Genomic DNA, 144,179 nt, shown 5'->3' on the forward strand with positions numbered 1-144,179 from the left:
ATAATAAATTATAAACATGGAAATATACAAATATAATATATATATAATAATATAATAATATATAAATGGCTTTCTTAATAACTAAAATAATAAGGTAAGTACTAATAATTTATTCATAAATGATTTAATATACATAACTTTCTATTTTTTTTTATTTTTTCTGATATTAAATTCCTATTTAAAAATTTAATAGCAGCATGAATCCTAAATCTTATAAAATAATTAATTAAATATTCTTTATTAAATAGGGGACATGGATGATTAAATACAATATTAGGCATACTTAGCTTTAACCTTATACCTACTTCCTTATCAATAGATACATGTGGAAATCTATGAATAAAAATATCTTCGTAAAATGCATATTGTGGCATCATTAAATTTCCAAACATTGATTTTTCTGTATTTTCATAAGCTTTGAAATAACAAAGTAAGAAAGAGTCGTCCAATTTTTTTTGTGATTTTTCATATTCAATATAAACATCGCAAGTATGATTTTCAATGCATTTCTTTATTAAAAACCCACAGACATAAATGAAAGCATTTTTTTCAGGCATTGATAAATTCCTATAATCCGGAGTGTTTATTGTTAATGTATTTTTTTTAAATTTAAATGGATTTTTATCTCGAAAAATTAGTTTAAGGTTTTCATCATTAATAGGGTCTGTATTCATTTTTGATAAAATTTCATCTAAGTGTGCTATACAATTAGCATTATCTGAGTGACTAAAATAATTAGAAAATAAATTTTGCTTAAATGACCAGATAAATTGTATTGGAGTTGGATTTATGTTATTGCCATTATGTTGGGTGCGAAGCGTGCCAAATAAATTTTCCAAACAGTCTTGGTTGATTCGATTTGTATATAAAACATAATTATTTTCATCAGTATTTGTAAATTTTAATGAATCCTACAATGTAAATAAACCTGAGATTGAAATTAACCAACCTCTGATCAATTTCATTTTGTTTGTCACTTCAACATTTGTTTTTTTGTTAAATACCTGTAATTTTTTAAAAAAGTTTTCCATGTATTTTAAATTTAAATGTGATATTTGAGCATCCGTATTTTTAAAAGGTTTGTTTTGTCGGATATCACTATCAGGTGAGCCACCAGTATACGATATGTTTCAAATATTTTTAATCCATCAAATGGTTACATTGATTCTGGCGGAGATTTATATCAGGGCATTTTTTTGTTTACGTCTTAGTGCACAATCTGTTTTCATATAATCTGTGATAGTGTGTCAGATATAATCAGTTAGCTATCTAGTTATTGTATATATCTGTGGGTGTACAACATAGAGTAATATAGAGAGGGCATAGTGTATACCGTACGTGTTAAGAAAGTGAAGCCGGGCAATCGGAACAGTACTCACTTAACGAAACTATAAGCCGCAAGATAGCGTGCAAAACCTAACCTCAAATTTATATTTTGTACGTTTTTCATTTAAAAAATTTTATTTTCAATAACGTTTTTGTGTTTGCTGAATTGACTCATACGGTCAATCGTTCATACTCAATTGACAATTACTCTGACAAGTCATTACCTTGTATACAATTGTATTGTTGTGCTGTTGTGCACACTTATAAAGTATCTATAAATCTATAATAGTTCCGCTATTATTTTTTTTTTCCTAATATAATATTTTGAATGATTTTGCTTACACAGGTATCCAAAATGTCCAGAGATCCGTGAAAAGTGGATTGAGTTCAGTAGACACTATGATGAGCATAGAAGCATAATAGTAAATGATAAAAGTGTTGTGTGTTCCGCTCATTTTGTGGCTGACTCTTTTAATGTGTATATTAAAAATACTATGTTGAAACCTACAGCTATACCATCATTAATAGTTCAACGTGTTCGTTTTGTAAGTTAATTGTACATAATAATTTTTTATTCATTATAGGTACTAAATTTAATATTATTGTATTATGTTAGGGTAAATTAGATTATCCCGAGATAACAACAAATTTGAATTCTAATGAGGAACAAAAAGTGGATGATATAGAAGATAAACTTAGCATCATTTCAAAATCTCCTAAGGTATTTGAACCTGAAATGGATGGAGTTGAGTGTCTGGAACCAAGTAGTTCTAAAGGCAAAATTTCAATTACCAATGACAGTCTAGTATCGAATAATGAATTGTCAACCAATGTATTTTTAATTTTTTTTTTTTATGTTTTTTTAACATTTTAAATATATATATTTATATTAGTATTTATTGTTCTTATTGTTTTTACTAGGTCAATAGAGAATTGTTTGTTGAAGCCAGTATTGTGGAAGACGATGACACACCCAGAAGACGGTTTCTTAAACGAGGAATTTCCGTCCTAGCTCATGGCACTAATTTGAAATCAAAAAAAATTAAAATTTTGAACCAAACAATTCGACGCCAGAGAAAAAAAAATTGTATCTTTAAAATGCATCATTTCAAACCTTAAAGATAACAATTTAATAAACGAAGATACATCAACATTGTTACTGGATAATTTTGGTGAGAATAAACATTTAATTACAAGGTTTGCTAAGAAAAATGCTGGAATGGCACCAATTAGAAAATATTGTCCAGAACTTCGTAGATTTGCTATTTCCTTGCACTTTCGTTCTGTATCTGCTTACAACTTTGTCAGAAAAGAATTTAATACAATTCTTCCACATCCTCGAACGCTTGGAAAATGGTATTCTAATACCAATTGTGAACCAGGGTTTACAACAGAAGCTTTTAACACTCTTGCCTTAAAATGTAAAAATACTTCAAACCCTGTGTATTGTGCATTAGTTATAGATGAAATGGCTATAAGGCAGCATGTAGAATGGGATGGAACAAATTACCATGGCTATGTAAATATTGGCGATTCTATTTTTAATGAAAGCATGGAAAAAGCTAAAGAGAGTTTAGTTTTTTTAGTAGTTGCTGTTAATGAGGCATGGAAAATTCCTGTTGGCTATTTTTTAATCAACCATATTAATAGTTCACAGAAAGCAGAATTCGTTAATCGTTGTATAGACCTTCTAAGTAAAACTGGTGTAACAATTGTCTCTCTTACATTTGATGGATGCCCTACCAACATGAATATGGTCAAAATTCTTGGTTGTGTTTTGGATATTGACAATTTGAATACCAGTTTTAAAGTTGATGGCGTTGTCAAAACCATATCAATAATTCCAGATCCAGCTCATATGGTAAAGTTAATAAGAAATGCTTTTGGTGAAAAACGTAAATTTATTGATATAAATGGGGGTGTCATTGATTTTGAATACATCAATAAGCTTTTAATCTTACAAGAAGATGAAGGTTGCCATTTAGCCAATAAGCTTAAAAAGCAGCATGTTTTTTACTCAAGACAAAAAATGAAGGTGAAGTTAGCGACCCAACTTTTAAGTCGATCTGTGTCTGAAGCTCTTAAGTTTTGTAGAGATAATTTAAAACTTCCTGATTTTAAAGACAGTGGTCCTACTATTGCATTTATTAAATATTTCAATGACGCATTCGACATCATAAATTCTAGATCAATAAACCAGTATGGGAAATCAAAAGCTGTCTGTAAAAAAAATATTATTGAAATCAACACATTTTATGAAGAATTTTCTAATTATATTAAAAATTTAAAATTAGTGGAAAATAAAAATGGTCAAGTCATTAATGTTCCAGTTTTAAAATCTGCAAGGAAAACTGGTTTCCTAGGATTCCTCATTTGTTTCGAATCATTAAATTCATTATACAATAATTATTTGAAGCCCGATTTACTTGAATTTCTTTGCTTTTATAAACTTAGCCAGAATCATATTGAGCTCTTTTTTGGTACAATTCGATCTCACGGTGGCCACAATGATAATCCTACAGCTCGTCAATTTAGATCTGCTTATCGTAAATTATTAATAAATGCCAAAATCAAAGATGGATCTCTAGGAAACTGTATACCCTTAGATGAAATTAATATATTAAATTGCTCTAGTGTAAAAGATGCTATCAAAGATCCAGTCGACATAATTAACGACAGTAATGCTATTTTATATAAAGATATAATTTCACAGCCCCAAACTCATCATATTAAAGATCACGATTATATTATTACATCAGATAAAATTACTATGAGTAACTATCTAAAAGAAGTTGTGATTTATATCTCTGGTTTTATTTGTCATAGATTATCATCTAAAATTAAATGTGATATTTGTTGTAATGCTTTGTTTGGTGATAAAAATGATTTTATGACCTCATTAATTAATGTTAGAGACAAAGGTGGATTATCATATCCAAGTGATGATGTCATCTTAATTGCTCTACAAACTGAAAAAGTCATGAAGTCTTACAGTTGTGACACAAAACCATTGAATAAAATGTTAATTGTTACAAAAACATTGAGTTATTTTTGCAATAATCGTGTATTTGATTCAATTTATAACCATAACTCTGACAATGGCCCATTTTCAAACCATATCATCTTACTTATAAAATCTATTATTAATTCATATTTTGATATTAAAACACACTACTTGTGTAGAAAAAAAAATGAAACTGATTCATTCAGAACTTGGTACAATAAAATGACATTATTTAGAGGACAGTAAATTTTAATTTCAAACCTATAGTTTTTTAAACCACTATTTCTTTAATATATAGGTATATAATATTATGTTATGATTTATGATTATACTAAAAAATAAATTAACACTCTTATAGAACTATTATTATTATTTTAATTACTTTGATATTGTTATTTGTATGTTGTATGATTACTATTATTTTAATTACTTTTAAATTGTTATTTGTATATTGTATGGTTACTATTATTTTAATTACTTTTAAATTGTTATTTGTATATTGTATGGTTATTATTATTTTAATTATTTTTATATTGTTATTTGTGTGATTATTATCATTAAATTACCATTTTATTCTAATATTCTAATATTATTTATTGTATTGTACAATTATTATTTTATTGACTGATTAAACATAATATATTATATCAAATACAAAAATTATATACACTTCTTATTAAAAAAAAAAAAAAAAAACCTTTTCATATATCAAACAACCAAACTGTGTATGAGTAAAATACCAGAGTTAAAAGATTGTATACTATAGGAATTTATGATTGATTTAATAGTTTAGTCTCATATTCCACTAACAGCATTGAAAATATATATTGAGTAATGAGTACTATAGATCTATGTAGGTAAGTATTTTATAACAAAATTATTTTGAACTATAGAGTATACACTTTGTGGACAATGGGCACACAGTAGTGTGTAGGTACAATGTACATAATGTCATAATACAATAAAATTATAATACCATTTAACATATATTTATTATATGTATCATGTATTTTGAATCTTAATAATCTTATAGGTACTCAAAATATCTTTTATCAATGATTAAAGTATTTTTTATAATATAATATTTATTATTATAATAATATAACAATATTTTGATACAATAATCCCATTGTACAATAATAAGTTTCAAAATGCATTAAATAATATAATAATGAAGACAGTACAATAGTACTTATTGTATGTTGAGGTAACACTGGAAGTACACCTAGTTCGCTTCAAATCTCGATCGTAAGGCCCTCTCTATATTACTCTATGGTGTACAACAATAGTAATGATAAATAATAATGATACGACCGTGATAATATGATTGTTGACGGGTGCGGAGATATCTGTTCGATGACGACAACAACAGCACTTGTCCCACGCGACACGACGTCAAAAGTAGGCACTCAACAACAGTAACAATGTTACTTTGGTCCACCGCGAGCACAATACCGGCCGCAACGTATGTTGGGAGTACCTACCTTACCATTATAACGGCCCACATACAATAATATACGCCGAAATTACATGGTACACAACGGCAAGAAACCACCGACGATGATTGCTATATTAAAGCGTCGCGTGTTGCAGGCACAATAACACCGGCGCCGTACCAGTCGCTCTCGAACACGAGCAAAACCACGCGATGACCGGACCACGGTGCACTATAATAATCCTTAAGCCCTAAACGAGCGCCCGATCGGAATTAAGTCCGAGAATGTTTCGATCGTACGGTCACTCCGTCGTAACGGCCAAAGCGCACGCAAAACGGCGAATATACACGTGGCAGTGTTGCGACAAACTTGCCGGACGTACGGCACGAGAGAGACGACGACAACGATCACCAACGCCGGCCGCAAAGACAGGCGGATCGAACGGACGCTAGACGCAACACAGACGCCGTCGGCGTCCGTCGGTTCGCCTCGCCGGTGACATAACTTATCTGTCAACCGCTGATATCGGCTGAGGCGCGGAGTAGGTACATCATTAGTGGTTTCACGGAGACGGCCAGATATACGAGTCTCGAACAATAATTCTTAGGTTTTTAATTGAATATTTTGTCATTTTTCTCACACGCTGATATAGTGATACACCAGACACCACTACCTACGTTAAACTTACAATAGAGGTAGTATTTATATTAGCTCAATATCGTAAATGGATAGACGTTTGTATATAGGCGTCTAATTTCTTTTTTGCTTGTACCTGCTAATTCAGTGGATCCCTCGGCCGCAGCATCATCCGACACACACTCTGCATTATGATTGTAATTAAATACTTCTATATATGTTATTAATAATAATAATAGTTTATTTTTACATAACAGATTAACATAGATTAAGATAATAGATATACTATAAAGTATACAACAAAAAAATTTGACACCTCCCCAAAAAGCAGAGCTTGTTCTTAGGGTGTGTGAGTTCAAAACAGTCAGTTAAATGAGATATTATAGTACAATTATATAATAAAATAATTATATAATGCATTCTTAAAGTAAAGTAATTTTAAATTAAATATTCTAAATTCATTAAACAAGTTTACAGTAGAATGTAAGCTTGGCTTTGTAAAATTATTTTAATTAATCCATTCATTGTAATCTGAAGTTTAACAAGATGAGTGTTGTATGTTCCGCCATGTTTCTGTGTTATTATACAGATATATGTAATATTTAGGGTTCTTAACACATTGATCTGATAGTTTGAGGTTACTTATATACAATTAAATGTTTCTGGCTTTTATAAAATAAATAAAGAACTACCAAACCATTTGGAAATACCAAACATATTAATTTTTTTATTTAAAAACAAACATAGCTGTAATATAATATTATAGTAAACAACCTTGATTAAAATGTATTATTAAAAAAATATGTATTTTCAAATTTTAAACTGTATAAATGATATTACAAAATGAATAATAATAACCACTTTTTGCTTGACGTTGACTGAATACATTTTGGTCATGAACAAAGATAAAAAGCATTAACTAAACCAAACCTGATTAAAGCATCACACTATCACAAAAGATTAAGTTAAAATATATTATTTACCTATACCTCATCCTATAACGTAATACAAAATTAATCTTCTTAGTTTCCGGTGATTCCACTGTAATTTATACAAAAATCATTTGGTACACATTTTTGTTCTTCATCATAATCTTTAAAATAACAAAAGTTTAATAAAATTAATTAATTTTTATTTTAGGTGATATAATTTGTATTATATGATATTGCACGTATACTGTTTATACTAACAATAATTTTAAGTTTCATATTATGATCGGTGGGGACTGTCCATCAGTTATTAGCGAGTAGAACTATAATATACGTCATTACGATTTATACTGTTAACAATAAATGTCTATATAACACGTTTATGTTATTATTTATATTAATAATACATAACAAATTGGCGACGAAGAAAATAATAATTTAATCGTAATCATTAGTGCATTAGAAGTTTCAAGTGTTGTATTCATACTAATACAAAATGGCATCTCCTAAGACAGAATCCATAACGATCTTCAATCAAGTTATTGGGTCACCTGGAAACTTTGAAACAAATATGGATATTACAATTTTCAAGTCAAAATTGACAAATTTAATGGAAATAAAGGAAGCTGCAATAAATGACAAGGGTGGCTGGAAAAAAAAGAATACGCAGTCTTGAAGTACCAAAAAAAAAAATGGACATTGTGCCAAGGCACATTTGTGGCCGTTCCAATCACTTTCAAAAAGACTGCAGATACAAGAACTTCGAATGCAACAATTGCAGTGATAAAGGTCATTTGTCCACAGTATGTAAAAAGAAAGAAAAATAACAAAACACAAAATACAAAATACATTTTTGTATCATAAGAATGATGATGACGAAACAGTTAATTATGATCATTCGAATACCTAATTTTTTTTTCATACCTAATTCATCAAAATTCTCAAAATAGTGCGGTGAAACCGTTTACAGTAAATTTAATAGTAGAAAACAAAAATGTAAGCTTCGAAATTAATACCGGTTCACAACACAGCGTAATTTCAAAAAGATTATATCGTCAACTGTTAAAGTTGACGTTTTAACTGTCACAGTTGTTAAGTCATATCAAATTAAAAAAAAATGACATTTCGTTATCTGATTACGTCGGCACCGACATTAAACCGATGGGAATAATATTTATCGATTCGGTGTACCAAAATAAAAAAATTACGATGTGCCTTATGTTATCGACAATTGTAGTCCTCCAATAATAGGTCTAAATGATAAAAAAATATAAAATGTTTTACCTTGTTTAGTATTGAAAATTACGTGTCGATAGTATTATAAAAAAATATAACAATGTTTTTAAAAATGAAATAGGCATTTTTAACAAATACGAATTTTCATTAAATATCACAGTGGGGGCGCTACCTAAATTTTACAAACATAGGTCTATTCCTTTAGCATTAAAGGGAAAATAGTCAAAAGCAACATTTTAGTTCCCGTTGACCATAGCGAATGTGGGCTACTCCAATAGTACCAATATTAAAACCAGACGGCACGGTTAGAATTTGCGGTAATTGTAAAATAACAATAAATCCGGTATTAGAAGGGACTGAATACCCTCTTCCAAAAATAGAACATTTATATGCAAAGATTAGTGGTTCAAAATATTTTTCGAAAATAGATTTAAAAGACGCATAACAATAAATGATTATTAAAGAATCTGATCGCAAATATACTACTATTAACACACATAAAGGTTTATTGAGCTATACACGTAACCCTCTTGGAATAAAGTCGTCAGCAGGGGAGTTTTTAAAAAGCTATGGCAACTTCCACAGCAGGTCTTGAGGGCATAGGTATATTACAAGATGACATTATTGTTGCAGGTTCTACTATCACAAAGCACAATGCTCGTTTAGACAAATTACTAAATGTATTGTCAAATGCAGGTTTAAGAGTAAAGTTGAATAAATGCAAATTTATACAAAAGTCAATTGATTATTCGGGTCACAGGTTAGACGAAAATGGTTTACACACACTAACAAAACATACAAATGTTATAAACAATGCCATTGTCCCAGAAAATAAAACATTGCTAAAATAATTAATAGGTTTAGTTACGTATTATATACAATTTATTCCAATCGCTGCAAAGATTTTAAAACCATTGTACACACTTTTACGTAACGGCAGTGAATGGAATTGGACACCAGAATGTGACCAAGCATTCAATAAAGTCAAACAAATTTTAATTTCGAAACCAGTATTGGCACATTAGGATCATAATATTCCGATTAAGTTCGTTGTAGACTCATCACATCATCGTCTTATGGACTAGACACAGTTCTTTCCCATGTGTACCTAGATCGTACTGGAAAACCTATAGCATACGCATCAAGAGTTCTATCTGAGTCAGAATGTAAATTTCCACAAATTGAAAAAGAAGTTTTAGCAATTTTTTTACGGTATTACGAAATTGTATGACTATTTATATGCATGGTAGGCATTTTCTATTAGAAACCCACCACAAACCGTTATGTATTTTCGGTGATAAGAAAGGTATCCAAATTTACGCAGCTAATAGGTTACAACGATGCGCCTATGTTTTATCATCATTCGATTTCGACATAAAATATGTGAAATCTGAAGATAATACAGCCGATTTTTTATCACGAATAAAAGGTTCAAAATTGAAAATCATAATGAAGAATGTATTAGTCTTAATTTTATTCACGAACAATCATGTTTCACATTAGACTGGTCTAAAATAAAAATTGAAACAAGTAGAGACACAATTCTCGCCAAAGTATTAAACGCAGTTAAAACAGGAGAATGGAATAGTGATTTTATTGAAAATTTAGAACTTAATTCGTATAATTAACGAAAAACTCAAATCGCAGTGGAACAGGGATGCCTATTATGGGGTTACCGTGTTATTATACCAGCTAAATTTCGAAATAATATACTCAAGGAACTTCATTCATATCATATGATCATATGGGTTCTTCCAGTATGAAAAGTTTAGCGAGATCATACTTTTGGTGGCCAGGAATGGACAAAGAAATCGAAAATATCACACAAAGTTGCGACAATTGTATTAATGTCAGGCAAAATCCATCAAAATCTGTAATATTGCTTTGAAAATGGCCAGAAAAACCGTGGACTACAGTGCATTGCGATTTTCTTGGATCATTTCAAAATAAATATATTTTTGTCATTGATGTCGCAACCACAAAATGATTAAAAGTATTTCAAATAAATTCTATAGCAGCAGAAATTGTTATTCAAAAATTTTCAGAAACGATAGCACGATTTGGAATTTCAAAAACAATTACACCAGATGGTGCAAAAAATTTCACAGGTTTTGAATTTCAAACATATTGCAAAAATTTAGGTATAAGGCATATGACAGGCGCTCCATTTCACCCAGAATCAAATGGCTGTGCGGAATCAGCAGTCAAATCAATAAAATATTTCTTTAAAAATGCTCGAATACACAATACCAATTAAATAAATTTCTTTTGATGTATCGTAATACACCTTATTCAACAACACGATGAGCGCCAGCTAAGCTAATGTTAGGTCGATCAACTCGTTTACAATTTGACGCATTAATGCCGAATACAAGTGAAGTGATTATTGAACGACAAATATCATAAATAAACAATGGTGGTAATAGGATAGTATCATTTAATACTGTTTTAGCTAGAGATTATAGGAATAATAACAATAGATGGCAAAAGGGTAAAATTATCAAATCCATTAGTTGTAATACACACGATGTAGAGCTCGATGACGGAACTAATTGGAAGAGACACAATGATAAATTATTAATCATTGATAAATCACTGACACCAGCGAATAATTCAACTTACACCCGCTAGGCAAATAAATGAAAATACTAAAAATATAAACAGTAGGCGCAAAACAAGATCCTGATACTACAATAATAAATAAAACACCCAGACCAATTAGATCTAGAATACCACCTCAGCGATATTCTCCAAGTGATTATAATTAATGTAATTAAACTTACTAACACACTAACATGGCGAATAAGTAATGCACAAAATACTATTTATATTTTTTTTAAGGAAAATGATGACGTATATTCAGCATTTATATTATATGATATTACACGTATTATACTGTGTATACTAACAATAATCATAAGTATCATATTACGATCGGTGGGGACTGTCCATCGGTTATTAGCGAGTAGAACTATAATGTTCGTCATTACGATATACTGTTTACTGTTAACAATAAATATCTATATAATACGTTTATGTTATTATTTATATTAATAATACATAACAATCATTTACAATGGTAATAGGGAATGGTACTTTTCGGCGTCGACAGTTCGGCGCAAACGTTTCGGCAGATATTATCAATTCAACGATGTCCGTTTCAACACGTGACCATTTCGGTGATTAAAAAAAATTTGCAATATTATAATGTAAAAACGTATTCTGAAATATAATAAGTAATTTTAAATCATAAATCAACAAATAAGCCAAAATAATTATAATTATTTATTGCTAATATATTAACTGTATATATACAGTTAAAAATATATAAATACCACCGTCACTTTAAATAATAAATAAATAAAATGACTAGTTATAATACAGGGGGTCCCGTGAGGATTTACCTATTGCGATATCTCCCGAAATAATGGTGATATCGAAATTCTGGTTTTGTAATAAGACTCACAGGAATAAGAACTACAATTATTTCATATTTTAATTTATTTTAATGTTTGAAATAAAAATAAAATGAAAAAGCTATCAGACAAAAAAACTTCTTGCAGTTGAGATTGGTTCTATAGTTCGGATTCCAGTACCGGAAGTCGATAAAGGTCGTTTAGATGCTCGAAACATACTAGCAGTTAGTTAAATATTAAACATATTTTAAACTAAATTTTTATTATTATTAACTGTGTATTTTTTTAAAAGATTACAGATGATGGTTTTTATCGACTGAGTACCAAGAATGGAACTTTAAGACAAGTATATGTTAGGCCACAGATCACTGTTTGTCAAAAAAAAACTATTGCATTTGTATGAGGTACCAGCTGAAGAGCTTGCATTGCGATCTGTTGCTAGTCAACAGTCAACAGGCAGTGGACAGGTGTTTACAAAATGTACATACAAAACAAGGTGCCAAAGAAAAAAATGTTTGTGTGTTAAAAACGAAGTATTGTGTAACTCCCGTTGTCATTCTAGCTTATCATGTTGTAACTAATAGTAGTAGTATACAATAATATCATAATTTAAAATGTTATAATGTTAATATAGTATACTGTCATGAAATTAATCTCAACTATTTTAATACTTTGCCAAAAGTTATTTTGGTACTCTATAAAATGTCTAGGAAATATAAAATCTATAATTCTCTACTTTTTTGAAAATTGGGCATATCAGTGACTCATTCCAGTCTTGTTGTATCTTTTAATTTGTCCATATCTGTTGAATTAGATGATGAAATTTTTGTGCTAAGTTTTGCCCTCCTAACTTCAATAATTCACCTACAATTTTATCATCTCCTGGTGATATATTATTTTTAAAAGCCTGAATTGCATACTGCCTCTTATAAACTCAGATTTAATACTTTTGGTTCTGCTGTATAATGTATGATGTCGTCTTGTTCGTCTACTTCCGTTGATGAGCCTCTGTTAAGGAGTTTTTCAAAGTGCATTATAAATTCCTCAGCTATATTTTCCGGTCTTTTACCATTATTATCTTCTATCGTCTGTATACCTGGTATAAATCCATTTTTAAATGTTTTGCATTGTTTGAAGAATTCTCTGGGGTTGTGTTTAAAGCTTTCAATCTCCTCTAATTCTCTTTTCTTTTCTTATCAGTGTAGTTACTTCTCTTCGTTTGTTTTCGAAGTTCCTTATATTCTCGAGAGTTGGTGTATTGATTACCTTGATTCTGGCTTCATTATGTTCCTTGATTACTTTCTTGCAAATATCATAAAACCATTTCTTTTTTTCTTTCTTTGTGTGTGTTGAATGACTTTTTCTTCAGATTCCGTTATTTAGGCCTTTATTACTTTCCATGACTCATCATCCTGTTCATTATCTCTTTTTTTCCTAAGAAGTTTGCTACTGTTTCTTGAAATTGTCCGTAATGATTCTTCATTTTTTTATTTATCCTCATCGTATTTTCCGAGTATTTTTTGTTTTCTTTTCCATTCCATGGACATCTTTACTTTGAAGTCAATCAGGTTCAAGTAATAGTCTGTGTCTGCATCTGCTCCTTTGTAGCTCTTGGCGTTTCTTATAATCGTCTTATACTTATTTTCTATGAGGACATGGTCAATTTGGCTACTAAATCTGCCTTCAGGAGATAACCACGTTTCTTTTTGAATATTTTTCTTTGGGAATCTTGTACTGCTTATTACCAAATTTTTAGTAATTGCAAAATGAATTAATCTTATTCTGTTATAATTGCTTCAGTCGTGCAGACTATGATTTCCAACCGTCGCTTTGTATGCATTTTATTTTCCTACTTGAGCGTTCATATCTCCCAATAATAATTTAATGCAATATCCTGTTAAAGTGTTATATACTTGTTCCAACCCTTCATAAAAATGTGTCTTTTGCTTCTTCATTTTCTGATTCAGTTGGTGCGTATACGCAAATCATTGACATGTCCCGGTGGTTCATATTGATCCGAATGTAACATATTCGGTCATTTATAGCCTTAAATTGTTTAATCCATGGTATTAGACTATTATGGACAAGGAAACCCACCCCATTCTCATGCTTATTAGTTGTTAGACCACCACACAATAATTTCATGTTACCTATTGGTAGACATCCTTCACCCTGCCATCTCGTTTCTTCTAACGCTACTATATTTACCTTATATCTATCTATTGCATCGACTAGTGTACCAAGGGATCCTGCCTTATAATAAAGTTTTTACATTCCATGTGCCTATAAATCCTTGTTGGGGCGTTTCCGTTAGGTTTTACCCAAATCTCTGTCCTGGAGCTTAAGTTTTGGTTTCTTAACAGTAGAATTACAGTGACGGGTTATTGCCCGCCACCAAACCCCCAACCTGGAGAATCAGGCTGAGCCAACCAATTAGGGTCAGCTCAGAGCTTGTGGCCTCAGGTTCGCCAAACCCGTAGTGCTAGTACTTAACAACCCCCTGAGGGGACTTTACAAATTTATTTAATTATTTACCTTTTACGAATGTTTAAAATAAATAAATCGTGCTGGTGGTTATACAAAAAATACTTCACTACGTATAGGTACTTCACTTTAAGCCAACTAACTAAAAATTATACAATTATCTGACCGGTCTACGGTCATCAGATTATCCATTTCGACTATCGTGATCCCCTTTTATCGTGTAGTAATAATAACAATAATTTATAGTAATAAAGATAACATTTCTATACCACACGCGACACGCCATAAGGTGAGACAATATTACAGACATAAGTAAATGACCGTGTCGCCTAAATGGTCACGCACCGAAATAAATATCGTCAAATAGACTTATCGCCGAAATGTTTACGCCGAACTGTCGGTGCCGAAACTTTCTAGATCCGAACAACATTAATTTACTTGATCCGTCCTGGGAATAACATTCCAAATATTTAACAAATATTGTCTCTGAAACAATTTGAATTCGGTTCAATTAAGTATTCATTGTTCCTTTTGTAAAATATACACATAAATTATAAACGTTTAAAAATTTAAAGATGATATTAATCGAAAAAAATATGATAATAATTATCATATCTTTTCTTTCTATATATATATATATAAATGGAGACAAAAAATTCGAAATTGCATTAGTTGAGAACGGCTGGGCCGATTTGGCTCAAATTTTTTTTTAAATGATAGAGAATGTCGGAGAGCGGGTTTATAGCATAAATTATGGACCTAACTCCTGTGAGTTAGAGATTTAGAGACAAAAACTGAGTAACACCGGTGGCGCCCTCTAGCAGATACAAATAAAAATATAAATCTATATATATAAAAATAGAGACAAAATGTATAACAATTCATCAATTGAGAACGGCTGAACCGATTTCGCTCACTCTTTTTTTGTTTGGGTCGTAATTGCCAGGAGAAGGTTCTTATGGATGAAAAATTTGAGAAAATTATCGGGTTAGAGAAATATGATGAGGGTGTGATGAAATTAAAGTGGCGCCATCTGCCCAATAAGAAATAAAATAAATAATATTAATATGTTTTGGTAGTGAAAGGCAACCATTTAAAGAAACAAGTGCTCTCAAGAGCAGCTGGACTTATTTTTAGGATGGACATTTTTGTTTATTTATAAATGGTTGCTTTAGTGACGGTTATTATTAGCGATTATTATTGTTCTGTGTGATTAGTGATGGTTATATATATATTTATCTGTTAGTCCTACATACATTCTTAAACAGCTGGACCGATTGTGACAAAATTTGGTACAGAATTTTATTAGACATAGGGCAGAAGATATGGTAAGTTAGAAAGTGTTATGCCTAAATATCATTGAATTGAATATTTAAATTGTCAACATTATATTGAAAAAACTAAGAAAATTACATAATGATATACGGAATTGAATATCGTTGTAAAATTATAATATATTTTTAACCACTATCTATCATTATGTATAAAAATATACTGATAGCATCATCACATGAAATGAATTTAACACACAATATGAACTATGGACCAATAAAAGAGATAGAATTTTTAACGGGCTACGAAGTGCACGGGTTCAGCTAGTTTTATATAATTATTTAAGTATTATAGGTGTTTGCGCTAAGGCTGCACTCGGACAAGTAATCGTCACAGTGATAAGTTCGGAAAGGTAATCGGTGTGTGGTCAAACCATCATCCACTTCCTCACTACTTCAAAATTATTATGTAAATTGTTTGGCGAAATTTTTCACTCATGTTATCCAATGTTAAATGAATTATTATAATGTATATATATTTATATTTATATTATTCGTATAATCATATTATCTTGTTTTGTTTACAAAATACAATAACGTTGTCAAAATATTTACACCAAATGAACTTACGGATCAGGAAAAAAAGTTATAATAAAAGATTAAAGAAATGCACGGAAATCTTTTGGCAGGACACACAGAGATTTCGAGTATTATAAAAAAATTTAAAAACTGTATAATTGGCCAGGAATGTCAAGGACAGTAGCAGAATATGTACAAAAATGTCAATCATGCCAGAAGAATAAAACTTCAAATAAGCATTCAAAGCAACCGATGGTTGTCACTTCCACGACAGATAAACCGTTCCAAAAAATATTTATGGACATTGTAGGAAATATTTATGTATTGAATATGTATTGAAATATAACACTAGAAATGTATACTAACCATTAATGGCAGCCATTTTTTCATCAAAGCTGACGCTATTTATCCATTTATTAGTACCTGATATAAAAAAGTATTAACTATATTATATATAAATCTCAGTATTTTTGTGTTTTAATATTTCAGTATAATCAACACAAACATGTGTATAAACATACTTGTGTACATAAACACAATGAAAAAATAAATTATAATTTAGCCTAATGTAATTAAGTATGACCATAAAATTTAATTTTTCGTAATGGACAGAAAATCTGACTAAAATATTTCATTCAATTTTTGAAGTGTAAAAACAACATTGGTTGCACAATTTTTATCGATTTAGTATTTTGGTCATTTTGATAATAGCACCAAAAATAATCATGCAGTAAAATACAGATAGTCGATCTCAGATCCTGACTCATGAGCTTGGAAAAACAAGTGTGGTATATACAGCAAGCTGACACAAAGCACATTAATTACTTAATCAATATACAAGAAAAACATGTGGAAGATCGAATGTCATATAATAAGAATAATTGGGATAAAAATATAAATTCAAGAAACTGACAGAACGTGAACGTGTAACTTGTATTATCATGTCAAGTATCTCAGAAAGGACAATTAATAATAGTGCATCATAATATAATAGTTTGGCTTTAGGAAATTCAAGAACACTGTTGGTTTTTAAAAATATACATATCGATGATTACACATGAATATAGGCAGATATTCCAACCCTAAGGAAATACAAAAAACAGGAGTAAGAGGTGCAGGAGATTAGCATCGTATTATTTTTGGGAACAGGCCTTAAGTATTTTGTATAATATTGATTTTTATGTACATTATTTTTGTATCGAGAGTGATCATTTGGGTTGGATAGACACAGCATTTACATTGAGACAGTTATTATTTGTTTTTTGGCTTTCTATGTCATGTTATCAACAGCTCGTTTGTAATCAATGAACACATTTTGGCTGTTTCTAATTAGTTAAATATTTTATATTTAGTTTTATAACAAAGTTAGTCATATAAAATTAGTACGCTTTTATTTTATATTTATTAATTAACCAAAACAACATAACTATAAAGCAATAGCAACAGTTTTAATAGTTCAACTTACTATCTTTAGATACTAACTGGAGTGATGCCATTTCTTCTGTAAAATGTCAGATCATAAATAAAAGTGAATATTTGCATTATATGTATTATGTATAATAATATATTCTGTGGAAAGGGTGGGATGAGGGGAGTTTTAGTTACTGTCAACTATTCTTAACGAGCTGTAGTTCAGAGATGACATTCAACCAAAATTAAATTGTTTTCCCGAACGAACTATTCATAATATTTAATGTAACGCCTTAATCACCTCTGAAAACGCGTATATCCATGTTATGATCAGTGATACTCGTTTGCGCACAGTACACAATTTCTTACCTGCAAACTGATAACTCATTTGCGTAGATTAGAAAACGTGAAACCCAGATAATACAAATTATGACCCGAAAAATGACGACTCGTTTGCGTACATTTATTAAATTAGACTTATATTGTAACTTGCAGTGCAAATTTCGATAAAATTCACGTAATCTCAAAAGGTGTTGGTCAACAAAAAAAAAAAAAACATTTTCAATCACGCCTGTTGTATGCAGACAGTCCTAAGCCTGTAAAAGTGAGAAATACAATCTTAAACATTATTTTTGTTAGTTCTTTTGAGTTTTAGTAGACTTTTTCCATAGTTTAAGTGCGCAAACGAGTCCTACGTTTTGGGTCATTTATCAAAGGTATTAAAAATTCGTGTGCGCAATTGAGTTGAACATTTGTACGCAAACGAGTCGCAAAAAAGGTTAAATGTTCGCAAACGGGTATCGCCCGATATGATACTTCAAAATGAACCGTAATTGCTGTTTTTGATCTAGATTTACCAAATTGTTTCATATGACAGTGCACAGGAATTACCCACCTAATAGATTATATTTTATATAAGTATGTTCGAATAAACGTACCGAGAAAAATTGCATATTGTATACCCGATTATTTGATTTGGACCTTTTTTCGACCTTTTCTAATGCTTAGCAGGATTTCTACCCTTCTATTTAGCCGTTATTAACGTTTACTTTACAATTTACATATAGTATAGTTTTCAATGCTTCAATAATCAGCATTGAAAATTTGATTATCGGCGCAAGCGTGGCAAAAAATTGTTTACTAATCCAGTATCAAAATATTAAATTAGGTACCGTACTAGTAAAAATTACTATAACCACGTTACAATGCTTGCAATGTTCTTCATTATAAATACATATTCTGTTACAAATATGTATTATTATAATTACCAACAATTTAACTTAATATAAGTAGGGGTAAGGTTACCCCCCCCCCCTGTTGTTCACAAAAATATATAAACAGACTATTTATGGCACCATGCGCACACAGTATTGTAATACAAAAAAATCAATACGAAATAATATATCATAAATAATATTAGGCGCGCTTTGGTTGTCTACTACTACGACCATATCATTCACTTTCACATTAGGGACACCATTGGTCCACTTGGACCTCTCCTGTAGCGTAATCAGATACTCAGAAGACCAACGGCTCCAGAAGGACTGATGGCAGTGGTCCATTAATTTCCACCGATCTGACAAACTACGGACGGATTCTGGACACGATCTAGGCGGAACGGCGAGTAGCGGTTGACCTATTAAAAAATGACTATAGGAGTCAAACACTCGAGGTCGTGCGGGTCCGCCGATGCGTGGGTGAGCAGACGTGAGTTTAGAACGGCCTCATCTACGTGCGCTAATATAGTCGTAAACTATTCGTACTGAAGATATGTGTTCCTATGACTCGTATTAAAATCCGCTTCGTCAAACGCACCGCCGCTTCCCACAAGCCTCCGAAGTGGGGGGGGGGGGGGGGGGCACTAGGTGGTTTGAAATGCCACTCACAAATAGCACGTGAAGAAGCGATAGCGGCCCGGCCTTCCGGGCTATGAATAAGCGCGCGTAATTTCTTATCATCACCGACGAAATTTGTGCCGCAATCTGAAAACGTCGCTCGGTAAACCTCGACAGGGTTATATTAATAAAACGATCGTTTTATAGTTATATAGTTAGTTTTATAGTTATATTGTTATATCGTTTTATAGTCATAATTTTAACGCGGCTAGAAAGGCGTCGGTCGACAGGTCGGTCACTACTTCCAGATGGACAGCTTTCGTAATGAAACAAACGAAGACCACAATATAGATTTTGAAAACGCGTGATTTGCGTAGTCTAGTCTCACGCATTTGTAAGGGGCCCGCATAATCGACGCCGACGCGCTCAAAATGTCGTCTTTGTTGGACACGAGTATCGGGTAAATCCGCCATTAACGGCTAAACACGCTTGGCATCAAACCTCACACATACCGAACAGTTTGTATTGATACTATGCAACACCGATCGAATCGATACAATCCAAAACCGACGTGAAATAAGCGCGGTAAAACTCGCGGGCCGGCATGATACGTCACCAGGTGCCAACGGTAGCACAATAAATATGCGTAATGCGAAGGCTTAGCTAATAAAACCGGATGCTTACAATCATACGCTAATAAAGAATGCCGCAGTCGTCCATCGACGCGAATCACGCCGTCCGGGTCGATAAAGGGCGCTAAACGGGCAAGCGGCTTCGACGAAACATGTTTACCTATCGACAATTTGCGTAACAGAACGGCAAAATGTACGCGCTGGGACTCATCCTCTAATATGAGAGCGGCGCTATCTAATTCCGACTTTTGCAAATATGCGACGCGATGTGGTCCGGTTGTCGACGTACTCTACGAATACCGGCGGCAATAAAACGGCGCATATACGCCACTACTCGTAACATACGGTCGTAATTAGAAAAACTATTAAACCATTCGACTTCAGTTTCGTCAACATAGGCGGCGCAGGACACTGGTCGAAGTTCGGGCAGGTCACACAACGGTACCTAGCGGCGAACGAGCATCGTGCCATTCCGATGGGTTGCGCTAATATTGTGGGCCGTGCTAATACAATAATTTGTGCTGCGGTAGGGCAGCCGGCATTACGCCATGCGATGCGCGGTCGGCGGGGTTATTGACCGAGTCAACATGTCTCCATCCACAATCCGGCAATAAAGTGCGAATTTGGTACACTCGATTCGGCACATAAATTTTAAATGCTTCGTGCGGGGCACCCAACCATGATAATCATAAGCGTGCGTAGGTATTCTTGGCAGGGGAGGCAATACTTTAGCTAAGGAGGTCCAGACTCCAATCCCCCCACCCGATTTTCTCCAATTGGTAGGTATAATATTATATTTTGGTGTAGAGGAAAATCTCGCAGGGGAGGCAACCGCCTCCCCTGCCTCCCCCGTGCGCACGCTTATGATGATAATACTATCGTGGAATCTGACCACGCATTTATGCCGACTATATTAAGAGGACGCTACACAAAAAGTGAAACGCATACAACGGCCAAGAGAACGCGCTGTTAAGTGTTTTCGCGACGCGCAGGCACGCAGCGTTTATGCCACGCCCACTACTCGTAATCAGCGGTCGGCCGACAATTGTGCTCATTCTGGAGCGATGTTTATTATTTTCTCAACCTTCGTCAGTGACGGAACTAGTAAATATACGGTGCATGCATATTACGTCGCATTGTCACTGTACCTACACGGCTTGTATTTATTGCATTATTTCAATACATACTTCATTAAAGATATATTCAACACCGTGAATAATATCTAATTTATAACTGTAACCTAAACTTGTATTACCTTAAATATTAGTTTTTAGATTCTGAACGAAGTGATGAATGTATTGATTTTACAATGATGTGTGTGTTTTTTTTTTTTTTTTTGTGTCTGTGTACAGCAAAACTAGTCGAAATAATGCTTCGATTTCAAACTTTGGGGGTGGTTTCCGATGTAAAAGTCAAGATCCTTGGTGCATTATAGAGGTCAAAAGTAAACATTTTCCAACATTTTTCAAAAAAATCTAGAAAAACAAAAAAAAAATGACAGAAAAACGGGAATTTTTACGCAAAATCAGTTTTCAACCAAATCGATTTTTTTATATGGTTGTAATTCAAAAAATAATCACTGTAAATACTTGAAATTTTCACCAAATGTTTATGGTAGTGCTATCTATATACAGTTTAATTTTCAAAAATTTTTGACTTTTTTTGAGTTATTTATAGACCACTGAAATTTTCGACTTTTTTGAAGTGTCGGTAAAAAAATGTTGGACGACCAAAAAAACTCGAAAATTTAATACAAGGTTCCTTATGATTGTTCTTATTGTAGCTAAAAAAAATTAAAAATCGTAAGTCACGATTTTTTTTAATAAGCGTTTATAGTTCAAAATTTTACGAAATCTGTCGAAAACGCGAAAATTTGCAAGTAATTTTGAAGTTGAAAAATCATAAAATTTTTTGCGTTTATAACTAAGGATTAAAAATACAAAACTAAGTTTTCCTTCAAGTAGCTATAGAGAAAACTCGAAACATCATTATAAGAAAAATGTTAAGTGCGTTTGAATTTTAAATTTTTACGAAATAGCGTACCGATAACGATTTATCCTGAAACGATTTAAAATATTTGTTATTATTCAAAAAGTATAAGTCCTAGATACTTGAAAATTTTACCAGTTATTAGGATTGGCATTTTCTTTACATGATTTAATTTTCAAAATATTTTGACTTTTTTTGAGATATTTATAGATGACTGAAATTTTCAATTTGTCTGAAAATTTTTTTTTGAAGTGTCGATAAAATTTTTATGGCCCTATCAAAATACTTGAAAATTTAATACAAAGTTCCTCATAAGTTATTCTTATAGTGATTAAATAATTATAAAAATACATAGGGCACGATTTTTTTAAATTAGCATTTGAAGTTCAAATATTGACTTAATACGTAAAAATTACGGCAATTTTAAAATTATCTTAGATCGAAATTCATAAAAGTTTTTCTTTTTAATTCTAAGATTTGAGAATTTAATACAAGGCTCATAATATAGTTTTGCAATAGCAGTTGAAAAATAAAAGAAATATATAGCCTCATTTTTTTTTACGTGCTTTCAAATTTTAATTTTGGCAACATGAGTAAAAATCACGAAAATTCGTAAATTATTTTATTCTAGAAATTCATAAAAAATTTTCTTTTTAAATCTAAGATTTGAAAATTTAATACAAGATTCCTTACAAATTTGTCAATCTTTATCACATAAAAAATGTCCATCGGAAATACAAATTAAATTATTATTAGCATTTTAATTTCAAATATTGACAAAAATTCGTCAAAACCATGAATATTTGCAAATTATTTTGTAGTTCAAAATTCATAATATTGTTTGTATTTATATCTAAGGTTATAAAATTTAACACCAAGTTTTCCATAAGTTTTGCTTCAAATATCTATAGAGAAAATTTGAAGCGTAATTATAGGAAAAATGTTTTGAGCGTTTGAGTTTTAAATTTTTATGAAATCGCGTAATGATAACGATTTAGGTATCCTAAAACCAGGTATTCGTATATCTATGATAATACAAGGTATTATGAATTATGATAACTTCATGATAACTACACTAATTGATTAACCATGCCTTATGCAAAATGCGTCTTAATTGAAAAATAAAATATTTGTTTCAAAATAGAATATATGACAATATTTAAATATAATATATCCTAGACTGACAAATCATCTCCGTTCAGAATCGTTTTTCTTATACAATGATACCAATATCATTACATTCAAATTTAATTCCATCCATTACAGTAACCTACTGTACAGCAAAGCGACATCCACGACTTACCCGCTTTTTTTTTATAAGCGTTTATAGTTCAAATGTTTACGAAATCTGTCGAAAACGCGAAAGTAATTTTGAAGTTGAAAAATCATAAAAATATTTGTGTTTATAACTAAAGATTAAAAATACAACACTAAGTTTTCCAAAAGTTTTGCTTCAAATAGCTATAGAGAAAATTTGAAGCGTCATTATAGGAAAAATGTTTTGAGCGTTCGAGTTTTAAATTTTTATGAAGTCGCGTATTGATAACGATTTATCCTCAAACCGGCATGTATGTACCAATGTACGGTATGTATATCTATGATAATATAAGGTATTATGAATTATGATAACTACGTGCAATGTTTTTGGAAAAATTGATTAACCATGCCTTATTCAAAATGCGTACTAATTGAAAAATAATATATTTGTTTCAAAATCGAATATATGACAATATTTAAATATAATATATCCTAGACTGACAAATCATCTCCGTTCAGAATCATTTTATCATATGAATTGCATTCAAATATAACCTACTCTAGTCAGAGGTCCACCTCACCACCTAATGTACAGCAGAGCGATACCCACTTTCCCGCTTTTTTAGTAGGTTAATTAATTGAACATATTATTTTACGTTATACTGCTACCACATAGGTTTATTTTTTAAATTACATTTTTGCGTATTTCTAAACATTATAATTTTTACACATCAGGCATTGAGTCATCTATATTGTCTTACCTTTCTACCTATCTTACTTATAATAATTTGAAACCTACCTACGATTTTCTATAATAACTAATAAAGTGAGTAATAACTAATAATAAGTAACAACAAAGATATGAAATATGAATAACGCATTAATTTAATAATATATTTATTAGTTTGTAATTAATAAATAATATAATGTATAAACACTAGACAAGTAGGATAGTAGAATTTTATTCCAAATGTATTTTTAAGAAATTCACTGCTTTACTTTTTCTTATATTTTGATCTTATATTATATTACTAAATAGTGAAAATCTATAAAAAAAACTTATTTTTTATAATTTTTTTTTGATTTGTCATTGATATTGTACGTTTAAAATATGTAGTAATATTATAAACAGTAGGTAAAAACAGTATTGAATATTCAATTATGATATTTTTGTCAATAATTGAATAATATGCCACCTATCGTCTATCACCAGTTTATACATAATATTCTAAGAATTGTGATAGTCATTAATTAAACCGGTGTTGGTAATTTGGTACACTATAATAGCATACTAGCTATACGCCGTATATAAATTATTTTCTTCCATTAGACAGGTTTGTAAATGAAATGTACTTATTAAATTTTATTTTTATTACATAAAGTTTTATTTTGTTATTGTTTTACAGATGTATTTAGGGGTCAGAGTTATGAAACACTTAGATAGACATAGAATATCTGTAGGAGTAGATCCTAATTTAAATGATTTTCAACAAAGATGTCAGAATTTCTTAATGATAGCATGTAAAGAAATAAAAGATAGATATGACTTCAACAATCCGATTCTATCTAGTCTCCCTGTACTTGAGCCAATAAGAGCGCTCTCACAAAATGAAAGAGATACCACACCATCACTTATGCCACTTGTTACATTACTGCCTAGATGCGCAGATTTAAGCGATTCAAATCTTCAAAAGTTAGATGATGAATGGAGACGTCTGCCAAACTTAATCGATTATATTCCAGCTGAAATAACTAAAACAGCTGAACCAGATCAATTTTGGCATCAAGTAATATACAAATTGTTAATTATGTAATTATACAGTTAATTATTTGAGCATATTTGTTTTTTGTTTTAGCTTTATCATTACAAAGATGAAAATGATGAAAAGATGTTTTCAGTTCTTCCTAAATTTGCATTATCAGCTATGTCCATTCCACATGCTAATGCAGACTGCGAAAGGAAATTTAGCAAAGTAAATTCGATTAAAACAAAAACCAGGAATCGGCTAATTACTGACACTTTAAATGGCATCTTATTAGCTGACCAAACAGTAAGGCGATCAGGGTGTTGTTTAAAGTTTGCACCTGATGTAAAAATGCGGAACTGTATGACTGCAGCTAATATTTATGGCCCCGAAAAAAAACAAGCTGTGTGTGAATCTGATGACGAAATGACTTTTGGTTAGTCTGTTTTTGTTTTGTAACTATTTATTATTTTTATTTTTATTTAGTTGTGTCTAATAATTACTATTATTTTTTATTAAATTGAAATCAAAAGAGACTGATTATTAAATGTATTAACATTTGGTTTATTAACCATTATTTACTTGTTAATTGTACTTATTAGTATGTACTATATTGTTATACTTAATATGTGAATATTTTAATTGTATTATGTTTCTAATAGTTACTATTATTTTTTATTAAATTGGAATCAAAAGAGACTGATTATTAAATGTATTAACATTTGGTTTATTAACCATTATTTACTTGTTAATTGTACTTATTAGTATGTACTATATTGTTATACTTAATATGTGATAGGGTTGATAATTTTTTAAAACAAGTCAATTTCTTTTTTTGTTACTATTAACAGTAGTTTTTATTTTTATTTTGTTATGTTTATCATTTTTATTACTTATTGTTAAATTGAAATCCACGGATTCGGATTATTAAATGTAAAATGTATTAATATTTGATTGTTTTTTTTTTTTTTTTTTGTTACTACAATTTTAATAAAACTAAACAGAGATTTATGAACAGATTTCAGATGGAACAATATTTTAATTGGTTACCTATTAATTTTTAATGGTGAATTACGAATAAAATGTGTGATTGATGATGATTAAAATAATATCTGTATGGAATAATTGTTATTATGGGAAGTAATGCTAAGTAATGCAGTTCCCCCTCAGTCCTCTTGTCAACGAGGTATACCATTAAAAAAAATAAAAAGGAAAAATTGTTATGTACCATATTATTGTGCAAAGTACCATAATTTTTAAAGGTTGGTACCATTTTATCAAATCTGCTGTCTGGCAAGGCTGCAGTATACGGGCGATGGATAGTAATACTGTAGGTCTCCACTGGGGGCACGTAAAATAAATATAATTAATTATTTTCGTAATTTTTCAGATCAAAAAAAGGGTTTTACGGGGTCTGATACCATTCAGTATACATTTATGGTAAAATATTAAAATTTTCAGAGTTAATAAATGAGAATTTTATCTATGATGTAGCGTTTTTATTTTTTTGATAGCTCAACTCAATAATTTAATAAAAATTTAAAAATTTGATACATTTTTACAGATTTATATATTCATATATAATTACACTATCAACAAAATACGAACACTACATCATAGATAAAATTCTCATTTATAAACTCTGAAAGTTTGAACATTATACTTTCAATGTATACGGATTTGTGTCTGTCCCCGCGAAACGTGTTTTTACATTAGAAATATAGATGTGTGGCGTCCTCTTAAGTTGCGGGGCCAAAATATCGCGGACGCTATTAAACCATTGAACAAAAAAAAGCGACGTTGGTCACAAGGGCGTAGCCCGTTTCGCCCGGGTACCCGTTTTGCCCAAATTTTGTTTTTATATGATTCCCGTTTCGCCCAGAGTATTTTAGACCAATTTAAAATTAAGTTGGCAATAGTTCAGTCAAATACTTGAGTATCATTTAGCGTTATCCAGAAAACACCACTTTGTTTTCCAAAAATTATACACACGTCATTTTTTTTTTTTCACAAAAGTTTAACACATTAAAAATTTAGTCCACACAACATTTATAAATACTTATCAATAAAAAATCAAATTAACGTCATAAAAATTTACACATATCTTGTAAAAAAAATCGATTTTAATCGTTCAAAATATAATTATTAATACCACCTAAAGTTTATTTTTAAAATTATTACACATGTTTTTTTATGAATTCATAACGAGTAATTTCATTCGATAACGACTGGATTATTGCTATAGGTATTATAACGTTCCCTAAAATATACCTAATATTTGACTGAACTATTGCCAACTTAATTTTAAATTGGTCTAAACTACTCTGGGCGAAACGGAAATCATATAAAAATAAAATTTGGGCAAAACGGGTACCCGGGCGAAACGGGTACGGTCATTTTTTCCCGCCCGGTCACAACTGGGCAGAGGTTTCGGCGGTGACATGCGACGAAAACAGCGGTGCTGACAACTTCGCGAACTTTCGTCGCGCAGTTGCACCACCTTAGGATGATCGGTTGCCCGGGTGGTGGGAAACATATACGCGTTCGAACAAAAAAATTAAATAGTATAAGGAGAGAACTTTGCAGAATTAATTTGTATTTTTTTTTTTAATGAGAAATATTCCAATAATACATCTAATATGTCTCAATTACTTAAAAATTAAGAATCAATGTTTTTAAATTTAATTTTAACAAACATTGCTTATTCGTAATTGATATATGGTTGATGTATGTTGATTTATTCTTTTTATAAATAATAATTGTGCTGTAGAAAAGTGGTCAACTTGGATGTATCATTCTAAAGTAAAATCAAATAACTTACTCATGCAAATGCTGTGTTTATCCGTCTCTGAAGTACGTAAAATATAATATAATATAATAAAATATAAAATAAAAAAAATATAAATATAATATAATAAGTTGTAAAAAACGTGTTTATTTTATATTTCAAGATAGGGCTTCATGAATTTTAAGGGAACGTCACACCAGCTTACTAATACCCAATATAATATTATGGGTTAAGTGGATATTTTTTATTATTATTAACATTGGTAGTTAATATTTAACCTATTTATTACACACTTCAAATTAAAATATAAATATAGGTATTCGGATAAGGATAATAATATAATAAACTCGATTTCTCTTGTACCGATATTCTTATTATAATATACTGTTATCAGGGCCGTATTTAGGGGGGAGCTACAGGGTACTGTTGCCCCGGGCGTCTGAGTAGGAGAAGGCGGCTAATTTTTTTATAATTTAAATTTGTATTTTGAATAATGATTAATGAGGCGTATTTTTTTTGTTGCCCCTTGGTGTCAAATTCCTAAATACGGCCCTGACTGTTATTCAAAAAGGAATAACTGAAGAAACTAAAAATGTATACCATATTTTTATTTATCGATTCCTATACTTGATACAGTTTTCAAAATTTTCATCGACATTTTAAATTTTTTGTTTTTTTAGTTTTTTAGTCTACAAATGTCATTATAATTTTATTCATTGGGTAAAAACACTTGAAAATTTAATATAAGGTTTCCTATAAGTTGATATAATAGCAGTTGAAAAATATTAATAATACATATTAGGCTCGTTTTAATTTTATAACCGTTTCAATTTCAAATTTTAACAACATATTTTATTTTATTGAAATATCCTAATTATTTATTTGTTAACATTTTATGAATAGTTTAACTTTGATAGTAAGTAGTTAATTATGTAACAAAATCAATCTCAAACCTATAAAAACACAATTTTTATAGTTGTTATATATTCAATTTTGGATGAAATTACATATTAAATAGGTAACCAAGTATAAAAATTTTAGTTATACAATCGTAATTTAAAAATATTTTTCGTGGGTACTTTAAATTTCTAAAATAACTTTTTATTAAAATAAATTGTAATAGTTAATGTCGTTAATCATTTACATTAATACTTTCTAGTAAATTGTATAATATATTAATATACTATCCATGAACGAATGAGTTGTGTACATAATGATGCTGATTTGATTCATTTGGAATTTATTTCATAGGTAAATTTTATAATTTATAAAATATATCATAAACATTAGTTTGTTACAATGATGTGTGTGTGTTTTTTTTTTCTGTCATCACGATATGTCATAACTATTGTTAAAATAACAGTTGAAAAATAAAAGAAATACATAGTCATTTTACAAGCATTCAAAGTTTGAATTTTGACCAAATACGTAAAATTTACGAAAATTCACAATTAATTTTAAGCTAGAAATTCATAAAAAATTTTCATTTTATATCTAAGATTTGAAAATTTATTACAAGATTCCTTACAAGTTTTTCAATCTTTATCACAAATAAAAAGTCCACCGGAAATTCAAATTAAGTTTTTATGAGTGTTAGAAATTTAAATTTTTACAACATTGGATTTTCACTAGATTCCTCATTTAGTGATTTCCTTATTTTGGTGTAACTCTAAAAAAATGACCGCAGATACCTGAAATTTTCACTGAATGTTTATATAGGCATTTTCTATATTTGATAAGATTAAGTTTTAGTGACTCGACGTAGCGGAGAGCGGAGTTAGTTATTACAGTAAAGACATTTTATACTTTCAATCATGGTAACACTGTGGAATTGGACGAAAATATTATGTTATCATTAATAAAATTAGTAATAACACGTCATGTTTTGTAAAATGTCGGTACATTTTATCTGTGTTTTGAATTAACGATGTTTTTCTGTCGTTTGTTATCAAAAGTAAATCTTTTCCCGTGACTTACGTTTTTAATTACAACGCACAAACATAAGGTAAGATTATTTTCTTATTTAATATTTGTTCATTATGTAGTACTGCATCATATTCTACTTAAAGAATTAAATTTCATTGATCCATTTCCAATAAATTAATTAACATAGAAAAAAAAACGATATGAGGCACTTTGTTACGTTTCGCAAGGGGTATGTTGTTACTTGTTAATATAATGACTTGGCTCAATCAAAATAAATATTTATATAATAAATTATTATTTATATATTTATTATTGTTATAAGACAGTCCGGACTTATATTACAAAGACAGATCGTAGTCAAGTACTTGAAGATATATTCAAACCAGCAGCAGATGAAGTAATTTCAAAACAAAATTCACTCAGGAAAGCTGCTGAAAAGTACGATATTAATTTTATGACACTTCAACGTTATATTAAAAAAAATTCAAAATCATTCTTGTGTAAAAACTGTATACTTGTTGGTTATGCAAAACCTAAACTAATATTTTCTGAAGAATTAAAGTTAGTTAGTAATAATATTAGAACATTATTCTAAAATATAATATGGTTTAACTTCTTCAGATGTAAAAAATTAGCATAATATGAATATGCAAAATTAAACGATGTTTCGTATCCTGAAAGCATGTAAAAGTATAAAGAAGATTCTAAAGACTGGTTTTCATCATTTTTAATCATTTTATTAAGTTTTAACAATGTTTTATTATAAAAAAGAAAATTGTTTATTTATATTTTGTTAAATTTATTATGTTTCTAAATTAAATAATGAATAATTGTTTATATTTTGTTTTATACTTTGATATGGGTATTTATTATTATGAATTATGTTTACCATTACTCTTACTGTTGATTTCTTATTTATTTTGGGTAATAATATTTCTAAATATAGACTGTAACAATGTGCCCCTGGACTGTAACAATTTACCTCAACCCGGGGTGCATATAAGCATTCTACCTATACGTGAGCTCGGAACCTGTATTAAATTCAAGCTCTACGATTGTTTTATTTGAAAATACCGCCAAATAGTGCACATAATCAATATAATAATATTGTTATCACAGAATTATGAAGTATTATATGAAATCAATTATTTATTTCAATTATATTATATGGTTTTGTAAATTATTATATTCTAATGACCAAAAACAAAAACAATAATATTTAAATAATTAGAATAATATTACTAATCTAAATTGTATCAAAATAGTGTAATATATTAAATACATTATATGTATAGACTATACATAGGCGCAATTTGGACAATTGTTTTAGGGGGGCTAAATTTATAAAAGCAACAGAGGCCCGCAGGGGCTCCGCCCCCGCACCCCCTTACCGCTAATCATTTTCAAGACCATAATTTAATACACAAACACATTTTTTGGTACTCACTACTCATCATTAAAAACAAAATAGTTGATAAAATCAAATACAATATACAACTCAACATTTATCAATGAAAATGAATTGTTTATTTCTTATTATAATTATATGGTATAATAATTGTGAACGGCGATTAGACATGGCAAATTTAATTAGTATATCTTCATTTGCTAAACTACAAGAAATTTATTTTTCTATATATTAAACAGATGCATTAGAAAATCTATCTTGATGCATAGACGTCCGTAACCAATTTTTTATCTTCCTCATCGCTGAAAAAGACCTTTCACATGTACTAGAAGAAATTGGTATAGTGAGAGACTAAGATAAAAAAGTATATAAATTTGGATATATTTTGAAATTTGCAACTAATTTTAATTCCTCTAAATCAAAATTCAATTTGATACGTGCAGTAAGGCAATTTTTCGCAACCAACAATTCCGAACGAAGAGCATCTACATCCACATTTACTAGACCCTAAAAATAAAACAAAAGGTAAATTTATCTAAATGTAACAAAATATATAAATTCAATCTTAAACAATAAAATATTTACTTTATAATGTTCGATGAAATATTTACTGTCATCATAATTCAGTTTATGAAAACTATTGATTGATGACGCCATTTGTAAACTTTCGGGTGAAAATCTTTTTTTTTAGTTAGTAATAATACAGTCTATAACTTGATAATAATCGTTGCAACTCTTACGGTAAATATCTGTGGTCGTAAAAACATGAAAATCATTCAAGGTTTTTGGCTGCTTTTTTTGGCATTTTGCACAATGACCTTTAAATAAAATAATAATCTATATAAAACAGCCATGTGTATGTTAAATATACAATATGAAATATTTACCAGTAATGAGAAAATCTAAATTATTATACTCAGCAAAATCACTGATCTTATTCCAGGTATTTTGAAATTCAGTTTCCGCTCGCAATGATTCAAAAGTCTTTATTACTCCTTCAATTAAATTAACAGCACTTCCTAGCGTTACACCTTTATTTTGAAGCTTAGTATATAATACATTTAAAAAAAAAACACTTGTTTTACCTTTTATTTACCTTAACATACACATCTTTATTTTTTGTATCTTTAGTAGAGAGTTTAATTAAAATTTCAATTTTTGCTTTGTAATCACTGCTCTTTGATTTTTCTATAATATTTTCTTTAGGAGATTTTTTATAAAAGGAACAATGGTGACATTTAAATATTTTCCTACATTGATATTAAAATTCATAAAATCAATATTATATTATAGGCAATATTAATGTAGACATATAATTATCAAATTGCTATAAGTAATAAGCAGTTGATTAATAGGTAGGACTTATAGTCTATACATATAATGTATTTAATATATTACACTATTATGATACAATTTAGACTTAAACCAGTCGTAGAGCTTGAATTTAATACAGGTTCCGAGCTCATGTATAGAATGCTTATACGCCCCCGGGGTAGGTTGTTACATTTTGACTTAGTGACTTTACCAGGGTTTTTTTAGTATTAAAAATTAATTTTTTAATTTTACTATCATAAACAGATATCTATGAAGTTACTTGATAGAATAGTGTTACAAAAATTATGATCATAGTAAATTAGTAAAAGAAAAATGATAAAAATTCGATATGTCAAAAGTGTAACAACCAACTCCGCTCTCCCCTACCTTTATACTTCGGCATATTCCTTGCTGCAATTAAGGCTGCATAGGCTTTCGCACAGGGCGTGCCCAGGCACTAGGCCTAGGTAGGTGACAGTGGACGATGGCAGAATAACTTGATTATTGAGTATCATATTAGGATGTGTTAAAATTTGTCTACGAGTAAAAATCATAAAGTGGCTCTTCTCAGGATCAATAGTAAAGAACGCTGTAGTTAGGAAATGGAAATTTGTTTTAAGGAGCCTCATGAAAATGACCAATATAGGGTTTTGGTAGTGATTGTTATGTCGACTGCGGTATTGGTGAAAGGGGAGTGATTGACGCGTGTGGCAGCCCCAGAATCAAGGTTATATAAATTTAAGTTGCTAAAATAGGTATAAATACTATTGCTGCGATGGTTTAGGTTATTATTATTGTCCCAGGTCGGATGAAGACCATTAACGTCACCACCTAGAATGGAGTTAGTGCCAATAAGCTGAAAGATGCTATTGAGTAAAGCCGTAGAAGGGTTGGAAGAAGGAGGAATATATAGGGATCATAAAAACAGGGAGTTATTGGAATTAATGAATGCCTCAATACCGACTAAATCGATAGATTGTCAAAGTAGATTATTCTTAAGAAGATTATCAATTGGAAGCGTTTTGATATAGATGATTGGTGGGCAGCAATAGCGACGCTACCATAGCCGTCAAACCGATTTGATAGTACGAAATTGAAGTGTGGTAAAGAAAACTTTTGACCGGGTCGGAGCTAGGTTTCGGATAAAAGCGCAAACGAGCATTCTTCGGAGTGGAGAACCGAGGCGAGGTCCAAAGAACGCGATCGAATACTTCTCACATTCCATCGTAGTATTTTATAATTATTAGATGAGTTCGTTGGAAACCGAGGAGAGTTAATGCGATCGTTAGTACGTATTATCATCATCAGAGCAGGGAGATAGAAATTTGAGAAGTGAAGACCCGATTAGGGATTTAAGAGAGGATGGGGAATTAATTTGCGAATTGACAGACTGTAATATCGCCGACGATATCTGTTCAGTGAGGGATTCAATAACACTGGATTGTGAGTCATTAAGGTTAGGTTGATCAACAAAGTTAAAGAAACTGCCATTTTAGGGAAGTATGAAGGAGTATGCTGTGGTTGAGAGTGGGGGGATTGAGATGAGTTAAACTTGGATGTGCCAAAATGTTTTCTTTATTATTTGTAATTTATATTATTCTTATTGACTATTTTGAAAAAAAACTTAAATATATATTAGATTTTTGAAATTTTATTTTTTATTGTATTTTGACTGTTAGCGATCTTTTTTTTTGTACATATGGGTAGCACTGTCGGTCGGCCCAATGGCACGTCTCCGCCGCCGTATCAAGTTCGGTTCACTGTTTTTCGCCGATACCGTGGGGCACGACGCTTGTGCTCTCGGTCGAACCGCCGTTACTCGCCTTTGAATTAATATAATTGTTTTACGCTCCGGCGTCGTTTGTTCGTAATACCTAATAAATCTAGTGATGTATTAAATCGTGTGTTAACATTTTGTTTACGAATCCTGACAACCCCCCTATTCAGATTTAATAGCTTTCATGACTATAATATTCTAGCTCATATAGCACTATAGCAGCTAAAGACATTAATTTATATTGTTATTATTATTATTGTTACTATATAATATGATTCTCTATTTTTAAACGCAACTTAAATTTATATTATTTTTATTTTATGATTTTTACTAGACCCGGGAAAGTTTACTATCGGGAGAGTTTACAATCGCCAATTATATTATATAATTCATGTAACAGACGAATGTTTCTCTAAGGACATAAAATACTTTTATGATTTCTACTATTTCTAGATCTGTAATTCAAAATCAATATATTCGCTATACTTTATTCTAATTTACTACTACTTGTATTTTTCATTAATTATTTGAACTACCTATCATGTTAAATATAATAAGGTACTTAAAATTATATTATATTATAATAATAATAATTATTATTATTATATTGTTTGTAGCAATTATTGCTATTGTATATTATCATTAGTATTATTATATAAAACTATGTAAGAAAATATAATATGTGTGATAATATTAAATAGGTACTTATATAAAATTAAGATTTGTTATACATATAAAACGGTTGACTAAATGGCCGATGATAATTAATATGGGAACTACCTTAAAGTACCTACCTGCACTATCATCCGAAACATATTCCAAGGCTATAAAACGTTAGATTACAAAAAACATTAAACATTTATAAAATATATATTAGTACATTAAATATATATATATATATATTAAAACTGATTTTATGGACAGCTGTGTTGTGTGATCAAAATCTCTATGGCGCACTCCCCCAGTAAAAAAATGTTGACTGTTTCTGATTAGTCAAACATTTAGTTTTATAATAAACTTAATCGTATAACATAAGAGTGCTTTTTTTGATTATTAGTTTACAAAATTTACATAATCCTTTAATGTTTTAGTGGCATTACGTACCACTATTAATTCTGTTTACGGTATCCTTGCGCAGGCCTGAAAATGTTAAATTTTAAATGAATTTGAGTATTTATAAAATATCTTATATGTATATAAAATAGTATATTAAATGAAAATTTCGGGATGTGGGGTGTTTCTGTCAATATATGTTAGTACTGTTTTTTAGCCATCTGTGTTGTGTGATCAACAGCTCTATGACGCACTCCCCCAGTAAAAATTTGTTGACTGTTTCTGATTTGTCAAACATTTAGTTTTATAATAAACTTAATCGTATAATATACTTGTACTTTTTTTGATTATTAGTTTACAAAATTTACATAATCCTTTAAAGTTTTAGTGACACGACGTACTTTCTTTAATCATCAGTAAGGTAACCTCGTTAATGGCTGAAAACGTTAAATTTTAAATGAAATTGAGTATTTATAAAATATCTTATATGTATATAAAATAGTATATTGATTGAAAATTACGGGATGTGGGGTATTTCAGTCAATATATATTAGTACTGTTTTTTTAGCCATCTGTGTGGCTTTAGATAGAATGGTTGCGCGTCTAGGTACGTATGTTAAGTTTATTAAGTGACTATGCAATGTACTCAAATTAATTCACTGACAGTTAGTGCCATCTAGCGTTGTATATATTATGTTTTACTAAATCGTGCTAAAAACAGTAATTTTGTTTTTGGGTATCTCAAATCTCAATTTTTCACTGGCTGTTTCACTTTACTTCTTTGCACATTGTCAATCATTTACTATTCTATGGACTACAATGTTGTCGTTGTTTAATTTTAATACTTACTATTATACTAGGTACATATTTACAACACATTTTTATAGTAGGTAAATCGAGCAAATTAATTACTAATATATTCAATTGTACACTGAAATACAAGTTATAAGTTAAAAGTGCAGTAGTAATTATTAAACATTTAGATAAATAATTTATGTATAATATACACTGTGAAATATATAGTCAATCTATAACTCAATAATGCAATTTAAATTAATTAATTAAATAGGTACCAAGTAGCTAGTCATGACTCATGAGGACAGTTTAAGCTAAATTATAATCAACTAATCAAGGTTTATTTTATAATCTTTTGATAATTAAAAATTAAAATATGATTTTGGTCAATAAAAAAATCGTGGTTTATATTCCGTGCAGAAAATAAGCATTATAAATAATAATATCCTAATATGACCGCTGGATCACGTTAAGAGGTGGTCAATTGATGTAAGCACTTACTCTTGCCACTATTTTTCGGTCGACGGGCAACCATTCTATCTAAAGCCGTGGTTGTGTATCAACAGCTCTATGGCAAACTCCCCCGGCAAAAAGTTGTTGACTGTTTCTGATAAGTCAAACATTTAGTTTTATAATAAACTTAAACGTATAACATACGTGTGCTTTTTTTGATTATTAGTTTACAAAATTTACATAATCCTTTAAAGTTTTATTGACAAGACGTACTTTGGTTAATCACAAAAAAGAAAATCTCGTTCTCGTCTGAAAATTTTAAATTTTTAATGAGATTGAGTATTTATAAAATATCTTAATATCTTATATATAAAATAGTATATTGATTGAACATTGCTGGATGTGGGGTGTTTCAGTCAATATATATTAGTAGGTACTGTTTTTTAGCTATCTGTGTTGTGTAATCAACAGCAGGCACAATTTTTTTTATTAGCATTTGAAGTTCAAATATTGACACAAATTCGTCAAAGCCATGAATATTTGCAAATTATTTTGTAGTTCAAAATTCATAAAATGGTTTGTATTTATATCTAAGGTTAAAAAATTCAACACTAAGTTTTCCAAAAGATTTGATTCAAATAATTATAGAGAAAATTTGAAGCGTAATAATAGGAAAAATGTTTTGAGAGTTTGAGTTTTAAATATTTATGAAATCAGGTATATGTATATCTATGATAATATAAGATATTATGAATTATGATAACTACATGCAATGTTTTTGAAAAAATTGATTAACCATGCCTTATGCAAAATGCGTCCTAATTGAAAATAAAATATTTGTTTCAAAATAGAATATATGACAATATTTAAATGTAATATAATATCATAGAATGAAAAATCATCTCCGTTCAGAATCGTTTTTCGCATACAATTATGCAATCATTGCATTCAAATTTAACCTACCCTAGTCAGAGCTCCAACCCACCCCCTAATGTACGGCAAAGCGATACCCACTTACCACATTTGTCAGCCATCTTAATGACATCATTTATCAGGGCTGAAAATGTTTACAAAAATTAGTTTACAAAATTTAAATAATCATTTAAGTTTTAGTGACTTGACGTACCATTTTTAATATCTATTAAGGTATTCTTGTAATTGTCTGAAAATGTTAAATTATAAATGAAATTGAGTATTTGTAAAATATCTTATATACAAAATAGTATATTGATTGAAAATTGCAGAATATGGGGTGTTGCAGTGAGTATATTATATTAGTACTGTTTTTTTAGCCTTTTGTGTTGTGTGATCGACGGCTCTATGACGCACTCCCCCAATAAAAATTTGTTGACTGTTTCTGATTAATGAAACATTTAGTTTTATAATACACTTAATTGAATAACATACATTTGCTTTGTTTTATTATTGGTTTACCAAATTTACATAATCCTTTAAAGTTTTAATAACACGACGTACCATTATTGTTAATGTCATTTATGGTATTCTTTTCCTGGCCTGAAAATGTAAGCTTTTAAATAAAATTGAGTATTTATAAAATATCTTATAGACAAAAGAGTATATTGATTGAAAATTGCAGAATATGGGGTGTTGCAGTGAGTATATTATATTAGTACTGTTTTTTTAGCCTTTTGTGTTGTGTGATCGACGGCTCTATGACGCACTCCCCCAATAAAAATTTGTTGACTGTTTCTGATTAATGAAACATTTAGTTTTATAATACACTTAATTGAATAACATACATTTGCTTTGTTTTATTATTGGTTTACCAAATTTACATAATCCTTTAAAGTTTTAATAACACGACGTACCATTATTGTTAATGTCATTTATGGTATTCTTTTCCTGGCCTGAAAATGTAAGCTTTTAAATAAAATTGAGTATTTATAAAATATCTTATAGACAAAAGAGTATATTGATTGAAAATTGCAGAATATAGGGTGTTGCAGTTAATATATACTAGTACTGTTTTTTACCCATCTGTCATCTGTGTTGTGTGATCAAAAGCTCTATGGTGCAACACCCCAGCAAAAAATTGTTTACTGTTTTGGGTTAGTCAAACATTTAGTTTTATAATAAACTTAATTGTATAATAAACGTGTGCATTTTTTGATTATTAGTTTACAAAATTCAAATAATCATTTAAGTTTTAATGACACGACGTACCATTTTTTTCCTCAATTATGGTCTCGGAGCACAGGGCTGAAATTATTAAATTTTAAATGAAATTGAGTATTTGTAAAATTTCTTATATGTATATAATATTGTATATTGATTGAAAATTCGCAGAATGCGGGGTGTTTCAGTCAATATATATTAGTACTGTTTATTAGCCATCTGTGCTGTGTGATCAAAAGCTCTATGGCGCACCCCCCCCCCCCCCCCCCGCCCAACAAAAAATTGTTGACTGTTTTGGGTTAGTCAAACATTTAGTTTTATAATTAACTTAATCGTATAATAAACGTTAGCATTTTTTGATTATTAGTTTACAAAATTCAGATAATCCTTTAAAGTTTTAGTGACACGACGTACCATTTTCAAGCAACTGTAGGGTATTATGGTACAGAGCTGAAATTGTTAAATTTTAAATGAAATTGAGTATTTATAAAATATTTTAGATATAAAATAGCATATTGATTGAAAATTGCGGGATGTGGAGTGTTTAAGTCAATATATATGTGGGATTATTATTATTATTATGATTGCTATCGTTGTTACTATCATTATTATTATTATTATCATCAGTCCTAGTGTGTGTGTGATGTACTGATGTAGTGATATGTATGAACCAATATGTGCGTTGACTGTAAAGTATATTTAAGTTGTTTTAAAATAATAAAAGATTTTTTGTATTCATATAAAACATTTGTTAATGTTTGTTAATCGCACGCAGCCCATTAAAAGTTACGAATACCGTATTAACTTCTACATATATAAGTACTGTTTTTTCACCATCTGTGTTGTGTGATCAACAGCTCTATGACACACTCCCCCAATAAAAAAATGTTGACTGTTTATGGTTTGTCAAACATTTAGTTTTATGCTAAACATAATCGAATAACAAAAGTGTACTTTTTTTGATAATTAGTTTACCAAACAAACATAATCCCATAAAGTTTTAGTGTTACTATGTACTTTTTTCATTCTTATCTTCGTTCAGTGCTGAAAATGTTAAATTTTTAATGAAATTGAGTATTTATAAAATATCTTATGTATAAAATAGTGTATTGATTGAAAATTGTGGGATGTGGGATATTTCAGTCTATATTAGGGTGACCAGACGTCCCGTTTAAAACGGGATTGTCCCGTTTTTGGTCATAATGTCCCGTTGTCCTGACAAACTTCGAACGGGACGCTTTTTATCCCGTTTTTAGAAGATGGTCCTGTTTTAATCCCGTTATTTTAATATTATTATATTATATTTGTGAAAAAAATATCGATGTATGAAACAATTAATATAAAACAGTTTTACTCGTATATATGTTTAAAATTAGAAACCAAATTTATAAATAACTGACACCATATTCAGCTGCGCGACTGTTTCGGTCGTCGTCATCTTATCGCACCGACCGACCAAACCACGTACACGCTACAGTGCTACACCATTATTATTACTATTCCATAAATATAAAAGTATGTGTACGCCGACGGTCGTCCGCTATTTTTGTTTTTCAATTATTACGAATACCCGTATTACGGGTATCGACAAGCCGTAGTCTTATGAATATTATAATTATATTGATTCGATTTGTAACATTTTATATTATACCTACTTATGTTATACTTATATTTATCAGTAATCTAATCGCGGGTTTTTCTGATGATTAGCCTCCGATAGAATAATATGATCGTTTGTCGCCCGTATCCGGACCGGTCATGTATTATTATTATTAATGTAATATATTGTTTTGTATTGTGTGTGTGTGTGTCTGTACACCGATCGGCCGGACGACCCGCGTATTAATTTTTGTCACATTGTCAGTCCGACTGAAATTTTATAGTGGGGATATCTGGGGATTATTGAGTGTAAATTTCGAGATTTATGACATTTTCATCTGGCAACACTGGTCAGTCGTTAGTACTTTGTAGTACGATATACGTGGTAGCGGTGACTCTGTCCCGCGACGCAAGAAAAAAAAATTATTGTCATAACTAAGATAACATTTAGTATTTTTTTGTTTTCCATGGTTTCTCCTCTTACAGATTATTATTATTATTATTATTCTATTCTAATTCTCAGTGGCGTGGCGAGGTAAAAGTTACATGTGGGCGAAGTAGACTTAAAGAGGCCCTTTTAAAAAATTTTTTAACTTCTGTCATATTTCTCTATGGTTAATTATAAAGCCCTATGGAACGCGAGGCCCTTTGACACGGCCTCACACCGCCCACGCCTAGCGCCGCCACTGCTAATTCTATTATGTTCGTTATCGTTTTTACATCGTCCATGTTCTTCCGTCTTTTTTAGGCATTACGCTACGCGTTTATCGCTAATAGTTGTTAGTTGACACTGTTTGCTGTTGACATTCGATCAGTGAATTCCTTTCCGTAAACTAATTTTATATTTTGAAATTGACGCGTAGTGCGTCCCTATCGATATATTTTCTAATTTTTAAAAATAATACCTAAGATGCCCAAAAGACGATGTAGTTTTAATCTAAAATTGAAAACGCAGTTTCCTAATTTAAGAGATGCTGATGAAATAGGTAAAGTACTGTGTACCGAGTGTAAATCTGTATTCTCAATAGAACTCATTATAATATTAATATAAGAGCGCTTTTTTTTATCATTAGTTTACACAATGTACATAATCTTCAGAGACATGACGTACCATTATTATTGTTTAAGTCAGCATCCTTCAGGGCTGAAAATGGTAAAATTTAAATGAAATTGAGTATTTGTAAAATTTCTTATATGTATTTAATTTAATTGAAAATTTGCGGGATGTGGAGTGTTTATGTCAATATATATTAGTACTGTTTTTTAGGCATCAGTGTTGAGTGATCAAAAGTTCTATGGCGCACTCCCCTAGTAAAAAATTGTTGACTATTTTTGATTTGTCAAACATTGAGTTTTATAATAAACTTAATCGTATAATAAACGTGTGCATTTTTTGATTAATAGCTTACAAAATTTAAATAATCATTTAAGTTTTAGTGACACGACGTACCATTCTTAATTTCCATTAAGGTTTGATCGTACTTGGCTGAAAATGTTAAATTTTAAATGAAATTGAGTATTTCTAAAATATCTTATATACAAAATAATATACTGATTGAGAATTGCGGGATTTGGGGTGTTTTAGTCAATTTATATTAAACTGTGTTGTGAGATCTACATCTCTATGGCTTACTCACCCTTAAAAAATTGTTGACTATTTCTGATTAGTGAAACATTTTGTTTTACAATAAACTTAATCGTATAACAAACGTGTTCTTTTTTTGATTATTAGTTTAAAAAATTTATATAATCCTTTAAAATATTAATGACACGGCATACCATATGTCATCTTGTTTGATTCAGTATCCTTCAGAGCTGAAAATGTTAAATTTTAGATGAAATTGAGTATTTATAACATATCTTATATGCATATAAAATAGTATAATGATTGAAAATTGCGGGATTTGGGGCTTTTTCATTCCATATATATTATTACTGTTTTTTACCCATCTGTGGTGTGTAATCAAAAGCTCTATGGTGCAACCCCCCAGCAAAAAATTGTTTACTGTTTTGGGTTAGTCAAACATTTAGTTTTATCATAAACTTAATTGTATAATAAATGTGTGCATTTTTTAATTATTAGTTTACAAAATTTACATAATCCTTTAAAGTTTTAGTGGCATTACGTACCATATTCAATTATATTAAAGATATCAACGAACATTTCTGAAAATTTTAAATTTTAAATTAAATCGAGTATTTATAAAATATATTTTATATAAAATAGTATATTGATTGAAAAATGCAGGATGTGTAGTGTTTAAGTCAATATATATAAGTGCTGTTTTTTCGCCATCTGTGTTGTGTGATCAAAAGCTCTATGGCGCACTCCCCCAGCAAAAAATTGTCGAGTGTTTTTGTTGAGTTAAACATTTAATTTTATAATAAACTTAATCGTATAACATACATATACTGTAACAACTCGCACGAGGCCATACCCAGATTCGGCGTGGAGTGTATATTGACGAGGCTGGTAAAGGTCGCCAACCCACAGCCGAGATTCGAAAATCGGAGCATGCGGGATTTTCTTTATATAAATAAATAAACAAATTGGAAAAGGGAAAAAAAATTAAAACATCGTTATGGGGGTTGGTTTTTTAATGTATACCAGAAAATAAAAATTTAATTTATGACCAAGAAAAGCCATACGGTATAAAAACTTGGCCGCAATTGAAAGACACCGAACAAACAAACATAACGGATAAATATAAATCATAATATAATAATATGGAATGGACGATATGCCAATTCCAAACACGGCTCCGAATATTGGTTACCAGTGTATGTATAAATAAATAATAATGGTATATGAATATAGTATATATATATACACGAACGATCAGATTTTATAATATTAACTAACACCAAAATGTCAGAACCTATATTAACAATTAATAATATTAATTCACCGGCCAAGGTGTGACTGTATGTGGGTTGTACGTACTACGTACAACGTTAACAAAACCATATTACCATCTTTATTTGCTGTTGGACCGCTGAGCATCGTCCCGAAGACGCCCCCGGCGATTTTATTCTTCGCTACTCGACCATGATGTTGTCCGTTGAAGCGAAGAAAAAGTAATGAACAAGAGATGGCCGTGGCTGGGCGTGTTGTTCACCGAACAGCATTATATAATTCATCGTTGCATAATTTAGTTAGAAATATGTTTGGCCGGTGTACTTTACACTTTTATATTATTATAGGCCGTTAATGGCCTCGTGTTATTATTATATAGTGTCGGCCGGTCATCCGAACCACGGGTACTAGGCAACGTGATGATGATGTGTGTGTGTGTGAACTCGGTGTCGCCTATATGAGCGGTGTCAGAGGGGACCGTGGGACGGAGAGCGCTATCGCATAGTGGTTTATAATATTATTAATATTAATTACAATTTCGATCGTTACAATACTTTTTTTGATTATTAGTTTACCAAATTTACATATTCCTTTAAAGTTTTAATAACACGACGTACCATTATTGTTAATGTCATTTATGGTATTCTTTTCCTGGGCTGAAAATGTTTAATTTTAAATCAAATTGAGTATTTATAAAATATTTTTTATATAAAATAGTATATTGATTGAAAATTGCGGGATGTGGAGTGTTTAAGTCAATATATATTAGTACTGTTTTTTTTAGCCTTCTGTGTTGTGTGATCAACAGCTCTATGGCGCACTCCCCCAGCAAAAAATTGTCGAGTGTTTTTGTTGAGTTAAACATTTAATTTTATAATAAAGTTAATCGTATAACATACGTATACTTTTTTTGATTATTAGTTTACCAAATTTACATATTCCTTTAAAGTTTTAATAACACGACGTACTATTATTGTTAGTCTCATTTATGGTATTATTCTTCAGGGCTGAAAATGTTTAATTTTAAATAAAATTGAGTATATATAAAATATTTATTAACGGGATGTGTGGTGTTTCAGTCAATATATATATTAGTACCTACTGTATTTTAGCCATCTGTGTTGTGTGTACTACAGCTCTATGGCGCACTCCCCCAGGGAAAAATTATTGACTGTTTCTGATTAGTGAAACATTTAGTTTTATAATAAACTTAATCGTATAATAAATGTGTGGAATTTTTGATTATTAGTTAACGCAATTTAGATAATCCTTTAAAGTTTTAGTGACAACGTACCTTTTTGAATCATATAAAATGAATCTCTGACCAGGGCTGAAAATTTTATATTTTAAATGAAATTGCGTATTTATAAAATATGTTATACATAAAATAGAAAATCGATTGAAAATTTCAGCATGTGGGGTGTTTCAGTCAATATATTATATTAGTATTGTTTTTATCAATAGCTCTATAACGAACTCCCCCAGGAAAAAATTATTGACTGTTTTTGATTAGTTAAACATTTAGTTTTATAATAAACTTAATAATATAATAAAGTGTGCATTTATTGATTATTAGTTTACAAAATTCAATTAATCATTTAAAGTTTTAGTGACATGACGTACCATCTTTAATCTTCATTAAAGTCTCCTGTAAGAGTACTGAAAATGTTTAATTTTAAATGAAATTGAGTATTTATAAAATATTTTTGATATAATATAGTATATTGATTGAAAAACGCAGGATGTGGAGTGATTAAGTCAATATATATAAGTGCTGTTTTTTCGCCATCTGTGTTGTGTGATCAAAAGCTCTATGGCGCACTTCCCCAGAAAAAAATTGTCGACTGTATTTGATGAGTTAAACATTTAGTTTTATAATAAACTTAATCGTATAAAATACGTATACTTTTTTTGATTATTAGTTTACCAAATTTACATATTCCTTTAAAGTTTTAATAACACGACGTACTATTATTGTAGTTAGTCTCATTTATGGTATTATTCTTCAGGGCTGAAAATGTTAAATTTTAAATAAAATTGAGTATTTATAAAATATTTTTGATATAATATAGTATATTGATTGAAAAACGCAGGATGTGGAGTGTTTAAGTCAATATATATAAGTGCTGTTTTTTCGCCATCTGTGTTGTGTGATCAAAAGCTCTATGACGCACTTCCCCAGCAAAAAATTGTTTACTGTTTTGGGCTAGTCAAACATTTAGTTTTATAATAAACTTAATCGTGTAATATTCGAGTGCTTTTTTTGATTATTATTTTACCAAGTTTACATTTTACTTTAAAGTTTTAGTAACATGACGTACCATTTCCAATCGTCTCTAAGGTAACCTTGTAAATGGCTGAAAACGTTAAATTTTAAATGAATTTGAGTATTTATAAAATATGTTATATGTATATAACAAAGAATATTGATTGAAAATTTCTGGATGTGAGGTGTTTCTGTCAATATAATATATTATAGTACTGTTTTTAGCCTTCTGTGTTGTGTGATCAACAGCTCTATGGCGCACCCCCCCCCCCCCCCCATCGTAAAAAAATTGTTGACTGTTTCTGATCAGTCAATCATTTAGTTTTATACTAAACTTAATCGTATAACATACGTGTGCTTTTTTGATTGTTAGTTTACCAAATTTACTTTTTCCTTTATAGTTGTAGTAACACGACGTACCATTTGCAATGTTCTGTACGGCCTTCTCTTTTTTGGCTAAAAATGTTAAATTGTAAATGAAATTGAGTATTTATAAAATATGTTATATGTATATAACAAAGAATATTGATTGAAAATTTCGGGATGTGAGGTGTTTCTGTCATTATATATTAGTATACTGTATTTTAGCCATCTGTGTTGTGTGTACAACAACTCTATGGCGTATTCCCCCAGCAAAAATTTATTGACTGTTTCTGATTAGTGAAACATTTATTTTTATAATTAACTTAATTGTATAATAAACGTTAGCATTTTTAGATTCTGAGCGGAGCGATGAATGTATTGATTTTACCATGATGTGTGTTTTTATTTTTTTTTTTTTTTGTGTCTGTCATCACGTTTTGGGGCAGTAATAATGCTTCGATTTTTGATTTCAGTACCTCGTTCGATCAGAAAGTGAATCTAGTTCGTACGTTGGGGGACTAAAGAAAAAATTCTTAATACTTTTCTAAATATTCGAGAAAAACAAACTAAATATAACTAAAAACGGGAAATTTTACGCACACTCATTTTTCGACAAAATCGATTTTGGTTTTTGAAGTAACTTTAAAACGAATGACCATAGATACATGAAATTTTTACCGAATATTTATATAAATATATTTTATCCACCATGCAATTTTCAAAAAATTTCGATTTAAGTTGAACTATTCATAGGCATTTGAAATTTTCGATCATTATTAGTTTTTTTTACTATCGATAACAATTTTTTTGTTCGGTAGAAAAGCTTGAAAATTTAATACAAGGCTTCTAACACATTGTAACAATAGCAGTTAAAAAATATTAAAAATTCGTATGCACGATTTTTTTTATAAGTATTTAAAGTTCAAATTTTGACTAAATACGTAAAAATTACGGCAATGTTCAAATTATTTTATGCTAGAAATTCATAAAAAAGTTTCCTTTTATATCTAAGAATTTTAAATTTTATATAAGGCTCCTAATATATTTTTTAAATAGCAGGTGAAATATAAAAGAAATATATTGGCACAATTTTTTTTTTCAACCATTCAAAGTTTGAATTTTTACAACATATGTAAAAATCACAAAAAACACGAAAATTCGTAAATTATTTTAAACTAGACATTAATAAAAAAATTTCTTTTTAAATCTAAGATTTGAAAATTTTTAATAATCTATAATATATCCTAGACAAATAAACCGTCTTCGCTCAGAATCGTTTTTCGTATACAATGATATAATATCATTGGATTCAAATTTAATTACATCCATTACAGTAACCCACTTGTAACCTATTGTACAGCAGAGCGACATCCATGACTTACCCGCCTTATTTGATTATTAGTTTACTAAAATTTAGATAATCCTTTAAAGTTTTAGTGACACGACGTACCTCTTTCAAGCAACGTTATGGTATCCTCGGACAGGGCTGAAATAGGAAAACTTTAAATGAAATTGAGTATTTGTAAAATTTCTTATATGCATATAATATTGTATATTTATTGAACATTTGCAGGATGTGGGGTGTTTCAGTCATTATATTATATTAGTACTGTATTTTAGCCACCTGTGTTGTGTGTACAACAGTTCTATGGTGCACTCCCACAGCAAAAAATTATTGACTGTTTGTGATTAGTAAAACATTTAATTTTATAATAAACTTAATCGTATAATAAACGTGTGGATTTTTTGATTATTAGTTTACCAAATTTAGATAATCCTTTAAAGATTTAGTTACATGACGTACCATTATTAATTTTATCTGAGGCAATCTTAACCTCGTCTGAAAATGTTAAATTTAAAAAGAATTTGAGTATTTATAAAATATCTTACATGGATATAACATAGAATATTGATTGAAAATTTCGGGATGTGGGGTGTTTCTATAAATATATATTATAGTAGGTACTGTTTTTAGCCATCTGTGTTGTGTGATCAACAGCTCTATGGCACACTCTCCCCGTAAAAAATTGATGACTGTTTCTGATTAGTCAATCATTTAGTTTTATAATAAACTTAATCGTACCTATAACATAGGTGTGCTTTTATGATTATTAGTTTACCAAATTTACATAATCCTTTAATGTTTTAGTGACACGACGTACTTTTCTTATTCACACCATTGAAATAATTGTTCAAGGCTGAAAATGTTAAATTTTAAATGAATTTGAGTATTTATTAAATATCTTATGTGTATATAACATAGAATATTGATTGAAAATTTCGGGATGTTGGGTGTTTCTGTCAATATATATTATAGTACTGTTTTTAGCCATCTGTATTGTGTGATCAACAGCTCTATGGCGTACTTCCCCCAGTAAAAAATAGATGACTGTTTCTGATTAGTGAAACATTTAGTTTAATAATGAACTTAATCGTATTACATAAGAGTACTTTTTTGATTAAAAGTTTACAAAGATGTATATAATCTTTTAAAGTTTTAGTGACATGACGTACATTCTTCAGTCCGCACAAAGGATCTCTCGTTCTGAACTGAAAAAGTTAAATTTTTAATTAAATTGAGTATTTCTAAAATATTTTATATATAAAACAGTATATTGATTGAAAATTGCAGGATGTGGGGTGTTTCAGTCAATATATATTAATATTGTTTTTTACCCATATGTGTTATGTGATCAACAGCTCTATGAAGCACTTCCCCAATAAAAAATTGTTGACTGTTTATGATTAGTAGGTATATCATTTAGTTTTATACTAAAATTAATCGTATAACATACGTACATACGTGTGCTTTTTATAAATATTATGAGTTTACAAAATTTACATAATCCTTTATAGTTTTAGTGACACGAGTATGTCGTACGACGTACCTTTTGTAATCAAATTTATGAAATCCGAGGACTCGGCTGAAAATTTTTAATTTTAAATGAAATTGAGTATTTGTAATATATCATTTATATACAAATAGTGTATTTATTGAAAATTGCGGGATACGGGATATTTCAGTCTATATATTACATTAGTATCGTTTTTTAGCCATCTGTGTTGTGTGCTCAACAGCTCTATGGCGCACTCCCCTATTAAAAAATTATTGACTGTTTTTGATTAGTGAAATATTTAGTTTTATAATCAACTTAATCGTATAATAAACTTGTGGATTTTTTGATGATTAGTTTACAAAATTTATATAATCCTCTAAAGTTTTAGTGACACGACGTACCATCATGAATGTTTTGTAAGATATTCTTTAACCGGTCTGAAAATTTAAAATTTAAAATGAAATTGAGTATTTGTAAAATATCATTTATATAAAAATAGTGTATTTATTGAAAATTGCGGGATACGGGATATTTAAGTCTATATATCGACTGGTATAAGGCAAAAGGGGCCAAGCGACATTTTTACAACTTTTCAGGAGAGCAAAAACAAAATTTTCATGTGTTCTCAACTTTGGCGTTGGGGCTTCGGTGTTTAATTAAGCTCCAGGAATGAGGTTAATGTAAATTTGTATTTCATTTTATGTTACCTTGATGGCTTGATATTAGTTATACTGAAATGTCTCGTTAATTTTTATACACAATGGATTTTGTTAAAATTTACCATTTTTTGGCGCTTAGCTCTTATTTTTTTTGTTTTTTCATATATGATAAAGGGCGCTTGTACCCTTATTTAAATATTATGCTAAAAAGTAAAAATATTTTTATTTTGAATAAATACCTACTTTTGTTTCAAATCGGCGATGTATTTTTTTCTCATAATGTTATAAATGTTATTATTAGGTATAAAAAAAATGTAATTGAAGATGACGTCTTTAATGGGAAAAATATTTAAAATTTTGAATAACAAATAATAAATTTTAAAATAAATGTATACTAGTACCTTAAACAAATAAAATAAATACTTATAAAATAAAATTGCAGCTTCACTTTGCTTTAAAAAAAAATCATACTTATAAAATAAAATTGCAGCTTCACTATGCTTTAAAAAATAAGTTGTTTTAACTTTTAACATTTAATACAAATTAATTTAATGTAATACATTTATAAAAATCCCTTTTTTCTGTATTTGTTTAAAGCTATGTAAAAGAATTACAAAATTATTTATGAAAATCATTATACTTAGGTAATAATTATTAATTATTTGATAATAAATCTAAATATTTAAACAAATATTTACAAGCATTTTAATATAAGTACTTTTCAATAAATTATTTAAAACACTTCTTCAAATAGGTACATAACAGTATCTATTAGAGTAAATACATTTATAACACTGGCTAGTACCCTATAATAATAATAATATTGTTATTATAATTTTATACTGGAAATAATATTGTTATAATAAGTGCATAAAATAAGTTTCTAGTTGTGTTTTATAATAAAGTTTGTTTGGAAGCATTAAATATTTGTATTGAATGCCATAATATAGTTACAGTGTGTACTTTAATTAATAACTACCGACTACAGTGTACAACCATTGATATGTGTCACAAACGTCACAACGTGTACCTAACAATCTATGTAAAATGTGCTGGTATAAAAACATTAAACTTCAATAATACTAATGATTAATATAAAATATTATGTTTAACTTCTGTTGTTGTTTCATTCTTTAGTGTAGAACCATAAAAAACCACGACAAATGAATAAATTAAACTTTAAAGTGAGTAAATCAAAAATACTACACAATACACTGCGATTGATTTTGATAAATCTCATAATATTAATATCAATATTATAAAAGGTGATAAGCGATAATAGAGGGGTCCAAGCACCACGTGTTTGTCGCTTGGTGATAACAATTTTCATTAGTGTCGCTTATACCCTAAAAAAGGCGCTTGGCCCCTACACTTTTATCAATAAATGTCGCTTAACCAAAAAATACCGAAAAATAAAAATCAATTATCTCATTACTAAATTGTCATAGGAACACTAGCGCTCGTGCGTTCGATTGCTTTAACTGTCGGTTGTCCCGTAGTATACACCATGTCGCTTAGCCCCAAAATGTCGCTTAGCCCCTTTTGCCTTATACCAGTCGATATTACATTAGTACCGTTTTTTAGCCATCTGTATTGTGTGATCAACAGCTCTATGACGCACTCCCCCAATAAAAAAATGTTGACTGTTTATGATTAGTCAAACATTTAGTTTTATGCTAAACATAATCGAATAGCAAAAGTGTATTTTTTTTGATAATTAGTTTACAAAACAAACACAGTCCCATAAAGTTTTAGTGTTACAACGTACTTTTTTCATTCTTATTTAAGGTATCATCGTTCTGGGCTGAAAATTTTAAATTTTAAATGAATTTGAGTATTTATAAAATATCTTATGTATGAAATAGTGTATTTATTGAAAATTGCGGGATGCGGGATATTTCAGTCTATATATTATATTAGTTCCGTTTTTTAGCCATCTGTGTTTTGTGTACAACAACTATGGCGCACTCCACCAGCAAAAAATTATTGACTGTTTCTGATTAATGAAACATTTAGTTTTATAATAAACTTAATCGTATAATAAAGGTTAGCATTTTTAGATTCTGAACGAAGTGATGAATGTATTGATTTTACAATGATGTGTGTTTTTTTTTTTTTTTTTTTGTGTCTGTGTACAGCATAACTAGTCGAAATAATGCTTCGATTTCAAACTTTGGGGGTGGTTTTTGATGTAAAATTGAAGATCCTTGGTGCATTATAGAGGTCAAAAGTAAACATTTTCCAACAGTTTTCAAAAAAATCGAGAATAACAAAAAAAAAATGACAGAAAAACGGGAATTTTTACGCAAAATCAGTTTTCTATCAAATCGATTTTTTTATATGGTTGTAATTCAAAAAATAATCACTTGAAATACTTGAAATTTTCACCAAATGTTTATGTTAGTGTTCTCTATGTACAGTTTAATTTTCAAAAATTTTTGACTTTTTTGAGTTATTTATAGACCACTGAAATTTACACTTTTTTTGAGAATTTTTTTTTGAAGTGTCGGTAAAAAAATGTTGGACGAGCAAAAAAACTTGAAAATTTAATACAAGGTTCGTTATAAGTTTTTCTTATTGTAGCTAAAAAAAATTAAAAATCGTAAGTCACAATTTTTTTTAATAAGCTTTTATAGTTTAAAATTTTACGAAATCTGTCGAAAACGCGAAAATTTGCAAGTAATTTTGAAGTTGAAAAATCATAAAATTTTTTGCGTTTATAACTAAAGATTAAGAATACATCACTAAGTTTTCCATAAGTTTTACTTCAAGTAGCTATAGAGAAAACTCGAAGCGTCATTATAGGAAAAATTTTAATTGCGTTTGAATTTTAAATTTTTACGAAATAGCGTAACGATAACGATTTATCCTGAAACGATTTTAAATATTTGTTATTATTCAAAAAGTATAAGTCCTAGATACTTGAAAATTTTACCAGTTATTAGGATTGGTATTTTCTTTACATGATTACATTTTCAAAATATTTTGACTTTTTTTGAGATATTTATAGACGACTGAAATTTTCAATTTGTCTGAAAATTTTTTTTTGAAGTGTCGATAAAATGTTTTTGGCCCTATCAAAATACTTGAAAATTTAATACAAAGTTCCTCATAAGTTATTCTTAAAGTGATTAAAAAATTATAAGAATACATAGGCACAATTTTTTTTTGTAAGCGTTTATAGTTCAAATTTTTACGAAATCTGTCGAAAATGTGAAAATTTGCAAGTAATTTTGAAGCTGAAAAATCATAAAATTTTTTGTGTTTATAACTAAAGATTAAGAATACATCACTAAGTTTTCCATAAGTTTTACTTCAAGTAGCTATAGAGAAAACTCGAAGCGTCATTATAGGAAAAATTTTAATTGCGTTTGAATTTTAAACTTTTACGAAATAGCGTAACGATAACGATTTATCCTGAAACGATTTTAAATATTTGTTATTATTCAAAAAGTATGAGTCCTAGATACTTGAAAATTTTACCAGTTATTAAGATTGGCATTTTCTTTACATGATTTAATTTTCAAAATATTTTGACTTTTTTTGAGATATTTATAGACAACTGAAATTTTCAATATTTCTGAAAATTTTTTTGGAAGGGTCGATAAAATTTTTTTGGCCCTATCAAAATACTTGAAAATTGAATACAAAGTTCCTCATAAAATATTCTTATAGTTATCAAAAAATTATAAAAATACATAGGCACAATTTTTTTTATTAGCATTTGAAGTTCAAATATTGACTTAATACGTAAAAATTACGGTAATGTTCAAATTATCTTAGATAGAAATTCATAAAAGTTTTTCTTTTTAATTCTAAGATTTGAGAATTTAATACAAGGCTCCTATCATATTTTTACAATAGCAGTTGAATAATAAAAGAAACATATTGTCACAAATTTTTTTTATAAGATTTTACAGTTCAAATTTTGACCAAATACATAAAAATTACGGCAATGTTCAAATTATGTTAGATAAAAATTTATAAAAGTTTTTCTTTTTAATTCTAAGATTTGAGAATTCAATACAAGGTTCCTTATGAGTGTTTCTTATTGTAGCTAAAAAAAAATTAAAAATCGTAATTCACAATTTTTTTTAATAAGCGTTTATATTTCAAAATTTTACGAAATCTGTCGAAAACGCGAAAATTTGAAAGTAATTTTGAAGTTGAAAAATCATAAAATTTTTTGCGTTTATAACTAAGGATTAAAAATGCAACACTAAGTTTTGCATAAGTTTTCCTTCAAGTAGCTATAGAGAAAACTCGAAGCATCATTATAGGAAAAATTTTAAGTGCGTTTGAATTTTAAATTTTTACGAAATAGCGTAACGATAGCGATTTATCCTGAATCGAGTCAAACGAATTTAAATATTAATTCAATTAAAGTTCCTCATAAGTTATTCTTATAGTAATTAAAAAATTATAAGAATACATAGGCATAATTTTTTTTTAATAGCATTTGAATTTCAAATATTGACAAAAATTCGTCAAAACCATGAATATTTGCAAATTATTTTGTAGTTCAAAATTCATAAAATTGTTTGTATTTATATCTAAGCTTAAAAAAAAATTCAACACTTGTCTTAGTTTTTACAATAGCAGTTGAAAAATAAAAAATATATATGCATAATTTTTGTTTTAAAGCATTCAAAGTTTGAATTTTGACAAAATACGTAAAAATCACGAAACTTCGCAAATTATTTTAAACTAGAAATTCATAAAAAATTTTCCTTTTATATCAAAGACTTGAAAATTTAATACAAGGCTCATAATAAATTTTTACAATAGTAGTTGAAAAATAAAATAAATATATAGCCACAATTTTTTTTTACAAGTTTTTAAATTTAAATTTTGACAACATACGTAAAGATCATTAAAGTTCGCAAATTATTTTAAGCTAGAAATTCATAAAAAATTTTCTTTTTAAATCTAAGATTTGAAAATTTTTAATTATCTATAATATATCCTAGACAGATAAACCGTCTCCGTTCAGAATCGTTTTTCGTATACAATGATACCTATCATTGCATTCAAATTTAACCTACCCTAGTCAAAGGACCACCCCCCCCCCCCCCCCCAATGTACAGCAGAGCGATACCCACTTACCCGCTTTTTGATTATTAGTTTACAAAATTTAGATAATCCTTTAAAGTTTTAGTGACATGACGTACCTTTTTTAATCATGCAGTAGGTATCATCGTCCATGGCTGAAATTGTTAAATTTTAAATGAATTTGAGTGTTTATAATATATCTTATATATATATAAATTTTATATATAGGTGTAGATATTATATTATTAGATAAATAAGGATAAGTAATAAATCAAATAACAAATAAATAAGTACAATTATAATTAAGTATATGAGATAGATATTAGTAAAAGATAAAATAAAAAAATAATAATAATAATATTTTTTTTTAGTAAATAATAAATAGATATTAATGAGCACGAATCCCGATGAATTCGAAGCAATAGCTAGGGAAACGCTAGATAGAATAATTGAAATAATTGAAAACGATAATAGCATAGAATTAGTAGCAAATGAAAATAATAATGAAAAAGTTGATGATCTAGAATTAACTAATTTAGTAGAAAATTTAGACGTTATTACCGCGGAAATATTTAGTGAAGGTGAAAATAAAGAAATAAAAAACGACCCAATAACTAGTGGATTGTTAAATAAAAGTTTAAGACTAATTAATTTAGAAGCATTTGAAAATAGTCCTACTACTAGCGCAACTCGTACAGGTCTACGTAGTAATAAAAATACCATTCATACTGAATATATACCAACAAAAAGAATAGTAAAAAAGAAAATGACAGGAAACAGTGAAGTTATGAAATCTTTAAGCGCCATCGACGCAATTAAATTAATTCCCGCCTATTCAGGACAAACTGAGATATACCCATTTTTAAGTGCATGTGAGGTAATAATAAATACAGTGGATGCGGAACAACATCCTTTTATATTAAAAATGATAGCGGCTTCCAAATTAACAGATAGGTATTTTAACGTAACAAGGTATCGGGAAATAAAGGAATGGGGAGATATGAAAAAGTTATTACTAGATGCATTCGAAACCCCATATGGAGCTGCAAATTTACAAATAGAATTAAATATTATAAAAATAAAAAATAATGAAACAATTTGTTCATATAATAACCGCGTAGAAGAAATATTTCAAAAACTATGTAATACAATGGCCGTAGATAAACCACGAAATGAAGTACTAATATTACGAGAAAATATAAAAGAACAAGCTTTAGTTAGTTACATAAACGGTTTAAGTGATCAATTAAAATTTGAAGTAAAAACTAAAAATCCTTCCACCCTTGAGCAGGCAATGCAGTTAGCCGTAATCGCCGATAAAAATATTAGAACTTACAATGACGTACAGGAAATATTCCGTTCAAATAATACAAACTATAACATTCCGAGCCACAATAATAGAAATCCTAATAACAATTTAAATTTTAACACTAGGCAAAATGAAAATCAAAACTATCGTAATAATATTAATTACACGGGAAGAAATTATGGTCAGAATACTAATAGGAACCAAAATTCTCGGAGCAACAATTTTAATGTTAAGCGTTGTTTTACGTGTAATCGCGAAGGCCACTTCTCTTCACAGTGTAGAATGAATAACAATAGAAGTAATAATAGACCACCCAATCAGAATAATTTCACGCGACCACCAACTAATTACAATTCAGGAATTGGCTCGTGCACATATTGCAATAGATATTAATGTATGTTATAAAAAACGGAACGACGAACAACGTAATAATTTGAATTCGGGAAACGGTCAGAGTTCTCACGCGACACACGGGGCACGTGCGATCAATCACATAATATCCGTGGATCCATCAAAAATTGTTACCCAGTTATATTAACAGAAATAAATAAAACCAATCATATAAAATGCCATTCAACCGCTTGTATAAACCAGGAATTAGAGTTTCTTATCGACACAGGTAGCGAAGTCAATATAATAAAAAGAGATATTTTACATGACGGGTTAACAATTGACGAAACACAAACAGTATATTTTAAGGGAATAAATAATATGATAATACAAACGCTAGGAAAAATAATGATACCTTTAATATTCCAAGAGCAAGAAATATGTACAGAATTTAATGTAGTAGATAAAAACTTTCCGATAAAACGAAACGGTATAATAGGTAATAAATTCTTAACTGAAAATAATTCCGTAATAGATTTAGCCAATAAGACTTTAGCAATTAATGTTAATATAAATGAAAACAATATAGTATTAAAACCGAGAACGGAAACCATTGTATCTATACCGATAGCTGCAAAGGACGTAGAAAATAAGGACATTTTAGTGCATAAACAAGAAATAATAGAGGGCGTATTTTGCGGAAATATTGTGAATACCGTACATAACGGTAAAATAATAATAAGTATGTTAAACATAACGGAAAAAATTCAAAACGTGATGTTAAACGATTTAAATAAAATTAAATATGATTATGAATTCGAATGTAACACACAACAGCCAACCAGTCAAAACGATAAAACTATACGCGTAAATAAAATTAAACAATTAATTAGGAGTGGACACATGAATAACGAGCAAAGACAATCTATACTAGAAATATGCGAACAATACCACGATATATTTCATTTAAAAGGGGATATATTAACTCATACAGATACACTAACACATAAAATTAATTTACCCGATAATCACCCACCAATATATATGCGACCATATAGATTACCTCATTCACAAATGGCAGAGATAGCGACACAAATAAAACAAATGGAAAAAGACGATATTATCGAACCATCCTTTTCACCATGGAATGCTCCATTACTATTAGTCAAAAAGAAACTAGACGCAAGCCAAGAGGCAAAATTTAGAATAGTTGTAGATTTTCGAGCATTAAATAAAATAACAATAAACGAATATCACCCACTACCTAACATAACCGAAATATTAGACCAGTTAGGACAATGTAATTTATTTAGCATACTAGATCTTGCATCCGGGTTCTACCAAATAAAACTCGATGAAACAAGTAAAGAGTATACTGCCTTTTCGACAAATCAAGGTCATTAGCATTTCAAAAAGATGGCTATGGGTTTAAAAACATCGCCTTCTACATTTCAACAACTAATGAATAACGTAATGGCTGGAATTATAGGTATTAAATGTTTAGTCTATTTAAACCATATAATAATATACGGGAAAAATTTAGTCGACCATAATAATAAATTACGTGACGTATTTGAGCGATTACAAAAACATAACTTAAAAATACAACCGGACAAATGTGAATTTCTAAAACAAGAATGCTTATACTTAGGACACATCATTAATGAAAACGGTATAAAACCAGATCCAAATAAAATTAAATCAGTTCGAGAATTCCCAATACCAACGAATGTAAAAGAAATTAGATCATTTCTGGGACTTTCCGGATACTACAGAAAATTTATAAAATCTTATAGTTTGATAGCAAAGCCAATAACAAATTTATTTAAAAAAGGAGTTAAATTCACCTGGGAAACAAAATGTCAGGAAGCTTTCGATAAATTAAAAGATATTCTTTGTTCTGAACCAATATTACAATATCCAGAATATAGATCTATGAATAAGTTAGGATTAACTACGATAAAGCTACGATAAACTCGAATGGTCACAAATACGGGCTATGATCAGACACGTGTTTAAAGGAAGATGTTATTGAGTATATAAAAAAATGCGAATCGTGTCAAAAGGGGAAAGTTACGAATAAAAAGGTAAAACAACCTATGCTCATCACATCGACAAGTTCCGAACCATTTGAAAAAATATTTTTAGACATTGTTGGACCTTTGGTCACTACATTAACCGGAAATACATATATTTTAACCTTACAAGACGATTTAACGAAATATTCTATGGGGATACCAATACCAAATCATCAAGCAAATACAATTGCTGAAGCTTTCGTAATACACTTTGTATGTACACACGGTATACCACAAACTATACTAACTGACCAAGGAACTGAATTTTTAAGTAAAATATTCACCGAAGTATGCAAACTATTACAGATAAATAAAATAAACACTAGCCTATTTCACCCACAAACAAATGGTAGTTTAGAAAGATCGCATAGAACTTTAGCGGAATATTTAAGGCATTATGTGGATAAAAAATTAAACAACTGGGATGAATATTTACCTTACGCATTTTTCGTCTATAATTCCACTGAACACACGTCGACAGGTTATCAACCATACGCACTATTATTCGGAAAAACATTAGAAATACCAGTAAAATTAACTCACGAACCAGAACCCAGATATAACTACGATAATTATTATTATGATTTGAAACAAAAGATGCAAGAAGCGCATAAAATAGCAAAACAAAATTTGATAAAAAATAAAATAAAATCTAAACAACATTATGACAATAACGAAAATCCCATTGAAATACATGTGAAAGAACAAATTTTATTGAGGGACGAAACGCAAAAAAATAAATTAAATCCTTTATGGATAGGTCCGTTTGAAGTAACAGATGTGTTAGATAAGGAAAATATAGTGATATTAAGAGGGCGAAGACACGTCACGGTACATAAAAATAATGTAAATAAATATAATGAAAAATAAATTAGAAACTAAAATAATATCATAGATTTTATTATAAATAAGCAAGTAGAATAATAAAATTAGTTCAACAAACAATATTAAAGGTGTATTATATATAATTATGTAAAAAAAAATAAAAACAATTTATACATAAATGTGGTAATAAAAAAAAAAAAAAAATATATATATATATATAATTATATACATAACACGAATAATATTGACAAAATTAACTATAATATATTGTTACAGTAACAGGATCAAATTTATTATAGTAGATTTTGAGTTTACTATGATAAATAAAAAGGATTTATTGGTCGTATCCGGTTCCATATCTAATAATTTAGATAAATACAAACCAATTAAGCTAGAAGGAAAACCAATCATATTGACTACAAATATCAAACTGAAGATGTTAAAGCATCGTGAGGTAAGGCAGGTAATGCACAGTATTGGGAGGATATTTAGAAACAAGCCGGAGTTGCTACTACCGTTAATAGGACAACTAAAAGCAAGCTTAATGCTCGAGGGGGAGACAACTCTATCAACTACATATCTTTACCGATACTTGTATTCCGACAACAGATTACCTATAAAATGCGGCCCTCACACGATCAATATTACTGACACTATGAATATTGACAGTATTTACTTTACTGACAGTATAGTCCTCAAACGGTCATTACAAATTACAGTCAATACTCAGTATTTAATAGTTTTTTGGAACGGAACAACTGATAAAGATATAATAACTAGATTTCATTTAAAAATAAAATTCATACTTAACATTACGTCGTACAGCGATAATAATGACAGTAATTTTAATTTAAAACTATATGATATGACAAGAAACGCAAACAAATTATTATACTCTGCGGGAACCACGCAGGTCTTAGGTTACCACGAAAAAAATGGTAGAATGTTAAATCTTATGGAAACACACAATTTGATATGTGAAACGGATCACGAAATAACGAATAGTCACGACCCAGTAGCAGACGTAATTATAACAAAATGTATATTTAATCATATTGTCAAAAAAATGGGCCCGATACAACTATATAAATATTGTAAAACAGAATTAATTCAAATAGTGTAACTAAGGACGTCGTTCAAAATGTAGATCACACCTATAACCGGGATCCAGGGGGACGTTTATTAGTATCTGCATTTTAAATAAGAATACTTAGTTAGCAAAGGGCATGTGTGTAGACAGGAAATGGACAATGTTCCAAATTAGTTAAATTAATACCAAAACCAATAGATCACAGAGACGAGTATATTATTATATATATATAAAAAAAAAAAAGGGGGTTTACTGTAAAACACTTTTATATCAAATTAAATGACTAATATTTTAACACTAAGTATAAACAAAATATTGTAATTACTAACCCAAATATTAATCAAATATTGTTTAATCATACCTATTATGTATTTTAAAGATTTCTGTTTAATTTTAACCTTAAACAGGAAATCTTCTTTTTGGAAGGGAGGTGTTACGTACCCTATTAATATTCAAAACATAGTGTACATTTCTACTATGAGTGGTGAAATAACTAAGTATGCAATTAATATAAAATAACATACTGAGGTCATCGTAAAAAACGTAAATAATTAAACTAAGTATAAAAGCATTGTCGCACGTATCTTCTCGGAAAAAGTCTCTGTTACTAAGAAATGATGTGAATCGACTAGAATAACCAATTACACCAGGAGACTCAAATTCTGCCTTGTGCCAGATTTCACCACCACGTACGACCACCTACTCCTACGGACACGAGCATATATAAGGAAGACCACGACAAGAGCTCATCAGACGGTTAGGGATATTTAAGACACTTAGAGGCAGGTCGTAAAACCACTCATTATCATTTAAAACAATAATTCAGAGTAAGGTCGTAACACCGCTCACCAACACCTTTATAGCATATAAACTGTATTTTTGTATCAATTGTTAATAACTTGTGAAAATAAGGACATTATTACATTGTAAACATAAGTATTTCATCTCTACGTTGATGTATGAATCGACGTTCAGTCAGGACGTAACAATAAAATAGTATATTGATTGAAAATTGCGGGATGTGGAGTGTTTAAGTCAATATATATTAGTACTGTTTTTTTAGCCTTCTGTGTTGTGTGATCAACAGCTCTATGGCGCACACCCCGAGTAAAAAAATGTTTACTGTTTCTGTGTAGTCAAACATTTAGTTTTATAAAAACTTAATCGTATAATAAACGTGTGCATTTCTTGATGATTAGCTTACAAAATTTAGATAATCCTCTAAAGTGTTAGTGACATGACGTACCATATTGAATGTCGTATAAGGCATTTATACCCTCTTCTGAAAATGTTAAATTTTAAATGAATTTGAGTATTTATAAAATATCTTATGTATAAAATAGTATATTGATTGAAAATTGCAGGATGTGGAGTGTTTAAGTCAATATATTTTAGTACTGTTTTTTTTAGTCTTCTGTGTTGTGTGATCAACAGCTCTATGGCGCACACCCCCAGTAAAAAAATGTTTACTGTTTCTGTGTAGTCAAACATTTAGTTTTATAACAAACCTAATCGTATAATATACGAGTGCTTTTTTTGATTATTAGCTTACAAAATTTACATAATCCTTTAAAATGTTAGTGACACGACGTACCTCTGCTCATCCTTGTTGAGGAGTTCGATTTCTGGCCTGAAAATGTGACATTTTAAATGAAATTGAGTTTTTATAATATATCTTATATATAAAATAGTATATTGATTGAAAATTGCGGGATGTGGAGTGTTTAAGTCAATATATATTAGTATTGTTTTTTTTAGCCTTCTGTGTTGTGTGATCAACAGCTCTATGGCGCACACCCCCAGTAAAAAAATGTTTACTGTTTCTGTGTAGTCAAACATTTAGTTTTATAATAAACTTAATCGTATAATATATCAGTGCTTTTTTTGATTATTAGCTAACAAAATTTACATAATCCTTTAAAATGTTAGTGACACGACGTACCTTTGCTCATCGATGTTGAGTAAGTCAATATATATTAGTACTGTTTTTTTTAGCCTTCTGTGTTGTGTGATCAACAGCTCTATGACGCACACCCCCAGTAAAAAAATGTTTACTGTTTCTGTGTAGTCAAACATTTAGTTTTATAATAAACTTAATCGTATAATATATCAGCGCTTTTTTTGATTATTAGCTTACAAATTTACATAATCCTTTAAAATGTTAGTGACACGACATACCTTTAAAAGTTAGTTTGGACAAATATTTCTTAACTGAAAATGTGAAATTTTAAATGAAATTGAGTTTTTATAATATATCTTATATATAAAATAGTATATTGATTGAAAATTGCAGGATGTGGAGTGTTTAAGTCAATATATTTTAGTACTGTTTTTTTAGCCTTCTGTGTTGTGTGATCAACAGCTCTATGGCGCACACCCCCAGTAAAAAAATGTTTACTGTTTCTGTGTAGTCAAACATTTAGTTATATAATAAACTTAATCGTATAATATATCAGTGCTTTTTTTGATTATTAGCTTACAAAATTTACATAATCCTTTAAAATGTTAGTGACACGACGTACCTTTGCTCATCCTTGTTGAGGAGTTCGATTTCTGGCCTGAAAATGTGACATTTTAAATGAAATTGAGTTTTTAAAATATATCTGATATATAAAATAGTATATTGATTGAAAATTGCGGGATGTGGAGTGTTTACCTTCTGTGTTGTGTGATCAACAGCTCTATGGCGCACACCCCCAGTAAAAAAATGTTTACTGTTTCTGTGTAGTCAAACATTTAGTTATATAATAAACTTAATCGTATAATATATCAGTGCTTTTTTTGATTATTAGCTTACAAAATTTACATAATCCTTTAAAATGTTAGTGACACGACGTACCTTTGCTCATCCTTGTTGAGGAGTTCGATTTCTGGCCTGAAAATGTGACATTTTAAATGAAATTGAGTTTTTATAATATATCTTATATATAAAATAGTATATTGATTGAAAATTGCGGGATGTGGAGTGTTTAAGTCAATATATATTAGTATTGTTTTTTTTAGCCTTCTGTGTTGTGTGATCAACTGCTCTATGGCGCACACCCCCAGTAAAAAAATGTTTACTGTTTCTGTGTAGTCAAACATTTAGTTTTATAATAAACTTAATCGTATAATATATCAATGCTTTTTTTGATTATTAGCTTACAAAATTTACATAATCCTTTAAAATGTTAGTGACACGACGTACCTCTGCTCATCCTTGTTGAGGAGTTCGATTTCTGGCCTGAAAATGTGACATTTTAAATGAAATTGAGTTTTTAAAATATATCTTATATATAAAATAGTATATTGATTGAAAATTGCGGGATGTGGAGTGTTTAAGTCAATATATATTAGTACTGTTTTTTTTAGCCTTCTGTGTTGTGTGATCAACTGCTCTAAGGCGCACACCCACAGTAAAAAAATGTTTACTGTTTCTGTGTAGTCAAACATTTAGTTTTATAACAAACCTAATCGTATAATATATCAGTGCTTTTTTTGATTATTAGTTTACCAAATTTACATATTCCTTTAAAGTTTTAATAACACGACGTACCATTATTGTTAATGTCATTTATGGTATTCTTTTCCTGGACTGAAAATGTTTAATTTTAAATCAAATTGAGTATTTATAAAATATTTTTTATATAAAATAGTATATTGATTGAAAATTGCGGGATGTGGTGTGTTTAAGTCAATATATATTAGTACTGTTTTTTTAGCCATCTGTGTTTTGTGATCAACTGCTCTAAGGCGCACACCCCCGGTAAAAAAATGTTGGATGTTTCTGATTAATGAAACATTTAGTTTTATAATAAACTTAATCGAATAACATACGTTTGCTTTGTTTTAATATTAGTTTACCAAATTTACACAATCAAATAATGTTTTATGAACACGACGTACATTTTTCAATCTCCTCTAAGGTATGCTTGTGCAGGTCTGAAATTGTTAAATTTTAAATTAAATTGAGTATTTGTAAAATATCTTATATGTATATAAAAAAGTTTACTGATTGAAAACTGCGGGTTGTGGGGTATTTCAGTAAATATATATATATATATGTAATATGTTTTAGCCATCTGTGTTGTGTATAATCAACAGCTCTATGGTGCACTTTCCTATTAAAAAATTGCTGACTGTTTCTGATTAGTCAAACAGTTAGTTTTATAATAAAGTTAATCGCTTAACCTACTTGTGCTGTTTTTGATTATTAGTTTACCAAATTTACATAATCCTTTAAAGTTTTAGTGTCACAACGCACCTGTTGTAATCATCATTATTGTAGTATCATCTGTATTCACTGAAAATTTTAAATTTTAAATTAAATTGAGTATTTGTAAAATATCTTGTATGTATATAAAATAGTATATTGATTGAAAATTATGGGATGTGGAGTGTTTAAGTCAATATATATTAGCACTGTTTTTTAGCCATCTGTGTTATGTGTACAACAACTCTATGGCGCACTCTACCAGCAAAAAATTATTGACTGTTTCTGATTAATGAAACATTTAGTTTTATAGTAATCTTAATCGTATAATAAAGGTTAGCATTTTTTGATTATTAGTTTACAAAATTTAGATAATCCTTTAAAGTTTTAGTGACACGACGTACTTTTGTTAATCATGTATAAGGTATCATCGTACAGGGCTGAAATTGTTAAATTTTAAATAAAATTGAGTATTTTTAAAATTTCTTATATGTATATAATATTTATATTTATTGAAAATTTGCAGGATGTGAGGTGTTTCAGTCAATATATATTAGTACTGTTTTTTAGCCATCTGTGCTGTGTGATCAAAAGCTCTATGGCGCACCCCCCCCCCCCCCCAGCAAAAAATTGTTGATTGTTTTGGGTTAGTCAAACATTTAGTTTTATAATTAACTTAATCGTATAATAAACGTGTGCATTTTTTGATGATTAGTTTACAAAATTTAGATAATCATCTAATGTTTTGGTGACACGACGTACCATTTTTAATCTTCATTACGGTAGCTTTGTACTGGGCTGAAAATGTTAAATTTTAAATGAAATTGAGTATTTCTAAAATATCTTATATACAAAATATTATATTAATTGAGAATTGCGGGATTTGGGGTGTTTTAGTCAATTTATATTAATACTGTGTTGTGTGATCTACAGCTCTATGTCTTACTCACCCTTAAAAACTTGTTGACTGTTTCTGATTAGTGAAACATTTTGTTTTACAATAAACTTAATCGTATAACAAACGTGTTCTTTTTTTGATTATTATTTTTCAAATTTTATATAATTCTTTAAAGTATTAATAACACGACATACCTTTTGTTGTCTCTAAGTCCTGCGTGGAACCGGCTGAAAATGTTAAATTTTAAATGATATTGAGAATTTATAAAATATCTTATATATATTATAGTTTATTGATTGAAAATTACTGGATGTGGGGTTTTTCAGCTAATATATATTAGTACTGTTTTTTAGCCATCTGTGTAGTTGTGTGATCAACAACTCTATGGCGCACTCCCACAGTAACAAATTGTTGACTGTTTCTGATTAATGAAAAATTTAGTTTTATAATAAACTTAATCGAATAACATACGTTTGCTTTGTTTTATTATTAGTTTACCAAATGTTCATAATCCTTTAATGTTTTAGTGACACGACATACCCACATACCGTTTATATTCGTCCCTGAGGCCTTCTCGAACTGGGCTGAAAATGTTAACTTTTAAATGAAATTGAGTATTTATAAAATATCTTATATACAAAAGAGTATATTGATTGAAAATTGCAGAATATGGGGTGTTGCAATGAATATATATTAGTACTGTTTTTTAGCCATTTGTGTTGTGTGATCAACAGCTCTATAGCGGACTACCCCAGTTAAAAATTGTTGACTGTTTCTGATTGGTCAAACATTTAGATTTATAATAAACATTATCGTAAAACATACTTGTGCTGTTTTTGTTTATTAGTTAACCAAATTTAAATAATTCTTTAAAGTTTTAGAGACATGACGTACCTTTATTAATTATCTTTAAGTTAATCGTATTCAGGGCTGAAAATGTTAAATTTTAAATGAAACTGAGTATTTATAAAATATCTTATATGCATATAATATAGTATATAGATTGAAAATTGAGGGATGGTGGGTTTTTTATTCAATATATTATATTAGTACTGTATTTTAGCCATCTGTGTTGTGTGTACAACAGTTCTATAGGCTATGGCGCACTCTTAATCGTATAATAAACGTTAGCATTTTTGGATTATTAGTTTACAAAATTTAGATAATCCTGTAATGTTTTATTGAAAAGACATACCATTTTCAATCTTTTTTATGGTCTTCTCCGGTGTGTCTGAAAATGTTAAATTATAAATGAAATTGAGTATTTATTTAATAGCTTATATATAAAATAGTATATTGATTGAATATTGCAGGATGTTGGGTGTTTCTGTCAATAAATTTAATAGTACTGTTTTTAGCCATCCGTGTAGTGTGATCAACAGCTCAACGATCATAGATATTAGATATAATTATATATTAATTTAACGTAAAAAAAAATTAATATAACATAACTGAAGGCTTAATTATAAAGTCTAATGTTGTTGATTTATAATCTATTAATATAGTACAATCATATGAAAAATATCGTTATGTTAAGTAAAATATTTATATAATTATCTAATATAATAACAATAAGTCAATGTATATTAAAAGTAAAATTATAATCACTATGATGTCCATCGGAATGACTAGCAAAAAAATAAAAAATAAAACATATAGTTAAAATTTTAAAATTGTTAATCATGATTGAAGGTAGGAAGGTAACTTATTGTAAACGAATTAAACCTTTGAATAAAAAAAAGTAAGGATTTAAGTAAATGTCTTTTGACAAACTATTTAAAGGGTACTTCTGTAAATAAAAACCATAATATGTGTATCTAGAGCAACTGAATAAACCATTTGGTAAAATTAATGTTAGTAAATAATAAATTGTTGTTTACGTATCAGGTACAATACAGTGATGTAAAAGTCACAAAATTATTTTGCTGGTAACTTTTACTGAGAATGTTACAGCAATAAGGTATGCCATTTCGAATGCCACCTGTAAGTAGTATGAAATCCTTTTCACAAAGAAAATGATCTAGCTCTTGGTCCCCTAGCCTAAACGAGTGTTTGAGATCCTTTGTCTCTCCTAACAATTACCGCATGCACGGAATTAGTCGATTGCGACCGGGACTTATGTAAATGATTTTTTCTAATCTGTTCTATGTTCTGATAGTGTCCTATTTTTATAATAGGTGAGCCTCAATGTTTGGTACATAATAAATGACTTATTAAATATAATATATTTGTCACATATGGTGATAAGGTATTTTTAAACACAAATTTGTTTTTACTTAATGACTTTACATACATTTTATCTTAATGCTGGTACTACACAATATAACATTATACATTATAAATGACGGACATTAGTTTAAATCGAGGACGAATACATTGAAATCTTTATCATGTGATATATTTGTATACAATTGAAAAATGAATGTTTTTAATATTATTATATTGTGATAAGTATTGAATAATAAATTTTAAAATTTGTCATTGATTCATGCTTTTCACTGACAACGATGTCTATACCAAACGATAATTTTGATTTATAACCTTTGTTTAAACCGTATTCAAGTAGTAAAAAAGGGCACTACCCAATGGTTGGATTTAAATATAAAATTATTTTTCTTATGTTTACGGAGAGAATTTTTGATATAGTTATTAGTATCTATATAAAAATTGGAAAATTACTAATCTAAAAGATTACTGTCTAATCCGAACCATTATGGATGTCATAAGCTCTTTTCGTTATTTGGCTAAATAAAAACATGGATTGTCTTATAGAAAGGTGAACGTAATTGGTAATATGGTTCTGTAAAATGACGAGGAAAAAAAATTCTAAAGATAAATGGAAATTATTTGTTAAAAAATGTTTTTCATAAATATGACTTCAATTCATGGCACAACTCTAAAACAAGATTAACCGTAGGTACATGCCATTTTCACTGTATGTTTTTTTATCAATTTTCATACGCAATATAATTTAGAAGATAACTTGAACATTTTTGGTTCAGTTATAAACATTTCGGAATTTATCCAAGATTTCAGTTAATTTATTATTGACGTCGTCGAATTGAATATTTCCTGTTAAAAAGCTTGTATATATTATACAAGGTTTTTTAGTGCGTGGATTCATCCGAATGTCAACAATTTTCAATTCACAATCAGGTGATCGATTTAAAATTTTTAAGTTATAATATATTAGGTAGATACAATATTCGAGTTTTATATAAGATTAGTCGATCTGAATTTTGGTAAACTTCGAGCAGTTCAAATGCTTCTTGTAAGCACTGTTGTTTTATTTTTTTGGACGATCGGGGACATATATTCACATTTATTAAATAAAAAACCTTAAACAATTGAATTGCATGACGTGTTCAGAGTTTTGCACATGTGTAGATGTTTTCAGGTATTTTTCTCATTTTATTTTATTTTTTCAATACACTAACTTCTTATATTTCTTATGCGTTCTGTACGTTTTAATCATAAATTCTTCATATTGTAAAAATTTTCAAAATTTTATAAACATTTGAACTTAAAATACCTAGAATAAAATTCATGGTTTATGAACTTTAGTACTTTTCCTACCGCTGTTAGACAAACATACGAGGAACCATATGTATTAAAACTCCAAGCATTATAACACGGTTGAAACGTTACAATTTACAGCATTACAACTAAAACAATAGAACATTCCACATGACGGACATTAGTTTAAATCGAGGACAAATACATTGAAATCTTTATCATGTGATATATTTGTATACAATTGAAAAACGAATGTTTTTAATATTATTATATTGTGATAAGTATTGAATAATAAATTTTAAAATTTGTCATTGATTCATGCTTTTCACTGACAACGATGTCTATACCAAACGATAATTTTGATTTATAACCTTTGTTTAAACCGTATTCAAGTAGTAAAAAAAGGCACTACCCAATGGTTGGATTTAAATATAAAATTATTTTTCTTATGTTTACGGAGAGAATTTTTGATATAGTTATTAGTATCTATATAAAAATTGGAAAATTACTAATCTAAAAGATTACTGTCTAATCCGAACCATTATGGATGTCATAAGCTCTTTTCGTTATTTGGCTAAATAAAAACATGGATTGTCTTATAGAAAGGTGAACGTAATTGGTAATATGGTTCTGTAAAATGACGAGGAAAAAAAATTCTAAAGATAAATGGAAATTATTTGTTAAAAAATGTTTTTCATAAATATGACTTCAATTTATGGCACAACTCTAAAACAAGATTAACCGTAGGTACATGCCATTTTCACTGTATGTTTTTTTATCAATTTTCATACGCAATATAATTTAGAAGATAACTTGAACATTTTTGGTTCAGTTATAAACATTTCGGAATTTATCCAAGATTTCAGTTAATTTATTATTGACGTCGTCGAATTGAATATTTCCTGTTAAAAAGCTTGTATATATTATACAAGGTTTTTTAGTGCGTGGATTCATCCGAATGTCAACAATTTTCAATTCACAATCAGGTGATCGATTTAAAATTTTTAAGTTGTAATATATTAGGTAGATACAATATTCGAGTTTTATATAAGATTAGTCGATCTGAATTTCGGTAAACTTCGAGCAGTTCAAATGCTTCTTGTAAGCACTGTTGTATTATTTTTTTGGACGATCGGGGACATATATTCACATTTATTAAATAAAAAACCTTAAACAATTGAATTGCATGACGTGTTCAGAGTTTTGCACATGTGTAGATGTTTTCAGGTATTTTTCTCATTTTATTTTATTTTTTCAATACACTAACTTCTTATATTTCTTATGCGTTCTGTACGTTTTAATCATAAATTCTTCATATTGTAAAAATTTTCAAAATTTTATAAACATTTGAACTTGAAATACCTAGAATAAAATTCATGGTTTATGAACTTTAGTACTTTTCCTACCGCTGTTAGACAAACATACGAGGAACCATATGTATTAAAACTCCAAGCATTATAACACGGTTGAAACGTTACAATTTACAGCATTACAACTAAAACAATAGAACATTCCACATGACGGACATTAGTTTAAATCGAGGACAAATACATTGAAATCTTTATCATGTGATATATTTGTATACAATTGAAAAATGAATGTTTTTAATATTATTATATTGTGATAAGTATTGAATAATAAATTTTAAAATTTGTCATTGATTCATGCTTTTCACTGACAACGATGTCTATACCAAACGATAATTTTGATTTATAACCTTTGTTTAAACCGTATTCAAGTAGTAAAAAAGGGCACTACCCAATGGTTGGATTAAAATATAAAATTATTTTTCTTATGTTTACGGAGAGAATTTTTGATATAGTTATTAGTATCTATATAAAAATTGGAAAATTACTAATCTAAAAGATTACTGTCTAATCCGAACCATTATGGATGTCATAAGCTCTTTTCGTTATTTGGCTAAATAAAAACATGGATTGTCTTATAGAAAGGTGAACGTAATTGGTAATATGGTTCTGTAAAATGACGAGGAAAAAAAATTCTAAAGATAAATGGAAATTATTTGTTAAAAAATGTTTTTCATAAATATGACTTCAATTTATGGCACAACTCTAAAACAAGATTAACCGTAGGTACATGCCATTTTCACTGTATGTTTTTTTATCAATTTTCATACGCAATATAATTTAGAAGATAACTTGAACATTTTTGGTTCAGTTATAAACATTTCGGAATTTATCCAAGATTTCAGTTAATTTATTATTGACGTCGTCGAATTGAATATTTCCTGTTAAAAAGCTTGTATATATTATACAAGGTTTTTTAGTGCGTGGATTCATCCGAATGTCAACAATTTTCAATTCACAATCAGGTGATCGATTTAAAATTTTTAAGTTGTAATATATTAGGTAGATACAATATTCGAGTTTTATATAAGATTAGTCGATCTGAATTTCGGTAAACTTCGAGCAGTTCAAATGCTTCTTGTAAGCACTGTTGTATTATTTTTTTGGACGATCGGGGACATATATTCACATTTATTAAATAAAAAACCTTAAACAATTGAATTGCATGACGTGTTCAGAGTTTTGCACATGTGTAGATGTTTTCAGGTATTTTTCTCATTTTATTTTATTTTTTCAATACACTAACTTCTTATATTTCTTATGCGTTCTGTACGTTTTAATCATAAATTCTTCATATTGTAAAAATTTTCAAAATTTTATAAACATTTGAACTTGAAATACCTAGAATAAAATTCATGGTTTATGAACTTTAGTACTTTTCCTACCGCTGTTAGACAAACATACGAGGAACCATATGTATTAAAACTCCAAGCATTATAACACGGTTGAAACGTTACAATTTACAGCATTACAACTAAAACAATAGAACATTCCACATGACGGACATTAGTTTAAATCGAGGACAAATACATTGAAATCTTTATCATGTGATATATTTGTATACAATTGAAAAATGAATGTTTTTAATATTATTATATTGTGATAAGTATTGAATAATAAATTTTAAAATTTGTCATTGATTCATGCTTTTCACTGACAACGATGTCTATACCAAACGATAATTTTGATTTATAACCTTTGTTTAAACCGTATTCAAGTAGTAAAAAAGGGCACTACCCAATGGTTGGATTAAAATATAAAATTATTTTTCTTATGTTTACGGAGAGAATTTTTGATATAGTTATTAGTATCTATATAAAAATTGGAAAATTACTAATCTAAAAGATTACTGTCTAATCCGAACCATTATGGATGTCATAAGCTCTTTTCGTTATTTGGCTAAATAAAAACATGGATTGTCTTATAGAAAGGTGAACGTAATTGGTAATATGGTTCTGTAAAATGACGAGGAAAAAAAATTCTAAAGATAAATGGAAATTATTTGTTAAAAAATGTTTTTCATAAATATGACTTCAATTCATGGCACAACTCTAAAACAAGATTAACCGTAGGTACATGCCATTTTCACTGTATGTTTTTTTATCAATTTTCATACGCAATATAATTTAGAAGATAACTTGAACATTTTTGGTTCAGTTATAAACATTTCGGAATTTATCCAAGATTTCAGTTAATTTATTATTGACGTCGTCGAATTGAATATTTCCTGTTAAAAAGCTTGTATATATTATACAAGGTTTTTTAGTGCGTGGATTCATCCGAATGTCAACAATTTTCAATTCACAATCAGGTGATCGATTTAAAATTTTTAAGTTGTAATATATTAGGTAGATACAATATTCGAGTTTTATATAAGATTAGTCGATCTGAATTTCGGTAAACTTCGAGCAGTTCAAATGCTTCTTGTAAGCACTGTTGTATTATTTTTTTGGACGATCGGGGACATATATTCACATTTATTAAATAAAAAACCTTAAACAATTGAATTGCATGACGTGTTCAGAGTTTTGCACATGTGTAGATGTTTTCAGGTATTTTTCTCATTTTATTTTATTTTTTCAATACACTAACTTCTTATATTTCTTATGCGTTCTGTACGTTTTAATCATAAATTCTTCATATTGTAAAAATTTTCAAAATTTTATAAACATTTGAACTTGAAATACCTAGAATAAAATTCATGGTTTATGAACTTTAGTACTTTTACTACCGCTGTTAGACAAACATACGAGGAACCATATGTATTAAAACTCCAAGCATTATAACACGGTTGAAACGTTACAATTTACAGCATTACAACTAAAACAATAGAACATTCCACATGACGGACATTAGTTTAAATCGAGGACAAATAAATTGAAATCTTTATCATGTGATATATTTGTATACAATTGAAAAATGAATGTTTTTAATATTATTATATTGTGATAAGTATTGAATAATAAATTTTAAAATTTGTCATTGATTCATGCTTTTCACTGACAACGATGTCTATACCAAACGATAATTTTGATTTATAACCTTTGTTTAAACCGTATTCAAGTAGTAAAAAAGGGCACTACCCAATGGTTGGATTAAAATATAAAATTATTTTTCTTATGTTTACGGAGAGAATTTTTGATATAGTTATTAGTATCTATATAAAAATTGGAAAATTACTAATCTAAAAGATTACTGTCTAATCCGAACCATTATGGATGTCATAAGCTCTTTTCGTTATTTGGCTAAATAAAAACATGGATTGTCTTATAGAAAGGTGAACGTAATTGGTAATATGGTTCTGTAAAATGACGAGGAAAAAAAATTCTAAAGATAAATGGAAATTATTTGTTAAAAAATGTTTTTCATAAATATGACTTCAATTCATGGCACAACTCTAAAACAAGATTAACCGTAGGTACATGCCATTTTCACTGTATGTTTTTTTATCAATTTTCATACGCAATATAATTTAGAAGATAACTTGAACATTTTTGGTTCAGTTATAAACATTTCGGAATTTATCCAAGATTTCAGTTAATTTATTATTGACGTCGTCGAATTGAATATTTCCTGTTAAAAAGCTTGTATATATTATACAAGGTTTTTTAGTGCGTGGATTCATCCGAATGTCAACAATTTTCAATTCACAATCAGGTGATCGATTTAAAATTTTTAAGTTGTAATATATTAGGTAGATACAATATTCGAGTTTTATATAAGATTAGTCGATCTGAATTTCGGTAAACTTCGAGCAGTTCAAATGCTTCTTGTAAGCACTGTTGTATTATTTTTTTGGACGATCGGGGACATATATTCACATTTATTAAATAAAAAACCTTAAACAATTGAATTGCATGACGTGTTCAGAGTTTTGCACATGTGTAGATGTTTTCAGGTATTTTTCTCATTTTATTTTATTTTTTCAATACACTAACTTCTTATATTTCTTATGCGTTCTGTACGTTTTAATCATAAATTCTTCATATTGTAAAAATTTTCAAAATTTTATAAACATTTGAACTTGAAATACCTAGAATAAAATTCATGGTTTATGAACTTTAGTACTTTTCCTACCGCTGTTAGACAAACATACGAGGAACCATATGTATTAAAACTCCAAGCATTATAACACGGTTGAAACGTTACAATTTACAGCATTACAACTAAAACAATAGAACATTCCACATGACGGACATTAGTTTAAATCGAGGACAAATACATTGAAATCTTTATCATGTGATATATTTGTATACAATTGAAAAATGAATGTTTTTAATATTATTATATTGTGATAAGTATTGAATAATAAATTTTAAAATTTGTCATTGATTCATGCTTTTCACTGACAACGATGTCTATACCAAACGATAATTTTGATTTATAACCTTTGTTTAAACCGTATTCAAGTAGTAAAAAAGGGCACTACCCAATGGTTGGATTAAAATATAAAATTATTTTTCTTATGTTTACGGAGAGAATTTTTGATATAGTTATTAGTATCTATATAAAAATTGGAAAATTACTAATCTAAAAGATTACTGTCTAATCCGAACCATTATGGATGTCATAAGCTCTTTTCGTTATTTGGCTAAATAAAAACATGGATTGTCTTATAGAAAGGTGAACGTAATTGGTAATATGGTTCTGTAAAATGACGAGGAAAAAAAATTCTAAAGATAAATGGAAATTATTTGTTAAAAAATGTTTTTCATAAATATGACTTCAATTTATGGCACAACTCTAAAACAAGATTAACCGTAGGTACATGCCATTTTCACTGTATGTTTTTTTATCAATTTTCATACGCAATATAATTTAGAAGATAACTTGAACATTTTTGGTTCAGTTATAAACATTTCGGAATTTATCCAAGATTTCAGTTAATTTATTATTGACGTCGTCGAATTGAATATTTCCTGTTAAAAAGCTTGTATATATTATACAAGGTTTTTTAGTGCGTGGATTCATCCGAATGTCAACAATTTTCAATTCACAATCAGGTGATCGATTTAAAATTTTTAAGTTGTAATATATTAGGTAGATACAATATTCGAGTTTTATATAAGATTAGTCGATCTGAATTTCGGTAAACTTCGAGCAGTTCAAATGCTTCTTGTAAGCACTGTTGTATTATTTTTTTGGACGATCGGGGACATATATTCACATTTATTAAATAAAAAACCTTAAACAATTGAATTGCATGACGTGTTCAGAGTTTTGCACATGTGTAGATGTTTTCAGGTATTTTTCTCATTTTATTTTATTTTTTCAATACACTAACTTCTTATATTTCTTATGCGTTCTGTACGTTTTAATCATAAATTCTTCATATTGTAAAAATTTTCAAAATTTTATAAACATTTGAACTTGAAATACCTAGAATAAAATTCATGGTTTATGAACTTTAGTACTTTTCCTACCGCTGTTAGACAAACATACGAGGAACCATATGTATTAAAACTCCAAGCATTATAACACGGTTGAAACGTTACAATTTACAGCATTACAACTAAAACAATAGAACATTCCACATGACGGACATTAGTTTAAATCGAGGACAAATACATTGAAATCTTTATCATGTGATATATTTGTATACAATTGAAAAATGAATGTTTTTAATATTATTATATTGTGATAAGTATTGAATAATAAATTTTAAAATTTGTCATTGATTCATGCTTTTCACTGACAACGATGTCTATACCAAACGATAATTTTGATTTATAACCTTTGTTTAAACCGTATTCAAGTAGTAAAAAAGGGCACTACCCAATGGTTGGATTAAAATATAAAATTATTTTTCTTATGTTTACGGAGAGAATTTTTGATATAGTTATTAGTATCTATATAAAAATTGGAAAATTACTAATCTAAAAGATTACTGTCTAATCCGAACCATTATGGATGTCATAAGCTCTTTTCGTTATTTGGCTAAATAAAAACATGGATTGTCTTATAGAAAGGTGAACGTAATTGGTAATATGGTTCTGTAAAATGACGAGGAAAAAAAATTCTAAAGATAAATGGAAATTATTTGTTAAAAAATGTTTTTCATAAATATGACTTCAATTCATGGCACAACTCTAAAACAAGATTAACCGTAGGTACATGCCATTTTCACTGTATGTTTTTTTATCAATTTTCATACGCAATATAATTTAGAAGATAACTTGAACATTTTTGGTTCAGTTATAAACATTTCGGAATTTATCCAAGATTTCAGTTAATTTATTATTGACGTCGTCGAATTGAATATTTCCTGTTAAAAAGCTTGTATATATTATACAAGGTTTTTTAGTGCGTGGATTCATCCGAATGTCAACAATTTTCAATTCACAATCAGGTGATCGATTTAAAATTTTTAAGTTGTAATATATTAGGTAGATACAATATTCGAGTTTTATATAAGATTAGTCGATCTGAATTTCGGTAAACTTCGAGCAGTTCAAATGCTTCTTGTAAGCACTGTTGTATTATTTTTTTGGACGATCGGGGACATATATTCACATTTATTAAATAAAAAACCTTAAACAATTGAATTGCATGACGTGTTCAGAGTTTTGCACATGTGTAGATGTTTTCAGGTATTTTTCTCATTTTATTTTATTTTTTCAATACACTAACTTCTTATATTTCTTATGCGTTCTGTACGTTTTAATCATAAATTCTTCATATTGTAAAAATTTTCAAAATTTTATAAACATTTGAACTTGAAATACCTAGAATAAAATTCATGGTTTATGAACTTTAGTACTTTTCCTACCGCTGTTAGACAAACATACGAGGAACCATATGTATTAAAACTCCAAGCATTATAACACGGTTGAAACGTTACAATTTACAGCATTACAACTAAAACAATAGAACATTCCACATGACGGACATTAGTTTAAATCGAGGACAAATACATTGAAATCTTTATCATGTGATATATTTGTATACAATTGAAAAATGAATGTTTTTAATATTATTATATTGTGATAAGTATTGAATAATAAATTTTAAAATTTGTCATTGATTCATGCTTTTCACTGACAACGATGTCTATACCAAACGATAATTTTGATTTATAACCTTTGTTTAAACCGTATTCAAGTAGTAAAAAAGGGCACTACCCAATGGTTGGATTAAAATATAAAATTATTTTTCTTATGTTTACGGAGAGAATTTTTGATATAGTTATTAGTATCTATATAAAAATTGGAAAATTACTAATCTAAAAGATTACTGTCTAATCCGAACCATTATGGATGTCATAAGCTCTTTTCGTTATTTGGCTAAATAAAAACATGGATTGTCTTATAGAAAGGTGAACGTAATTGGTAATATGGTTCTGTAAAATGACGAGGAAAAAAAATTCTAAAGATAAATGGAAATTATTTGTTAAAAAATGTTTTTCATAAATATGACTTCAATTCATGGCACAACTCTAAAACAAGATTAACCGTAGGTACATGCCATTTTCACTGTATGTTTTTTTATCAATTTTCATACGCAATATAATTTAGAAGATAACTTGAACATTTTTGGTTCAGTTATAAACATTTCGGAATTTATCCAAGATTTCAGTTAATTTATTATTGACGTCGTCGAATTGAATATTTCCTGTTAAAAAGCTTGTATATATTATACAAGGTTTTTTAGTGCGTGGATTCATCCGAATGTCAACAATTTTCAATTCACAATCAGGTGATCGATTTAAAATTTTTAAGTTGTAATATATTAGGTAGATACAATATTCGAGTTTTATATAAGATTAGTCGATCTGAATTTTGGTAAACTTCGAGCAGTTCAAATGCTTCTTGTAAGCACTGTTGTTTTATTTTTTTGGACGATCGGGGACATATATTCACATTTATTAAATAAAAAACCTTAAACAATTGAATTGCATGACGTGTTCAGAGTTTTGCACATGTGTAGATGTTTTCAGGTATTTTTCTCATTTTATTTTATTTTTTCAATACACTAACTTCTTATATTTCTTATGCGTTCTGTACGTTTTAATCATAAATTCTTCATATTGTAAAAATTTTCAAAATTTTATAAACATTTGAACTTAAAATACCTAGAGTAAAATTCATGGTTTATGAACTTTAGTACTTTTCCTACCGCTGTTAGACAAACATACGAGGAACCATATGTATTAAAACTCCAAGCATTATAACACGGTTGAAACGTTACAATTTACAGCATTACAACTAAAACAATAGAACATTCCACATGACGGACATTAGTTTAAATCGAGGACAAATACATTGAAATCTTTATCATGTGATATATTTGTATACAATTGAAAAATGAATGTTTTTAATATTATTATATTGTGATAAGTATTGAATAATAAATTTTAAAATTTGTCATTGATTCATGCTTTTCACTCACAACGATGTCTATATCAAACGATAATTTCGATTTATAACCTTTGTTTAAACCGTATTCAAGTAGTAAAAAAGGGCACTACCCAATGGTTGGATTAAAATATAAAATTATTTTTCTTATGTTTACGGAGAGAATTTTTGATATAGTTATTAGTATCTATATAAAAATTGGAAAATTACTAATCTAAAAGATTACTGTCTAATCCGAACCATTATGGATGTCATAAGCTCTTTTCGTTATTTGGCTAAATAAAAACATGGATTGTCTTATAGAAAGGTGAACGTAATTGGTAATATGGTTCTGTAAAATGACGAGGAAAAAAAATTCTAAAGATAAATGGAAATTATTTGTTAAAAAATGTTTTTCATAAATATGACTTCAATTTATGGCACAACTCTAAAACAAGATTAACCGTAGGTACATGCCATTTTCACTGTATGTTTTTTTATCAATTTTCATACGCAATATAATTTAGAAGATAACTTGAACATTTTTGGTTCAGTTATAAACATTTCGGAATTTATCCAAGATTTCAGTTAATTTATTATTGACGTCGTCGAATTGAATATTTCCTGTTAAAAAGCTTGTATATATTATACAAGGTTTTTTAGTGCGTGGATTCATCCGAATGTCAACAATTTTCAATTCACAATCAGGTGATCGATTTAAAATTTTTAAGTTGTAATATATTAGGTAGATACAATATTCGAGTTTTATATAAGATTAGTCGATCTGAATTTTGGTAAACTTCGAGCAGTTCAAATGCTTCTTGTAAGCACTGTTGTTTTATTTTTTTGGACGATCGGGGACATATATTCACATTTATTAAATAAAAAACCTTAAACAATTGAATTGCATGACGTGTTCAGAGTTTTGCACATGTGTAGATGTTTTCAGGTATTTTTCTCATTTTATTTTATTTTTTCAATACACTAACTTCTTATATTTCTTATGCGTTCTGTACGTTTTAATCATAAATTCTTCATATTGTAAAAATTTTCAAAATTTTATAAACATTTGAACTTGAAATACCTAGAATAAAATTCATGGTTTATGAACTTTAGTACTTTTCCTACCTTTGTTAGACAAACATACGAGGAACCATATGTATTAAAACTCCAAGCATTATAACACCGTTGAAACGTTACAATTTACACCATTACAACTAAAACAATAGAACATTACACATGACGGACATTAGTTTAAATCGAGGACAAATACATTGAAATCTTTATCATGTGATATATTTGTATACAATTGAAAAATGAATGTTTTTAATATTATTATATTGTGATAAGTATTGAATAATAAATTTTAAAATTTGTCATTGATTCATGCTTTTCACTGACAACGATGTCTATACCAAACGATAATTTTGATTTATAACCTTTGTTTAAACCGTATTCAAGTAGTAAAAAAGGGCACTACCCAATGGTTGGATTAAAATATAAAATTATTTTTCTTATGTTTACGGAGAGAATTTTTGATATAGTTATTAGTATCTATATAAAAATTGGAAAATTACTAATCTAAAAGATTACTGTCTAATCCGAACCATTATGGATGTCATAAGCTCTTTTCGTTATTTGGCTAAATAAAAACATGGATTGTCTTATAGAAAGGTGAACGTAATTGGTAATATGGTTCTGTAAAATGACGAGGAAAAAAAATTCTAAAGATAAATGGAAATTATTTGTTAAAAAATGTTTTTCATAAATATGACTTCAATTTATGGCACAACTCTAAAACAAGATTAACCGTAGGTACATGCCATTTTCACTGTATGTTTTTTTATCAATTTTCATACGCAATATAATTTAGAAGATAACTTGAACATTTTTGGTTCAGTTATAAACATTTCGGAATTTATCCAAGATTTCAGTTAATTTATTATTGACGTCGTCGAATTGAATATTTCCTGTTAAAAAGCTTGTATATATTATACAAGGTTTTTTAGTGCGTGGATTCATCCGAATGTCAACAATTTTCAATTCACAATCAGGTGATCGATTTAAAATTTTTAAGTTGTAATATATTAGGTAGATACAATATTCGAGTTTTATATAAGATTAGTCGATCTGAATTTTGGTAAACTTCGAGCAGTTCAAATGCTTCTTGTAAGCACTGTTGTTTTATTTTTTTGGACGATCGGGGACATATATTCACATTTATTAAATAAAAAACCTTAAACAATTGAATTGCATGACGTGTTCAGAGTTTTGCACATGTGTAGATGTTTTCAGGTATTTTTCTCATTTTATTTTATTTTTTCAATACACTAACTTCTTATATTTCTTATGCGTTCTGTACGTTTTAATCATAAATTCTTCATATTGTAAAAATTTTCAAAATTTTATAAACATTTGAACTTAAAATACCTAGAATAAAATTCATGGTTTATGAACTTTAGTACTTTTCCTACCGCTGTTAGACAAACATACGAGGAACCATATGTATTAAAACTCCAAGCATTATAACACGGTTGAAACGTTACAATTTACAGCATTACAACTAAAACAATAGAACATTCCACATGACGGACATTAGTTTAAATCGAGGACAAATACATTGAAATCTTTATCATGTGATATATTTGTATACAATTGAAAAATGAATGTTTTTAATATTATTATATTGTGATAAGTATTGAATAATAAATTTTAAAATTTGTCATTGATTCATGCTTTTCACTCACAACGATGTCTATATCAAACGATAATTTCGATTTATAACCTTTGTTTAAACCGTATTCAAGTAGTAAAAAAGGGCACTACCCAATGGTTGGATTAAAATATAAAATTATTTTTCTTATGTTTACGGAGAGAATTTTTGATATAGTTATTAGTATCTATATAAAAATTGGAAAATTACTAATCTAAAAGATTACTGTCTAATCCGAACCATTATGGATGTCATAAGCTCTTTTCGTTATTTGGCTAAATAAAAACATGGATTGTCTTATAGAAAGGTGAACGTAATTGGTAATATGGTTCTGTAAAATGACGAGGAAAAAAAATTCTAAAGATAAATGGAAATTATTTGTTAAAAAATGTTTTTCATAAATATGACTTCAATTTATGGCACAACTCTAAAACAAGATTAACCGTAGGTACATGCCATTTTCACTGTATGTTTTTTTATCAATTTTCATACGCAATATAATTTAGAAGATAACTTGAACATTTTTGGTTCAGTTATAAACATTTCGGAATTTATCCAAGATTTCAGTTAATTTATTATTGACGTCGTCGAATTGAATATTTCCTGTTAAAAAGCTTGTATATATTATACAAGGTTTTTTAGTGCGTGGATTCATCCGAATGTCAACAATTTTCAATTCACAATCAGGTGATCGATTTAAAATTTTTAAGTTGTAATATATTAGGTAGATACAATATTCGAGTTTTATATAAGATTAGTCGATCTGAATTTTGGTAAACTTCGAGCAGTTCAAATGCTTCTTGTAAGCACTGTTGTTTTATTTTTTTGGACGATCGGGGACATATATTCACATTTATTAAATAAAAAACCTTAAACAATTGAATTGCATGACGTGTTCAGAGTTTTGCACATGTGTAGATGTTTTCAGGTATTTTTCTCATTTTATTTTATTTTTTCAATACACTAACTTCTTATATTTCTTATGCGTTCTGTACGTTTTAATCATAAATTCTTCATATTGTAAAAATTTTCAAAATTTTATAAACATTTGAACTTGAAATACCTAGAATAAAATTCATGGTTTATGAACTTTAGTACTTTTCCTACCTTTGTTAGACAAACATACGAGGAACCATATGTATTAAAACTCCAAGCATTATAACACCGTTGAAACGTTACAATTTACACCATTACAACTAAAACAATAGAACATTACACATGACGGACATTAGTTTAAATCGAGGACAAATACATTGAAATCTTTATCATGTGATATATTTGTATACAATTGAAAAATGAATGTTTTTAATATTATTATATTGTGATAAGTATTGAATAATAAATTTTAAAATTTGTCATTGATTCATGCTTTTCACTGACAACGATGTCTATATCAAACGATAATTTCGATTTATAACCTTTGTTTAAACCGTATTCAAGTAGTAAAAAAGGGCACTACCCAATGGTTGGATTAAAATATAAAATTATTTTTCTTATGTTTACGGAGAGAATTTTTGATATAGTTATTAGTATCTATATAAAAATTGGAAAATTACTAATCTAAAAGATTACTGTCTAATCCGAACCATTATGGATGTCATAAGCTCTTTTCGTTATTTGGCTAAATAAAAACATGGATTGTCTTATAGAAAGGTGAACGTAATTGGTAATATGGTTCTGTAAAATGACGAGGAAAAAAAATTCTAAAGATAAATGGAAATTATTTGTTAAAAAATGTTTTTCATAAATATGACTTCAATTTATGGCACAACTCTAAAACAAGATTAACCGTAGGTACATGCCATTTTCACTGTATGTTTTTTTATCAATTTTCATACGCAATATAATTTAGAAGATAACTTGAACATTTTTGGTTCAGTTATAAACATTTCGGAATTTATCCAAGATTTCAGTTAATTTATTATTGACGTCGTCGAATTGAATATTTCCTGTTAAAAAGCTTGTATATATTATACAAGGTTTTTAGTGCGTGGATTCATCCGAATGTCAACAATTTTCAATTCACAATCAGGTGATCGATTTAAAATTTTTAAGTTGTAATATATTAGGTAGATACAATATTCGAGTTTTATATAAGATTAGTCGATCTGAATTTTGGTAAACTTCGAGCAGTTCAAATGCTTCTTGTAAGCACTGTTGTTTTATTTTTTTGGACGATCGGGGACATATATTCACATTTATTAAATAAAAAACCTTAAACAATTGAATTGCATGACGTGTTCAGAGTTTTGCACATGTGTAGATGTTTTCAGGTATTTTTCTCATTTTATTTTATTTTTTCAATACACTAACTTCTTATATTTCTTATGCGTTCTGTACGTTTTAATCATAAATTCTTCATATTGTAAAAATTTTCAAAATTTTATAAACATTTGAACTTAAAATACCTAGAATAAAATTCATGGTTTATGAACTTTAGTACTTTTCCTACCGCTGTTAGACAAACATACGAGGAACCATATGTATTAAAACTCCAAGCATTATAACACGGTTGAAACGTTACAATTTACAGCATTACAACTAAAACAATAGAACATTCCACATGACGGACATTAGTTTAAATCGAGGACAAATACATTGAAATCTTTATCATGTGATATATTTGTATACAATTGAAAAATGAATGTTTTTAATATTATTATATTGTGATAAGTATTGAATAATAAATTTTAAAATTTGTCATTGATTCATGCTTTTCACTCACAACGATGTCTATATCAAACGATAATTTCGATTTATAACCTTTGTTTAAACCGTATTTAAGTAGTAAAAAAGGGCACTACCCAATGGTTGGATTAAAATATAAAATTATTTTTCTTATGTTTACGGAGAGAATTTTTGATATAGTTATTAGTATCTATATAAAAATTGGAAAATTACTAATCTAAAAGATTACTGTCTAATCCGAACCATTATGGATGTCATAAGCTCTTTTCGTTATTTGGCTAAATAAAAACATGGATTGTCTTATAGAAAGTTGAACGTAATTGGTAATATGGTTCTGTAAAATGACGAGGAAAAAAAATTCTAAAGATAAATGGAAATTATTTGTTAAAAAATGTTTTTCATAAATATGACTTCAATTTATGGCACAACTCTAAAACAAGATTAACCGTAGGTACATGCCATTTTCACTGTATGTTTTTTTATCAATTTTCATACGCAATATAATTTAGAAGATAACTTGAACATTTTTGGTTCAGTTATAAACATTTCGGAATTTATCCAAGATTTCAGTTAATTTATTATTGACGTCGTCGAATTGAATATTTCCTGTTAAAAAGCTTGTATATATTATACAAGGTTTTTTAGTGCGTGGATTCATCCGAATGTCAACAATTTTCAATTCACAATCAGGTGATCGATTTAAAATTTTTAAGTTGTAATATATAAGGTAGATACAATATTCGAGTTTTATATAAGATTAGTCGATCTGAATTTTGGTAAACTTCGAGCAGTTCAAATGCTTCTTGTAAGCACTGTTGTTTTATTTTTTTGGACGATCGGGGACATATATTCACATTTATTAAATAAAAAACCTTAAACAATTGAATTGCATGACGTGTTCAGAGTTTTGCACATGTGTAGATGTTTTCAGGTATTTTTCTCATTTTATTTTATTTTTTCAATACACTAACTTCTTATATTTCTTATGCGTTCTGTACGTTTTAATCATAAATTCTTCATATTGTAAAAATTTTCAAAATTTTATAAACATTTGAACTTAAAATACCTAGAATAAAATTCATGGTTTATGAACTTTAGTACTTTTCCTACCGCTGTTAGACAAACATACGAGGAACCATATGTATTAAAACTCCAAGCATTATAACACGGTTGAAACGTTACAATTTACAGCATTACAACTAAAACAATAGAACATTCCACATGACGGACATTAGTTTAAATCGAGGACAAATACATTGAAATCTTTATCATGTGATATATTTGTATACAATTGAAAAATGAATGTTTTTAATATTATTATATTGTGATAAGTATTGAATAATAAATTTTAAAATTTGTCATTGATTCATGCTTTTCACTGACAACGATGTCTATATCAAACGATAATTTCGATTTATAACCTTTGTTTAAACCGTATTCAAGTAGTAAAAAAGGGCACTACCCAATGGTTGGATTAAAATATAAAATTATTTTTCTTATGTTTACGGAGAGAATTTTTGATATAGTTATTAGTATCTATATAAAAATTGGAAAATTACTAATCTAAAAGATTACTGTCTAATCCGAACCATTATGGATGTCATAAGCTCTTTTCGTTATTTGGCTAAATAAAAACATGGATTGTCTTATAGAAAGGTGAACGTAATTGGTAATATGGTTCTGTAAAATGACGAGGAAAAAAAATTCTAAAGATAAATGGAAATTATTTGTTAAAAAATGTTTTTCATAAATATGACTTCAATTTATGGCACAACTCTAAAACAAGATTAACCGTAGGTACATGCCATTTTCACTGTATGTTTTTTTATCAATTTTCATACGCAATATAATTTAGAAGATAACTTGAACATTTTTGGTTCAGTTATAAACATTTCGGAATTTATCCAAGATTTCAGTTAATTTATTATTGACGTCGTCGAATTGAATATTTCCTGTTAAAAAGCTTGTATATATTATACAAGGTTTTTTAGTGCGTGGATTCATCCGAATGTCAACAATTTTCAATTCACAATCAGGTGATCGATTTAAAATTTTTAAGTTGTAATATATTAGGTAGATACAATATTCGAGTTTTATATAAGATTAGTCGATCTGAATTTTGGTAAACTTCGAGCAGTTCAAATGCTTCTTGTAAGCACTGTTGTTTTATTTTTTTGGACGATCGGGGACATATATTCACATTTATTAAATAAAAAACCTTAAACAATTGAATTGCATGACGTGTTCAGAGTTTTGCACATGTGTAGATGTTTTCAGGTATTTTTCTCATTTTATTTTATTTTTTCAATACACTAACTTCTTATATTTCTTATGCGTTCTGTACGTTTTAATCATAAATTCTTCATATTGTAAAAATTTTCAAAATTTTATAAACATTTGAACTTGAAATACCTAGAATAAAATTCATGGTTTATGAACTTTAGTACTTTTCCTACCTTTGTTAGACAAACATACGAGGAACCATATGTATTAAAACTCCAAGCATTATAACACCGTTGAAACGTTACAATTTACACCATTACAACTAAAACAATAGAACATTACACATGACGGACATTAGTTTAAATCGAGGACAAATACATTGAAATCTTTATCATGTGATATATTTGTATACAATTGAAAAATGAATGTTTTTAATATTATTATATTGTGATAAGTATTGAATAATAAATTTTAAAATTTGTCATTGATTCATGCTTTTCACTGACAACGATGTTGTTATGGATTTTACACACAACACAAAATAAAATGTACGCACCAATATTGAAGATTAAAATAATGTATGTATTTTTATTAAAATTGGTAGTAAAAATCTTAAGTATAGCTACAAATTGTTAATCGGAAACTGGTTATTCTACGACTGACTGACTCCCCTGTGTGTTGTCGTGACGGTTCTCCGTCTCACATAAAGTAAACCCTTATTCAGCGGTTCCCACGGTAGCAACGTCGTATGACACACACTCTGCGTTATCGTTGTAATAAAATATGTGTTAATATATGTTAATAACATATATAGATATATCAAACTAAAATATGTACCATTCAGGGGTTCTTAACACCCCCCAGACTAAATGAGACACGGGGGTCCAATGACCACAGTGTTTCACTCAAATTAAAAGTTTGTGTAAAGTTTCGAATTTTCTGTTATTTGGGGGTCAGTTCAGTTTGACAATAAAATAATAATAATAATAAAAAAAAAACAATAAAAGAAAATAATTTATACTTGGATATCCTGAATACCATTAGATTATTCTGCTTCTGGTATTTCAGGGTTGTATAATTTTGTGACATTTTTTCTTAATCTAAGACCTAATATACTAGTTGTTAATATTGTTATTATTACAATAATGTAAATTAAAATAACATGAATGTTAATATTAAAAAATAATGAAGGTTCATCCAATGTATGTGAAAGTTTATTTAACTCAACTGCTTTATTATTCAGTTGGTTCAAATTTTGAATTAGTATTTTATTTGTAAGGTTTTGAGGAATAATTGTTTTGACTTTATCTGTCAATGTGTGTAACAGTTCATTCCTAGAATTTACTGGTATAATGTATGAATGAACATCCCTACTAGGTTTGTTATTAGAAAATAATATAGAGTTTCTGAGATTGATTTTACAAGATGGGGGTATAGTTATTTTGCCTACGCCCTCAATTTCTATCTTGGAATTTCTTATTGGATTTGTGCAAGTGGTGGTACCTACTTCTAGTTGGTTGTAATAGATCCATGAATTAGTTTGCACCAACTGATGCCATATAGGGGTTTTTAAGGAAATGAATTTGAATTTGCAATTGTCTGGATTAAATTGGTTATTCACTAGTAATGAAACTACACATACATCCGATTTTGCACAATGTTGGATATGTTGATTACCTCTACAAACTCTATAGGGATTTAATGTTATACATTCTCCCCATTTTACGTTATCTAAAGCAATACAATTTTCATTGTCACTGCTCACACCTAAATAATCTATTTCAGGGTCAACTAAGAAAATATTTTGTTCACTGTGGAATGTGGATTATAGGTAAAGGTATCGGGTGGTATATATTGTATTCTTCACTGGAAATTAGTTGAATTTCTATTACATAGATAAGATAGTTGTCTTTAAAGAATATAGTTTTTTCAGAGATTCGGAGAATATCATTAAGAGATTCTGTATTTACTTCCAATGGAAAAGTATTTCCAATCGGCAAGTCTGCCTTAATTTCAAGAAGTTCTTTAATAATATGCTGTGGGGTAAAGACACTAGTGTGAATTTTTCCATCTAAGGCTGTGTTTATTATAGAGATAAGGTTCTGTGTTTCATAAGCGTACTTATTTAATACTAGTTCAAATAGTAATGATTGTTCTAATACTTTGGTTCTGAACGCCAATTTATTAAGGTTTTGGATAGTAGTATTTGCTTGTGCTTGTAGGTACTGGAGGTTTTGTTCTACCTTTTGTTGTTGAAGTTCTAATTGTTGTGTAGAGTGATTTACTTCTGCTTGTAGGAACCTGATTTTCTCTGGAATATTGCTTTTGCTAAGTACTTTGCTTCTGTTTAGTTCTGTTATTTGATTTATAATGAATTCAACATCAATCTTTGAGCATACACCGTACAGAACGTTGGCCACACGCCTGAAGGTTTGCCCCAATCCCCGTCGAACTCTATTACCATAATTACCAATTGCTAACATGAGACTTCTGTGATTAGCTTCGATCTCGTTTAAATATGGTAAAGTCGCTCTAGAAAATTGTTGTATAAACAGAGAGCAAATCTCCTCAATTTCCACACTACCAAATCTGTTGTTCATATTTTTACAAATGGTCGTAGTTGCTTCATAGTGCGCCATGATGACATGGTATTTTGAAATTAATAATTGTACATCCAAGGAGATTACCAATTCCCAATTAACATGTGACAATCTGGCTACTCCATTTGACTCATAATAGATCCCTTGTTGGTTCTTGAATGTCGTTAGATTGAATACTTGGTAATGATTTTTATGGTCCAAATCATTGATAGAAGGTTCTGTGATGCTTATTGGAATTAGGCTGAGTCTGAAACATTCGTGAAATTGTTTTAAAAGGTTCCGGTGTACCTTTACAGGTTTGTTTCTCTTAAGTATCGTAACATTTGGTGAATCTGGTTGGATATCTACTATGGGGTAAGGACCTAACCATTTTGGAGCTAGTTTTCCCTTACGGGCCTTGTCTTGTATTAGGACTCTATCTCCTTCAGCAAGATTTAAGGGTGCTATTGATTTATCATAACGCTCTTTAGATTTGTGTTTGCTTTCCAATAGCTCTGCTCTCGCTAATTTATGAGCTTCCTGCATTTGTTTCTTCATCTCAAAGTGATAATCCTCATAGTTTTATTGAGGTTCTGGGTCTTGAGTGAATGAACGAGGAACTGTTATTTCGTTACCATAAACTAATTGATATGGTTGAAATTTGGTTGCTGTATGTACGGTCGAATTATGACAGAACATCGCGAATGGAACATAAGTGTCCCAATTTTGAGGATCTTTGTCAACAAAACTTCGTAAGTAATCCCCTAATGTTCTGTGGCTACGCTCTAGAGAGCCATTGCTTTGAGGATGATATGGTGTGGTTGAAGTTTGTTTGATCTTAAGGAGTTGACATACTTCTCTGAATACGTGGCTCAGAAATTCCGTTCTACAGTCTGTGACAAGACTTTTCGGAAGTCCATGTAAGCACACAAATTGGGTTACAAAATGGTATGCTACCGTGTTTGCTTCATGATTTATCATGGGGACTGCCCATGCAAATTTAGAAAGGTCATCTTGAAGAGTTAAGATGAATATATTTCCTTTATGAGATTTAGGGAATGGTCCTACAATATCCATGAAAATTTTCTCAAAGGGTCTGGAAGCGGTTGTGGTAATAACCATTGGTTCTTTTACTGATCGATTTGGTATTTTCTGACGTTGGCAAGTTTCGCAGGAAAGGATATATGTTTTGATCATCTGTCTCATTCCCTTCCAGTGGTGTTGTTGTAATATTCTTTGATATGTTTGATTTATTCCTTGATGTCCCCCCAAAGGAGTTTCGTGGAATTCTCGAATGATTCGTAACTGGTCTTCTTCCGTTAACCGTTCTTGTGTCACGATTTGTATTTCTATTTCCGAATTTCGGAACGTGTAGTATAACATTCTCCGGACGGTTTCCCATTTAATGCCGTCCCGATCTATCACTAAACGCGGACAAGCAAGTCGCGTGACTTTCCGCTCTTGGCAAATTTCCTTGAGATTCTGAAGACTTTGAAAAATATCTGCGCAGGTCGGCTTTTGCCAGAACTTTTCTTTAGTAATGAGGTAGAATATGTTTCTGTCTGCTATTTCTAGTGATGCTACCTCGGTAGTAACCTTTTTCTGTAGTCTACGTAGCTGTGCTAGGTTGCCAAATTTTCTTCTCATTTTTACGGCTATTCCGTGTGTCATCTCAAAATCCGCCGAAACGCCACATACCAAGGAAATGTTATGATCCATTTCAAATATATTCCCTGATACTTCGCTAATCTTTTTAGTTGGTTTCTTGACTGGAATCTGCTTGCAGAAATTCCTGATAATTTTCGGAAATTTGTATTTCTCCCGAAGAACTAGCTTGATGAGCGTTTTGAACATTCGGAGTATCGGAAGTTTCTGATGGTTCTGAATTGTCTGGATATTTTGAATTCTCTGCAGCTTTCGATGATCTGGTGACGACTTGATTTATTGGACTTAAAGCATCTGCATTTGTGTTATAAGTGCCAGGTTTGTAATGAATGGTGTATTGGTGTTCCTCCAATTTTAAACGCCACCGCGTTAGCCGTGAACCTGGGTCCTTTAAGTTGAACAGCCACACCAATGCCCGATGGTCTGTTATAATGTTGTACTGTTGGCCAAAAAGGTACGGCCGAAAAGTTTTAACTCCCCATACTATGCTTGCTAATTCTTTTTCGGTCGTATTGTAGTTTATTACAGCTTTATTCAATGTTCTGGATGCATAAGCAATTGGTAGGTCCTTCCCAATGGGTCCCTGAGAAAGTACACAACCAATTGCGTAGTTGCTGGCGTCACAGGTAAGATTGAACGGTCTAGTGAAATCTGGGTACTGAAGGATCGGATAATTTATTAGAAGGGTTTTCAGTTTTTCGAATGACTGTTGACATAGATCACTCCACTTGAATGGCACATTCCTCTTTAGTAACGAAGTTAGTGGTTTAGCTATCTGTCCATAATTTTGAATGAAACGTCTATAATACCTAGAGAGTCCCAAGAACGATTTAATACCTTTTACGTTTTGGGGTACTGGAAAATTCTGAACACACTCAACCAATTTCGGGTCAGACTTAACGCCTTCGTCAGTAATTTGATGTCCTAAATAAGTGACCTCTTTCCTCAGAAATTCGCATTTCAAGGGCTGTAGTTTTAAATTGAATTGTCTAAGCCTTTCCAAAATTTCTGTAAGTTTTTGTGAATGATCTGGGAGGTCCTTAGCATAAATAATGATGTCATCAAGATATACTAATGCTTTTAACCCATTCAGGCCTGAGAGTACCTTGTTCATCATCCTCTGGAATGTTCCGGGGGCACCTTTTAGACCAAACGGCATCTGCAAAAATTTGAAATGGCCTTTATCCGTGGAGAAGGCTTTCTTCTCACGGTCTGCCGGGTTCATTGGTACCTGATGATATCCTTGAGCTAAATCGAGCGTACTATAGTATTTGGACTTTCCTAATTGGTCCAGGATGTCCGTAATATTGGGAAGTGGAAAAGCATCCCCCACTGTAACTTGATTGAGTCGTCGAAAATCAACGCATACTCGATATTTTTCAACACCGTTAACATCGGGTTTCTTTGGAACAACCAAAAGAGGCGCGTTCCATGGAGAATCACTAGGAGCAATTACACCTTCTCGTTCTAAAATCTCCATTTGTTCTGTTATTTCTTGCCGATGTCGCTGGGGTAATCGGTATGGTTTTTCATGAATTGGATGAACGGCTCCAGAAGTTTTGATTTCGTGAGTCACGGCGTTTGTCGCAGTGATTTTATCCCCTTCCAATTGAAACACATCAGAGTATTCCTCACAAATGGTAAGCAATGACGATTTTTCTTCCGAGTTTAAATGATCTGTTCGTAGGGCTGAGTGTAAGCGAGAAATTTTGTTTCCATCAACACAAGGTTCCGTATTATATGAGATTTGTGTTAAGTGCACATTAGCTTCGTTGAAATCTTCATGCTCGAGTTGCTCTAGCTCAGGAATTTGAAATTGAACTTGACTGTCTGTTGGATTAATAAGTGGAACATATATAAGATGATTTCTTACTGTGGTGACACAATTTCCACAGGTGATGGCATTTGTAATGCTTTGACTAGAAATTAAAATAGTTGAATCCTCTGTTTTGTTGGGAGCTGGAATGGCAACGAGAGTTTGTGTTCTTGGTAGTATTGTTAAGTTACAAAGAGGAGGAAGGATTAATTCTTTTGACTGGTAGTTGATTATGGTTCCTTGTCCGATAATAAATGGTTTGCCTAAGATTCCTTCATTTGGTACTGGGAAATTGGATTTAACTACTTCGAATTCAACACGTCTTCTTTCACCTCCAATTTGAAGTTCGATAGTGACGGATCCTAGAGTCGTCACAAAAGTATCTGTTATTCCCTTGAGTTCGTACATGGTATGGTCGTATACCATTACTTCATCGCGCAATGCTGAGAGTTTGATTAAATTTAAGTCACTGCCAGAGTCGATTAAAAATTTGGGATCTGTTGGAATGGTCTGAGGGCTTTGACACTGTAGATGATCTTGCTCAATTTTCTGACGAGCTGTATTATTTAAGATAGTCCTGCGAATGAGATTGCGGCTGTTTTCATGCTTCCTGCCGAGCGCCCGCCGTCGGCTCCCGACTGTGAAGAGTTTTTCGAGTTTTGTGAGGTAGTCGATGTAGATTCTGCAGATCGCTTTGAAGTCACGTATTTTAATTTCCTACACTCCTCCTTGGTGTGACCCGGTTTCTGGCAATAACGGCAAGTAATAGTACTAACGGTCGCTTTTTGAACATTATTAGGCTTAGCTTGGAGAGACCTGCAGTCTCTGGCCCAATGTCCCATTTTCCCACAATGGAAACAAGGAGTACTAGGTTTCTTTGTGTGCGTTTTTCCATTGTTTTGTTTGACAGAAGATTCATAAAAACGCTTGGACTCGTCGAGCGATTTTCTCACCCTTTCCTCTTCTCGTGCAGCTTGAATCGCTTTTTCAAGGGTTGGTGGATTTCGGGCCTTAATGAAATCTTTCAATTTTCCCAATCCTTGAATGGTCTGAGGTTTCAAACTGTCCTCCAATGCTGTGGCGACTTCTACAAATTTTCCGTTGGTTTCCTGTTCTAGTATGAGGGTCTGTAAGGACTCAATTCTCGAAGAATATGACATGACGTCCTCATCACTTTTCTTCTTACTTGAATAGAGTTCTAAATATAGATGTGTCGTGGTTCGCTGAGGTTCTAATGACGTTTTTAATGTATCTTTGAGTTCGGTCCAGGATTGAATCGAACGGAATTTTACGGCGGCCCGGGCCTTTCCCGTAAGCCGGATAATAATGTCTTGGAGTAGCCGGTGCTTAGCTTTCTCATTGGCACACATAATTGCGAATTCACATTGTTCTAGGAACAGCTCGAGATCCTCTTGGTTCGCCCCACTGAATGTCGCTGGTAATAGTTTTAAGGCTGCTTCTAGCCCTATGGTGTCTACAGATTTGCCTGACTGCGATAGAAGTTGTTGTGGGTTGTTCTGTGTTGACGTATTTGTTACTAGATTTTCGGCTGGTTGAGAATTTCCTGCTTCGGAATTGAATGGTTGTAGAATGGATCCGTCGTCGGTCATCACAATGGTACGATCTAGAATATTTGTTTGCAAGGTATGGTTCGTATGAACAAGCACGCTATCTACGGCAGCTATTGTTTGGTTAACGTTTTGCAATAACGTCTCGTTAGATTCTATAACTTCAATGCTCTGGTTTATAAAAAGATTATCCCCCGAAATTTCTGAAACGGGTCGTTCAGATTCTGGAAATTGTGGATTTGAAAACCTAACAGGAAGACTGAGACGTGGAGCAGGGGCAGGGTCCTCGAAAGTTTCCTCACTATCATCCAATTCAGGGGTAGGGGACCTACTATTATTATCTACTGTGTCACTCATCAACTAAGTATTAAGCAGTAATGATCTATGCCAAAAAAAAAAAAAAACTAGTACTGTTGCTAAACAGTTAAAATAGATTATTAAGTGTTATCACTACTGGTTTTTATGACAATAATAAAAAAAAAATTCGATAGCTAATTTAAATTGTTAGTATGTTAGTAAATGTTCTGTTACTCACAACACCGCAAACTGTATTGACGCCGCCATGAGTGTTGCCGTTGGAAGTGTGTAGATGAATCTGCTTGGCTCTCAGTGAAAAGAATCATAAGCGACGTAAATCCTCTTCGACAGCTCTTGTTGAATGGACGTTCGCTTGCGTTTCGAATATTGCTCCGTTATTGTTGATTGTTATTGTAAACAATGTTATCAATCTTCTTATCAAGTTTGATAACTCTTATCAATATTGATAACAATGTCGATTTTGACTATCGATTTCGATTCTGACTATCGATTTCGATTCTGACTATCAATTTCAATTTTGACTATCGATTTCGATTTTTACTATTCGATTGTGGTGTCTTACCGATTGCTTGAACTGGTCCGACCGATAACAGGTTCGAACGGCGCACTAATACCACGCCCAAGAATTTGCTGACGCCGATATTAATAATAATAAAAAGAATATTATTTACGTATTTTCCGAAATTTTCGGTAGAATGTCTGAATGTTAAAGGTCTGAAGTGTCTGGGTTGATCCGAGTGTTAGAATTTTCTGCGAGTCGTATTTGGTTACACGGACGCAGTGCACGATCTACTTAGCTATTTAAACACTTAAAAAGATTTTTTTTTTTTACTTTAAGCGTAACACCGGAATCTACGGATCCCACCGCTGCCACCAAAAAAATTATGGATTTTACACACAACACAAAATAAAATGTACGCACCAATTGAAGATTAAAATAATGAAAGTATTTTTATTAAAATTGGTAGTAAAAATCTTAAGTATAGCTACAAATTGTTAATCGGACACTGGTTATTCTACGACTGACTGACTCCCCTGTGTGTTGTCTTGACGGTGCTCCGTCTCACATAAAGAAAACCCTTATTCAGCGGTTTCCACGGTAGCAACGTAGTACGACACACACTCTGCGTTATCGTTGTAATAAAATATGTGTTAATATATGTTAATAACATATATAGATATATAAAACTAAAATATGTACCATTCAGGGGTTCTTAACAATGTCTATACCAAACGATAATTTCGATTTATAACCTTTGTTTAAACCATATTCAAGTAGTAAAAAAGGGCACTACTCAATGGTTGGATTTAAATATAAAATTATTTTTCTTATGTTTATGGAGAGAATTTTTGATATAGTTATTAGTATCCATATAAAAATTGGAAAATTACTAATCTAAAAGATTGCTGTCTAATCCGAACCATTATGGATGTCATAAGCTCTTTTCATTTTTTGGCTAAATAAAAACATGGATTGTCTTATAGAAAGGTGAACGTAATTGGTAATATGGATCTGTAAAATTACGAGGAAAAAAAATTCTTAATATAAATGGATATTATTTGTCAAAAAATGTTTTACATAAATATGACTTCAATTTATGGCACAACTCTAAAATAAGATTAACCGTAGGTATTTGCCATTTTCACTGTATGTATTTTTATAAATTTTCATATGCTATATAATTTAGAAGATAACTTGAACATTTTTGGTTCAGTTATAAACATTTCGGAATTTATCCAAGATTTCAGTTAATTTATTATTGACGTCGTCGAATTGAATATTTCCTGTTAAAAAGCTTGTATATATTATACAATGTTTTTTAGTGCGTGGATTCATCCGAATGTCAACAATTTTCAATTCACAATCAGGTGATCGATTTAAAATTTTTAAGTTGTAATACTCGTATATTAGGTAGATACAATATTCGAGTTTTATTTAAGATTAGTCGATCTGAATTGTGGTAATCTTCGAGCAGTTCAAATGCTGCTTGTAAGCACTGTTGTTTAATTTTTTTGGACGATCGGGGTCATATATTCACATATAGTAAATAAAACACATAAAAGATTTGAATTGCATGACGTGTTCAAAGTTTTGCACATGTGTAGATGTTTTCAGGTATTTTTCTCATTTTATTTTATTTTTTCAATACACTAACTTTTTATATTTCTTATGCGTTCTGTACAATTTAATCATAAATTCTTCATATTGTAAAAATTTTCAAAATTCTATAAACATTTGAACTTAACATACCTAGAATAAAATTCATGGCTTATGAACTTTAGTACTTTTCCTACCGCTGTTAGACAAACATACGAGGAACCATATGTATTAAAACTCCAAGCATTATAACACGGTTAAAACGTTACAATTTACAGCATTACAACTAAAACAATAGAACATTCTACATGACGGACATTAGTTTAAATCGAGGACAAATACATTGAAATCTTTATCATGTGATATATTTGTATACAATTGAAAAATGAATGTTTTTAATATTATTATATTGTGATAAGTATTGAATAATAAATTTTAAAATTTGTCATTGATTCATGCTTTTCACTGACAACGATGTCGATACCAAACGATAATTTCGATTTATAACCTTTGTTTAAACCGTATTCAAGTAGTAAAAAAAGGCACTACTCAATGGTTGGATTTAAATATAAAATTATTTTTCTTATGTTTATGGAGAGAATTTTTGATATAGTTATTAGTATCCATATAAAAATTGGAAAATTACTAATCTAAAAGATTGCTGTCTAATCCGAACCATTATGGATGTCATAAGCTCTTTTCATTTTTTGGCTAAATAAAAACATGGATTGTATTATAGAAAGGTGAACGTAATTGGTAATATGTTTCTGTAAAATGACGAGGAAAAAAATTCTAAAGATAAATGGAAATTATTTGTCAAAAAATGTTTTTTTGTCAATTTTCATACGCTATATAATTTAGATGATAACTTGAACATTTTTGGTTCAGTTTATAAACATTTCGGAATTTATCGAAGATTTCAGTTAATTTATTATTGACGTCGTCGAATTGAATATTTCCTGTTAAAAAGCTTTTATATATTATACAAGGTTTTTTAGTGCGTGGATTCATCCGAATGTCACCAATTTTCAATTCACAATCAGGTGATCGATTTAAAATTTTTAAGTTGTAATATATTAGGTAGATACAATATTCGAGTTTTATATAAGATTAGTCGATCTGAAATGTGGTAAACTTTGAGCAGTTCAAATGCTGCTTGTAAGCACTGTTGTTTTATTTTTTTTTGACGATCGGGGATATATATTCACATATCTACTTCTACTTCTTCTTATATTATAAAACGTGAAGACGGTGGCGCGTCCCGGTGTCAATTTCGTCGTCCCTTAAGGTACGGGTTCCCTGCCGCGTCTAGACGCGATAGAACGATGCGCCTTGGCGCGGCGTCTGAACGCTGCGTTTACCCTGTTTTCCCTGTAGCGTCAGACGCTGAAAATTTTATTATTTTATCCCGTTCTTTTAGTACTACTGTGACCGTTGTCTCTTCCACACGTAGTTTCCATATTTGATTTTTTTATCTTTCAAAATGAATCAACATTTTATTTTGAACAGTATCATTAATAATAATAATACTATTTGTGAATTGTTGCTTCGTAATGAAGAAATTAAAAACGAATTACTAATGAACTTAATTCCAAAAAAAAGAAAACCTTTCAAAAGTTTATTTTCCACGAGGAAATCTGTAGGGTTCTTTATAAGTTTGATTAGTGGACATCTTATTAACGACGATGAAAAATTTCGTGAATTTCTTCGTCTAAATCGTGATTAATTCAATTTTATCTTATCTTTGGCCCAAGAAGAAATAACGAAGAAACCGACATTACATGTACCTGAGCCAATATCTCCAGAGGAAAAACTAACACGTACTTTGAGGTAAGATTTGATATATTTTTTTAAAATAGGTAAATAAAATAATTTATAGATTAGTAAATCTACCATTTATATTTTATAAATCTTAAAATTGGTGAAAAATAAATTTAAATAATAATAATGATAAAAAAATTACATTGTTTAAAATGCTATAGAAACTAAGTGATGGTGTGTAATTGTACGTTTTTAATTTTTTATGTAATTTCCTGTAATATCAAAAATGTAGGTAATATAAAAATTAAATTAAAAACCATTTCATTTTATATCATGATTTTTGGTAAGAATTTTATGCATTTTAAGTGCATGTTTTATTGCATTTATTTTTGATTTTTTTTAATGCATTTTTAAAGTTTTTTAGTGTATTAAATTCACAGCCTTAGTTATTTGATAAGTATTATTCTTATTAAAGTAATTTATTTTCCTATTAGTAATACAGTAGGTTGAATTATCTTTTCTAAAAATATCGCATTTGAAAATATCATTCTATATAATATAAAATTGAATATTATACTTAAAAAGCTTCAAAGACCTACGAATAATATTATTAAGTACCTTACAAAATTAACTAAAATTGTAAATTACTGCTTCAAAAAGTAATGAGTAATGACAGATACAATATATTCATTCTATTCATTGCTCCGCCTAGAACCTTAACTATTTAAATATTGATTATTTTTATAAAAAAATTTTATTAAAAAACATTTTAATTAATTTAATTAGATGTAAATTTTCTTGGTTATTTTTATCAGTATACTACCTGTTTACGCAATCCGTCGTTAAACTCGTACCGCTATCGGTACCAGGTGACTTTGCCTGCCGACTAAACTTGCGTATTCCCCTTCCCGCCCGACGTGTTATCTGGCTGGATATTTTGCATGTTGTGCCGGCGAGCCGGTGTGTCTACTACCCTGTCTCGCTTGTCATCGGACGTCGCTGCTTTGACGTCCGTGGGGACTTTTTGGGTATCGCCTATCGTGCGAATTTAAACTGTGCTGGTCTATATCCGATTTACGAATTGTTTCGTATTGTATGGTAACTTGTCAAACGTAACCATTCAATAATTACTGTGACGCGCCCGTTGTTCGTATTTGTATTATTGTAACGCACCGCGTACACGTTACGTAAGTTCGAGGTCGTCCAGCCGCCGCCGCCGCCGAGCTATTTCCATACTATTATTATACTATCGGTCTACGCCGCCGTTCAGCTGGTCACCTATATTTATCTCGCCGTCGCCGCCGCCGCCGTACCATAACAACATCATCGCCGTCACATAGAGATAAGTCCTCCCCGTACTATTATCATATATTATATCACTTTACATTATTATTATGAATTTTATCATTTTGCGTCGTGTGTAAGTAGTTGACCTAGAGACGTCTATGGTCGATTGCATTTAAATTATTATTAGCATCTGACGTAAATTGCTCACTTGTTTAATACACAATTTATTCTATTATTCTATACCTACCGATTTGCATTACTTTATTATTGTTCTCCTGAAACGCGAGTACGCCGTGTCAACTGCTTCGGTAAGAACACGACGGGCGACAACACTACCAGTTATTTATTAAAATATATATATATATTTTTTAAGGTACCTAGCAACAGGAGAATCCTTCCGATCTTTGGCATTTGCTTTTCGTATTTCCCACAGCTATATTAGCGTTATAGTGAGAGAAACTTTAGCAGTTATGAAACAAAAATTAATGCCACTATTTTTGCCTGATCCCAGTAAAGTTGATTTAAAGACTAAAGCAGATGAATTTTATCAGAAGTGGAACTTTCCTAATTGTGTACTGGCAATTGACGGAAAACATGTTAGAATCCAATGTCCAAGTAATTCAGGTTCTTTGTTCGTTAATTATAAAGAATATTTTTCTATCATGTTGTTGGCTATGGCGGACGCAAACTATAAATTTATAGCTATTGATGTCGGATCGTTTGGGAGAGAAGGAGATAGTGGCATTTTTTTGAAATCAAGTATGGGGCAACAAATATTGAATTGTACATTTGGATTTCCTGAGGATTGTGCACTTCCTGGCACTGAAAGAAAAGTTCCACACGTCATACTTGGTGATCAAGCTTTCAGACTGCACAAACATATTTTAAGACCCTTTTCACAAAAGTCAGCCAAAGCAGATAGTAAAAAAACAATATTTTATTATCGACTCAGCCGTGCTCGAAGAGTTACAGAGAATGATTTCGGATTATTAAGTAAAATATTCAGAGTATTTTTTCAACCCATTAATATAAATACAACAACGTGTGATGACTTGATAATCGTAGCATGTTGTTTACATAATATGTTACGAGACGCATATTTGGAAAAAAATGGAAAGATATTTTATCAACCCGATTCAGAAGAACTTCCTACTGCTAACATGACGTCTTTGGCCGGTGAAAGTGGATTTATAAGCACAGAAGGCATCGCAGTGAGAGACATTTTTAAAGACTATTTTGTCAATGAAGGAGCTGTATCGTGGCAAACATAAAATTTAGTAGTTCTATAGTTCCATAATTTTATAGTAATATTATTTATATCATATTATTATCATTATTATTATACGTAATTTATATTACAAACTTCTAATAAATATTTTTGTGTTTACCCACGAAAAATGTGTTTTATTGTTATAGACGATTCTAATTATAAATAATCTAAATGTACTATTTTGTTTGATGTTATTTCTCATTTTTATATTTAGACGTATTTATATTTGATCATTTCAAATAATATTATTACAATCACGAATATACTATCATTAAAGAGTCAAAATATTAAGGTATAAATAGGTAGTAATAATATAGCTTCTTGAAAATAACAACAACATATATTTTTATTTAAACCAGTCTTATGGTTAATTTGTTATTTTTAAATAAAATCAACAAACAATTGAATTAAAACGAGTGAATTTTAAAATATAACAAAAAACTTAACATTATAAATACCTAGGAATCTTGGTATGCACAAACTTATAATAAGCACCAAATATTATTAAAGTTAAAGAAAAAATTACAAAAGTTAAATACTTAAAGATTAGACGTGTCATCATAATTGAACGGTTAGGTTAGGTTAGGTTAGGTTAGGGTCAAAACCCCTTGTGATGATGTTGAGGTACTATATGAATTAGCTGGTGAACTCAGTTGACATTGGTACATATTATTGTTGTAATTGTAATTTGGTGGTACTTGATAAGGTAGTGTTTGAGCCGTTTGAGGATTTGAATATTTGTCATCTATCTCAGAGATTAAAGTTAGTGTCCTAAGTTTAGCTTCTTTGATTGCTTGCGGTGACATTTTTTTAACCGTCATAGCAATACTTTTGAAAAACATAACAACATCATCCTCTTCACATAGTGTTTTCATACTTGTCGCCAATAATTTATTTTGTTCTTGGATACTTAATATTGTATCCTTCGTATCCTTTGAACGTTTGGCCAAAATAACAGAAATCTTTTCTTCTTTTGACCGAATACGTTTTCCTGCATATGAAGTTGATGGCAAATCGGACATGGTATTTTCTGGTTGTTCTTGTTATTCGTTCTTGTACATTTTCTTCGACGTCTTCAGGTCTAATATCGTCAGTAGTAGATACATTTGAAATATCGGTATCAGTTATGTCCATATTTGTTATAGTACTAAAGTAAAAATAATTCAAATATATTTATAATTGTATGATAATAAATGTATATATTATTTTTTTGTCATTGATTAGTTTTTTTGGTTATACATAAACTATATTATGAATCAACTTTAGAATGTAATATAAGTATCAGCATACCTTCTTTCGTACTCGACGGTGTCCAAAAATGATAAATTCATTGTACTTCTATTTTTTTTATATGGAGCTGCTGATCCTGCCGGAAGTTTTTTCTTTTGCTTCATATACGTGTCTCGAATATTCTTCCAGCGTTTTTTACAGTCATCGCCTATACAATAGGTGGAGTGAGGACAAATAATAAATAATAAATATTAAAATAAAGTTTGCATGTAAATTACTATTATAAATTATAAATACTTGAGAATTATATTTTCAATACATACTTGATCTCCCTACTTCTTCAGATATATTTTTCCAAATATTATCTTTGTGCTTTGGATGGGCACTATCGAAAATAACTTTATTATTTTCCACTAGTGAAATCAAAATTTCGTCCTCTGTTGGAGAAAATGAAAATTTTTTGATCGACATGTTGACTGATGACACCAGGCGTCTTGACGCAACACTGGTCCGGACCGGTACTGACGCCGGACGCCGCGTCAAAGCGATTGATGCGTCGCGTCAAACGCGAGTAACGAAACCAGTCATACACAAAATACATAATCTAGGGTCTCGGCGTCAGACGCCGCGTATAGACGCTGCAGGGAAACCGTACCTTTAGGCGTTAGATGTAGTAATCCGTAGGTGTGTAGATCGAAACCGTGAGCGTGGACTTGGCTGCGCCAATGATGACTGTGCGGACGCGTTTAATTTTGCATTTTTTTTCAATATTTTTCGAATTTCTCATTGGAAACGTTTAAAAAAAAAAAATAATGTTAATTGGCCGCGAGTCTGTTTCAAAGCCATCCATATGGTACCTACATCTTCTAACAATATATTGCGTGTACGACATTACCGTACATTATTATGCCGGGTTTACACCAAGCCGACAAAAGGGGCTGGTACAGATTTCCCGATTTTGATAACAGCAGATATCATCAAAATCAAAATTCGGGAGATCAGTTTTGCCAACCTTGGAAAAATAAAATTCCCACATAAGATATTGCTTTTTTTTACCCGACCAATTTTACCAACATAAAAATACTAAAATCCTTTTTATTCGCCTTTAAAATATCTAAAAACCTAACTACCGCTTATCAATTATAACTAATGGTTATCATAATACTAACTACAAATTACAAAATAAATGGTATAATAAGGCATATTAAATATTATAATTGCTTTAATTGCCTAAGTATATTAAATTTGTTAGATTTGTTTGTATACAAGGCATTGTATAGCTGATGGTACTTTAAGGGATTTAATATCTGAAAAATATAGAGTTCTAATGGTCCAAGTGCTGAACAAATTGGAAATATCAAATGTATTCTCTCCTTTGTATTTTTTACTGTTTCTACAATAAATATATTTATTTATTTATTATATTATACAGTTTGCTAGAAAACATACTTAATATACAGCACTAAACACATTACCTTTCTTTTGCCACAATGATAATAAAATAATTAATTGATATAGTGAATTTCTTTTGTGTTTAATAAACAGAATAATCAAAATAATACATCAATTTAAAAAACAAATCCAAATTTTTGCAATATTCCCACACTATACCATTGATTAAATATACATAGATAGCCCAAGTAACAGTAAAATTCGTTAACGCTTGATAAAGTGAAATGGGAGCCAGAAATCTAGTAGTGTGGGAGCCATGCCAATAGGTTGCGCTGATCATAATTTATTCTGTCATGAAAATGTTGTTTTACCAAGATAATTTAAAAAAAACGATATACAATTACAATATGTATGAATGGCTATCAGTTATTAATGTTATCATTAATAATATTTAAAAATTTAAATCATTGTTATTGTTGTCGCGAATATCATTATTTATAGCAATATAAATATTTGAGTTCATTCAATTGCTATTTTCAATTTATAATTTTTTTTAAATGTCACGTCCTTGTGGATTAAAATGTGCTTATGTCAACTGTGGTAAAAGTGCGCGATCTGAGTTAGGTCTAAAACTCTTTCGTTTCCCAAAAGATGTAAATACATCAAGACAGTGGATATCGAACTGCGGTAAGAATATTTAAAGTAGCTATTAAGTATTTATTTATTTTATTTTATTTATCTATTAAGTATTAGCTATTTGATCTAAGGATATTTTTTGTTTTTGTTATAAAAGTTAATAAACCTATAATGATATGTTACTGTCTAGGTTACTGTATAATATCACATTTTTAAATTTTATTTTTCATGCTAATGTACTTAAACTATTGGTATAATATACAATTTTAATCAATGCTTAATCATGTTAAGTTCATAAATTCTAAACATTTTTTTTTACTTAAACTTTACATTTTGTTTTTAGGAAATATAAATTTATTACATCTGGATGTAGCAGATTTGTACAAAATGAGAATTTGTCATCATCATTTTGTGCAAAATGATTTCACAAGTTCCAGTAAACAACGCTTAAAAAAGTCCTCAGTACCCCAGATGTTCTCTGTAGTAGAAGACAACCTTTTTCATGTTACTACACCAACCAAAACATACAAAAAAACTAATTCTTATCTGTTAAGTCCATGTGCTGTTGCCTCAAAAAGAAAAGTATTATCACCAACAAATTATTCTCCAACAACAATGACACTCAGCCCTAATGAAACAATTCATTTATTAACACCTACTACGTCTCATTATTTACCGTCTTTTGCTTCAAATGCCAATACTCCTGATGTTACACCAAAAACCAGAACTCTATTACACAAAATTATTGATTTCCCATCTACAATAGAACCTGCGATAAAACCAAAAAAATTGTTTTCCAGCTCTAATACTAATGTTTTAAATAAGTTAAAGAAATTAGTTGCTCATCAAAAAAAGCTATTAATGTCAAAAAGAGTAACAATATGCAAATTAAAAAAAAATCTATTTTCTTCAAAAACGCAAAATAAACATAATAAATCTGTACACTTTATGAATTTATTAAAATTTCCTTCTCAAGATTCAAAAACATTTGTTGGAATGCAAATATCACGTAATAATATGTTAACAAAACCATGGTCACAAAAAGAACAACAATTCGCACTAAGTCTGTTTTATAAATCACCGTCGGCATACAAATTTTTAGGAAATTCAAAGAAAATTACATTACCTAGCATAACAACTATCAAACGCTGGATAGGAAGTTCTAATTTCTGTCCTGGATTTAATACAGCTTTATTCAAACAGTTAAAAATTAAAGCAGATTCCATGACAGAACAAGAAAAACATTGTACTCTTGTATTTGATGAATTAAAAATTAAAAATTTTTTAAAATATTCTAAATACTTAGATTTAGTCGAAGGTTATGAAGATCTGGGGCCGAAAGGCAGAACAAATAATTTGGCTGGACAGGCGATGGTGTTTGTAATTAGAGGGCTATACTCGTCATGGAAAATGCCTATATCATATTTTTTACCTGCTACATCAGTTAAACATCTGGTTTTGAGCAAATTACTTGTAGAAGCAGTCACACGATTATTTAAATGTGGATTTATAGTTAAAGCTTTAGTTTGTGACCAGGGTGCCAGTAATGTGGCTGCTTATAAAGATTTGAAAATTACTAAAGAGGAGCCATACTTTTTAGTTGAAAATAGAAAAGTGTTCGCTTTATTTGATGTTCCACATCTCTTTAAAAATTTAAGAAATCATTTAATCAAAAAAGATTTTATATTTGAAGACAAACAAGTGTCATTTAAAGATATTAAAAAAACGTATGAGCTTGATAAAAATAGCTCTACAAGTCGGGCGCTACTTCATATTACTGACGCTCACATTAGCCCTGGTCCGTTCCAATTAATGTCATGCAAGTTAGCCTTGCAATTATTTAGTAACAGAGTTGTCACTGCAATGAAAACTTGTATCATGACTGGTCAGTTGGATTCTCAAACAGCACCTCAAACCGTTCAAATGATTAAAAATCTAAATGATCTACTGGACTGCTTGAATAGTAGTTCACTATATAATTCGAATCCATCAAAATGTGCCTTATCAGATAAATGCCCACAGCAATTAGAATTATTAGAAAAGGCCAAAGGTTGGTTTAATACATTAAAGACAGTATCACCAAATCAAAAAAACACTAGGCCAGTTTGTTTTGACGGTATGGAGTGGACTATCAATGCAATGATACTGTTGTATGAAGAACAAAAAATAAACGGTTACCATTATTTACTAACAAGACGAATCAACTCAGATGTCATTGAGAACATGTTTTCTGTTTTTCGTCAAAGGGGTGGATATAACAGGTAGTTAAAGTACAATGCTTATATTTGGATGTGTAAAATATTAAAGTACCTAAGTACAAATTTATTTAATCTATGATACTTATTAAAAATGTGTATGATTTGCCTTAGGAACCCTACTGCAAGAACATTCAGAACTACATTTCGAATGAATGTCAAGTCTAGTTTGATGGAACCGTCCAGCTTATCTAATTGTGAACCTGATGATGATATTCATTTGTTTAATACATATACTAATGACTTATCAGGTAATCAAGTTAAGGGTGAAGAATCAAGTTCGTCTTGTTGTTCAACGTTGTCTTTATCAAGTATTGATCAAGAGCCGACAGAAGAACTTCATGGTCAAATAACTCTTGAACACTGTTCTAATAGTTATTTTGCAGGATATTTAAGCAAAAAATGTTTTGATAAGTTTAAATGTGTCAATTGTGCTAATATTACCATGCAACCTGATGATAATAGTTTTAAAAAAGAAGAATTTTTAATTTTTTGTAGGAATTATGATTCTTCAACTAATGAATTATTTTTAAAAAGACCTACTAGTTGTTTTACAGAATTTGTTTCTATGGCACAACAAATTATAAAAAAAACTGTTGAGAAAATGCCAGAAAAAAAAAAGATCAGAAAATTTCTTTGTGATAAAATTAAAAATGAAAATAATATGTGTAGGTTTATTGAGCCTTGTCAAGATCATTACACATACATAATTGAACATCTTATCAATTGTAAACTATTAAGGGATTTCAACTGGAAATCCAAAAACTTTAAAACAAAAAGAGCTGAAAAAGCTAAAAGTAAATTAAATATATTAAGGAATAATTAATTATATATATCAGTATTGTGAATATTATGTATGTTATTAATTTATGTATACTAATATTAAAGTATTAAAACTAATTTTATCATGTTATATTTATTGTGTAATCAGACACTATTTTTGAGACAATACTTAGACCAATTGATGTTTTACCCTCAATTATATTATTCTGTATTGTTTTTGTAATGGGTAATTTTTCTCTAAGATTACTCAAAAACATTAAAAAAAAAAAAAGCTGGTAATTGGACGTCGCTCTGCTATAGGTTACAGTAGGTTAGAAGTGGGTTAGTAAGCTAACTGCATTAATGGATGGTATTAAATTTGAATTCAATGATATAATATCATTGTATAAGAAAAACGATTTTGATCAGAGCTGAAAAAGTTGAACATTTTATACATTTTTAACAACTAAACAATTTGTGAATATTCAGTTTAATTAATGTTGTAAAAATTTGAACTTTAAACGATTATAAAAAAAACATGCCTATGTATTTTTAATATTTTTCAACTGCTATTGTATTAACTTATGAGGAACCTTGTATAACATTTTCAAACTTTTTGACCCAACGAATAAAATTTTATTGACATTTATAGAATAAAAAACTAAACAAATTGAAAATTGAAAATGTGCATAAATAACTTAAAAAGATTCGAAATATTTTAAAAATGTTATCATATATAGTAAACTATAAAATAAACATTTGATGATAATTTCAAGTACGGTGATGAAATGATACACCAAAAAAACACACATCATTGTAAAATCAAAACGTCATTCATCGCCCCGCTCTAAATCCAAAATGTTTCTACGTAAATGCGTGTTATCTATTTTTCGCATGGTCTAGAGAAAGAAAACAAACAGTGCGCTTTGCAAATATCATCTTATGCGCAATGATTTAATTGTCTTGAGTTGCAATGTTACGAAAAAAAAGTGAAAAATAAATTGTAAGAAATATCAAACAAGAAAAAATAATGTAATAGGTAAATAAAATAATATAAAAACGTTTTGAGATTATAATATCTTATCGTAAATTATTTTTACTCGAACTGGGATTTCTACGAATCAACAGTGGACTTTGGACTGTCGTTTGTACGATAATAATTAAATTGTTAAATCGTGACACTACACGCTCTCTATTGACACATTGCGCTATTAATTTACTAGTTTCTATTATGCCCATTGACTTGGGCTATCTATGTATATTTAATCAATGACTATACTGTACTTAACTATAATAGTATAATACATGGCACATTGGCACTAAACTTTTTTTTCAAGGGATTCTTAGCTGAGCAGATACATTTTATGCATTATTTTTTTCAAAAACAAAAGTGATTACTTAATTATATAATTTAATTTATTTTAACATATATCACATTATACATTTTATAACACTCTATAGCTAATTTTTTTAGTTCTAAGTTCTCAATAGATAATAATATTATATGCATTGTAGGTACAATGTTTTAATAATGCTACCTATATGGCTAGAAGGCTGTTTTGTTTTATGTAAATAAGGAAATATTTTAATACAGACTTAAAATAATTACTTTAAAAATGATGTACAAATTAAATTATTTAATTTTAGTCTTATAACATGATGATCCTTTATGATAGAATTATTGAACTAGGTACTTTTTACTTTTGTTTGATCAATATAAATTAAATTATTGTTTTTAGTAATTACTTAATAAACTAACTAATAAATAAATAAAATACTTGTTAATTTTTAAAAAATTAAAAAATATATTTTATAAGTATTTAAAAATAATAATTTATCTATTATAAAAATAATATGTGAGGCTATGTTAGATTTTTTATATTTGGTTTATTTGGGTTGGACCATTTTTAGAGAGGGCTAAAGCCTTCCCTCGCCACCCTTTAGTACAGTGCTTGAGAATTATAGAATGTAATCATAAACTATTGAAAATTAAGTTCGATTAAAATGAACATTAAGTTTATGAGTAATGAAACATATACCTCAACACACAACAACATTTTAGAATAAACATTTATCATGTTAAATTAATTTTGACCATAATGTGTGATGAAAAGAACTTCTAATGCCAAATTCATAGGCGCAACTAGACCAATAATTTTGGGGGTGCACAAATAGTGAAAATCTCACTGACCCGTAGGGGCAAAGCCCCCACACCACCACACCATTCATCCCATTAGTTTCATATTACATTTATAAAAAAAAATAACTGCTAATGTAAAATATATACAACATACATACTTTGTTTTTATAGTGGTACCTAATACACATAGGCGTGTCCAGACCTCATTCGCAGGTCATGCACAACAGTGGCATATCTAAGGGATGGGGAAACTGCCAATCCTCCCCCCCCAAAAAAAATAAAAATAAAAATAAAAATTTCTGTTAGGGTTTGTGGATTTGAATTATACACATGAGGAAAAATAAAAAATTTAATATGAAAATAGAAATTGAGAAAAAAAGGTTAATAATATTATACATCAAAATGTACTATGGAAATTTGATCAAATTTGCAGGTTATGCCTGTGCATGACAGGCATGACCCATGGACACGCCTATTCTAATAAAATTTATAGGTTAACAAAATTAAATGATCAAAATCAGAACTAAATATTTTAACATGATTTTGCTTGAATGAAAATTATATTTATTTGAAATTTGTTCACTTTTCAAACTATTTGTTATTTATCGCTCAATATTTAATATTTATGAATTGGTAAATCTTTGTTGAAGCCCTTGAAAGAATAGTGACACAAATCAAAATATAAAATATATCTTTCATAAGTATTCGAGTATTTATTCCAAACACTTTTCAACAAGGCTGGGCATTAACGAGTTAAAAAGTTAAAATTAAGTTACTTTTAACTAAGTTATTTAACGAGTTACTTTTATTTTCAAAAGTAACATCCAGCTTAACGAGTTTCTTTTTTTTTTTTTAGACAACTTCTAACTTAACGAGTTAATTTATTAATTTTTCCTAATATAAATTTCATATATTTAAAATTATATTTTGATTTTTATAACTTATTGGTATTATATATATATATATATATACATATATATATATAAATAATAATTGTGGGAATAACCAAATATTTTACGATATGAATGGGAGTGTTTTGCATTATTTCTATACCTATTTGAAATGTCAATATACTATTTAAATTTGGGAAACGATTTACGAGTAATAATAATAGTATTAGATAATAATATTTTATTTTATTCTGCTTATTCGCAGAAAATATGTGTACATATATATATATTATAAAACAAAAATGCTATAGGACCATAATATAGGGGTAATCATTATTTTGAGAAAAGAAAAACATATTATTTAATTTCCTTGTATACAGAGATAATATACTCTTACTAATTTAATAGTTGTTATATTTAATTTCACATAAATTACAAGTACATGGATAACTTGGCCTGCAGAGCAAATAATTAAATTTAAACCCAATGGTCTAATGTATTTAGGTACTATAAATAAATGAACAAACTAGCCACACAGTAGGTCGATTATTATTAAGGGGATTCCACCCGGCTGTGATTTCTACCAAAATATACCTATATTTTGCCAACTGTACTGATTGTTCTAATTATCGGAAACAAATTCCGAAAACGTATTTGAATTCGTCATGAAGTTTACTTGAAAACGACTTTTCAACTTTTTTGAAATTAATCGGTTAAACCCATCAAATTTTAATCCAAAATTTTAAACTTTTAGAATTTTAAAATAATAGTAATGTTGCCGCGTCAACGCAAAACCAATATTAGTGCGTTTATCATTGATATACATAACAACACGGCGGCGACTTGTCTGTCTTCCTCTCCCTCTTCTTCGTCCCCAACCTTCCTGTCCATACACCACTCCGTCGTTAATTGTTTTAATTATTATCATTGTTTTTTTTTTTTATTTATTCTCTTTGTGTTATACGCTATCAATGTACAATTATTGTTCGGCTCTTTCCGTATCAATTATGATAATTATTATTATCGTTGTTATTAATTATTACTCTGGTCGAAAATCGTCATCGCTTAAATTTTGTAATATATCATAGTATGTTTTTGTCACAAGTTAAATTGTATTAGGTCAATGCGACTGAAATAGTATATTAGTATAATGTTTCCTTGTGTGTCATTGTGACAGAATTTTATATATTATAGTTTTTGTCGCAATTTAAATTGTATTAGGTCAATGCGACTGAAATAGTGTATTATTATAACGTTTCCTTGTGTGTCATTGTGACAGAATTTTGTATATTATATATTTATATATCTCGAGGAAAGACATCACCGGGTTTATCTTACTGATACAATAAATATCATCCACAACGAATTGTGCACGTGAGTTATATTTATTCATGTGAATTATTTGTATTTCTTCGTCATTGAGACATACACCGATCGTCGGTGTTCATCCACAAATTCGAAGTCGACAAGGGGTGTTTGTTGCGTAAGACCGCCAGTACCCGCTGTGGTATGTGAGAGGCCGCCCAGGTCTTCGAGTCCCTCTACAGAGTCTACCGCATCCGTTCCAGAGTCAAGTGTGCTCACTGCGTAAGACCGCCAGTACCCTCCGTGGTATGTGAGAGGCCGCCCAGGTCGTCAAGTCCATCTCCAGTGTCCTGTCCATTAACATCACGCATCATCATCATATTAAATTTAAGTCTAGTTTTAAGTCATAGTCCATTATATGTGCGCTCGGTGGTCATTGCACCAAACCGATTTCGACCACCGAGATTCCCCCCCTAGTTTAACTAAACTCATCTTCCCGACTCCCGTGTATAAACTCAACGTCCTTATCCCCATAGAAATAATTGTACCCTTCCTGTGAGTCGTCGTCGTATCTAGTGCTGCCTACGTCATCAGTACCAGGCAGTGTACATTGAGTTGCCTATATTCAATACACAAGGCGTCTTAGTATACTAATTGTCTTCTGATAGATATCAGATCTTGTCCTGTCATCGTCAGCATTATTATTATCAATACTATCGTAACAAGCCCAGCGGGCAACAAGTAATATTGAGCTAAAAAAATCTATTTAAAAATCTAAGAAAGTCGTTTTCAGGTAAACTTTATGACGAATTCAAATATGTTTTCAGAATTTGTTTCCGATCACTAGAAAAATCTGTACAATTGGCAAAAGATTGATACTTTTAGAAAAAAAAAAATAGTATATATTGTTCGTCGAGCGCGCGACGGTGCGTATTTAACATGTGACTGCGCGTGCGAAAGTGTCCGTTTCCATGAACCTGTACGGCGCCGCCCGCCCGAGTAAACCAAATATAATAATAGTTCCGGCACGATGGCGTCTCGCCAGTCGCCTGCTATACAAATGAAAATATCCATAAACTTATAAATAACATATTATATTATGCAATTGATATTATCGGAGTAACTCTATTTCCTGCACACTGCACATAATATTATTTATTAGCGTCTAGCGGCTACGTATAATATCTGCTACGGTAATTATTGCCAGTTGCCTACTATATTGGCTTTTAATAAATTGTAATTCGTAAACGTTTTACCTTATTTTTCTTATGATGGAAAATGTTTTACGAATTAAAAAACGAAGAAGGAAATATTTATCCAAAAAACATAAAGGAAATGTAGATAAACTAAAAAAATGGAGAGAACATCTTAAAACTGACAGTGACACGGTAAGTCAAAATAATTTACACCATATATAAATGTATACAATTTTATTATGTGCATGTGATTTTAATTTTGTACGTATTATTATAATATAGGAAGAAATAAATAATTTGTCGGCATCGGAGAACCATCCTAATACTATCGATGATATTATAACAGAACCGGATAATGCCCAAATGTACGTCAGTCTCCAATTTATTATAATTATTGTTTTCTAGACATTATATGATTTATAGTATTTAAAATACATCACCTGTATAGGCAGACCTCCTGTAGAATATTGAGGGGGCTCAAATGGAATAAATATAATAAATTAATAGGTACCTACCTACAGAATAATATTAAAAAAATCATCTATACAACATTTTGTAATCTGTAAAAAACTACGTTATTGCTAATACTGCTTTTATATAGTATGATCGAGGTCCACTCGAGTACTCGACACCTACTATACAGCATAAAGACTTTCCCGGTTTTCTTTATAACTCAAATGTGTATATTTAATAATAGTATACAGCGATGAGTTTCTAGTATAGATTAATACATTTGAATTACAAAAAAAGCGGGAAAGTGGATGTCGCTCTGCTGTACAGAAGGTTACAAGTGGGTCATGGATAGTATTAAATTTTAATTCAACAATATAATATCATTGTATTCGAAAAACGATTCTGAGCGGGGACGGTATGTCAGTATAAGACATTTTATATTATGTTTGTATATTTTTTAGATGTTTTTATTACAGAATGAACTACTTATGTGAAACCATTATTGTTTGAAATTTTCAATCCTTAGCTATAAAAATTAAACATTCTATACATTTTTAACAACTAAATAATTTGTAAATTTTCAATTTAATAAATTTGTTCAAAATTTGAACTTTAAACGGTCATAAAAAAAAGGTGTGTATGTATTTTTAATATTTTTCAACTGCTATTATATCAACATCAACCTATGAGGAACCTTGAATACAATTTTCGAGCTTTTTGACTTAACGAAGACAATTTTATTGACATTTATAAAATAAAAAAATTCCAAATGTCTATAAATAATTTAAAAAGAAACGAAACATTTTGGAAATTTTATCATATATAGGAAATGATAAAATGAATATTTCATCAAAATTTCAAGTACCTACAAGGTTAAAAGTTTTTAACAAAATAAGAAAATCGGTGTATGAGAAATCAAGTGAATATTCAGTGTTGTAAAAATTTGAACTTCAGACGCTCATAAAAATTTAATTTGACTTTCCAGTAGACATTTTTTTTTTTTGTTGATAAAGGTAGATCAACTTATGAGAAATCTTATTAAATCTTATTTTCAAATCTCCGCTCAGAATATAAAAATTAAAAAACTATTATTTTTCGTTTAAAAGTTACAGTTTCGTCAAAATTTGTCTTGATTTTGATGAAGTTCGTGAAAAATTCGTGAATTTTGATATTTGCTAGTGAGTACAACCAAAGATAACCTTTACAAAGCCCCACCAAGAAAACACAAGTCAATAATATAGTTGTAAAATCAATACATCCCTCGCTCCGCTCAGAATTTATAATTGGTTTTATTACTTATTTATTATTAAAAATACAATAACTGATAAGTATTTAAATTGTTTGCTTGCAACGGATTGCGAACCTAACCAAATCATCGTTGTCCTATACTCCTATGCCAATAAAAAAATATGAAAGACACATAGACACATTTTTTTTTGTTTTAAAAGCATTATTGCAGTTCATATTGTATTGAACATAGTATAATTTATAAAAAACAGATTTTTTTCTGTATTTTTCTAACATTTATTTTATTAGTAATTTTGATCCCTAATAACGCCGTTATGGTTATTTAAGGGTTAATGATGATAGTATGGTAAAAGACTTTTATCCATTGTCACCAGAAACTTCAACAAATATATTCGAACCAACATTTAGCCTAAGTACCATGATCTCAGAAAACGATTCGACTTCAAGGTAAGAAATTATATTATTACCAATAAAAAAAATATGAAAGACACATAGACACATTTTTTTTTGTTTTAGAAGCATTATTGCAGTTCATATTGTATTGTACATTGTATAATTTAGAAAAAAACATTTTTTTTTAAATTTTTTTTTTTAAACTTATTTTATTGTTAATTTTGATCCTTAATAACGCCGTTATGGTTATTTAAGGGTTAATGATGATAGTATGATACACGACTTTTATCCATTGTCACCAGCAACTTCAACAAATATATTCGAACCAACATTTAGCCTAAGTACCGTGATCTCAGAAAACGATTCGACCTCAAGGTAAGAAATTTATTATATTATGCAATACGCTTTTTTTTTGTTTTATCTCTCTCTGACCCACGCGCAACATGGCAAAGTTTACGTTCACAATAGATTATAATCATAAGAATTTTTTAAATTAGAGTGAAATGTCCTCTTATACAATTTAAAGATAAGAATATAAGATATTATTATCTAGGGCATCTCATAGGCTTTTTATTATATTTTAATTTTAAAGCGAGTTATGAGTATTTTATAAAATCAAAATATAATAAAAAGCTATGCTATGCCCTAGCTAGATAATAATCTTATCTTCAAATTTTTTAAGAGGTAATTTCACTCAAACTTTGGAAGTTGTTATGATTATTTAAATTATAATTTATAATCATTATTATGAACGTAAAATTTGATATGTTGCGCGTGGGTCGGAGAAAAAAAATAAATAGTGCTCTGACATCGTCTTGAACAGCTAAACATTATTTAGTATACCTATACATATAAAAACGTTAGCCTGTATTTGTATTATTAAAGAAGTATTTTGAATTTAAAATTGTTTTTAGAGTTGAACATGATGTATTAAATGGCCGAAGAATAGTTGACATTAGTTATATTTTTAAATCAATTTCATCAGTATGTCATACACCATTTGATTGTTCATTTAAAAATATAATTTTTTCTCATGAAATTCGTAAAGGATTTTTTTCTGAATTTCATTTTGATTGTTCTACGAGTATGTGTCGTAAAAAAGAAATTATTTATTCTGAACCCCCAATTTTAAATGAGAAATTAACGGTAAACACTGCAGCTGTCACTGCCATGTTAAATACAGGGCAAGGGCATTCCCAATTGGATCAATTTTCAGCCATTTTAGATATGCCTTGTATGTCTAATAAAACATATCAGAAAGAACATGAATTCGTGGCAAATAAAACACAATTAACTACATGGGAATCGATCGAAGAGGCTGGCAAATAAGAAGCACGATTAGCTATTGAAAATGGTGAAGTAAATAGTAATGGTATACCCTTGATAACTGTCGTTGCTGATGGCGCGTGGTCAAAAAGATCCTATAAACATAACTACAATGCATTATCTGGAGTTGTACGTTTTTATTTTAATAATTTTATAAAATATTAAAAAAGGCGGGCAAGACTATAATTTTAATATTTTAATATTTACTAATTTTTAGGCTTGCATTGTCGGTTATAGAACAAAAAAAGTATTATTTATTGGAGTACGGAACAAATACTGTTCGGTATGTATGAAAGCTAAGGCAATAAACAAAGATCCTCCAAATCATATTTGCTATAAAAACTGGAACAACACTAGCACTTCTATGGAGTCAGATATAATTGTAGAAGGTTTTCGACAAAGCATTCCTACACATAATATAATTTATCATAAACTCATAGGAGATGGAGACTCTAGTATACTAAAAAAAATTATGATGTCAAAACCGTATGGATTTGATACGGAAGTACAAAAAATTGAGTGTAATAACCATATTTTAAGAAATTATTTAAATCGCATAGTGGATATAGCATCTAGGAGAAAAAGTTCAAGCGGCGTTGTCGTCCCTGGTGAGCTACGAAAAATGTTAAAGGAACGACGTTTAAAACTGAGGTAATTTTTTTTAATCATTGAAAAAAAAATAGAATAATATGCTGCTTTTCCCAGTCTTGTATTTATTTACTAGTCTTGTCTTTATTTTATATTCACAATACAAATTATATTACAGGTCCGGAATTACATACGCAATTAAATATAGATCGAAATTAGACGTCCCTTTAAATTACAAGATCACTTTATTAAGGGAGGATATAGAAAATGGGCCTTATCATGTTTTTGGTTCTCATGACAAGTGTGCTAAGTGGGTTTTTTCGTAATGTGCTTATTTAAACATAAAAAAAGGTTATAGACAAACTTTATTATAATAATTAATGATTTTTTTTAGTTATTTTTGTGATGGACCTAAACCCGGGGAAAGAAATATAATCTCCGAAATGGAAAATTGTGGACTTTGGCAAGATATTTTGGGAGCAAGAAATTTAGTTGCACATCATTCTGATAGTCTCATTCATTTTGTAAACAACAACTGCGTGGAAAGTTATAATAGCGTTGTTGTTAAATACGTAGGTGGTAAACGTGTTAATTATTCTTTTAGAGGCAAGTGTTAAAAATAATAATGGGTTTAAAAAAATATAAACGTAAATGTATACTTAATATTATTAGTTATTACCAGGGTTGGGATTTTATAGCACTTAAAATTGCATAAATATGCGCTATAATATGACCTTAACTATCGCTAAATATGCGCTAAAAATATGCAATAAAAACAACAAAATATGCAAAAAAAATGGAAATTTATTAATTAATCACTTACAAATTTGAAGTTATTATAGGTAGTTACTTAAGTTAATTATCGCTAAATATGCGCTAAAAATATCCAAACAACAATACGTACAACAATACGGTATACGTAATTCAGTCACTCTGGTCAGAATCCTGAAGGGCTGTAAAAAAAATTACCCAATTAATTATTTTCAAAAATTTTAAATAAAAAGTAAGCGATTTAAAATGTTTACCTTGAGTGTTACATTGGATTATTAAATGCTTGGCCAGATTATCAAATTTGAATTTACGGCGGTTGTCAGCCAACAAAGTCTTGTACGTCGAAAATGAACGTTCGACGTCCACTGACACAATTGGTGCGTATTTGAAATATACAATATCGCTACATGTAAGTTCACCAAGTAATTCACCAATATTTGTATTTTCATCCCCATCCAAGATATTTGAAATATGTTTCAATTTAGACAAACCACTATTTTTTTCTAAAACGTTTTTTAATTTTATGTATATAGGATGGTAAGGTTCACCATTTAGTGTTTTCAGTGTTTCTTCGATATCTTTAATAATATTTAATGATGTGGCTAAGGACAGATTTTTTGCTTGCAATTTATCAATGGCTACAGATAAAATAGAAAAATTTGATTTAATGTATGCCAAGTTATTTTCAAGATTTGGTTTGTCTAAACATTTTTTTGCTTTTTGAATACTAATCGCATCTTCTTGGTCGAGTAATCCAATAATATGACGAACAGCTTGTATATTCTCGCAATAATAGGTAGCTGCATTAATCCAGGTTCCCCAACGTGTAATAACTGGTTCTGGCGGAAAGTTTACTCCAGGAAGTTCATTTTTAAATAATTGTAACCGACTCGGAGCTTTTTTAAATACTTGTTTAACACTTGCTATTAACTTATCCACTGTACTGAAATGAGATCTAACTTGTTCTGCTACTCTGTGTAAACCATGGGCTGCACACGTCACGTGTAGCATTTTAGAATAGAAAACTTGGAAAGCCGTCCCTGCCTTTACCATATATGGTGCGGCGTCTGATACAAATAAAAGAACATGTTCATGTTGTACTCCGTTCGGCCACAATATACCCATTGACTTGTTGAATAGCTGGCTGATAGAAGAAAAATTTGTTTTTCCTAGTTCTTCAGTATGAAGTAAAAATACAACGCCTTGACGATCGGCTTCAAGACTGCCGACAATCACATTGGCTATATACCGTCCTTCGACATCGGTTGTTTCATCGATACTGACCCATATTCGCTTAGAAGATAATTTAGACCGAATGTTTTCCATAGTCTCGTTATATATATCATCCACATATAACTTTCTTAACGTGGTTTGATCTGGAATCGGATTTTTCATGTACGTTTCAAGAAATTGTCGAAATATTGGATTAGATAATTTATTTAAAGGAATGTTTGCCGCTATAAATGCTTTACATAAATCGACATTAAAAGAGTTTTTTTGGTACCTCGTAAGAAACTGTTGTTTTTTTTCAATTTTATTTTGATGGCGTTTCGTTGCATTAATATGTTTATCTGTCTTTAAGTGCTGAGTTATGTTAAATTTTTTTTCACTGTTCACTTTACACTCACATAATTGACAAAATAATACATTGTCATCTACCTTAAACACTTCTTCTCCGAACTCTGATACAAAATTATTGAGTTTACACAAAAGAGATGACTTAACTTTTGACATTTTAAAACAAAGTTACTGCACATAAACGGCGAAAATACAATGTAACACGTGAGTAGGTACTGACTACAGGCACACGAGACAACTAGGTACCTATATAAAATGAATTGACTATAGTCTATAATACAACGTTGATAATCGGCGATTAATAATCGCAGTAGAAATCGACAAAAAAAAAACCCAACAAAATTAGCAGATAACAAAAATTAGAACCAAATACCTAAAACTAAATTATCGTAGTATTATATTATACCTATATATTAACGCTGTACGGCATTGCATCATAGTAATCGGCCTATTTACTTAATCTATAGGTACATTTACAATTTATTTGATAATTCAATTGAGAAAAATCTAAAAACATGTTTACTAAAATATAATTTCATAACATTTTGACAGATTTTGATTCAAAAACAGGTAAAAATGCAAAAAAATCTCAAAAAACCCAAAAAAAGCAGTAAAAACTAAAAAATCGTAAAATATGCAAAAAAAAAGCAAAATAAAATTTTTAATTTGAGTTCTCTGTATCATGAAACACATTTTTAGCTTACTCTGCTATTTTTTAAGCATCTCATAAGAAATATGCAAATGCTATAAAATCCCAACCCTGGTTATTACTATATTAAATATAGGCTCTTACCAAGCCCGTTGCGATACGGCTGTCAATGCGTTCAACGTCGGCCCTTCGTATATTAGCCATTTCCATAAAAAAAGCTACTTTTCATAGTCCAGGATTGTTCACGAAAAAATATATTAAGAGGATACAAAAAAAGAAAAATGATATTAAACGAAGAAAATTAAATCAACCTGGGTGCATATCAATTACATTTTGTGTTTATATAACTATAACTATAATTAATATTGTCTATTGTAATTTTTATAAATTTTTATATTTGTTTAATATTTTTTTCAAGATATAAAGTTAAAAAAAATATATTTCCACACGGACCTGACGAAGACTATGGAGCAGTAGAACAGCCTTCTGAAATAGTTGATATGCCAATTGAAGAGTATGAAATTAAAAAAACCTTGTTTCTAAAAAAATTAAAACTCACAAATGAAGAAATAAAATTATTGGAAAGAAGTACTATTAATCAATCACAAAGCGATGAATGGCGAAGGCAAAGAAAAATGAGACTCACAGCTTCAAACTTTGGAAAAGTTGCCAGATTGAGATCAACCACTTCTCGCGAAAATACAGTCAAATTTATTTTATACGACTTATTTCGTGGTAATGCTGCAACAAAGTAGGTCAATTATGCATTACACTCACCCATTTTTTTCTTTATTCTTTATATTATGTATAAAATATTTATTATATGGGTTACTTATACTACTTTCTCAGTCATAATAATAATGTTTTTAGATATGGAATTCAGAATGAACCTTTGGCAAAAAAAAATTTGGACTTAAAGCTTGGGTCAGTAATATTACCCTGTGGGCTCTTTGTTGATAATGATTTGCCTTTTTTGGCTGCTAGTCCAGATGGTTTGATAAGTTATGATTCTATTGTTGAAATTAAATGTCCATCATCCATAAAAGATTATACGCCGGAAGAGGCCTTTTATGAAAAAAAATTAAAATGTATTTCGTATAATGATGGAAATTTACAGCTGAAAACATCACATGCATACTTCTATCAAATTCAGGGACAACTACATATAACTAATAGGAAGTTTTGTTATTTTTGTATATGGACACCTAAAGGTAAAAATTATTATAAATGAAGCTTAAATTTATAAGTTAAAAGAAAATGTATACAATTAGCCATTTGTTATATAAAATTATAATAATAACACTCATACCAATTAATAGGACTTACAGTAGAGAAAATTGAAAGGGATGACAAGTTCTGGATGGATATAGAACCAAAGTTGAAGAAGTTTTACATGGAATGTTTACTTCCGGAAATAATTGATTCGCGACTTGACCGAGGACTTCCACTTAGAACAGGCTTATAATATTATAATTAGATACCTATTATAATAATGTATAATAGTACAATAAATTGAATAAAATAAAAAAGTTTTTGCAATGATGAGTATTTTTTTGACTCTCAAATAAATACAATTTAGGTAGTATACAGGTAGGTAATAGGTAATTACATAAAAATATAAACGAAAAAAATTAAGTCTAAAAGGCGAATAAAATAATCATAAAAATTACTTTATTATTTGAAATAAACGCTTGTTATTATTGTATTATTACGAGTAATAACTTACAAGTTACAATAGTTATATACTTATTTTACCTATCTTTATATTTAATTACGAAAATGCCTGCGATCAATGTTCGTTGGGTAAAAAATAAAAATTTAAAATTACGTCAGGCAGCGAATGATATACTATCTAGTATCTATAATAATAATTACTATTGATGTACATGTACTATGTATATTTATTATATTTTTATACAGGACAGGTAGTGTAATTACGGGACGCCGTCATAATCGAAGATAAGAAATATCATAATGTTGCGGGCCGTAGTAGTCATGTGGGTGGGCGGGGGCACTAACACTAATGATGGTTTACTACAAACACAAATACACGCCACGCACGCACGCACTATGGAAATGGCCTTAAAATTGCCTATACTTAGCTCCTTAAAAACGGTCGGTATCGAATCCCCTTAATATTATTTTATATTTATAAATTGGTAATGAATAAATAAAATAAAATTTTTAAGTTAAGCCATCATTTTGGAAAACGTGTAGGTAAAAAAAATACATTGAAATAATTTATTTGTTTTATTAGATTTTATAATTGATTGAATTATGTAAGTAGTACTTACCAAGTACCTATTGTAATTAATACAATTACATATGTTTATTGAAAATAGTTAGACTTCCATTATATTGTGTTATTTGTTAAGCTTTGATAAAAATGTATGATAATTTATTGTACATGAAAAAAGAAAATTAACTTATTTTGAACTAAGTTAAGTTACTTTTTTTCAAATTAACTTTTAACTTTTAACGAGTTAAATAAATAAGAAAACTAACTTTTAACTTTTAACTTAACTTACATTTTTCTGTATTAACTTAACTTAACGAGTTAAAATAATTAGTTAACTTGCCCAGCCTTGCTTTTCAAAAGTATTTTACACAAGACTACATGTATGTGTTAAACTATATGGCTATGTCTACACTTATAATATTGTAGACTATGTTTTTATGAGATGAATAAAATTGGTAGATATAATTATTTTTAATTTAATTCAAATAAAAATTTCATGATCTCCACGAATATATATTAACCATTATAATAAAATATATCCGCACATTTCACCATGTCCTCAAAAAACTTCCAGTCGATCCTAGGTCCTGCCGATTTATTAATTTGAAAAAGTAAACATTTTTTTTTATCAAACATTTGAATTTTTAAAAGGATTAGGTTGGTACTCCAAATAATTTAATATTTACTACGAGTTAATTAGTAAATGATAACTTTTTTCCATTTAATAATAATTTTCACATTGCTTGTTTAATTGTTTATGTACTATGTAGTATTGTAGTTTATATAACACTGAAATAGATTTAAAATTAAAAAAAGAGTAGGTCAGCATTGCGGTGTAGAAAGTTTGTCCATCGTCCCTTCGGTCCTCGGACAGGATAGTGTAGTCTTACAGTTTCGATTTGAATGCAATGATTACATTCGATAAAAAAACGATTCTGAGCGGACGAAAGAATATTTTTATTTTATTTGATATTTAAATATTATTCGTTTCTATGCTGATAAATAAAGCGTTTTTTGAAAAGCAAAATTGAAATCCAGTTCTTTCGTAATTTTTCAGTGGTTTTTTACCGTGGCGTTAAATAAGAGAGAATCAAAAAATTACTTTCTTAAAGTACCACCAGGATCCAATTTTATGAAAAAAAGATACTACCTATATAATATGTGGAAATCGAAGCACTACTTCTGGTAGACATTTTTCTAACAGGATAAAAAAAAAACATTATTGTAATACCAAAATTAAGTCAAAATGTTGAAAAGTTTTTAAGATATATAAACAAATGAGCGATAGGTTAGTTTTGATAAAAAAAGTTAATTGCCTATAATTTAAAAATAAAAAAGTTAGACCAACTATTTAAAGGGTATTTTTTCATCATTTTTGGTATACTTTCATATGACGATGGCCAGTCACATTCCCCCTTTTTGGGAGTGCACATTTTAAACTTGGACAGTGGACTTGTGCACCCCCCTAGTTGAGCCAATGGCCAAATTATTCACTTAAACTAAACACTCATCTCCAAAAAATTATAAATTAATATATTTTAGTAACTAACAAATATTTGTTTATTTATTTGATTTTACAAAAATTACATTATTAAGGTAATTATGTACCTGTTATATATAAACTATAGTTGTGAACGAATCAACGAAAGTATAGGTACTTTTTCTATATTAAGTGACAAAAGCAATTTGAGGGACTTTATTCGTCAAAAAAGATTAAATGCTTTGATTTAGAATTGTTGTAACAGGTCAACGAATTAGTTAAGAAATCGTTTAGAATCATTCTAGGTCATTCTAAACTAGTTTAAATATTCGATTATCTGCTGGAACTCAATATTTTTGCGATTCTTTCGTAAACCACTGAGGCATTAAATATAAGGTGTAACAGGACTATTTAACAAATTTCCACTACAAATATTACTATATTTGTCAAATAGTACTGTTACACCCTGTATATAAAAAATTTGTACTCTGACTAAGTTGTTAAACCTCAAAAAATTTGCAACAATTTTTGGAAAAAGTTTTTTCACTGAATTAAATAGGTTATAAATGTGAATTTTTCTATCTTAGGATCAATTTTAAAATTTTTCAAAAACATGAATTTGATACCTTGGCGAGGCTGCGTTGATCCTTGGAGATTTAAAGACAATGCGACCAATATCGAACGATTTAGGTTATATATTATGAATTTAAAAAAAGCGGGTAAGTGGATGTCGCTTTGCTGTACATTAGGGGGTGTGGTGGACCTCTGACTAGGGTAGGTTAAATTTGAATGCAATGATATAGGTATCATTGTATACAAAAAACGATTCTGAACGGAGATGATTTGTCGATCTAGGATATATTATATTTAAATATTGTCATATATTCTATTTTGAAACAAATATTTTAGGACGCATTTTGCATAAGGCATGGTTAATCAATTTTTCCAAAAACATTGCATGTAGTTATCATAATTCATAATACCTTATATTATCATACATATTACATTTACATATAACATATAACATATAACTGGTTTGAGGATAAATCGTTATCGTTACGCGATTTCATAAAAATTTAAAACTCAAACGCTCAAAACATTTTTCCTACAATGATGCTTCGAGTTTTCTCTATAGCTACTTGAAGAAAAACTTATAGAAAACTTAGTGTTGTATTTTTAATCCTTAGTTATAAATCCAAACAATTTTATGAATTTTAAACTACAAAATAATTTGCAAATATTCATGGGTTGACGAATTTTTGTCAATATTTGAAATTAAAATACTAATAAAAATTTAATTTGAATTTCCGGTGGACATTTTTTTTGTGATAAAGATTGAAAAATTTGTAAGGAATCTTGTATTAAATTTTCAAATCTTAGATTAAAAAAGAAAATTTTTCATGAATTTCTAGCTTAAAAAAATTTGTGTATTTTTACTATTTTGTCAAAATTCCAAATTTGAATGCTTATAAAAAAAAATTGTGACGATGAATTTCTTTTGTTTTTCAATTGCTATTGTAACAATATGTTAAGAGCCTTGTATTAATTTCTCAAGATTTTCTACCCAAAAAATAAATTTGTATTGATATTAATTTAAAAAAAACTAATAATGATCGAAAATTGCATATACCCTATGAATAGTTCAACTTAAGTTGAATTTTTTTGAAAATTGCATGTGGATAGAATATATTTATATAAAGATTCAGTGAAAATTTCATGTATCATTTGTTTTAAAATTATTCCAAAAACCAAATTGATTTTGTCGAAAACTGATTGTGCATAAAAATTCCCGTTGTTTCCTTAATTTTTAGTTTGTTTATCCCGATTATTTAGATAAATATTGAGAATTTTTTACTTTTGACCCCCTGTGTACCTATCTAGTTGGTTCAAGTATCAACTAGATTCACTCTCTGATCGAATAAAGTACTGAAGTGAAAAATCAGAGTACTTTTACTGCCCCAAAACGTGATGACAGACACAAAAAAAAAATATTCATGGTTTTAACGAATTTTTGTCAATATTTGAACTTCAAATGCTATTTTAAAAAAAATTGTGCCTATGTATTATTATAATTTTTTAATCACTATAAGAATAACTTATGAGAAACTTTGTATTGAATTTTCAAGTATTTTGATAGGGCCAAAAAAATTTTATCGACACTTCAAAAAAAATTTTTCTGAAAAATTGAAAATTAAATCATGTAAAGAAAATGCCAATTTAAATAACTGGTGAAATGTTCAAGTATCTACGACTTATACTTTTTGAATAATAACAAATATTTAAAATCGTTTGAGGATAAATCGTTATCGTTACGCTATTTCGTAAAAATTTAAAATTCAAAAGCACTTAAAATTTTTCCTATAATGATGCTTTGAGTTTTCTCTAGCGCTACTTGAAGAAAAATTTATAGAAAACTTAGTGTTGTATTTTTAATCCTTACTTATAAACGCAAAAAATTTTATGATTTTTCAACTTTAAAATTACTTGCAAATTTTCGCATTTTCGCAGATTTCGTAAAAATTTGAACTAGAAACGCTTATAAAAAAAAAATTGTGTCTAATGATTTTTAATTTTTTTTTTAGCTACAATAAAAATAACTCATAAGGAACCTTGTATTAAATTTTCAAGTTTTTTTGGTCATCCAAAATTTTTTTACTGACCCTTCAAAAAAAAATTATCATAAAAATTGAAAATTTCAGTGGTTTATAAATAACTCAAAAAAAGTCAAAACATTTTGAAAATTAAACTGTATATAAATAATACTAACATAAACATTTGGTTAAAATGTCAAGTATTTACAGTGATTAGTTTTTGAATTGCAACCATATAAGAAGACCAATTTGGTCGAAAACTGGTTTTGCTCATTTTTTTTTTGTTTTTATGCATGAAAATTGTACTGAATTTTTATATAAGTATATTCTATTCACCATGAAATTTTCAAAAATATTTGACTTAATTTGAACATAGGTATTCACTAGGTATTCAATTATCGATCATTATTCGTTTTTTTTTAAATTAATATCGATAAAAATTTATTTTTTGGGTAAAAAATCTTGAAAATTTAATACAAGACTTTTAACATATTGTTAAAATAGCAGTTAAAAAATAAAATAAATGCATAGTCACAATTTTTTTTATAAGCGTTCAAATTTTGAATTTTGACAAAATACGTAAAAATCACAAAAATTCGCAAATTGTTTTAAGCTAGAAATTCATAAAAAAATTTCTTTTTAAATCTAAGATTTAAATTTCAATACAAGATTTTTTACAAATTTTTCAATTTTTATCACAAAATAAATGTCCACCGGACATTCAAATTAAATTTTTATTAGCATTTAAATTTCAAATATTGACAAAAATTCGTCAAAACCACGAATATTTGCGAATTATTTTGTAGTTCAAAATTCATAATATTGTTTGTATTTGTATCTAAGGTTATAAAATTCAACACTAAGTTTTCCATAAGTTTTGCTTCAAATAACTATAGAGAAAATGTGAAGCGTCATTATAGGAAAAATGTTTTGAGCGTTTGAGTTTTAAATTTTTATGAAACCGCGTAATGATAACGATTTATTCTCAAACCAGGTATAAGGTATTATCAATTATGATAACTACATACAATGTTTTTGGAAAATTTGAATAACCATGCCTTATGTAAAATGCGTCCTAATTGAAAAATAAAATATTTGTTTCAAAATAGGATATATGACAATATTTAAATACGTATAATACATATATCCTAGACTGACAAATCATGTCCGTTCAGAATCGTTTTTCGTATACAATGATACCTATCATTGCATTCAAATCTAACCTACCCTAGTCAGAGGTCCACCCCACCACCTAATGTACAGCAAAGCGATACCCACTTTCCCGCTTTTTTTTATTGTCCTTAAACTAAAGTATAATCCACCATAATTAGCAGTAATATTGAGTATTAGTTTATTAAGTGATATATTTAGTTGAATAAAAAGCTAAAATTGTATTTTTCATATACATGGGAATACTGGGAAAAAAAAACCATTTGATCAAATAACCATATTTTATCGATATCAGTGATATCACTGATAAAATGTATTAGTGCTACATTAAACTAATAGGTAGAATTGTTTTTACCTCCCTAAAATTATGTCTATAAATAATTTAAATACATTTATTAAAGAACTATCCATATCAAATTCTTACTTCAAGTATTATTATTGTTAAATCAAGTATATATACAGGGTGATTCTTTTATCAAACAACACTTATTATTTAAAAAAGTATTGACTTTTTTCAAAATATTTTTTTACATAATTTCAAGTTGTTAAAAACCAACGCTTTTATTAAAAAATTATATTTTTAAATATTTTTTATCCTTATAATTTTTTAAGTTTTTTACTTTTTTGAATGGCAACATAGTTTTTTAATTTCATGTTCCAAAGCAGAATATTTTTCTAAAAATTTTGATACATAAAAATCGAATTTAGGACGAGTAATTTATGAGTTATAAGTATTTAAATTTTAGACAAACGGAGTAATGGACAAACATTTTGCGTGGTTACCACTCCACTTTGCCAATCTAAACTTTAAATGCCTATAACTCATAAACTACTAGCGCTAAATTCGAAATTTTAACGTAATAATTAATAAAAAAAATAGCTTTATTAATTTATAAAATTTTAAGTATAGGTTACCATTTAAAAATCAAAAGTTGATAGTGGTTTATCTAATAAATATAAGGGTGAAAAATATAAAAAAATAAACAATTCAAGAAGAGTGTAAACCTACAATTTTGAAAAAAAAAAATTTGAAAGAAGTCAATACATTTTTAAATAATGAGTGTTGATTGATAAAAAAATTCAACCTGTATATTCATAGGCGCCCGCAGGGAAGGGCAAGCTGGGGCATTTGCCCCCCTGGCTTTTTCAAAATATTTTTATCAATTGAATGTTTTAAGATAAATATTACTATATACTAAACAACAAATTTAAATTATAAAATAAGTTGTAATATAATAAAATATAATATCATTGTATAAGAAAAACGATTCTGAATGGAGGTGATATGTCAGTCAAGGTATATGAACAACAATATTTTAAAAAAAAATTGAATTACACATTTTTTAGACTTTTCGGTTACAATATGAATTATTTATGAGGATCTTTGTTTTAAATTTTCAACCCTTAGTTATAAAAACCTAACATTTTATAATTTTTTAATTACAATGATTTATAATTTTCGAGATTTTGATAAATGTTGTCAAAATTTGAAATTTAAATGCTTATAAAAAAAAAACTGAGCCTATGTATTTTCAATATTTTTCAACTGCTATGCTATCAATATATCTGGAACCTTGTATTAAATTTTCAGACTTTTTGGCCGACCAAATAAAATTTTATTGACAATTATAAAAAAAAAAAAAAATAGAAAACTGAAAATGTCTGTAAACAGCTCAAAACAAAAATCAAAATGTTTTCAAAATTTTATGGTGTATGGGAAAATGAAAATATAAACATTCAGTACAATTTTCATGCATCTACAATTATTCGTTTTTGAATAACAACCAAATGAGAAAACCTATTTGGTCAAAAACTGGTTTTGCTTAAAAATTCCCGTTTTTCTGTCATTTTTTTTTTTTTGTTTTTCTCGATTTTTTTGAAAACTGTTGGAAAATGTTTACTTTTGACGTCTTTAATGCACCAAGGATATTCACTATTACATCAGAAAACACCCCCAAAGTTTGAAATTGAAGCATTATTTCGAGTAGTTATGCTGTACACAGACACACACACAAAAAAAAAAACACATCAAAAATTATTTTTTTATTCACTCGATACCTAGGGATTCCCACTCGGCAGAGAGTCAACTGTCAATAAAAAATATTGGAAATAAGTACATCTGAGCAAATTTTTTTATAGATATTTTAAATAAATACATACCCATTATCAGAACTATAAATTGTTTGTATAAAAGTATAATATTATGATAAAACCCTAGGCTGTCTCCCATCAGAATCGTTTTTTGTATGGACGAGGTCCGTTCGACTCCTATACCATACGCCAGAGCTAGCTCCAGTTTTTACGTACCAATGGTTCACAGGAAAAATAATAAATCATTGGGAGTTTGTACTTCAAAATTAATTAGAGATATAGTTAAATGGTCAATAGTAGGTATATGGTTAGTATATATGGTAGTTTGAGAAATTTTTTCTTTTTTAATAGACTAAAATAGGTTTGTTGGGCGATTTCTAAAAGTCACTGGGAGTGCGAGCACCAAAATTAATTTGATATGATTTTTTTTATTTATAAGTGTTATATGTGATGTCAAGTTATTCCAACACTATATTTTGTTTATATTGTAGGGCTTTTAATATTGTCCGACAAATTCCAACAAATGTCCAACAACGTCCAACAAGTCCTAGTGGAAGTTGTTGGAATGTTTTCGAAAAGTTTTGATCACTTTGTATAGTATTGGTCGTGTACTTGGCACTACAAACTTCAAAGTCACGTAACTTTTCTAAACTTTTCCAACAAATGTCCAACAACGTCCAACAAGTCCGAGTAGGAGTTGTTGGAATGTTTTCGAAAAGTTTTGAGTACTTTGTAGTGTTGGTCATGTACTTGGCACTACAAACTTCAAAGTCTCGTAACTTTTCTAAACTTTTCCAACAAATTCCAACAAATGTCCAACAACGTCCAACAAGTCCGAGTAGGAGTTGTTGGAATGTTTTCGAAAAGTTTTGAGTACTTTGTAGTGTTGGTCATGTACTTGGCACTACAAACTTCAAAGACTCGTAACTTTTCTAAACTTTTCCAACAAATTCCAACAAATGTCCAACAACGTCCAACAAGTCCGAGTAGGAATTGTTGGAATATTTTTGAAAAGTTTTGAGTACTTTGTAGTGCCAACTTCACGTACCTAGAAAAGTTAAAGCTTTTTGGTCAGTATATAAATTAATTGGGTGGCCGAGAATATAAATTTTGAATTTCTGACAGGCAAACAGAATACCCAGCAGCTCTAGTTCAGTCACGGCGTAGTTCCTTTCGGCACCACACAGTGACCTACTTGCGAACGACAGGGTATTGCGTTGGCCCGCAGCGTCAATTTGGAAAAGTTCTGCTCCAAGTCCTATGTACGAGGCATCGGTTTGGATACAGAAGGGAATATTAAAATCGGGGTGGGTTAATGATATTTGAAGGGAGAAAGCAGTTTTTATTTTTTGGAAGTCTATTTTATTTTGTTCGGTGAATATCCAGGGGGTGTCTTTACAAATGAGATGGGACAGGGGGTTTAATAGGGAAGCATGATTTTGGGAAAATTTACGGTAGAAATTACAAAAGCCGAAAAATGATTGGAGATCTTTTTTATTGCGGGGTTCGGTAAAATTTTGAAGGGCGTTGACTTTATCGGGGTCCATGATCATACCGGTAGGGGATATAAAATGACCGAGGAATTTAATTTGTTGTTACGGAATAAACCGAGACATAAAAAGGTCTTTATCAAGACCACTAATTGACCAAAAACGAAGCGGTTTGACAGATGAAAACCACACCAAGTAAAGGCGAACGGCAGCACAACGGTGTGATTTTCATCTCTCACAACAGAGGCTCGGGCCAATCAGCGACGGACTAAGTTATCGAAATGGGTATATATACCGGACGATTTCGATAACTTAGTCAGTCTTTTCCAAACCTTCAAACTATCAACATTCATCAAGCACAACAAGATAGAAGAAGGACCAAGACCAGACACCAGACCAGACCACCGACCGCCGACGATCGACGACCAGACCGCTCCACGGCAATTGTCATCGTCCGCCGCCGAGAACCGACAACTACGCCGCCACACGGCAATTATCAACAACCGGCCGCCGAAGAACGATCACTACGCCGCTCCACGGCAATTAGCATCGCCCAGCCGCCGCGGACCGAATACTACGCCGCCACACGGCATTTAACATCGTCCAATCGCCGAAGACTGACGAACCGCTGCTACACGGCGTCGCTCAAGCATCGGCCGCCGACAACATCGCCGCTACCGGTCAGCCATCAACATCCATCCGACGACGACGCCGCTGTACTGCTATAAGCGTCGGATGCCCAAGATCAACGACGATACGGTCCCGGCAGACCACACCGTCGACAACATCGCCAACCGCTGATCCATCGCCGTTCCGCTAACGCGATTATTAAAAGGGCCCTTTTCAGGGCCATCACTGGATTACATCGGCACTTAATTAAGTTGTCCGACCCGAGCCAGGTTCGCCGTCGGAGTGCCGCTTTGATTTAAGTCTGCACCGACGACGGCCGACTCCCTAGCCTACACATGTTATGTTAACCGCATATTGACATTCCTAATATTGTAAAGATAGGGTCCGGCATTAGCCCGACCATACGCCCAAGTGCCTCCGATTGTGTCGACTCACTTAATTAAGTCTGGTCGACACAAATCGACACTTTTCTCAACCCTATAAATTGTAAACATAATTATTTTATACATAGCAATAGAAACAACTAATTACTGAATACAACAGTCTTTTTATTCACGACGCGGGTCGTCCAACCGGACGCACCGTATCAACTGGCGCCCAACTAGTGACTCAAAGACCACAACACCGAGATTAAACAAGAACAGTTATTGAACGCAGACAAAATGGTGAGGAATAACACCGAGCGAATCCAACAGCTGGAGGATATAATACAGCAATTGCGAATAACAATAGAACAGCAAGAAACAGGATTGACAGAGTTAAGAAATCATATTGCAGATCAGAACAAAAAGCAAGAACAGCAAGATCAACAAATTTCAGCACTAAGACAACTAATAAATGACACAGACTCCAAATTAACAATTGAAACAGCAAAATATGAAAAAGATATGAGGGCCATGAACAACATGAGATCAGAAGAGACAACACAAAGAACAAACAATATTGACATAACAATGCCGAACTTTAGTGGGGAAGACAACGAACATCCGAAAATGTTTTTAAAAAATCTCGATACTTATATAACACACAAAAAAGTAACAACGGCGGATAGAATAATCGTTATAGAAAACTGTCTAAAGGGAAAAGCGGCCAAATGGTTTAGCATGATAAAAGATACAACCCCGACAGAAGACACATTCAAACAGCTATTCCTAAAACATTTCTTCTCTGAAGATAAACAATGGAGTATATTCATAAAATGCACAGAAGCAGGGAAGAAACCGATAACAAACAACTTCCAGGAACACTTTCATATGTGGATGGCAGAACTAAAATATTTAGATTCTCCGAAAATGACTGAAGAACAGGCAATAAATTTAATCACGAAACATTTTCCAGTCGCATTCCAGGCGTATATACAAACTACTAGAGAGAGAAAATTTTTAAATATATGGGAGAAGCTAGGCGAACTAGAGAATAGCCATAATAAACAGATAAACGACAATCCGCAAAAGGATCAGGAAACAATAAACATAATAAAGAAAAAACCGCATAATAACCAGGTACAGCAAGTTACGAATCAATATGGGCAAAATAATCAGACACAGCAATTCGCTAACCGATACAATATACAGCAACAACCACGAAACAATAGCTATCGGCAAGGGCAAAATAATGCAACATATCAAACACGACAGCCGATTGGGAATAATCAAAACCAACCAAGTACACGACAATCAGTTGGAGAAAAAACACAACAAAATCAATACAGCCCGAAAGCAGTAAATCACCTGGCAATATACAACGAGGAGGACGAAAAGTACGTAGAAAATGGTGTGGAAACGGAGGAAAATGATGAGTCAAAAAACCAGGAATGGGGGACGATGGACCTGGATCAGCCACTGTCATAAACACCCCTGACCAAATACAAACCACAAACAAAATAGCAATACTAAAAGCATCGGACCTGTTACAGGACGATGAATACGACGAAGAAATAAAGAAGACAACAATGAAAGGATGCCCATACGTTAAAATCAAGATTAAGGGCACAACGTACGAAATGTTAATAGACTCCGGGGCAGAAATAAGTGCAATTTCGGAGCACTATCAACAATTAATAATAAACGAAAACCCTAAAACACCAACAATTCCGGTAAACGGATTACACATATACAATGCAATAGGGGACAAAATGACAAAGATATCGACTCAAATATTACTACAAATCCAAATTGGAGAAAATGTATTGCAATCACCGTTTATGGTAATAAAAAACCTTAACGAAAACGGAATATTAGGAAATGATTTCCTGGAGAACCATGAAGCATCAATCGATTTTAGGAAGAGAACATTGGTATTAAAAATCAATAACAAAATACACGAAATACGACTGATGGATAAAACACAAGAAAATCCGGTACACCTAAGAGCAATATCAACAAAGACTACCACAGAAACTCACAAGGAAAATAGAATAAAAAACCTACCAGGCCACTTGCAAAATAGGTTAGACAAACTAATTCATGATTTTCCGGAAGTATTCAGTAAAAAACCAGGCAAAATAAAAAATTATTGGTGCACAATACGCATAAGGGACAGCAAACCAATTAACCAAAGACCATATCCGATACCTATAGCAAAAAAAGAGGCGGTAAAGAAAGAAATAAAAAGAATGATGGATTTGGACATCATTGAGGTATCCAGATCACCATATTGTCTACCCATAGTACCAGTTTTTAAAAAAAACGGTGAAGTCAGACTATGTTTAGACGCTAGAAAATTGAATGAAATCATTGTTCCTGATCGGGAATGTCCAATGACAATCGAAACAATATTTTCAAAATTTGAAGAAATCAAGTGCATAAGCACATTGGATTTGAGGTCAGGTTATTGGCAAGTGCCATTAGAGAAAAATAGCAGAGAACTATGCTCATTTTTAGTCGACGGGAGAAACTATTCATTTAAACGAATGCCTTTCGGATTAAACATAAGTGGAGCAGAATTCCAGAAAAGCATGGACAAAGTACTGGGACCATTATTACATACATTCGTAACGATATATGTAGATGATATTTTGATCACGTCAATAGACGAAGAGAGCCATTACGAACATATCAAAACAGTATTAACAAAGTTTAAACAGTTCAACATTACTGTTAATATTGACAAATGCAGATTTTTTTTGAAAGAGGTACCATTTCTAGGTCATATTATCTCCACGGAGGGATTGAAAATGGACCCTGAAAAAATTAGTACAATCCAGGCATTCAAAACACCATCAAGGATCAAGGAGGTGCAAAGCTACTTAGGGTTCTTAAATTTCTATAGAAAATATGTCAAAGATTTTGCGGAGATCATCCAACCACTTATAGAACTCACAAAAACTACAAAAAAGTGGACATGGGAGAACAGGCACCAAGAAGCATTTGACAAATCAAAGAAAGCGTTCTTAGACAAAGTCATAATATCATTTCCAAAACTACAACAACCGATGTATATCAACACGGATGCATCTGAAGTAGCAATTGGAGGAGAACTATTTCAGATCCTAGATAATAACGAACGAGCAACATTAGGATATGCTAGCAGAACTCTTAAACCACCAGAAAGACGATACACGACAACTGAAATAGAGGCATTGGCATTGGTATATTGCTGCAATAAATTTAGGCAATATATATTGGGAAATAAAACATTTATTTTAACGGATCATCATGCATTAACATTTTTAAAACAATGCAGATTGACCAGTGGCCGATTAACCCGATGGACGTTGGCGTTACAAGAGTACGAGTTAGAAATCATATATATTCCAGGCAAAGACAACGTAATCGCAGATACATTGACGAGATACCCGAGAACGACAGACAATAGAAACGAAAAAAAATTGTACCTGAACAAAATAATAATAGAAAGATACAGCAAGGAATTACGAAACGACATCGATAATTTAAAACAATTGCAGGAACGTGACAAAAGAATAAGCAAATTAAAAATGAAACAGTCGGAACATATTACGATTAAGGACGGGATAATATTTGTAAAAGACAAAGAAGATTGGCAAATCGCAATACCAGAACAAATGGCAAGAAGACTCGTACGAGGTACACACACGATATTCGGACATCCAGGAAGATATAAAATATACCATTTAATTAGAGAAATAGGAACATTCAGAAATATGCACAAAATTGTCATGGACACAATCAAAAGTTGCGATGAATGTCAAAGAAACAAACCAATTAACTATGACCCGAGTGGACCAATCAGAATACATAAATCAACCAAAATCCTAGAAAAGGTGTCAATCGATTTAATGGGTCCGTTACCTACGGGCAGAGGAGGGGTACACTTCATTTTGGCAGTATTGGATACATTTTCTAGATACATAAAATTATACGCATTAAAGAAAGCAACGTCAAAAGCCATAATAAATCGACTAGAAAAAGATTATATACCCACGATTGGGTCTCCGGAAGCAATCCAATCTGATAATGGTACGCAGTTCACATCAAAACTGTGGAAGGAAACACTGAAAAAGTGGGATATAAAAGCAATATATTCAACAAAGTACCACCCACAGTCAAATGCAGTTGAGAGGTACAACAGGGAGATAGGACGATTACTACGCACGTACTGTTATGACCAACACAGAAAGTGGCCAATATACCTGGGCCAAATAGAAAAATGGATGAATAGAGTAAGATCAGAGGTAATAGAAATGACACCGGAGCAGTTGATGACGGGAAAGAGACCAAAACATGAAATTGAGAACTTGGTCACATTCCCAGAGAGTCATACAAAAAAGAAGCGCCAAGAATTAGTAAATTGGGCAGCTGAAAGAGTTTTAATCAAAACAAATAAAAGAGAAACTAGAGCAAAACAAAAAAAATACATCTCGTTCAAACAAGGGCAAATGGTATTAATAAAAAACCATCACTTATCAAACGCAGAGAAAAATGAAATAAAAAAATTATTCAACATCTTTGAAGGGCCATACACAATCACCAAAGTCATCAGTGAAAACACGTTAGCAATTATACATCCTACATCGAAAAAGGAACTTCTGATTAACGTGGCAGAAGTACGTCCATATTACTGTATGGACGAACTGAATTAAGAAAAAAAAAAAGAGAAGACCCAATCACGTCACAAGAACGACGGACCAATCATCGAATAGAAATTGGGTCGAAAAAAACTATATAAGATGAGTTTGTTTTAAAGAAATTAAACAGTCACAATGGCACTCGTCTCGGAAGCTAGACAGAAAGAACGAGAGCTGGCAGCAAAAGCAAGGAGGAAACCTATAGAAGAAGAAAACTTGTTGGGATTAGTATCAATCCAAGCAAAAAGAATGCATGAGGTACCGTATCAACTGGCAATATGCAACACACCAGAAGAAACACAAAGAAACAAAGACAAGCACCTATATATCATTCAATGGGTTACGGAAGTAAATGCCGCAAGAAAGAAACAAAATACTGATTGGAACCAACCAATAGATTGGAGAATGGTAACAGCCACAACATTACACCAATATATCCCATTTGAAAAACAGAACGTCAACATCGCCCAGGCGGTGAATTACGTACAGAATCAACTGGCACGATTCGAGCGTCCAACGAAAATACGCAAGATAGAAAACGAACCAACACTGATATGGCACATGAGCAATAATCAGCTGCGAACGGCTGTGTACAAAGCAGCACAAACACGCACACGTTTATTCCGAACGTTTTAAAATTTGTGCTAGATGGTTCCCACCCCGGCACAAATCTGGGGGGGGTTCTGTTACGGAATAAACCGAGACATAAAAAGGTCTTTATCAAGACCACTAATTGACCAAAAACGAAGCGGTTTGACAGATGAAAACCACACCAAGTAAAGGCGAACGGCAGCACAACGGTGTGATTTTCATCTCTCACAACAGAGGCTCGGGCCAATCAGCGACGGACTAAGTTATCGAAATGGGTATATATACCGGACGATTTCGATAACTTAGTCAGTCTTTTCCAAACCTTCAAACTATCAACATTCATCAAGCACAACAAGATAGAAGAAGGACCAAGACCAGACACCAGACCAGACCACCGACCGCCGACGATCGACGACCAGACCGCTCCACGGCAATTGTCATCGCCCAGCCGCCGCGGCCCGAATACTACGCCGCCACACGGCATTTAACATCGTCCAATCGCCGAAGACTGACGAACCGCTGCTACACGGCGTCGCTCAAGCATCGGCCGCCGACAACATCGCCGCTACCGGTCAGCCATCAACATCCATCCGACGACGACGCCGCTGTACTGCTATAAGCGTCGGATGCCCAAGATCAACGACGATACGGTCCCGGCAGACCACACCGTCGACAACATCGCCAACCGCTGATCCATCGCCGTTCCGCTAACGCGATTATTAAAAGGGCCCTTTTCAGGGCCATCACTGGATTACATCGGCACTTAATTAAGTTGTCCGACCCGAGCCAGGTTCGCCGTCGGAGTGCCGCTTTGATTTAAGTCTGCACCGACGACGGCCGACTCCCTAGCCTACACATGTTATGTTAACCGCATATTGACATTCCTAATATTGTAAAGATAGGGTCCGGCATTAGCCCGACCATACGCCCAAGTGCCTCCGATTGTGTCGACTCACTTAATTAAGTCTGGTCGACACAAATCGACACTTTTCTCAACCCTATAAATTGTAAACATAATTATTTTATACATAGCAATAGAAACAACTAATTACTGAATACAACAGTCTTTTTATTCACGACGCGGGTCGTCCAACCGGACGCACCGTATCATTGTTTTTTATGGAAGTGACATTTTTTAAATTTTAGGGTGAGGCCTGCTTGAGAGATTTTATGAAAAATCCACTCTAGAGTCTCAAGGTGAGTTTCGAACGAAGGGGAAGATAATAATATGTCGTCGACGTAAGTATGAATGTCATTAGGGGAGGGACAGGGGATAGTATAATTGTTGAGGGCGGCTTCTAATCCTTTCCCAAAGGCTGCATTGGAAATATTTAACCCAAAAGGAACTACACAAAATTGGTAGGACCTTCCGTCGTAGAGGAAACTGGTGTACTGACGAACCGAGGGGTCGAGTGGGATTTGCCAATAGCCAGAGGAAAAGTCAAGGGAAAAAAGATTTATTATTAAATTTTGCTAGGATATCATTGATTGGGGGGAAGCGTCTCGAGTGGGAAGAATAATAGTATTTAATTTGCGAGCGTCCAAACATAAACGTAGTGTTCCGTCAGCTTTTATTACAGTAACCAGGGGATTATTGTACGGGGAATCCGATCGTTCGATCACCCCCCACTTAATCATCTTGTCAATTTCTTTTTGTACGGCGGGACGACGAGAGAAGGGTACAGGGTAGGGTTTAATTTTATAGGGGTCATGAGGTTTGATATTGAATTTATAAGAGAAGAAAGTGTGAAGGCCGGGTTTGTCTTTAAAAATATGATCATATGTTTGAAGGAGGGAGGTCATTAATTGGTGTTGAGAATCATTAAGGGGAATGTCATTAAGGGCAATATTTTTTTCTGTTTCGAATGGGTAGGTTTGATTTATTAAGTGGGAGGTACTTTCGTACATGGTGAAAGGATCATTAGTCACAATAATATTTTTTAACGAATTAACCAAGCTATTTGGATCATTATCTTGAATTAATTTGAAGGGAATGTTATCTTTGACAGAGGGGAGGGAGATTTTCTTGCTATTGTAGTCTATGGTCACCCCGTTTTCAAGTAACCAGTCGGTACCTAGAATTAAGGGTGTGGACAATTGGGGAACAATAAAAAATATACCGTGTGTTTTATAATTTTGAACATGAAAATTTAAATAGATTTGGGATTTTATTTTAATAGTTTTGTGACTGAGTGCTGTGGTCAAGAGAATACCTGTGAGGGGAAAGAGGGGAATTGTGTTTGGGTCAGAATTTTGATTTAATATTTTAAAAAGGTCTTCAGAGATAGCAGAGACAGTTGCGCCAGAATCTAAGAGAGCATTGTGAGATTTATTGAAGAGGATGATGGGAATTTCGGGACGGTAATTGGGAGGGGGTGTTTGTTCGAAATCGGGGGGAGAAGCTAATGGGTGGGTGAGTATTGACATATTATGAGGATTGATCTTAGAGGGGGACACAGTGCACATCCTCGCGGGCATGGTCGGACCTAGTTTTCCGGAGGGGTAGTGGTAGGGGGAGTTGGGGCGAATTGATTATGAGAATTATATTGAGGGCGTTGGTAGTTATTTTGACGAGGGGGATATCTATTTTGTTGATTGGGGCCAGAAGAATTGTTAAATGAATTTCGATTTTGATTTTGATAAGAGGGGGTATTTTGATTATTTTGGGCGTTTGGAGGGGAGTGAGCTTGCTGAATGTGGGAGAGTTGTTTAACGAGTTCATTGGTGGTGGTGATGCGGAGACCTCTGAGGACAATGGAAATGTTAAAGGTGAAGTGGGAAATGATCTGGTCAACCATTTCGGCCTGTTCGATAGGTGGTTGCCAGAACCGGGCCTTGCTGATCCAATCCATAGCGTGCTTCTGCAGAGATGTTGAGTCTCTGTGGAAGTAGGGGCGATAGAGTTCGTTGCGGATAGCGCGCTGTTGATTGGGTGACCAAAACTGATTACGGAACAACACTAAGAAATCTTGATAACTTGTTGGGGGGGGGGGCAGTAGAGTGGTGTACCAGAGACGGGCACCTTCGATGAATTTAGACTTTATATAATTAATTTTGACATTATCGGGAACTGGGGGCTGGGTGAGAAAATATTGTTCGGCCTGTTCAATGAACTCCTCAGGGTGAACTGGAATGAGCTGGCCATCATAGGGGGGGGGAGCTTTGCAGAGTCTAGGCTAATGCCAGTGCTGTTGGAAAGGGTGGTACTATTTATTGTGGACGTGGTTTGACTAGGAAATGATATGTTATAATTAGGGGCGGAAAAACTGGAAGTATTTGAGGGGATAGCGGATCGTGTTGGAATAGGATGAGCGACAGTAGTGGAAGTTAAGATACTATTAAAGGAAACTTGGGGCATTGATTGAGAACAGGTGGGGACTATTGGGGGAGAAACTAGAGGGACAGAATTTTGGAATTTATTTTCCAGAGCAGCTAGCCTGGCACTTTGACCTTCGACAAGGCTGATCCTATCTCCGAGGGCTCTGACGGTGTCACTAAGCGCGCGTTGGGAATTGGTTGCACATTTTTAGGATTCTTGGGTCCGCTGTTGTTGTTGGGAATTTTCGTTTTGTAAGGCAATGAGGTCTTGATTAACGGAGGATTGAAGCTTTGAGAACTTAACGTTGACTTCGGCGTCATTGTCATCGATTCGAATACATAGTTCATCCAGGCGCGCGTCGAGTTCACCAAACTTCCGGGAGACATTATCTAGCTGAGTGTTGAATGTATCAGACATGTTAGATACTAATTGGGCTAGCGACTCTAAAGAGAGGGGGGTTTCCTACTAGGGATTGATTGGCATCTTCAGTACCTGACATGGTGATATCAAAATCAGTGGCAGGAAGTATGGGGGAGGGGTAATAATTTGCAGGGTTAAACCTATCAGGCTGTTTGGTCCGGCGTTGACCAGCACTATGCATGGATCAGTCACGAATAAGTACCAGAGTATTTCAATACTGGGGACGTTGGTTTAAGAACCGACTAACTTAGTGGGCAGAGCACAAAAAAAATATTGATAATAATTAAAATAATAGAATAGTGAAATGTTTTAAAATGTTTTATAATGATAATTTTTTAAAGTTGTTTAATAATCAACAGAACTTTTTAGGAGATTGTATTAATAAAATAATATAATAATAACGAAAATATCAAGAAACCAAGGCAAATGTGACTACTTAATAAGATAATAATAATTTTTTTTAAATAATATTAACTTGAATAGTGTAACAATAGTAGGGGGAAACCTGGGAAAATACTAAATAGTGACAGTTATTATAAAATGAAAAAATTGTTGCTAAGCAATGAAGTAGGTATTAAGATAATACTATACAATAAACCTCTTTATGCGTAGCACCAAATCATAAATAAACTAAGAATATAATAGTACTAATAATGTAGTGATTAATTTAAATAGAATAACTGAAACGTAGTTAATAAACAAATTATAGGTTAAATGGAGTATTTAAATTATATGCACTGAGCACACAAGAAATATTAATGTAATAATGATATACTAAGAAAATAATATAAATTGTTATCCTACAAGAGGGATAATTTAGTGGACAATAACTGTAATTTAACAAACTAATATTTAACTATAACGGGTTATACTAAAGGAAATATAATATTTGAATATAAAGGTTAACTAAATGTCCTAAGACAGATAATAATAGTAAAGTTAAATTAGTTTAACAGTCTTGAAACAAGATCACAAAAATAAGTTTAATTAATAATTTGTAATATAACAATGTAATGGGGCCCTAGTCGGGACAAAGCTACCGGGCTAACCAACTTCTTATACAGCAACTCAGTCATCATTGAGGATATAACAATTTAAAAATAATAAGGGGAATAGTTTATTAACCTGGTATACAGACTAATCATAGTAATATTTTAATTGAAGTTAGGGAGAGCATTATAATAATATAAACCTGGGCGTTAAGGGGACATAATATTAAATATTTACTAATGGTAAGGTATATGGAAAAACAAAATTTTTAATTATTGTTGTATAGTGAACATTGTCATCTTTATCGAGAAATAGAATAATAATTTAATTTTTTTTTAAATAATTTAATAATATGATAATGATTTATTTGTGCCAGATACAAATCTTGGACACATGATATATTAATGTTGTTAATAATAATTTGTTTTAACCACCAAGATAAACATGTGTTCTGAAGGAACAGAATATAATAATAAAGTTAACTTTTGTCATGAGACAGAAAGAATATAGTAATCCGCAGATTTACAATATAATATAATATAATAATAAAATTGACTTTTGTCATGAGACATAACTACATAAGAAATGTAATAACCCGCAGACTGAATACATAATATAATAATTGACCATGTGGTCCTGGGAAAAAATGTAAGTTATCGCAGCACTATAATATAAAAAGTTCCTAACTATGTTATGCAGGAGAGGAATACGGGTCTAGGGAACATATTAAGGGGGGTCATACAAGGGGAAAACTATTATAATCATACCAAAAGGGAAAGAGACGGGTCACTAGCAGTGTTCGGTCGTCTTATCGCCGCAGCTGTCAGCACATACCGCCACCGTCAAAGCGCCGCTGACGCTTCAAATCCGGTACACACACCAGCAGGAACAATTTCTGAAATGATTAACTGGATAACAAACATAGTCATGGGGGGAACATAGAAATAATAATAAGTTAATATTTACCTTGGTAGTATAACATTTTTCACATAATCTATCAATATAACAGTATTTTTTTTTTTTTTTGTACCAAAAGTAAATAATTAATAATATGACCATCAGTAAGTTAACAATAAAATAAAATATCTCTCTAGGAGAATAATATAGTCATATTTTTGAATAAAAGATTTAAAAAAAACTTTGAGAGATTTGGGGAGTAATAATATTAAGGATTTTAGGAGATTTAATTAAAATGTGTTTGCATTACAGGAGAATAATAGTTTTTAAGATGAAAGTGGATAATAAATGTTGCCATGCCATGTGCTTGCCATAAGGTAAAATTTTTTTTTTTTTTTATACATGTTTTATATATACTGATATTTGCCATTTTTATAAGAGAAATTTATATTTTAATAATTTTAAGTTTTATAATTTTATTAAGGGACAGAGAGAAGAAAAAAAAATATTAGTTATACAGGGGAGTATTTGGACATGAGTCCTGTCACGGTCGCCATATGTTAGATTTCATGATGTTTTAAGTCACAAAAACCACCCACGAGCAAAGGGGAACACTTTCCTCGTGACCTGTGAGCCACACCGCGTGAGACCCGAGGGTCAAGTCGGTGGAACTCACAGGCTTTGATACACGCAGTGGCGAATGAACGCCAAAGATTTATTTAGAAGGGGGAAAACAAACAAAAAACTTTATATTAATAAAATAATAGGCGTAAAGTCTTAGGATAACTATGGGGATATATTTTACATGGTTGTAATAAATAATATATAATATAATGCACATGGCAAAATGCACAAAATACAGGGAAAAGTATATAATATAATGCACATGGCAAAATGCACAAAATACAGGGAAAAGTATATAATATAATGCTACGGCTCCGACAAGCGGTTACCGGCACGGAATAATCATCATACGTCGGTATGACACATTATACTATTACATGTGTTAAAGGAAAATACCCACGGCTCCGCATGACGGTTACCGGGGCACCTATGAGGAAAAATGGAGCATAAATAGAAATACGTTGTGTGTACATGTTACGGTGACGACCGTGAACACTGTTGCTGGCGGGAAGGTCGGGGATCAGTTATTGCATAACATAGTGGTAATCGCAGGAGCGTTATTATATTAATGGGACGGTCACTGGCCGACAGGTATGCTGATATCCTAGGTATTGGGTATACCCAGTGGTTTAATAATAATAATAAGGCCTGAAATTCTGTGACGCTACAATGTTTTCAGGTATTTTTCTCATTTTATTTATTTTTTTTCAATACACTAACTTCTTTTATTTCTTATGCGTTCTGTACAATTTAATCATAAATTCTTCATATTATTGTAAAAATTTTCAAAGTTTTATAAACATTTGAACTTAAAATACCTAGAATAAAAATCGTGGCATATGAACTTTACTACTTTTCCTACCGCTGTTAGACAAACTTACGAGGAACCATATGTATTAAAACTCCAAGCATTATAGCACAATTAAAACGTTACAATTTACAGCATTACAACTAAAACAATAGAACATTCTACATGACGGACATTAGTTTAAATCGAGGACAAATACATTGAAATCTTTATCATGTGATATATTTGTATACAATTGAAAAATGAATGTTTTTAATATTATTACATTGTGATAAGAATTGAATTATGTCGAGTAATAATAATATTTTACTATATATTATCAGATAATATTATTTAGTTAAATATTGATTAAAGTTATATGCAAATTAAATATAAATAGTGAGATTTTCAATATTAATATTTTAAAATACCTTTATTTCAGAGAAAGATATCTTCTACAAAATCAGTACGATTGAAGAAAAACTGCAACTACTGTACAGCAGAAATCAATTAACGATTTGCAAAGAAAAATGCGCATAAATTGAAGAAATACCAGCAAATTCAATTTTATTGCGAGAAGCAGCCGGCTCCTTTTCTAATTTAGGTTGA

General features: G+C 30.2%; 4 protein-coding genes and 3 pseudogenes across 20 annotated transcripts; 3 read left to right on the forward strand and 4 right to left on the reverse strand.

Annotated features, from left to right (window-relative positions):
* Positions 1 to 6,620: 6,620 nt before the first annotated feature.
* On the reverse strand, positions 6,621 to 66,952 carry LOC107170807 (uncharacterized). 16 transcript variants are annotated; one of them, XM_089218667.1, is made up of 51 exons: positions 66,799 to 66,952; positions 66,386 to 66,421; positions 66,085 to 66,120; positions 65,739 to 65,774; positions 65,385 to 65,417; positions 65,055 to 65,090; positions 64,697 to 64,732; positions 64,344 to 64,382; positions 63,986 to 64,021; positions 63,636 to 63,674; positions 63,288 to 63,323; positions 62,940 to 62,975; positions 62,623 to 62,658; positions 62,279 to 62,311; positions 61,695 to 61,730; positions 61,347 to 61,382; positions 54,588 to 54,623; positions 51,185 to 51,220; positions 49,159 to 49,194; positions 48,809 to 48,844; positions 48,435 to 48,470; positions 48,083 to 48,118; positions 47,725 to 47,760; positions 47,371 to 47,406; positions 45,978 to 46,013; positions 45,613 to 45,648; positions 45,261 to 45,302; positions 44,915 to 44,950; positions 44,586 to 44,621; positions 44,260 to 44,298; positions 43,909 to 43,947; positions 42,565 to 42,600; positions 42,214 to 42,249; positions 41,885 to 41,920; positions 41,546 to 41,578; positions 39,853 to 39,879; positions 39,250 to 39,285; positions 38,884 to 38,919; positions 38,529 to 38,567; positions 38,176 to 38,214; positions 37,826 to 37,861; positions 37,718 to 37,756; positions 36,973 to 37,008; positions 35,853 to 35,888; positions 35,503 to 35,538; positions 35,193 to 35,222; positions 28,007 to 28,033; positions 17,783 to 17,815; positions 16,684 to 16,740; positions 14,906 to 14,953; positions 6,621 to 7,495 (listed from the first exon to the last, which is right to left on the reverse strand). In XM_089218667.1, the coding sequence occupies exons 1-51, from the start codon at positions 66,872 to 66,874 to the stop codon at positions 7,425 to 7,427; spliced, it is 1,935 nt and encodes a 644-aa protein (XP_089074793.1). In that variant the 5' UTR covers positions 66,875 to 66,952; the 3' UTR covers positions 6,621 to 7,424. The 16 variants fall into 16 exon arrangements, with proteins under 16 accessions (XP_089074793.1, XP_089074792.1, XP_089074800.1 ...); XM_089218666.1 differs by having other exon boundaries at positions 17,783 to 17,818; XM_089218674.1 differs by lacking the exon at positions 63,636 to 63,674 and having other exon boundaries at positions 17,783 to 17,818.
* Positions 66,953 to 87,045: 20,093 nt separating this feature from the next.
* LOC149059064 (uncharacterized) lies at positions 87,046 to 88,669 on the reverse strand (annotated as a pseudogene).
* Positions 88,670 to 99,535: 10,866 nt separating this feature from the next.
* LOC149059065 (uncharacterized) lies at positions 99,536 to 100,393 on the forward strand. Its single transcript, XM_089218684.1, has one exon. It carries the CDS (start codon positions 99,593 to 99,595, stop codon positions 100,391 to 100,393), a length of 801 nt encoding a protein of 266 aa, XP_089074810.1. The 5' UTR covers positions 99,536 to 99,592.
* Positions 100,394 to 100,979: 586 nt separating this feature from the next.
* On the reverse strand, positions 100,980 to 102,093 carry LOC149059066 (uncharacterized; annotated as a pseudogene).
* A 12,642-nt stretch (positions 102,094 to 114,735) lies between these two features.
* On the forward strand, positions 114,736 to 120,703 carry LOC149059067 (uncharacterized; annotated as a pseudogene). Its single transcript, XR_016190102.1, has 9 exons — positions 114,736 to 114,743; positions 115,207 to 115,747; positions 115,836 to 116,269; positions 116,385 to 116,516; positions 116,601 to 116,812; positions 119,341 to 119,539; positions 119,631 to 119,955; positions 120,075 to 120,415; positions 120,524 to 120,703. The product of XR_016190102.1 is annotated as an uncharacterized LOC149059067 (transcript).
* Positions 117,096 to 118,726, reverse strand: LOC149059068 (uncharacterized). Its single transcript, XM_089218683.1, has 2 exons — positions 117,232 to 118,726; positions 117,096 to 117,159 (listed from the first exon to the last, which is right to left on the reverse strand). The coding sequence occupies exons 1-2, from the start codon at positions 118,709 to 118,711 to the stop codon at positions 117,131 to 117,133; spliced, it is 1,509 nt and encodes a 502-aa protein (XP_089074809.1). The 5' UTR covers positions 118,712 to 118,726; the 3' UTR covers positions 117,096 to 117,130.
* A 10,854-nt stretch (positions 120,704 to 131,557) lies between the features above and the next one.
* Positions 131,558 to 132,745, forward strand: LOC149059069 (uncharacterized). The gene is made up of 2 exons (XM_089218539.1): positions 131,558 to 132,348; positions 132,424 to 132,745. Exons 1-2 carry the CDS (start codon positions 131,558 to 131,560, stop codon positions 132,743 to 132,745), a joined length of 1,113 nt encoding a protein of 370 aa, XP_089074665.1.
* Positions 132,746 to 144,179: the final 11,434 nt, after the last annotated feature.

Source organism: Diuraphis noxia, unplaced genomic scaffold (genome assembly GCF_037042655.1).
Source record: "Diuraphis noxia isolate RWA-SAM2 unplaced genomic scaffold, SU_Dnox_SAM2 contig0002, whole genome shotgun sequence".
In the NCBI taxonomy this organism is placed as follows: Eukaryota; Metazoa; Arthropoda; class Insecta; order Hemiptera; family Aphididae; genus Diuraphis; species Diuraphis noxia.

Coding starts and splice junctions, on each gene's coding strand:
- LOC149059065 (XM_089218684.1), top strand. CDS start 99,593: ATGAAACAAAAATTAATGCCACTATTTTTGCCTGATCCCAGTAAAGTT.
- LOC107170807 (XM_089218666.1), bottom strand. CDS start 66,874: ATGATTAACAATTTTAAAATTTTAACTATATGTTTTATTTTTTATTTT. Junction 44,299..44,585: donor ATTTTATATGATTCAAAAAG/GTACGTTGTCAC, acceptor AAACATTTTCAG/CCCTGAAGAATAATACCATA. Junction 17,819..28,006: donor TAAACACAGCATTTGCATGA/GTAAGTTATTTG, acceptor GACATTTTACAG/AAGAAATGGCATCACTCCAG.
- LOC149059068 (XM_089218683.1), bottom strand. CDS start 118,711: ATGTCAAAAGTTAAGTCATCTCTTTTGTGTAAACTCAATAATTTTGTA. Junction 117,160..117,231: donor AATCCAATGTAACACTCAAG/GTAAACATTTTA, acceptor TTTTTTTTACAG/CCCTTCAGGATTCTGACCAG.
- LOC149059069 (XM_089218539.1), top strand. CDS start 131,558: ATGGTGAGGAATAACACCGAGCGAATCCAACAGCTGGAGGATATAATA. Junction 132,349..132,423: donor ATAAACGACAATCCGCAAAA/GGATCAGGAAAC, acceptor GAATCAATATGG/GCAAAATAATCAGACACAGC.